Source organism: Mustela erminea, chromosome 5 (genome assembly GCF_009829155.1).
Source record: "Mustela erminea isolate mMusErm1 chromosome 5, mMusErm1.Pri, whole genome shotgun sequence".
Lineage (NCBI taxonomy): Eukaryota > Metazoa > Chordata > Mammalia > Carnivora > Mustelidae > Mustela > Mustela erminea.
In genome coordinates this window covers 28,657,934-28,787,148 of record NC_045618.1, presented here as the reverse complement: position 1 = coordinate 28,787,148, position 129,215 = coordinate 28,657,934, and the positions used below count along the sequence as shown (strand labels likewise).

At 47.6% G+C, this 129,215-nt stretch overlaps 1 protein-coding gene across 4 annotated transcripts; it reads right to left on the bottom strand.

The window, feature by feature from the left end:
• Window positions 1-7,710: 7,710 nt before the first annotated feature.
• Window positions 7,711-121,601, bottom strand: TMEM266 (transmembrane protein 266). 4 transcript variants are annotated; one of them, XM_032342343.1, is made up of 12 exons: window positions 121,396-121,600; window positions 79,493-79,633; window positions 76,631-76,761; window positions 72,804-72,992; window positions 55,784-55,938; window positions 52,693-52,766; window positions 41,487-41,543; window positions 40,262-40,400; window positions 36,181-36,296; window positions 22,445-22,634; window positions 10,362-10,424; window positions 7,711-8,946 (listed from the first exon to the last, which is right to left on the bottom strand). In XM_032342343.1, exons 3-12 carry the CDS (start codon window positions 76,666-76,668, stop codon window positions 8,351-8,353), a joined length of 1,617 nt encoding a protein of 538 aa, XP_032198234.1. In that variant the 5' UTR covers window positions 76,669-76,761; window positions 79,493-79,633; window positions 121,396-121,600; the 3' UTR covers window positions 7,711-8,350. The 4 variants fall into 4 exon arrangements, with proteins under 4 accessions (XP_032198234.1, XP_032198237.1, XP_032198235.1 ...); XM_032342346.1 differs by lacking the exon at window positions 10,362-10,424 and having other exon boundaries at window positions 121,396-121,601; XM_032342344.1 differs by lacking the exon at window positions 79,493-79,633.
• Window positions 121,602-129,215: the final 7,614 nt, after the last annotated feature.

The window sequence follows — 129,215 nt, the reverse complement described above, 5'->3', positions numbered from 1 at the left end:
AGGCAATTATTAAAACCATAATACATGCCAGAAGGTGCAATTTGATGGGTTCTTTTTATCCTGTTTTATTGGGCACCAAACTGTCAGCTCCTGAGGACTCTGCCCCTGCCTCAGGCTTGGGGACCCAGAGCCGCAGCTGGAAGCAACGTGGGGAGAGATGTTAGGGGTAGCTTTCGTTACCGTGTTTGTTTATCTTTCCTGCTTTTTTCCCCCAGTTTCTTGAAGTCTTCGGTTAACCTCATACAGGCCCTGGGAGTTTGGTGGCCTGGTTACTCTGGCCACGTTTGGAAAGGCAGCCCTGTGAGGGCAGAGCTGTATTCTGGTCCTTGAGGCCAGCCATCTGGATCAAGCAAATGCCCTCCTTACTCTATGGACTGAGACCCAGTGAGGGTCTGGTCGGAGCTTCTCAGTAGTTGAGAAAGCACAACATCCAGCATTTTCTGTGGTCCTGGTTCTCAGCAGTACTGTGGGGGAATATTCCCTGCTGGACTCACTGGCTAACGTATTTCTGTGTGGATCTCTGCCCTGCAGGAGTCTGGCCCAGCCATTGTCCTGAAGCAGCACCCTGCTGGGCTCTGAGAACACAGGCTTTTGAAGGCACAGCCCTGCCCCCAAGATTTTGCATTTAAGGTGTGATTAGAAAGGAGACTTGTATGAATAGTGTATACAGAGAGAGCTCCCTTAATGGGCCAGCCGCAGTCATTCCTTCTGGCATGGAGGCTTTGATATTTACATGTGGGGCAGATGTGGAAACAGCTCACGTGAATGCTTGAAGCGGTGAGGGGCAGAAACTGGGGGCTGAGGGTGGTAGGGTGGAGGCCACTGACCTTTAAGTGAGCAGTTTGGCCTTTACCCCATTGGTCAGTGGTTCTCAAACTTTGCCCTCAAGGAATACTGCCATTTCAGGAGCTAGACCAGGAATGATACTGTGAAAAGCGTTTTCTGATTTGCGGGGAAAATTAATAGAATTTTCCCAATCCTAAGTTTTGCACACTTTTTTCCCCTCAAACTTTGATGGCTTCTATCCCTTGTCTTAGGAATTTAAGCAGATTCCAAAGTGAAATAACAAGTAGCAAACGGATATTAACTAAGGAGGTAAGCAGCACGACTCCCTGCAGCTTTTGTTCAGTGGACATGTGTTGAATTCTTAAAAATACCTTCTGATAGTTGCTAATTGTTCCTTGCTTGCATGTTAGAATTAAATATGTCTGTATATCCGGAATGTCCCATAAGTGCTACCTGACTGCTCACAATGTTCCATAAGTGCTACCTGACTGCCACCTGAAGAAGTCATAAGCAGCCTCCTAGCAACAGGGAGCGATTGACTTTTTTTTTTTTTTTTTTGAGGAGGGTCCCATACCCTAACCTTGAGGAGTAGCTTGAGCTGGTGGTGCACACAGGATGGCTAGAGGGAGGAGAGGGCGGAAGGGATTGGGAGGCTGTTGCAGGAATCTTCTGGCCTTATGCCCCAGATGGGTTTGGCTGAAAGCTCTTTGGTTGCAGAATGAGTCCCTGGAGACTGGAAATGGGTCCAGCGCTGTGGGCGAGGCTGGCAGAGAGTAGGGGCCCTTCCTCCCGGGACGATGTGGGAGCCTCACTGCCGGCAGCGCCTGGGCGTGTCCAGGGCACTGGAGGCCTTGAAACCCCAACCGTAAGTGCTCTCGGCTGTCTTTTTGAAAGGGATCATCAGCTTGGTTGCATTTCACGCTGTCTCTCACGAGGGATTTTTGTTTTGGTTTACATAAAAGTGGGCTTAAAAGGCTGGGAAACCCTAAGAACACTATTGATTACAACAGATGGATTTGGTTAGCTGTTGCTGAGGGGGCTTAAAGGGGACTTGACTGATAACCTTGTAAAAAGCCCGTATCGGGTGATATACGGCCACAATTTCATATAGCCCTAGGTTTTAAAAAATGTTTTGTGAGGAGCTCAAATGAAGAAAAGTTGCTGATAACTATTGGTTTACAGAACACTTTCATGTAAATTACCATGTCAGAGGTGGAAAGGGTAGGAAAGGTGAAGAAATCAGACCCTCAGAAGTGCCCCAAGTCATAAAGCAAATGGTAAAACTAGAACACAAACCAATATTTTGGCAAATATTATTTATTAAGAATCTACTAGGGGCATTATATAGCCTTCTCTGATACAACGATCCCTAAATGGATATCATCATAGGGATGGATATCATCACCCGTACCTTCTGGATGAATAGGCGGGCTGAGAGGTAACTGACCCGAGAGGCACAGTCAGTGAGATGTGCAGCCTGGATGGGATACCAGGTCTGGAGAACTTGGCCTTTCCACCATACCAGGCTGCCTCCCAGCATCTCCTAGCTTCTCCAGGACTCTCAGGCTGGTGTTACTCAGAACAGCAGCCTGTCATTAGAAGCACGGTACAGAGGTGGAACTGGGAATTTATTGGGAAGGAAACAGCATATTACTTTCTATGGTGCCTGGATTGGTGAGTGGCCAGGTCCTCGTGAGGGTTCACTGACCTGGGTTTCACCTGTGTCTCCCACAGCTGGCTGTGGGAGGGAAGGCAGGTTTCCTACTGACTTTTAGTACACCCACCTCCAGCCAATGTGGGGGCTGCATGGGGACCACTGGGGTTTGGGACCTGGGGACACTGAGTTGGCTGGTGCCAGGGACACTTGTGCTCTTATCCTGGTTCTGTCACTGCCTCAGGGGCAGCCTGTTCATGCTCCTTCCTTCAGGCTTCATTTTCATTGACTGTGAAATGGCAAACTGAACTTAGTGATCTCTCAAACTGTCGTCAGATTTCCCCTGTGAATGTGTTGGCAGATCTCAAACAGCTTAGGTAGATACAAAAATTATTTTTGAGAGCTGCTTATGCCCACAATACTCGACTGAGCCCTTTATATATCCATTACCTCATTCAAGCCTCCCATCCCACGAGGCGTAGCAGTAGTCCCCACTCTCCAGATGAGAACACAGAAGCCTGCAGAACTTAGGACACATGCCCACGGATTCACAGCTAGTACATGGTGACCCTAGGCCAACATCTACTCTCAGCCACATGTCCTGTCCACTCTGGGATCACAGTGAACATACCTAATGAATGCAGTCTGGCTGAGGCAAGCTGAATGGAGAGGCGAGATGAGGCTGCTCAGCCAGGTTCAGAAGAAGCTGCCAAAACAACCGATCAAGAACTGTGTCTCAGGCAGAAGGCCCAGCAAGGACAAGGTACAGAAACACCAAGAACAAGAGAGACCCTGACCCCCAGTCCTGGGTCCCCATCTAGCCTGATACTCCTCCATTCTGAACCACTCTGTTCAGGGAGGCAGGGGTCTTTGTACTAGAATCTGGATCTGGTCTGCACACTGGCTCCCTTTTGCAACATGGAGGAAAACTGGCTCCCAGAACCCCACGCCCCTTCTTTATGCGGCAGAGGCAGAGGTGAACCTACCTAGTTATGAGGCCTAATTGATGCTGAGGAGGCTTCTAGAGCACTTGGTGAAAGGTGCCCGGTAAATCTCAGACACTGAAGAATTCTTCCACATTCATCACAGTGTTTAATGTCCTGATTGATCTCCAGGGTAGTCAATTTCATTTGCTTATTCAGGATGAATAGGCAGTCTGTTTGGCTACGCTGTAGCCTAGGGCTCTGCATAAAATTATGCTAGCATCGTCTCTTTGGTAGCTTGCAATAAATTTAGCAGCAAATGTTTCATCATTTTATTTGGATAACTGAATTAACTCTTCACCAGGACACGATACCAAACTTTTCAGTGCTGGCGTGAGAAAAAAAACAAACCTCGCTTAGTTTGTGTCAGAAAAACAAAGGTTTTTAGCTTGTACTGGAGAAGGGAGAGGAAGGCAGGTAAGGTGCCTCCAGTCTGGAGAACAGTATTCTCTTGCCTAACTCAGGCTGACTCCAAGGCATTATTTACAGAGGAACCAGTGGGGATTTGCCAGCAGGGAGAGCTCGGAGGAGCAGATAGTGCCTTGGCTGGCCACTGGGGCTGAGGGCAGGGCCCTCATCTCCCAGCACCCATACACCCCACTACCATCCTCCCCACACCACACACTGCAGCAGCCAGTGAAATAACTAAGCATCTCCTGCACAGCCTTCTCCAGAAGTGCTGAACACGGCAGGCAGTGCAACACCCCAGGCATCTATTATTAATAAGGATGGTTTCTGTGTCTCCCTTGAAACATTCTCAAAGGGATTTCCCTTCCATTATGTCATTAGCTATCCCAGCAACCCGCATGGGGGCAGGGGGCTCAGGAGTTATTATTCTTGCCGTATGGGGGGTGGGCCCAAGGATTCACTTGGAGCCACATAAATGGAAACGGGGCCGGGCTGACGATCCAGGTGCCTGGGCTTTGACACCCTAGGTGCCTAACAGCGCCTGAGGTAAAGGATGGCGGAGTGATCCTGACTTCTCTCCAGCCCTGAGAAGTCCATTCAAAAGCTGGGGTTAGCCGTGCCAGTCCCTGGAGTTGTTGAGTGTCCTTGCTAGGCAACTCCACACAAGTACCCTGTTGACTAGTTAGTAAGATACTCTCCTTTTAAGAAGGCTTCCTTGGACCTTATCTCATTTGAGGCCCCCATAGCTCAGAGAGGGGAGGTCCCACTCCTAATGTTTCTCTTTAGAAATGAGAAAGTTGTCCCTGGAAAGGAGCATGGAGGCAGCCCCAGGACAAGAGCTTCAGTCAAGAGTAGTCCTAGAGTGAGAAAGGAGGGCCTGAGCTGTGGTGGTGGATGGAATGAAGGCCCACCATGCTAAAGAGAATTCCAGGCCACTAGCCTCTGATCATGCAGGATCTGTGAAAAATCTCACAGTCGTGGACTTGATCGGAAAAGCCAAGGTTTGGGTTTTGGGCCTTGGCTGAGGGGCTGGTTGGAGGGGAGCCAGTACGTCATTCAGGGAGGGCCTTACAGGTCCCCAGTCCTGGGGAGACTTTGAACCAGGTCTGCAGCGCTCTAGCCCAGCTCTGCTGTGAGGTGACCAATAGCACTCTTAGCTCTGAACCTTGTCCTTGCTGTCAGATTTGGCAGTCAGGGTGGCACCCTGGCCATGGGGTTGGCTCCTCTTCAGCTCCAGGGGCAAGGCTGAGAGGGAAGTCTGGCTCTGTAAGAGAGGCCACCAGGCTCTGAAGACACAGTAGGCTGGTCCCTCTAGACCGAGGGGGCTGTGTGGGCTGATGGATAGATGGCCTGGGGGCCAGAGTCCTGATTTTTATCTCTGGCTCCCTTGATGACACCTGGTTTGATTCCAGGAAGCTCATTTCAGCATAGCCGTCATGGCATGTCACCCAGATAGACCTGGGTTTGAATCCTGCCACTCGCTTACCACTTAGCTCTGTGTCCTTGGCAAATCATTTCATTATCCTGTGCCTGTTTTCTCTGGCAAGCAGGGATAATAGCACCACTTTGCAGACTGTGATAAAGAGGGAAGACGGCAAAGAGCACCTGTGACACCAGGAAGTGGATACAGGAGAGTCATTATTATCACCCCCCCTTGTTGGCTTACAGGATACAGGGGCTGTTACCCAAGCTCTCCTGCCTCGTGGGAGAGCACCAGAGTGAGTGGGGTCCGTTAGCAGGCAGACGCACAAGAGGGAGCCATTTCCCAGAGCTGCAAACTTCCCAGGGAGTGCTCAGGCTCCATCTCTACAGACTCCCAGCTGCCCACCAGCCATAACTCTAGGCTATGGCCCCTTGGGGAGCAGTGAGAGCCAAAGCTCTCCACCTCCTGCATTCCAGGCCTTGAGGCTCCACTCCACGCCTGTCCCCAAGCAGGCGAGGGGCTTGCTCTAACTGGGTGCAGCCTCTCACACTCTAACTGTGGACTCTGCCCTCTGAGAGCTGGGGACCACCTCTTGGTCTCTGTCGTCCTGTTTTAATTGGCTCATGGGGCAAGTCTAAACTGGTTCGGCCTGTTTGGGCACAAAGCCAACATCGAGTGCTCAGGCAGAATTTCACATCACAGCGGTTTGTAAATTCCCTCAGAAATCAGCTTTCAAAAAGTAGAGCTCTTCTGTAAACCCCATTTCTAGGTGGGAAACTGAGGCAGAGAGCAGGTGCCACTCACCTAGCCTCTTACTCCATTGCCCTTCTTCCTGTCCTGTGGTTTTCTCTGGAGAAGTCCAGAGCAGAGGTGAGTGCTGGCGGGTGGCTGGGTCTCAGTGCTGGAGCAGGGCAGGCTCCTGAGCCCGTTGGAGTAGCCAGCATGAGCTTCAGAGCTAGACTCATGGGAGCTCAGCAAGTTAGGCCTGGCTGAAGGCAGCAGCCCTTTCTGGCCCAGCAGACACAGACCACTAATTACAGGCCCCTGTGGCTTCCGCCCTAGAGATTAGCAAACCTAGAGATTAGCAAGTAATACCCTCCACACCCATCAGGTGACCACCTTGCTTCCAAAAGCTTGGCACACTATCAGGTGAGTGTGGGCTCCAGTTCCGGTGCTTCTCTTGTTAGGGTCTGACCTCAGGGAAGTCTCTTAAACCTCTCTTAGCCCCAGGTTCTTCCATTTGTAAAATGGGGCTAGAAATACCTGCTCACAGGATTGCTGGCAGGATTCAAGGAGCCCGAGAAGAGGTCTTCGTACAGTGCTCAGTACTGGAAGCTGTAATGACGCCACTGGTGACTCGGAATGCCTCCAGTTTCTCCCCAAAGGCTCGGGTGCAAACTGCTCATCTCCCCGTGAATCAAGGTGTGGCTCTTTGCCCGCATGTGGAAATATCTTCCAATCTAGGTATCTTTCCCAAGTGGCTCTGGAGCCCTGCTTTTGAGGACCAAGGGAAGGCAGGCAGGAAAGCAGATGCTGCTGGCCAAGCCATGGGATCACTGCACTGTCTCAATGAGCAAGGGGCCACAGAAGCCCCGAGGACACCCTGACCTATAGTGAGAGACTAGCGAGACACAGAAGCACCCGAAGATAGAGGCGACAAAGAACAGGTTGGGAGGGTAGCCAGAGAGACAAATAAGCTAAGGGGCTGTGACCATTCTGAGTTCAGCTGGGACAGTGGGAGCCCTTGAAATTAAAACGAAGTCTGCCCTTTGGTGTAAATATAAAAGAAAACATAGGGATTATAAACACAGAACCCCTTGGAGGCTCTCTGGCAAGGGAGACACTGATTAGGTTCAGCTTGGGAGGAACTACTCATGGGACGTGGAGTCAGAGGCTGTACCTGGGCCTCAGCAAGGCTGTAATGGGGTCTAAGACAGGTGCCCTGAGGGTCAGAATGGCCAGGATTCATGACTGCTTATGAGGGATGAGGAGGGAGTCAAGGACACCAACGCCATGGCTGGGTGGATGATGGTGCCCCAGCTGGGAACCTGGAAGGCAGAGCGGGCTTTGGGCAAGATACTGCCCTCAGCCCTGGACCTGTGGAATTTGAAGACTCCAAAAAATGGAGTCTTGGCTCAGGGAGCTGAGTGTGGGAGTTTCAGCAAGGAAGGCAGAATTCTGAGCTATTTCCTCGGGAAGATGAAGGGGTGGGGGGGAGATGAAGGGGGGTGAAGAGTTGGGGGAAGAGATCAGTGCAGTCGCCTGGCCAGGCAGTGTGAGAGCTTCCCGCCTGGGGTCCACGGGTCCTTCTTTGGAGAAACCTGGAAGCAGTGGGAGGGGGCTGGGGCCTCCCTGGGTGGCTCTTCATCAGGCCAGGCCAACCCAAACCCAGAAGAGTCATGCTGGCTTCTTACCTGGGCCAGCAATTGCAAAGGAACACCTTAGTCAACCAGATGTCTCAGTGCAGTTGGTTTTTATTATTAAAGCCAAGATTGGAAAACGGCTGTCCCCACCCGCTGTCACCCCCCCCCCCCCTCCAGGTTCATTCCCTTATGTCCTCTGGAGGTGAAAACTAGATTTGTCTGGAAAAGACTCCGAAATGCTCATGCCAAATCAAAGAATGAGGGCGGACGAAATAGGCTCAGATGGTGGTCTTTGTGATTGTGTCGGCTCCACCCAGGATTCTGGGAAAAGACGGCTTGGGGGTGGGGCTAAATAGCCCCTGCTCACAGTGCTGTTCCCAGGGGTCCAGGGTGGGCGCCAGGAACGAAGGCAACGGAAGAGGCTGGGCTGGTCCCTGCGCTCTACCCTGCTGAAGCTGGGCCACAGGCTGGTTTTGTAAAAATGGTTTAAAAAGACCCCAGCCAGGAGCACCACCCTCCCCTGAGCAGGGCCGGAGGAGATGCCAGCTCTAGGCTCTGAGGTCTGAGGCATGTGGCCCCCTGGCCTGGTGACACCTCCCCGGAGGCAGGCAGCACCCTGAGGGAGGCCAGGTGGGCTCCTGGGCCCAGCATGTGGCCCCTGGCGGCCTCCGGGGCCCTAGGAGAGCATCCTGATCACTCTCTGCCCTCCTCCCACCCTGCCCACCTGGAGGCTCTAGGCTTCAGGGACCCTGTGCAACTTTGGCTCTTTGGATTCCAAAGATCTGAACTTCTCCTCCAGCGTGGGTGCAGCAGGCTGGAAGTGGATGACAGGCTTGATCTGAAAGACTGTGAAGCCCTCCTGATTCTTCTGGTTGAAAAGACTTACCCTGTGCTCCAGCTCAGGGCTGGTCTGGGCTGAGCCCGCAGGGCTGGGCCAGGTGAGAGGGGCTGGGTCCAAGGCCCTCTGGGATGGGCAGGGGTCCTCGGACAGGGAGGACAGCAGGTCCTGGACCGTGGCCTCTGCCGTCTGCTGCTGGGGTGGCGGCGGCAGTGGCCGAGGAGAGGGGCTGGGCTCTGAGGAGGGCTCCTCTCGGGCGGTGCTGCAGTCTGTGGAGGAGCCCAGTGTCTGGCTGCTGTTGCTCTGGGCCCGGGTGACGGAGCTGCGAGCGGAGCGGGAGGCGCTCTCGGACGTGGCACTGGCACAGGTGCCATTGCTGCTGAGCTTCAGGGGCACGTCGATGGAGAAGAGGTCGGAGGAGATATTGGGCTGGTGGATGTCTATGGCAGCTGTGGTGACGACACACACGGCGGGCTCTGGGACACCACTGTCTGCAACAGAGGAGGGGATGCTGGTCACATTTGGGCCTCTGCTACACCTCTGTAGGCCCTGCTGGGGGCGGCTCTGACCCAAATGGCAGGCAGGGAGTTTGCGCAAGCTCTACAGGGAGGGGGGGTGTGGGGGGCAGGGAGGTCTGGCTCTGCCGTCCCATCTGCCTGTGTCTGCTGCCCTGCCCCAGGGAGGGTTATGCCCTGCCCTCCTCTTGCCACGTTCTGCGGACATGTGACGCGTGCTGGCCAATGATCCGTGCGATTGATCAGCGGTGGCAATCGAGACAGCCGTGCTCTGCCTGCAGTGAGCAGTGTTTTAGAACAGAGGGTAGCTGTTCCACCCCCAGGCGATGGAGGAAAGATGACAACCCGGGAGCAGCGTCCCTGGCTCATCTGCCAAGGACCTGTTTTGATTTAAACCACGGAGATGTTGGGATTATCTGCCACTGCAGCATAGCCTAGTTTATCCTAATTCAGAAAGCCTGATGCACAGGATTAGAATCTGGGCTTCATGGTGGAGTCATAGTTTTAAAAGGGGCCAAAACGAGAGTGACATGATCAGAGCTGTGGCTTCAGCAGGTTGCATCACCCCTGTAGGATGCCTTGTAGGGTGAGGACAGACGACACTCCAGAAGGTTTTTAAGGAAGTACCAAGGGGCTGCATGACAGTGGGTGTAGTGGGGCAAGGTCTCTCCCCAAAGTGGTGGGGAGAGTGCACTGGGGGTCTGAGCTAGAGATGGTGGTCTCTGATATCAGCAGATTGGATGCAGCTTTGAAAGAGAAGGAGAGAAGAGCTCTTTCGGGATGACACTGTAGGCAAGAAAACAATCCACTGTATTATACATCACACAATGTAACACTCTAGCCTCATAAGGGAGTATATGAGGGTTCATGGACTGTCAAAGACAAATTATGAGACTCAAGACATTGGCTAAGGAGAATGGGGTATTCTTGTAAAACTCAACCTTGCCCACAAATGAAAACCACTGAGACTTCTTTCCAGAGCATGAATGAAACAAATCGAGCAAGGTCATACCCCATAACTGTTGCTTCTCAAGCCCAACTCTGCTGTTAACCTCACCCCATCGTCCTCAGGCCATGAGGGGCGTGGGTTGAGAGACACTGAGGTCTCTTAGATTTCTAGATTCCAGCCCCATTTCCACATGAGGGTCCCACATGCTGTCCTCATTCGTGATCACAGAGCACTCCTACCTTCACATCCATAGCCCCGGCACTGGACAGAGCTGGGAGCCAAAGCTACAGGTATTTGAACCTTGAACTCTGTCTGCAGTTATGGGCCCACAGGCACCAAGGGATGGGCACGCCAGGCCAAGCTATCCCCATCCTCAATGTTAGGGGCTGCGTGGGGCCACAGGGGTCTGGTGTGTGTAGAATGGTCCAGGACACAGACTCACCACTGCTGGGCCCGTTGTAGTATTGGCTGACGTAGCTGTTCATGTCATCTCTCACTGCGGCACCTTCACAGAGGAAGCAGAAAGGGCAGTGTGGCGGCATGCCGAGAGTCTGAGAGCAGGCTGTGGCCAGTTTGTGCCCCTCCCTCCAGACCCCCACCCCTATCCATCACCACGGAAGGAGGCCCTGGTCTTCCTGGAGCTCTCTGCAGCTTCCCAGTCCTCAGTGGGGGATCTGCCCCAGGGCTGGGCTGCACTGGGCATCAGCGACCCAGGTCCTCATGAAGTATCTAGCTTGACACAGGACAGAGGCAGGGCCTTTTCCTTCTCTGTCTTCATTTTCCCCATCTCTGAGATGAGGGATAAGGAAATAGTTGCTCAGGGCTTTTCCTGCCTGGATGGCCCAAGTCTCTGAGTCTACCTGGGGCTCTCAGGGTGTCTGGAAACACTGTCCTTGGTACAAAAGTCTCAAACCCTTGTTAGTGGCCCGACACAGCCAGCTGCAGGGGCCGATTCTTCACGATAGCCTGCTGGCTCGTCCGTCAGAGGACCCTGTCTCCCACACAGTACGGGGATGGCCTGGGGGCTGCGCTTCCCTCCCCCTCCCCCGACCTACACAGTTCCTAGCAAGCAGTGAGCGCGCAGTAATTCATTATTGCATGAATAATGCGTGACAAGGTGTAAAGCCGTCCAAGGAGAGAACACAGGAACAAGAGTCTCAAGGAAATGTTGGTTCATCTTCTTGATATTAGTAAAGAAGGAGTGGGAGAAAGAAGAAGTGAGAAATTCCAAGTGGCCTGAGGATGGGAGGAAAAGCAAATGACCAGAGACCCCGAAAACCATCCCAAGGAGCTTGGCCTTTTACCAAGGACAGTGAAGAATGACAGGAAAGTCTGAACAAAGTCTCCCAAGGTTGTGGGGAGAGTAGTTCAGAAGGTGCCAGACTTTATGCAGGAAGATCAGAAATGATGCCCAGGTGAGGATGACAGGTTCTGAGGTGGGGACGGGTGGTGATGCCTGATGAGACAGAGAGAAGGGATAAGGGTCAAGTGATAATTAGGAGGAACCTGGCAGGGTTTGGAGAGTGACAAAATGAGGACCCTTGACTCCACTGATTCAACTTGTCAGACTGAGCTCAGGGGTTGCTCTTTAGCAACTGGTCTACCCTGAGTCCTAGCGTTCTGAAAGGGTACTAGAGTCAGACCTAATTTCAAACCTCAGCCCCACCACATTTTAGCTAAATGGTCTTCTCTAAGCCTCTGTTCGCTTACCCATTAAGGAGGATAAAGAGGCTGACAAATGTCAGACTTCCCGAGTGGGCTCGGGCCCACAGCCTTCTGCGCCCTCAACACACAGGAGTCTAGTCCTTCCTTTCCTACAGAAGTCTGAGGGAGCCCACCCCCCTGGGCAATTCTCCCAGGAGTGGTGGTCTGCAAATGAATGGGCCAGATGCTTTCTGTGGCTGCCTTCCCTGGCACACCTGACATCCCTCCAAAAGCCAATCAGCACAGACCCTGGAAGGCTGCGTAGTGACAAATATAGACCTGGCTCTTAAAACCTTTTTTGCCCTCTTTTGATCTTAAAATGCCTTCAGTAAGAGATGTGTTTTGCATTAATGCCTGAGTTGAGGGAGGGACCTAGGCCTGGGTCCAGGATCAGGCAGCAATGCGCCCTCCAAATCACACAGCCATACAGTTCTCTGTGGCTCTTCATAATTCATGTGGTAAATGCTCTCTGTCCCTGCAGGTCACCCTGGGAAGTAGGTGGAGGCTGGTGTAGCTGCTCCTGGCAAGCAGTGAGAGGAGGTGGTAGCACCAGGTCTCTTGGGCCAGACAGGAGGTTCTAGTCACTTCCCTTGGGATTATCCTTCGGCCTTGGCTGAGGGGTCCTTGTATACATGGGCAGAACTATTAACTGTCCACAGACACATGAGAACTCATCCCAAGGAAGTTACTCATAGAAGGTGGCCTGGGGTGAAGAAGAAAAACCCAGACCCCAGAAAACTGGACAGCTACATGCAAAAGAATGAAACTGGACCGCCTTATTACACCATACTCAAAAATAAACTCAAAATGGATAAAAGACCTAAATATGAGACCTGAAACCATAAATTCCTAGAAGAGAACACAGGCAGAAATCTCTCTGATGTCAGCTATAGCAATGTTTTTCTCAAAATGTCTCCTAAGGCAAGAAAAACAAAGGAAAAAATAAAATTACTGGGACTAGACCAAACTAAAAAGTGTTGGCACAGCAAGGGAAACCATCAACAGAATGAAAACGCAAGCTACTGAATAGGAGGAGATATTTGCAAATTATTTTTGATAAGGGCTAATATCCAAAATATATAAAAATTCATAGCCCTCCAGAGCAAAAAAACCACCCAAACACCATTAAAACATGGGCAGTGGACTTGAACAGATATTATTCCAAAGACACCCCGATGGCCAACAGACATAAGAAAAGATGCTCAATGTCATTCATGATCAGGGAAACGTAAATCAAAATCACAATGAGATATCACCTTACACCTGTCAGAATGGCTAAAATGAACAACCCAAGAAACAACAGGTGTTGGCAAGAACGTGGGGGAAAAGGAACCTTCATGCACTGCTGGTGGGAATGCAAACCAGAGCAGCCACTGTGGAAAACAGTATGGAGGTTCTTCAAAAAGTGAAAAACAGAGCTACCTTACAATTTCACCACCTGATCCCAGAGAAAATGAAAACATTAACTGGAAAAGATACAGGCACGCCTATGTTTAATGCAGCATTATTTACAATAGCCAAAATATGGGAGCAACCCGAGTATCCATCTGTAGATGAATGGACTGTGTGTATGTGTGGTACTGTGTGGTATGGTGACAGATGGCAGCCACACTTGTGAGCACAGCGCAACGTACAAACTTGTAAAATCACTGTTGTACACCTGAAACTAATGCGACATTGTGAGTCAACTGCACTTCAATAAAAAAATTATAAAAAGGGAAACCACAAATCTTAATAAAAAAAACAAAAACAAAAAAACCCAGATCCTAGTTCTTGTCCGTGTGTGCTGCTGCCATGAGAGCTTGAGCAGGCCGTATTCCCTTGTTGGGCCCCAGTTTCTTCCTCTGTACCACCAGGGGCTGGGAGGCTCTCAAGGAGCAGATCCTAATGTGGCCTGGCTGGAGGGCTCACGACACTTCCGCCAGCTCCAAGAGGGGTGAGACCAGTGCGGGAGGGGACCAGAGGCCCCAGGCTGTGGCCCGCATACCTGGGCAGGCATCGCTCACTCCTCCTGCTGGGGGCTCTCTACCCCGGCCTGTGTACCTGGAAGGGAGCGCCCACCTCTCTGTTGAACAGCTGGGATAACCAGCTGTGGGCAGCTTCTTGTCTGTCTGTGCTCAGTAGGATCTCAGCGTGCCCCACCCCGCATGGGGTACCCAGGCCAGGACTCCCCCCTGCCTCTGAGGCACACAATCAGGGCCTCCCCAGGGTGTCATGCCTTGGTCAAACAGCTCATCTTCATTTAATCAAGCCTTGCGGACGGTGGTCCTGCCTTCACAGGTCCCAGGGCTAAGCCCCCTGCTCTTCACCATCTATGTGACAGACATTCTGATCCTTAAAAAGCCCTCCTGAGAGTCTCTTCTGGGAAACCACTGTCCGTTTCCCATCCGTCCCCAGTCTTAGCCTCTTCTCTGAAGTCCTTCCTGTGGGTGCAGCGGTGACCAGAATGGGTGGAGGAGGGGAAAGGAGGGAGCTAGCATTCACTGTGCCTTTCAAGCGCCACACCTTGGCTTTGGCACACACCACGCTTCTTTAATCCTCACCTCTGCCCTGCGAGGCCAGGATGACTCAGGAGACCTGTCCTTCCCCAGATCTTCTGGCGAGATCACCCCCTCATGCAGCCCAGTGCCTTCCCAGTGCATACAGCGACCGCCCAACTCTGCGGACTCATGAGCCACCAGGGCTTCGGTACGGTGGCAGGGCACACCAAGCCCTGACCACAGTTGGCTGGGTCACCCCCATGGAGGACTGGCATGTTCTGGAGCACTCTTAATCTTGGTTCAGTGCAGGGATCAGAGCTTCCTCCTAGCTCCGTGCTAACCAAGGATGACCCATCTTCATCCACGCCGTTGAAAAAAACCAGCTAGGCCAGGCCCGATGTCTCTCCTGAGCTCTTGGCTGATCTGGCCAACGAGACAACTTCTCCTGCAGGACCTGAAGCCACCTCTGACGCATCATGTCTGCAACAGAGCTCAGTTTCTCCCTCCACCTCCTTCTGGTGAATGGTTTCCTTGCCCACCCAGGCTGGGACCCTGGTCATCACGCGGTGCTCTTTTTCTTTACCAACAGCCCAACTCCTACCAAGTCTGTGACTAGTCCAGGGACCCCTGATGCCTCTGCTGTGGTCCGGTGGTCCAACTGTAGGTCAGACCTCATGCATTCCCCTTTGGACTCTTGTCACGGCTGCGGGTTTAATGAATGGGATCACTAGCTCTGTGGATATGTATGACACTGAGCCCGGATCTCACCCAGGTGGCCACTGCACGTTTGTCCAGGCTGCATGTGCTCTCTCTGCTCCAAACCTGGACCCACCCAGGGGCCTCAGAATGAGCTTAAAGACACATATCTGAGGGACACCTGGGTGGCTCAGATGTTTGAGTATCTGCCTTCGGGTCAGGTCATGATCCCGGGGTCCTGGGATCGAGTCCTGCATCAGGCTCGCTGCTCAGAGGGGAGCTTCCTTCTCCCTTCTGCTTCTGCCTACTTGTGCTTGCTCTCTCTCTCTCTCTCTCTCTCTCTCTCGACAAATAAATGAATAAAATCTTAAAAAGAAGAAATCTGAAAGCAAGGCCTGCCCAGACGCTTCTAGCAATGCTGGCCCTAGCCTTCCCCGCTCTCTGCCTCAAGCAGGCTCTCTTCTCCAGAACAGACCAACTGGGCTGGGGTCATGTCCCCACCCATGGCAGGGGCTGAGAGCTTCTGAGGGCAGGGGCCTCATCTTACTTGTCATCTCCCTCGCACTCAGCACAGGGCTTGGCACATGGCAGCCTCCACTCGATAGTGCTGGTAGGACGGATGACCGTGTCTGGGTCAGAGGCCTGCAGGGTCTCCCGGCACCGTCCACCTCACCCTCTGTGAGGCCGTGTCATCCTACAACACACAGCCTTGTTCCCGGTCACTGGTACCTGCCTGGACACTAGTGACTGGTGGGGAAGGAGGAGAAACAAGTCCAGAGGCTTGTGACAAGGAATAGGACACCACTGAGCCTCCACAGGGGTCTGCTCACCTTTCACCTAAGAATAATCCCCTGCTCCAGGGTTTGTCTTGACTCAGCCCCAAGGCACCCCAGGACCACAGAGGAGCCACCCCACACTGAGGATGGAGCTCAGGACACAGGCTCCCGGACAAACCCGCCGCCTTGTGGTCCCAGGCAGATCCCTAGGCACCCTGAGTCTCAGCTACCTCCCAAGTAAAATGCGGATGAAACACCTGGATGCTGGTGAGCTGTGAGGTTTACTGAGATAACGAATGTCAAGTCTAGCCTGGGGCTGTTCCTCACCCCTCTGAATCCTGGCCCACGGTGTTCCCAACCCACCCCAACATCTTTTTTTTTTTTTTCTTAAGATTTTATTTATTTATTTGACAGGGATCACAAGCAGGCAGAGAGGCAGGCAGAGAGACAGAAGGGGAAGCAGGCTCCCTGCCGAGCAGAGAGCCTGATGTGGTGCTCGATCCCAGGACCCTGAGATCATGACCTGAGCCGAAGGCAGAGGCTTTAACCCACTGAGCCACCCAGGCGCCCCCAGACCCCAAAGTCTTGAGCCTTCTGTGGCGGCTGTTGCAGCTGCTCTTGGCTGCCTGGCGCCTTTCTTCCTGGGGTGAAAGCATTCTTCAAATGCATCCTGACTAATCCGCCCAAAGCCCTTGGAGTGCTGGTCATGGCAACGCTCATTATCTGTGTTTGCCCCTTGGGCGGAGCCCCAACCTGCCTGGCAAGGCAGAGGCTGAGAGAAAGGGTGTGAGTCAGCTGGGGCCCCTGGAGGGGGTGGGAAGAGCTGTGCTGTGGGGTGGGGTGCCAGGACCCCACATCCTGTGCAGACACAGCCCCCAATGCTCAGACAGAAGCCCTGATTCTTAGTTTGGGGTTTCTGCGTCCTAACTCCACTTCACTGCCCATGCCTCAGCAGCCCTCACAGGAAGGCACCTGCTGTGTGCCATGCATGAGGGCTGTGTCTATTACCAAAAGCCCAATACTTCTTAGAGAATATATGCTTCTGCTACTGTTCTTATTCTGGAAAAACTGGGGCTCAGAGACAGGACCAGCAGCATAATTGTGGGGTCCCTTGTTCAAAAAACAAGAAGGTCCAGAAATAAACCCATGCATATGTGGCCAATTAATTTATGACTTTATGACAAAGGAGCCAAGGATATATAATTGGGAAAGGACACTCTCTTCAATAATGGTGTTGAGAAAACTGGACAGCCACATGCCCAAGAATGAAACTGGACCACTATGTTACATCACAACAAAAATTAACTCAAAAAGGATTAAAGACCTAAATGTGAGACCTGAAACCATAAAACTCCTGAAAGAAAACATAGGCAGTCAGCATCTTGACATCAGTCTTGGCAGTGGTTTTTTTGGATTTGACACCGAAAGCAAAGGCAATAAAAGTAAAAGTATACAAGAGGAAATACATCAAACTAAAAAGATTCTGCACAGCAAAGGAAACCGTCCACAAAACAAAAAGTCAACCTACTGAATGGCAGAAGATATTTGCAAGTCATATGATAAGGGGCTAATCTCCACAATGTACAAAGAACTCTTACAGCTCAACAGCAAAAAGAACCAAACCCATTAACAAGTGGATGGATCTGGATATTTTTCTCGAACAAGTCATCTAGATGGCCAACAGACACATGAAAAAATGCTCCACATCACTAATCACAGGGAAATGTAAATCAAAACCACAATGAGATACCACCTCACACTCGTCAGAATGGCTAAAATCAAAACCTTAAGAAACAACAAGTGCTGGCGAGGATCTGGAGAAAAGGAACACTCGTGCACTGTTGGAGGAACGCAAGCTGTTGCAACCACATGGAAAATGTATGGAGGTGCCTCAAAATATGAAAAAGAGAACTTCCATAGAATTCCACTTTGGCGGGGCACCTGGGTGGCTCAGTGGATTAAGCCGCTGCCTTCGGCTCAGGTCATGATCTCAGGGTCCTGGGATCGAGTCCCGCATCCGGGCTCTCTGCTCAGCAGGGAGCCTGCTTCCTCCTCTCTCTCTCTGCCTGCCTCTCTGCCTACTTGTGATCTCTCTCTGTCAAATAAATAAATAAAATCTTTAAAAAAAAAAAAAGAATTCCACTTTGGGGTCTTTATCCAAAGTAAACAAAAACACGGACTTGAGAAGAGGCACCCCCACATTCATTACAGCATTCATCACAACAGCCAACAACGTGAGTGTCTAGTGGCGGGCAGATGAAGATGTGGTATATATGGACACACACAACACGCATGCACACACACACAACAGAATATTATTCAGCCACAAAAAAAGAAAGCAATCACAGCACTTGCAACATGGATGGCCCTGGAGGGCATTATGCTAAGTGAAATAAGTCAAGCAGAGAAAGACAAATACTGTATGAGCTCACCTATGTGGAATCTAAAGACTAAACAAAAACAAGAAACTCGGAGCTCACAGACACAGAGAACACACTGGTAGTTTTAGAGGTGGGGGCTGGGTGAAATGGGTGAAGGGAGTCAAAAGGTACAAATTTTGTTATGAAATAAATAAGCTTGGAGATATGATGTTGCACGGTGACTACAGTTAGTAGTGATGTATTGCATTTTTGAAAATTGCTAAGTGAGTAAATCTTAAAAGTTCTCATCAAGAGAAAAACACTTTGTAACTATTTTGTAACATGTTGACTAGATTCATTATGATCATTTTGCCATATAAATAAGTATGGGATCGTTACACAGTATACCTGAAAGTACTATGCTATATGTCAATTACACATTTAAAACAAAAAAAGCATTAAGAATTTCAGGAGGGTGACAGCAGAGCAGTGAACCAAGTTCAAGGCTGGGACACCCAGGGTCACCCAACCATGAAGCCAGTCCTACTCAGAGAGGTTAAGTCACTTGTTCAAGGCTGAGCTGAGATTCAAACCCAGCCTGAGTTTTCCACTCTCGTCCCTTCCTCAGGATTGCTGTAGCCTACTCTGCCCTGACAGCTGCCTCACTACTTCATGCGAGGACCTCCTGGTCTAGCTCGACAGCTCTGGAGATCCTCTGGATCCTCAGGGCCCCCCAGTAATATTCCACTTGTATATACACCCCATCTACTTCATCCATCCACCATTGGACACTCACGTGGTTGCCCTATATTGGCTATTATGACGGATGTTGTAATGAATGTGGGTGAGGGAACTTCTTAAGTTAGTGCCTTTGTTTACTTTGGATAATAATACCCCAAAGTAGAATTCTATGGAAGTTCTATTTTTAATTTTTTGAGGAACATGAGGAGGCCAGTGGTGGCAGAAACCCCAATTGGTCTCCACAGCACATGGGCCTCCCCCTCCTAGGGTCCACATCAGAGCCAGCTCTGCTTGGCAGAGGGGAAGCCCAGACCGGCTGGCCTGGGGCAACTCTGAGGGTTTCTGTGAGCGCCAGGGCAGCACAGAGGGACTCTGGGGTTTGCCGTGATATACAGTGCACCCTGTAGCACTCTCACCGGCGGGTGTAATTCATAAATTATGGGCTAGGTTCAAGACTAATAAATTTGGGAGGGAAGTATTAATGACCACACAGGGCCACCGGGAACTTGGCAGGCCCCAAAGCCTGGAACTTTGTAGCCTGGGTTTTAAAAATGATTTGTGCTAGAGCAAGTCTAAACAGAAGCTGGTCGGCGTTAGTCTGGGTCTGACCTGCTGACAACTGTTGAACCTCAGGAACCCCTCTGCACTCTGCCCGCCCTTTGGGGCTGCTCTCCCGCAGCAAACACGGCCCCCTCCCCAAGCTCCTGTCACTTCTTGCTCAGTTCTGCAGGTTAATCCCCGGACTGCCTGTGCACGCTTGTGACGTGTGGGCTTCAGAGCCCTCACTGGCCTGATGGTCATCAGAAGAAACAAATGCTGCCCTTTCTCCATCCCCAGAGTGGCCTGGAGCACCCCTAGCTTGCTGGCCATAATTCTAATGTCATGGAAATCCCTCCCTGGACATAGCTCCTGGTCAAAGAGAAATCAGCCGGGAGATGCCCTCTCTCCTAGGCCCACAGGAGGCTGTGAATCACCCTCACCACTTGCTAGCCCTCCTCCCCCGCTTCTGCCCTCTGCCTCAGAGGTGTTGGCTTTGCTACTGATGGCTCTAGAGGTTGGCTGGGAGGTGACCCAAGAGGCACACGGGGGAATGTATGGGACAGGCGGCACAGACTGGGACTGGTGGAGGGCAGGTGTGCATCTAAAGAGGGGGCAGTGGGGGTCTCACAGGAGAGAGAAGGGGTCTCACAGGAGGCCAGGGTGGGGGTCCAGGACTAGGTGGGAGGGGCATCTGCAGCTGCTCCCAGAGGCACAGGTTTGGCATCTCTCTGGGAGGCCTGAGTGCCATGTTCAGACCCCCCCACCCGTTCTGACCCCCAAGAGGGTGAGCACAAACCAGTGACATCCTGGTTGGTGACATCAAACTGACCCTAAGTGGGCTTCAAGTGTGACCCAGCTTTCTCCAGTCTTACTCTGCCTCCTTCTTTTCCTACCTGGAAGCCACATCTAAGGGGTCTTGGTTCAGAACAGAAAAGCAAGAGTGGCCCCTTAGCACTCCACCCTGGTCTTGCAGCTCCCAAGAACTGCATTTTGTTCTGGATGTCACTCCAAGAGGAACCAAAACAGTGGAATGTTCAAGGAGGGACAAAACAGCAAAAACCTGGGAGATTCTCCCCTGAGGATAGGTGTAGAAATGTAGTGATAGTCCCTGGACGAGAAAACACTTAGCGGCCAGTCTCCAAAAGGATGCCCTAGTGTGACATTGTGTGTCAAATATACCTCAAGAAAAGAATAAAATGAAAGAATGCCTCAGCCCACACCAATGAGTAAAAACTGCAGCCAAGTGGGAGAGGTAGGTACCTAGGGGCAAGATCTCAGCTCAGTCTGAGAATTACTTTTTTTTTTTTTTTTTTAAAGATTTTATTTATGAGAGAGAGAGAGTGTGTGTGCGTGAATGGCAGGGAGGGACAGAGGGAGAGGGAGAAGAAGACTCCCCGCTGAGCAGGAAGCCTGCTGGCTGTGGGGCTCCATTCCAGGACCCTGAAGCCAAAGGCAGATGCTTAGTGGATTGAGCCACCTAGGTGTGCCTGAAGACTACTTTCTAATAAGCAGAGCCATTTGAAGCTGAGTTGGTGTGGGCTTCCCTGGGAGGCTGGAGCACCTACTGTTAAAGGAAGGTAAGCTGAGGCCAGTAAGAGTTTTAGATGGGATTAGTGTGTCGGCTGGACTCCAAGAAGTCTCTCCCAGTGCTCAAATTCTACAGTTTTGAGGTGTGAAGGTCTCTCAGAAGATCATAATAGCAATCACCCCACTCCACAAAAGTCATTCCCAGTGCCTTCTCCAGAGCTTCCTCACACCCATCAGCTTCCTCATGTTACCTTAGAGGCAGTCAGAGCTGGAGCTGTGAGTCCACTTTACAGAAGGGAACACTAAACCTCAAGTCATAGAGTTGTGGAGTAGCAGAGTCTGGGGTTCCAGCCTCCCGCCTCCCAACTGCCCAGCCCTGCCTGGCTGTTTTGGCAAGGGGAACATGGCATGGGAAGGTGAAGGGGCCCTTGACCAAGCTCTGGTTTAGGGTCCCACAGCCTGGGTTCCAAGCTCAGCACCATCATTTCCAGTGTGTGACCCTGTGAAATTCTTTTGACCTTTTTGGGTCTGAGTTTCCTGCTCCACAGGAGACAAAGGAGGTGTGAGGATTCAACCAGCTCCCACTGTGAAAACTTCCCTTGGACGGGTTTGATAAACTTTAGTACCTTTACCTTTACCTTTAAAGGTGAATTATTCTGAATTATTAGGGGAGGTCAATAATTAAAAGAATTTCTTAGTAAAGTGAAATAACCCCTTACCCATCATTTTAGTGGTAACATTTTCAGGTGCAAGTAAGGAAGGGAGGACTCAGACATGAACAGGAAATGTGCCTGATGGGGGGGTGGTCTGTGTTGGGAGCACTCAGAATCCCTTTGGGGCCCTAAGGAGGGCACAGATCCTGCCTCCTGCCTGGCTCCCGATGCCACTGAGCTGAGGTAGATCCCTGGCCCGAGCCTGTTAGAACATAGCCTCCTGAAAGCCTGAGAAGACCCAAACCTGACACATCTGCGTCCCCAAGTGCTGGTATTTTCACCCCATCACAAAACAATACCTGGCATTTGTGGGGCTTTTTGCAGCTCCGGAGGCCACGTGCACTGGCTTCCCTGAGCCTCCCAACAACCCTGTGAGGAAAGCTCTGCATTGTTCGCATTTGTTAGCTAGCAAAACCAAGGCTCAGAGGATTAAGTCCCCTGTCTGAGGTGACACCGCTGGCCTTCTATTCAGTGTCCTGGGTCATGCCCCGTGCTCCCATTTCCATTAACATTACCCGCCATCCATCCATTCACTACCAGTGCCAAGACAGGTTTCTGGGCCGTACGGGCTGTGGCCCTAGGCCTGGACTTCCTCTCTGGGCCCTTGAGGGCTGTGCAGGCCAGTAAGGGTCTCAGGTCTCGGGCTTGAAGCCTAGCTCTGCCATTTATTGGTGATGCGCCTTTACGACTTTTATTTCATCCGCAAATAGTCAAGTCATACTTCCTATTGGCTCGGAGGACCGGGGAAATAACGCATGCAAAGCACGCCAGCGACCCACAGGCATGAAATGGGTACAAGTCACTAGGATCGTTTGGAGATTGGGTCGCGGTATCTTGGCTAAATGCTTGCTCCCAGGCTCAGAAAGGTTGTCTTGCACCCTCCACCCCGCCATCGGAGCCCCGCCCCAGTCTCCCCGAGACGCAGGCACTTCGGCACAGAGCCCTTGCTGGGGCCCGGCCGGACCGCGGGGGCCGTGGGCGGGCTCACCTGGCGAAGGCTGCAGCTCCTCCACGACGCTCTCGGCCGTCCGCTCCTCCGCCCACGTGCCGGCCTCCACCACCTTGTAGCGACTGCGCGGCTGGCTGAGCACGTGAGGGGCCTGCAGCGCCGCCTCGCGCTCCGCAGCCAGGTCCAGGTCCTGCTGCGCCAGGTGTGCCCGCAGCTGCCGGATCTCAAACTGCAAGAGGAGAGGAGCGGTGGGAGCGGGGGGCGGGGGGGGGGGGGGGGGGGCGCGGGAGTGGGCGGGGGGCGGCGGGCGGAGCCGGAGCCAGAGCCTGAGCCTGAGCCTAGGGGGCGGTAGGTGTGCGCGGAGCGTCCGCAGGGTGGGTGGCGTGGGCACTACAGGGCTCCAGTGACACCGATCTGGATGGCAAGAGCCTTGGGCGTTTCTGGAGTCTTCTCCAAGTACTACAGCGTGTTACTGTGTCTCATTCCTGCAATACTGTACAGTGTCGCTGCATTGGGAAGACAAGGTGGCCATGAGAGGAAACACGGCCGTGGTCTGTGGGAAGGGCGCTGAAGGAGGGATCGGAAAACCTGGATTGGAATCTTTTTCTGGTTCCTTGCCTAAATGTGTGACCCAGATGGTGCTTGTCAAAGCGAAAGCCATAGTCAGGGGTCTTAGACGGATGCTGAATGGAAGACCGCATGCCCCGGAACAAACAGCGCCAGCCTAACCAACCTTGGGAGCCCACCCTGGCATCCTGTGCTCCCTGGGCTGTCTGTCCATTGGCCATTTGTCTTCCAGCAACACCCACTTCCCTCTCCTACAAGGTGTTCAGAAAGGACTGGGCTCCGTTCCCCGCTCAGCAACTTTCTGGCCCTGTGGCCTCTGTTCCCTTGTCTGTATAATAAGGGGTTCTCGCCCCCTAGATCTCTTTAAGGACATGAATGCTATGTAAGGGCTGTGTAAAACACTGCACACATTTTGATTTTGGTTAATTTTGTTGTTGGGGAACCAAAGAGGTTCCCAGATGCTTCTTGGGTTTGTGGCTGAAATGGCTGTTTACACTCTGGGACCTTTCTGGGCCATCTGGGCCAAGACAGCTTGGGTCTGACATTGAAGGACCTGGCTGTGGGTTCAGCGGCCTGGAGAGCTTTCACTGCCACCTAGTGCTCCAAGCACACATTGCATCGCTGTGCATAACCTGCTGGTAAACCCGGAAGGCCTCAAACAGGCGTGTAGGAGCTTGCGTGCACATGCAGGGTGGTCCCAGGAAAGCCCAGTGTCTGGGATCCCTACCTAGATTACCTACTTGCTCATGATAGTCAGCGTCCAGCCCTGACCCCTCCCTGTAAAGTTAGCTTCACACCTCCAACTCCTACCTGACAGCAACACGGAATTGGGAGATAGGAATCACAAACTCAACCTGGTAAGAATAGGAGTCTTCACTATATCCAAGAACTTGCTCCTCAGGTGGTTTTATCTCATCTTAGCTGGAGCCAAAATGTCATCCCCTCCCTTGCTTCCTTGCTTTCCCTCCTCCACCATCCAGTCTGTCCCCGTGTCCGGCTCCACCTCCAAGTGCTACCCCAAGCCTGTCCACGCCCCTCCACCTCCACCACGTGGGCAACTGCAACTTCTACAGCCTTTTACCATCCCCAGTAGGAATCAGTGGGATTCTCACAAACCTAGATCAGATCATGTCACCTTCACGTTGTCTACAGACCTCAGTTGGGAGAAAACCCAACTCCTTACCCTTGACTTACAAAGCAGGTGCACCGTCTGGCCCTGCCCATCTCAGCCTGACCCCCATCCCCCCAAGGTAGCCATCCATGTACTTTGTCACACCAGCCTCTTGAATGTTCTGCATTATACTTATCACCTTCTGATATTTTAAAATCTATTTTAATATTTTTCTTTTGGTGTCAGTGAAATGCACAATTAAACCACTCACTAACATTAGGGTCGCCAGGCAGCAGACTGACATCGGGGCAACCTCCCAATGTCACTGTCCACATATTTTGTCTCCAGGATCACTCGGTTTTTCAGAAAACCCATCAGCCTCTGGCTGCCTCTGTGTTGGGAGCCGGGCAGGGGAATGGGGTAAAGGAACCCTCTATTACATGGAAGGATTTTCACTGAATCCTTGGTTTCAGCCCTGCGCCTCTCCCCAGGCCCTTTTCTAACCCAGGGCCCACCTGCAGAGCCCTCTGGTTCAGTTTCTCCAGAGAACAAACCTCTGTGATTCCTGTACAGTGGGGAGATGTGGTTTCTTGGCTGTGTAGGATTGGGATGGCATCTAGGGGGCTCAAATGTTGTGTGTACAGGCATTTAGCCAACCCCTCTCCCTTTGGTCAGCTTCCGGTTTGTTCACCCCAACTCTCAGGGGTTTTGAGGGGAGAATTAGCCCATTTCCCTCACTATGCTCTTTTGTTATAATTTCTCCACTCTGGTAGATTGGTTACCCCTTTCTCATCCTCTGTCCGTTTTCCTCAAATCCACTGAAATCTCTATCCTCTTGGTTGTTATGAGTAGGCCTTCCAGGGACACTTTCTTAATTCTTATGTGTTATAGTTTTAAATTATCATTTTAGTGGAGTTTGGGAAAGAAGATCAGATAAATATGTGTGGTCATTCTACCATTTTCTTTAAGGACTGCCTATTGGTTTTCCCTCTCTTACTTCAGTGATAGTACACTGGTTAAAAAAAACAAACAAACCCTGATGAGTAGTTCATACTAACCTCTGTGGTATAGATACCCCTCCAAGACCAACTGCAAACTACCAACACAATGTCATGGAGAGCTGGGAAGAAGTGTACTTAACTGGCCCCCAGGAGTGAGAGCTCCAGCCCATGACCGCAGCCCTTCACCCCTTAATAAAATATAGTCTCTGCAAGAGCAGGGGTCTTGTCTGTTTTGTTGCCTGGTAGAGAGAAGGCACTCAATAAATATTGTTAGATAAATGAATGCATGAACTAATTAGCTTTTCTCAATTCTGTGGTTTCAGACTGAGCCCCAATCCTAGCCCAAAGATGAGACAAAGTCTGAGCCCTGACCCTGCTCGCACACTAAACTCTGACCATGATCACAAACTGAGCTCTAACCATAGTTATGCTGTGAACCCTACACCTGCTCACACACTGAGTCCCAGGCCTGATCCCGTACTGAGCCCTAACACTGCTCTTAGTCTAGGCTCTGACTCTAGACTTCAAGAACCCAGTACTCGAATGGGTCTATTATTTGCAGAGGCTGAGAAAGTGAGGCTGGCTTTCTATGGGGTGGCCTTCTGTACATGGGGAGAGAGGTCAAACCACCCCTCTGGCAGCAAGTTCTCAGAGGTCCCATAGGGCTGATGAGGCAACCCTCCTGAGCTCCACGGGGGCTAGAAGCCCCTCTTACCCAGGCTGATCTGAACTTCCCATGGGCATACGTAGCCCACTTTCTCCAAGGCTGCTCATCAGGGCCAGGAGGCTAATGGCCTCCTAGGCCACTCTGAGCAGATGCATTATTGATAACTTGTAATTGATCCAGAGCTGCCCGTTAGTGTCCCACTGGAATTTAGGCCAGACAGCCAGAGGCCAGGGCTTGCCCAGCCCCAAGCCCACATGTAGAGACATAGGCACATACATTAAAACAAGTTTTAGGCTAGAGATATGAACCCCAAGTGTATGGAATCTCCTAGGCAGGCATGCATGCATTCATTCACTCATTCAGGTAAAGCATGGTGAGGGCTATGTTAAAACTCTATTATGTGGTTTGGAATGGAAATGCCTTTCCCAGCTTGGAAGTGAGTCCTCAGTGGCCCCAAGTGAGGGGGGCCATGTGTGCTGCACTGCAGTAAATCTCCCATGCCAGTCCTAGGGGCTGACCCTGGGTGGCATTTGTTGCAGGGAAGGCCTGGTGTGTCTGCAAGACAGAGGACCGGGAGGTGAGAGAGGCTGGGGAGATCAGCAGGGTCCACTCCAGGCACAGCCCGTTAGCCACAGTAAGATGTGATAAGATGTTAGCCTTTTTAAAAAAAAGCGACAAGAAGCCTCTGAAATCTTTTGAAGAGAAGGCATAGTGCTGGAGGAGGTGGTGTGCTGATTGAAATGAGCACTTTGGAAGGCCCATGCTGGTAGCAGAGCAGAGAAGGACTGGACGGAGCTGGGCCAGGTTGGAAGTAGGACCAACAGTCGAGATGCTACTTCTGCAGCCCAGGCTTGATGACCAGAATTTGGACTGGGTTGGAGACAGTGGAGACAGGAGGTGAGGAAATTATTTAGGAGGTCAAAGTGTCAGCATGGGCGTGCACTGGAACGGGTGAAGGAGAGGGATGTAATTTTACAAGCTTCAGAGGGTGGGGTGGCTGGATGCTCTCAGCCCTTGGCCAAGGAGGAAGGACAGACGCTTTACAGGGAAACTGCAGATAGCTCTCTGGCTCTCAGCTCAGCCCAGCTCAGTTCCAGGGGACTGGCAGGGCCCTGAGACCCTTAGAGCCTGGCTGCTGCTTTCCCTATACTGAACAAGGCTATGTGTGCTTCCCTAGCTGACCCAAAGCCTGTCAGGGGTCCTAGGATATCAGGACCTAATTAGTCAGTGGGTAAACTGGGGCTCCAGGTGGGAAGGAGTCTCTGTCCTGGGAGACAGGGTAAGGGAAAAGCTAAGACTACAGGATGCATCAGAAGCAAAGCCAGGCCCAGACCCCAAGCCTCTGACCTCTAGCTTCACAGACTTTGTATCAAGGTGAAGCCTTAGGGACCAGATGAAAGAGACTGAGCTCAAGCAGTACACAGAGGGCTTGATGGCTACAGGGGCTAGGAAAGAGCAAGGAAAGGCTCCCAGGTGGGGAGAAAGTAAGGGCTGGAGGAGGCAGGAGCCCGAGTTCTCAGCCCATTGCGCTCCCTCACCCTGACTTGGGGTGAATCTCTTCCTTTTTGGGCCTCGGTTTTACTGTGTTTTCAATAAGGCAAATAGACTAGCTGAACTCTTGAGTCTATGACAAGGACCATGCTGGCTCTGGGACCCCAGCTGGGAGGGAATAAAGCACAAGGGACAGGTAGCTCCTGTCTTGAGGGCCACCCCAGCTCCCTGATGAAATGCCCCACTCCCAGAGGGCCGACTCTTTACAGAAAGATAACATGATCCAGAATCCCTAAAGCACATTATCAACAATGTGTAGCACACAGTAAAAATTACTATTCATGCAAACAAGCAAAAAAAAAGAATTGATTATAAAAACAGAGCAGTTCAGCACAAAAAGAATTGATTATAAAAACATAGAGCAGACACCTGGGTGGCTCAGTCGGTTAAGCCGCTGCCTTCTGCTCAGGTCATGATCCTAAGGTCCTGGGATTCAGTCCTGTATTGGGCTCCTTGCTCAGCAGGGAGCCTGCTTCTTACTCCTGCTTCTTACTCCTGCCTGCCACTCTGCCTGCTTGTGCGCATGCTCTTTCTCTCTCTGACAACAACAACAACAACAACAACAACAATAACAAAAACATAGAGCAGTTCAGAGGCTGCTTAGAATTTCCACTGAAGATGACTTAGGTCTATTTGAGTTAGCAGATAAGGACTTCAAAATTACTGTGATTAATATGTTCAAGTGGGGGAAAGATGAGCAGAATGGATGTAGCATTTCAGCAGAGAAACAGAACCTGTAAGACGAATCCAGTGGAGCTCCTAGGACCTCAACATGCAATGTCTGAGATTGGGTTTTCCACTGTGTAGGTTTAGCAGCAGACTGGACATGGTAGAAGGTAAGACTGTTGAACTTGAGGATAGGTCTATAGAAAAATATTGAAACTTATGGCCAGAAAAGAAGAAAAAAAAAGGGAGAGTGAGTGAACAGAAGAGGGTGTAAGATGGAAGGCATGCTCCAAGCGCCGAACATGCAACCAGAGCTCCAGGGGGAGGATGGAAGGATGAGACAGAAGCAATCGGTCAAGAAATCGTGGCCAGGAACTTTCCAAATCTAATGAAAAATATCAATCCACAAATTCAAGAAACACAGAATCCTAAGCAGGATAAACACAAAAATCCCACCCCTGGACACGCTGCAGTCAAACTGCTGAAAACAGGTAAGAAGGAACACCCAGGCTCTCAGGGCTTGCCTGGGCCTCCAGGGCTGAAGGCACATGGGGAATTAAAGACCAACCTGAGACCCAGGAAGAAGGAAAGTGCAATCACAGCCCTTCTTAATGTGCATCATTAGCTAAGTATTTCTATCAGATAACCGGACCAGATCCGCCAGGATCCACAGGGAAGCCCTCACTGTGCATTACAGAGCAGTCAGGCCCCTTCCATTGGGGCTGGGCTTTTAGTGGCTACCCAGGTGGGGCCAGACCCCTGGGGCGGCAGGGCCGGCATACCCAGTCCATCTCTGCCTTTAATGGTCTGGTTTGTGGAGTACACTTGACACGGCCTTGGCCTGATCAATGCACACTCCGGCCAGAAGCTGGACGGTATCTAATGCAACAGCAATAATTTTCTTCCATCCAAATAGTGCTGTCTGCACAGAATGCCCTGCCTTCAAACCTATCTGCCATTGGGATGGCATCCAATGTTTATTTCCATTAGTTTTGCCATTGTTGGTAACAATAAAAATCAGGAGACAGTTGCAAACTAATGATTTAGGAGCGGGGGAAGCTGAATTCGACCTTGGCCCCTTTCCATCCTTTGTGAAGATGACTGGTAGTTGGCCATAAATTTAAATTATGGCAAAAGGATAACATAAGTTATTCCTCTGATGGCTAATTTTATCAGCTAAATAGGCCTGTCATTAAAGCTATCTGCTGTTTTACAAATCACTTCCCATGCTTAAACACACACACACACACACACACACACACACACACACACACACACACACACTTCCCTTCCCACAGTGGAATCTTGAATAATCCAGGTAACAAAGACAATTGTGCTGAGCTGGGGACTTGTGGCCTCTCCAGGAAAAAAGAGGGGACTCTCTGGAATGAGCTATCAAGCACCACCCCCAGAACCAGGATGGGACCACTTTTTTACGATTTCCAATCTCTTGATGGCCACAGAGGCTCTGCTCTGAGTTGGCTGCCCAGCCTCAAAGGTGAGAATTTGTGCAGCCATCGGCCTTCCGTCAGGTGTGCTGAGTACCAGGGAGCTGTGGGTGCAGAGCAAGGCCCCCAGGTCACCTCTCACGACCTAACAAGTGGACTTTAACCCCCTGCCATGAGGGTATAGTGGATGGAGGGAAAGGTGTGTGGCGGGGAAGGAGGAGGGGGAGGAGCAGGACACCACCCTCCTACCATTGCCTACCACCACCAGAAATGCCTGTTGCTTGAGGTCAAGATTATTATCCTGTTTCTTCTAGAAAAAGGCCAGGGAGACTTGCACCACCCAGGGAGGATTACTAAATGTGACTATGTCCATGGGACTAGGGAGAGGGGCAGAGAATGTCATGAGCCCATGGGCGTCATTTCAGGTGACTGTTTTCTTCTTGGGCACATAGACCACTTCGGTCAGCCTCTGGTGCCTCAAGTGTGCCTGTGTGACTGAGTTCCACTGACAAAATGGGGGCAGAAGCCTGACTAACTGCATAACTCTCTAGTTCTCCCCCATTGAAGGGAGAAAGCCCCAAGGACTTAGCAGCAGCAGTTAGAAAATGACCGGCTCCTGGAGGCCAGAGTGACGGGGGACTGGGGAGCCATCACCAGCTGTCCATGGCAACTGCACTGGGCTGTGATGTGAATGACAGACTCCTCTTGTGTTAGGCCACTGTGATGTCTGGATTTGTCTGAAGTAGCAGCTTATGTTACTCCTCCCAGTGACTTGTCCAGACACCCCGTTTCTGGCGGAAACAGGCAGACGGACCTGATGCTGAGTTCCATCCCCCGCCCTCCACCACAAGGCGACCCTGGGCAAGCAACGGCCTCTCTTAGCTGTTGTCTTTCCATTTACAAAGGGGTTAATAAGACCTAGCCTATGCACTCTGACTATAAGGTCAAAGGAAGCTAAAATACACGGGGGTGCATTTGTAAGTGGTCACAATTATATGAGTGATTATTTTACTCTCTTTCCTTTTTTTTTATATTTACTGAAAGACTCCAGTAGACCAGACTTTATATATGATACTTGAATTAGTCTGATCCTTAGAGCATCCTCATGACATAAGCCTTGTTTCCTCCATTTTTTCCAACAGGGAAACTGAGGCCCAGGGATTAAAGGGGAGATTAGCCGCTGGCAGAGCAGAGGTCAGAATCTTGCTTGTTGGCCCCTTGTCTAAGCAGACTCCCTCCACCCCTCCGGGATGCCCCCACAGAGGACTCCTCATCCAGGGACTGATGCTGGCCCAAGGCCCAAGGCTGTCCTAAGGGGTTCACAGAGCTCCATGTGCCTCCTTGAGGGCTGGGCCTCAAGTCACCCTCGATACCTGGGTTTTTGCGAATGGTCTCAGGGTGGATGGTACTTAGGAAAGAGAAATGAACTTTCTTCCATCCTTCCCACAGGACCCAGCAGAGAAGAGAAATACATTTTGACAGTGAGCCAGGCTGGATCCTATTAACTCTAGGCCAAAGGCAAAGCTTACGGGGCAAAGAGCAGGTACAATGAGGACTTCAGAATATGTCTCAGAATTAGAGCTAGATCCTGCACACAGCTGTACATAAACCCTCAGAAGCGGTTTCTTAAGATGAGCTGGAAGAATATATCACTGCAGTGACTTAACCATTGCACCTCAAACAGTTTTAATTTCTGAAGCGGCCAGTACATGGAGACAAAGAACTCACACCATCTCTCCGAAGGACAGTAACTAGCATCCCACCTCTGGAGCTCATCTGTGTACCGGCAAGATTAACTCCGAAGAAAATCTGGCCAAGATCCAGACAGAGAGCAAAATACAAGGGAAAGGGGAGGAACTTTCCACAGCGGATCTGAGGCTATCTGCTCCCGTCACAGAAGAGAGCAATCTGGAAGCAGGCCGCCAAAGGCCAGCCAAGGCTTCGGAAAAGTAAGACTGCCTAACAGAGTCTCCTCCTTTTTGCTGACCCCAGATTTCCAGGAGGAATCTAAGGATGAGGTGAGCCTAGCAGGCAGAAGAGATCATGGAGATGAGGGAAACACCATGTCCTGTCTCCCTGTGAAGACCAGAGGCCAGTGTGATTCTAGACGCAGGGGGAGCACTGCACTGAGGGGGTAAGAGACCCTGTTTCCATCCTCACCTCCTAATCGCTGTGTGATGTTGGGCACACTTCTCCCCTTCTCTGGGCCTCAGAGCGCCCCCGTGTGCCGAATCTAGAATTGTGTCAGATGCCCTCTAAGGACACTTTCATTTATAACATAAGGTGGTCCTGGGGCACAACGGGTGTGCCTGTGGTAAGAAGGGAGCTGCCACGTGGCACAGAAGATCAAATGTACAAGATATTCATGCAAGAAACCAGCAAACTATGTCACCCAAGAGTCTTTACAGGGTCACAGCGACAAGCAATTTAAGCCTTCTAAAAAAAGCCAAGATGAATAAAACAGAGTAACTTTACAGAGCAGAGATCAGACAACGTCAGACGGTGAGAAGTCATGTTGACAGCAGGTTCCCTCGATGTGATGTGATGTGACGATCTTCCTCCCCTAAAACCCATTACTCCAGTCTAATCATGAGAAAAACATCAGACAAATCCCCATCATGGGGCGTCCTACGCAATACCTGAACAGTACTCCAAATGGTCAGTCATCAAAAACAAAGAAAGTCAGAGGAACTGTTATAGCCAGGAGGAGCCTGAAGAGATATGATAACCACATGTAATGCGGTGTTCTGAATGGGATCCTGGAACAGGTCAAGGACATTAGCTAGAAACAACAGAAATCGGAACAGTGTATGGACTTTAATAATAACACACCAATATCAAGTCCTTAGTTGTAACAAATGCATGATACTAATAGGAGATGTTATGTTAACAGGGAAATTGGGTATGGGTGACATGGGAACTCTGTACCATCCTCACAACTCTTCTATAAATCTAAAACCATTCTAAAAAATAAAGTTTATTTTAAAAAGAGCTAAGATGAATAATGTCTTGGGAAATATATACACAGATACACCCCAGGAAGAGAGTGGGATGAATACAAATTGACTGTTTCATTTAATCTGAGATCCTGAACATTTCATGGGAACTTTGGTAAATTTCAGCGTTTTAAGTAGCACCTATGAATCTGATGTGGAAACTGCTTTATTAAACTGAGAATTCCAGCAGGAAGAGAGAGCGCAAGAGTTTTTGACAAAGAGGGGGTTTGGGGGTGGCAGGGAGATGGATACAGTGGGAGAGTCTGGAAATACCACCAAGATGGCTGAGTGCCACTACATCTGTCCCTGTTCGAGAGCTGCGCTCAGGCTGTGGTTTAAAGACATCCTGGGGCATCATCTGGCCAATGTCTTCACCGAGCACCGAAAAGTGACATGGGTAGGAAAACGACATAGAACGCGACCCTAAGCAAGGTGGGCTGGGAAAGAACAGTGTTCCATTAGGACAGCTGGGTCTATTCCTGGCTCTCACAGCCCTCGACTAGCTGTGAGCTCTCGGGCGAGTCACCCACACCTCAGTCGTCTTATCCATAAAATAAATGGATGTACATGGGGGAGAAGGGGTGGGCTGGCACTATTCGTTGTGGGTCAGGTTTCAGGCTACACCATGTCACAACCATCCTTCATGGAATTTGTCACTATTCCTCTTTTTCAGATTAGGAAAACCAAGGGCCACACAGGTCCCATCAGTGACCAAAGCCACAAGGCCCATCAGTGAACCTTGCAAGCTGGCTTTGCACTCAGGTCTGCCCCTAAAGTCTATTCTCAACCATTCTGGGCGCTCTTCTCTCAAAGTGTCTGGCCGTCCTGGAGGTGTCGTGAGCCAGCACTCTCATTTCTTTAAGGCTGTTTGTAACCCAGTCAAATCTCAAACCTGGTCCTGAAGAGACCTGGGAATGAGGTGTCCATGTGCCCTACCCCATGGAGAGGGCAGTGCTCAGCTTTGGGACAGCAGCAGCCCTGGTTTCTCTGCTCTTATTGGGCTCCTCCCGCCTTCCCTGTGATCCACTGGGATTCCAGCCCAGCTGGCCCTTTTTGCTGCCTCAACTAAGATGACAGGCTTCAGGTGTTTTTTAAATTAAAATGGTTTGTTTCTGCTCATTTCTTTTCCAGATGTCATTACCTAGAGGAAATCTGTCTTTATTTATTAGCTCTTTCCTGTGCAGAATCCAAGGGAGTCTCCCCTTGGCCGGGACCCCAGGGAGGAGGCCACATGTGGGGTCTCTGTGGGCTGAGGACGGGGGTCCTAGTGGAAAGAACTGGGGGTGGGGCTCCCTTTTTCTCTTGGCCATGTGGCCCACGCGCTGTGACTACGAGGCTTGCAGTGGGTCAGCTTGTTCTCTGCCGGGCTGGAGGGCTGTGTGAGAGCTTATGAAGGGCAGATGAGGTATTCTGTCGCTGTGTGTCACGTGGCCAACTGCAGCCACGTGGTGTTCATTTTCCTATTAGTAGACTGGAAGCTGCCTGCCCAAGCTCCAGCCAGATCCTGGCTGACACCCAGATGTGTCCTCTCTCCTCCTCCTCTATATCTCCGTCTACTCTGAACCCAGGCCTCTCCCTGCTGGGTGGCTGAAAAAGCTTCTCAGCCCAGGCTCCTTATCTCCGTTCCTCACTCTTGCCCATCCCACCTCCAATAGCAGCCGGAGAGATCCATCAAAAACTCCAACCTGAGACTTCCCACCCCTGCTTCTAACACCCCAGGCCTCCCCTTTCCCTGCGGGATGGAGCCCAAATTCTTAGATCAGCCGTGTAGGCCCTTCCCAAGCCAGCCTCCTCCTTCCTGAATGGCCTTGAACTCCCCTGGTACAACACCCACTCTAATGCCTCACCTGTCCCCTCTGACAGGCACCCTTCTCCAAGTGGCCCTGCCCAATGCCAGCCCCTCTGGAAACCCATCCGCTCCCCTGCCCACTGGCATGCAGAACTCCAGACATGTCCCTGCCCCAGGCATGCACCAGACTGCCCCTGTTTGCTTTGGGGCCTGCCAGACTGGAGCCACACAGAGCCTCCTGGGGGTAGGGGCCAAATCCTCTCCACCACAGTGCCCCCAGTGCCCAGCACAGGCCGTGATGGTGCTGGCAAACTAGATGCATGGGTGAGGGTGAAGCTGATGCCAACCACTTAGGGACTAGAACACTGGTCTTCCCAGGTCCACAACCCTGTAAAGACTGCCCCATGCCCAGTATCCTGAGGAGGATGTTCTCCTGAGGGCTGTGTCCCCTGATGTCCCCTCTTGTCTCTCATAAACATTTCGTGCTAAAATGAAAGGCCATCGTGTTCCCAAAGTAGATAAAAAGATTTGGTTCCCTGACCGACATTCCAAAGAGATGATTTTGAAGACTCTGTGTGCCTGTTCTTGTGGACAGTTCTAGGGATCAATTTGTGGTGGCATTCCACAGACTTCCCACTCCCTCCAGCTCTTCTTCTAGCTAGGAGAGGTTGGGGTTGGGGGCCCTGGAGACCCACCATGAGAGGGTGCTGGGCTGTGGGCAAACGTAAGTCAGACGAGGTCTATCCTGCGGGAGCATCCCATTCCATGGGAGCAGCAGTCCCGGGTGCAGAGAACCAGAGCCCGTGGCAGCGAGTGCCCAGTGCTCAGTGGAGGCCCACAGCAGGGCCAGGGGTTAAGGGAGCAGTGACTGCTGCAGGAGGACAGTGGCTGTGGTTAGTGGAAAAGCCAGGACACGCAGGCTGCACACAAATCAGTTAGGCAGGGCTGACAAGGGGCAAGGGCTCAGGCAAGGGGTACATCACAACCAAAATGAAAGATGGGACGGCACAGTGCTTGTCGGAATGGGAGGTGAATCTGTCTGACTTCTTCAGAGTGTTTATGTACGAGATGAAGGATGTATGAGGGTGAAAAGCCAGGCAGATGCACGTGGCCCTCAGACCCCCACCGAGAGTGCCTGTGGGCTCCACAGAGGAGCAGGGGGAGGGAGCAAGGGGTGTCCATCCTCACTGCACTGCAAGCCAGAAGCACTCAGCCCCACACGGGATAAGTAGCTGGGGCACTCTATGCCTGGGCTGGCCCTGGGGACTAAGGGTGGGGGGCAATAGCTTATGCGGCTCATAGGGTAAGGGGCAGTGGCCTGTCCTCCTCCCAGAATCCAACGGAGAGGCCAGAATGACCATATATTTCATTTCGTCTATCCTCTTCCACACTTTCCACCACCTCGCTTGCTGGTCCCCTCTGCGGCAATCTCACCGGCATTCTCACCAGGTACGAGAACATCCCCTCCCTGGAGGCTGTGTTTTTACAGAGCTCTGTAGTCTTGCTGCAGGACCCAGCTGGCCCCCCGCCCCGCCCCACTGGCTCTGCTGAGCATGGCCTCACAGGGCCCCTCTCTGTCTTCCCCATAGCTCCTGGAAGGCACAGAGAACTGTGAACACCTCTTGTGTGGTGACTGGTCCACAGTGGTGCCCAGCAACCTCTGCGGACAGAAGCTGTCCCCTGCTCTAGAGACCACTGTGTCCAGAAGACTCTGCTGAACTAAGTTGGTGATGGCTGGCTCAGGCTGGAAGGCTCACTGGTCACCATGGTACAAAGAGAAAGCACCCTGGCCTGAAAGTTGGTGCTGAGCCCAGGCCTGGTGAGGCCGAGCAGGAGTGACCTTCAGAGACTGGTTTCCCACTCTGTGGGCCTTAGATTCCCCATGTGTCCTCGGGGGCCCTGCAGTTCTGGTCTCCTGCGGTTTTAGGCATCACCGGGGCCCTTGGCTCTGGACAGACCCGGGAGTGGCAGGGCATTACCCCTTGCTCCTGACAGATCTGCGTCAGTCTCTCCAGCTGCTCGTCTTGGATGACCTTGGCCTTCTCGTACTGCTGGATGACCATCTCCATCTCCACCTTCACCGGCAGGACGTAAGCTGGAAGACAGAGACAGCTCCATGAGGAACTTGGCAGTAGTGGGGCTCAGGAGGGAGAGGGGCCAGTCCCAGCAGCCAGCCAGCGGCAGGTTCAAGTCCGGGAGTGGTTCCTAGAGGAGCCGGGGGGTGCAGGGGCTCAGGGGATGTCTAGGCACCCAGACAGTCTAAAAGGGCTAGAACCCCAATCTGCGGTGACCAAGAGAACTGTTTTCTTCCTTTGTCCTAGTGACAGCACCCTTCCTTCTGGCTGTGTGCACAGCTGCCCGGAGCAAGGGCTGGACTTCTGAGTATCCTATGCAGCTATGGCCAGCTGTGAGACCACAGTCTGGACACTGTGAGGCAAGTGCAGGTGTCATGCAGCAGCTTCCGGGAGCTGGCGGTAACAAGGAAGCAGAAATCCTGGAATCCTCACTCACAGCTGGTGGGAAAGTGACATGGGGCAGCCGCTCTGGAAAACAGTGGAGCAGGTCCTGAGATGGCTAAAACAGAGTGACCACAGGGCAGGGCGAGTCCATGCCTAGGCACTTCAGAGAAATGAAAACATACCTCCACACCAAAGCTTGGACATGGATGTTCCCAGGAGTCAAATGGGGAAACAAGCTAAACGTCCAGCAATGGATGAGGGGATAGAGAAAATGTGGCCCGTCCATACAAATGAGCATGATGCAAAAATAAAAAGAAATGAAACACAGGCGACACATGGATGAAACGCTTTTGCTCAGTGAAGGAAAGCAGACACACCAGAACACACAGACTATGATCCTACTCATAGGAAATGTCCAGAAGAGGCAAATCTATAGAGACAGGAAGTAGGTTAGTGGCTGTCTAGGGCTGGGAGGGTCATGTGAAGTGACTGCTAATGGGTACGGGCTTTCTTTTTGAAGTGGTGAAAGGCTCTAAGCTTAGGTTTTGGTGATATTTGCATGACCCTAGCAATATACTAAAAGCCATGGAATTGTGCACTTTAAATGGGTGTTTCATGTGAGAACTATATCTCAATAAAGATGTCTAAAGAGGAAAGGCAGCTGGGGCTTTCCTTTTGCCTCTTTATCTTCTTCCTCTCTTCCTTCTTCTTAGTGGCTGAGATAAGGATGTGATGGCTAGCCCTGGAGCAGCCATCCTGGGCCATGGGGTGACTTTGGAAAGTAGACAATGTATGGCAGAGCAACAAACAGGAAGAGCCTGGAGTCTCAACTACAGAGAGTGCCACATCAGCCCGGGACTCCGACCTGCAGACCTTCTTGTGAGAGAAAGGCTTCCGCTTTAAGTCACTGTCATTCTGGGTCTCTTTACTCATGGACAGTCCTATTCACCCAGAGAGAGTCTAGCCTCGGGTTGGAGGGCCCCAGATCTTGCAGCCTGTTGGTAGCCACATGGGCCCCTCCCTTGGGCAGTTCTCCGGGCTCTGTGAAGTCTCAGTATCAACTCCTGACCCGACCTCTGGCCTTCACGCTCTTCTCGTATCACAGAATTCAGCTTTTCCTGACTAGTCAGAAATTTTGGTCACGTGCCTCTCTTGCCGCTGTATTCGACAACTCTCCACATCTCCACTCTTCGATTCCTTTTCCACCCATGATCTCCCACCCTCTGGGTGTTCTCTGGCTGCTGCAGGAATCATGTGGGGCAGAGAAAGCAGAATTCTCATGTTTGCTTCTCAACTGGAGGGCAGCCCCACTTGTCCTGCAGGCCCGTCTCCAGGCTCCCAAGGCTGGACCCAGTGGCTTCTGCCTCCTCAGAGCTCTGCTGAAGCCAATTCACACCCAGGGTGAGAGAAGCAAATTAACACCCACACTTTCACCCGGCACATCCCTATCCTGAGGCTTCCAGTGGTACAGCCATGCCTGCTATGTCAGGATAAAGGGGCAGCAGCTGGGAAGAGCGCTCGCAATGGGCTGTCAAGACCCATCACTGTGAGGGTGACCAGCTGTTCACAGCTGGCTGAGAAGAGCCAGAAGGCGCTGTTCCTGCTCTGAAGGGAGACGATGTTCTTGTGAGTGGACCCGCCCTGAGCAGATGAGGGTGAGTGTACAGATAAAGAGCACACTGGCACTTGCCGGTGGGCCTGAGCTCCAATTTGCTTTGCTGTGCGACCCTTATCCCTCTTGGCCTCAGTTTCCCCATCCGTCAAATGACAGGAATGGACGAGACGACCTCTCAGAGCCTTCCCGGTTTGGACCTTACAAAGTCACATTCCAGTTGGATGAAGATTCTGGATTAGGAGCTAGCTCCCTGAAAAGACATCACATCCCACAGTGCTAACCGGGTGGAATGTGGGGGCAGGGACTAGCAAGAGGAAACCCTGCCAGGGGATGAGAAACCCCAGAGGCTGTCCTTCCTGCCCCATACCTTCCCCCACTCCCCTGCAAATGCTGTTGAGGTATCCTCATAGCCACAATTTCTGACATTTGCAACCAAATTTCAGGGCCAGAGTGACCTTAAGAGTCTGTATACGATACAATCTGTAGTCTTAATAGTCTATCTAATGGTGGTCTGAACCTGCTCCAGAAGGTCCTTAGAGATGCCCTCAGGAGGGGCACCTGGGTGGCTCAGTGGTTTAGGCCTCTGCCTTCGGCTCGGGTCATGATCTCGGGTTCCTGGGATCGAGACCCGCATTGGGCTCTCTGCTCAGCGGGGAGTCTGCTTCCCCCTCTCTCTCTCTGCCTGCCTCTCTGCCTACTTGTGATCTCTCTCTGTCTATCAAATAAATAAATAAAAATCTTAAAAAAAAAAAAGAGATGCCCCCAGGAGAAGAGAGGGCAAGGAGGTGGGCTCTGCCCACCCCCACTTCAAGTCAACAAAAATACTTCCCTTTTAATCTATCTTTCACACTGGCGAGCTGCATAAGATTTTGCAGAAGAAAGGTTTTGCTACTTTAAAAAAGCTCAGGAATCATCATCTATATAACTTCTTTGTTGTGCCTTGCCCCTCCATGTGACCACCTGGCTCAGACTGCCCCACACTCCTGCAGCAGCCCACCTCCTTGAGGGGCAGGCCAGCCCATCTGTGGTGGTTCTGTGCCTGGTCTGTGTCGAGTCTGGCTGAGGTGAGGTGGGCCTCTCTGCCATGTCCTGGGAGGTCTAAGGACCACCTTCTGGAACCTGGAGCTGGCTTCTCCCTCTTCCCCATCCCCAGGCCACCCCATCCTAGTACCCTGCCCCGTTCTTCAGGAACAGGGTTTCCAGAATTCTCTCATTTGGGTGTCCTCTTCCGGGGGGACACTCTCAGGTCTGTCATTTCCTGGAAATAGAGAAATGACCTAAGTCAGGGCAGAGCTCTCCACAAGAGGTGGCTCCTTTGGGAGGGTGGCCTTTGGCTCTGATGGTAGCAAGGGCAGGTAACAGAGAGCGGAGGTAACAGACACTCTCTGGGAACGGAAGCTCAGATGGGAGCACGCGCCACTAACACTGACCAAAACAAGCCAAAATGCAGACCAAGGCAGCACCTCTCCCAGAAACCATCTTGAGCTGTTTGCAGGTCGACAGGTTAGGGGCGGGGCACCCCTTGCTGGACAGAGGGGAGATGGGCCCCACAGGGAGCAACCCCTCGACCAATAGGCTGGACGAAGCCAGTGGTGAGTAGGCGGTGGGCGGCAGGCGTGCGTCCAAACCCTCAGGCTGTGGAATGCTGGTGTTCCAGAATGGCAGGCCCTGCTGTAAGTTCTCATGGGAGGCGCTGGCCAGCAGGACATACAATAAATAGTTATGTTGGAACGAATGCTCAAGTGCTTGCATGGGACATCTTGGCAGTGTGTGCAGCTCCTGGACATGTGACATGGAGTGAGTGGTGACAGGCTTGTTGCTTCTGCACCAGCAGGCTCTGGCCTCCAGTCCCTGAGGCTGGCGGGGTCATGCCTCCCACCTACCCCGTACCACGTGGCCTCCCTCTGCTCTTAGTCAACAGTGCCAGACTCAGTAGTGGCCATCTGCCACCCTGCCAGCGCCGCTGACCCTTCTTGGACCACTCACCGTCAATGACCCTCTTCACCCGCCAGATCCGGAGCATGATAATGAGGCTGATGGCATCCCAGGGGCTCCTGGGCCCATTGGCTACAGTGGACGCCACCATCGGGGCCAAGGACAGGATGATCACAGCCCCATCAAACACCTGTGAGAGGAATTGGATTTCAGTGCCATGGGCCACTTCCTGGATGTCCCAGAAGCAGGTCAGACAAAGCAGCTGGTAGGGCCGAATTCTCCAGGAGGTCTGTCCCCACATCAGTTCTCCCCTATCCCCACCTCAGGTCTCCCCTGACCCTCCTCCATCTCTTCAGTGACCTCTCCACTCCTAGACATGCCCATGGTACTCTCTTCCCTCTTAAGTGACCTAAGCTCATCCACAGACTTTGTTCCAACGGCCTGGGGTTGCTCCCGGCAACTTCCCAGTGTCTCATCCCCTCCTGGGAGTGGGCTTGTATTCCATGCCCCAGGGTTCCTGTTCTAGCCTTTCTGAATCCCTCACTGGCAGTGGGGGCTGAAGGCTGGATCCCTTGGGTAGCAGGAGCCCAGAGCCTACATCTTATTTCTATCTGACGCTGAGTCTCTCACCACAAGGAGGAAGGGCTAGGAGAAGAGGGGGCCCGGCATGGGCAACTGAGCCTTGGGCCCCGACCTTCTACCTGTCTGCTCAAGCTTGGGTTCATCTGGACTTCCATGGGCCAGGCCCCTTTATGTCTGTTCCCAGCACGTGGCCCAAAGAGGCTACAGCGTGGATGTGGGGCAGGAGGTGGGTGAGGAAGGAGTGGACAATGGACATGGTCCTGGTCCTGCATGTACAAAACTCCCAGCGACAGCCAGGCTTCCTTGGCCTTTCATCCCCACCTACTAAACCAGACACTTTTACAGGAAGCAGAGCGGCGGGATACTCTACTGAAACAAGCTTGCCCAGCTCTCTGACCACTGGGCCATTTTAGAGTGGAATCATTTGTTTTAAGACACATTTCAAAGCTTTTCCAACTGACTCAAAAAAACTTCTCAAATCTTGCAGAATTTTGAGGAGAATTTTCAGGCTGTCCCTTTGCCAGGAACTTTCTCCACCTGCCTGTCCCCTGCCCTCCAACCCCAACAACACAGCCACAGGGACTTCTGCACCCAGTGTGGAAGGATCAGGCCTTTCTGAGGTCCCACCCGGAGGGATATTTTCCGGCTCCCAGAATGGCCAGTGTGGGGTGTGCGCACTGACGCTGGCCTTTACCTCTATTTTGTTTTCGATATAATCCCAGATCCCAAGCACCACAATCCGAAGTACAGTCTGGGGAGAGGAAATGAGAGAAAAGATTATGATTACTGCTCTCCAGCCCCTGCCCATACCCCCAGCGGAGAAGATTCCAGAGCTCAGAATCGGGGACTCTGCCTCCTTGTTCAGTAATGGAAAATGTCTTTACCACCCTCTGAGAGTTTCTCAGCTTACATGCCCTCCCCATCACACTTTGCCTCAGCTCCTGGTTTGCATCACGATCCATGCAAACACAAAAACCTCCCCCCCTCCACACCCTAACACACTGCGGTGCTCCCAGGACATACAGAATATACCCCGATCCCACTTCCCTCTCCAGAGTCATCGCCTGCACGCCTGTCTATGCCACAAATCTACAAACGTGCAAGCTCTTTCCTCTTTGCACATGGCAGACTGCCTGTTCGCTCCTCTCCCTTCTCCCCCAATCTCCTCTCTTTTTCTTAGAGAATAATTGGATAATTAGCATGGTCACCCAGACACAGCCAACATCTCGCAGCTGTTGAAGGCATCAGGCTCCTTCTCCTCTTTCCCTCTTCCCAAAGACTAGACGGTGCAGGTATGGTGGGGGAGCCGTCTTTGGTAGGGAGGGCTGGGCAACAAGATGGAGGCCTTCTGGGTCCCCAGCAGCCCCAAACGACCACATCTGCCTGAACTGTTCACCCCTCTTGTCCTTCCGTGGGAGAGAAATGGATCCCCTCTCGTTGAAGTCCTTGTCTTTTCTGTTTTCTTTTTAGAGCAGTGTGGCCAGTGTGCTAAGCAGCGGTACCCTTTCCCTTCTCTACCTGGAAAAGGCCTTCCTGTCCTTCTGGCCCCTGCTGGGATGTCACCTCCGTGAAGGACTCCCACACTCCCTGGGCTTAGTCTTTTCTTGGTGTTCCTGCAGAACTTGGGGACATCAATCACTCTCTGGGGTGCTTCATCGTACCTTGTGGTGATTACTTCCCTGATCCCCCAGGCAAGGCTCAAGAGACACTGATTTCTCTCACGCAGGGTAGACACAGAATGCAAGTGTGGTTTGAGTCCATGAACAAATGCACGCATGAAGGACGAATTCCTTAAGACCCCTAGTAATTTACTCCAGTGCTGCTGCCTTCAGGAGAGGGCTCCTTCCCAGGACTATGTCTCACTCCAAAGAGAGTATGTACATGCCAGTCTCAGAGGACCCCGGTACATGTGTCTGGAGGTCCTTCCTAAAGCAAGACGACTAGCTCCCAGTAATTCACACCAGATGGTGTCTCTGCTGGCATGGGCTGCAGTATAAGACCAGCCATCTGAACTCAACAAAGCTACTGACTGCCCATGGATCTCCACCCACACTTAAACCACGAAAAGATTTGGCTGATAAAATTCACCTCCTCCTTGTTAAAGCCTATCCTGTCTTCATGAAGGAATGAGTAGGTGGGATCCTGGCGGCATCTTTGACAACAGAGAGGGTCATGTGATAGCCCGATGTCCATTCTCACATGGCTTCTTGATAGGGGACCAATGCTTAACTGCTGGACAAACTCCAGAAACCTGGGTTGAGGTCCAAGACATCTTGAAGTCACACTCAGTAATGGACTTGTTGTGTGGCCTTGGGCAAATCAAATTGCCTCTCTGTGCCTCAGTTTCCCCTCTGCCAAGGAGATGGGTTAAATGACTCGAATCTCCCAATTCCTTATGAAATTAACCTTTGCCATTTACTACATACCAGTAAGTGCCAGGCCCTGGGCCAGTACCTCACATGTGGTTCTCATTTTGCCGAGAGGGAAGCTGAAGCTCACAGAGATGAAGTGGGCTTCCCAGGTCACTCAGGCATTGGATGGTGAGTTGGCCTTTGGACCTGGACGTTTTTGACTCTGCGTGGCATTCTCCAGCAGTGTAACCACAGATGGACCTCATTTCTTTGGTTGTTATTCCATCCATCTAACTGTGCTGACATTGAAATGTGGTGTTTATCTCCTCTGAAATCTCACTTTGGCTACATCCACTCCAAATTCCCAGTTGTGAGGCTCCCAGAAGCAGAAAGTCTGGGCCAAGAGAGAGGGGAAGAGGGCCTGGTCCAAAGAGGATTTCTCCTGGGGTTGCTACTTCTCCTTTTTCCTCTTTTAAAATTGTGGTAAAATACACATAACACAAATTTTACCATTTTAACCATTTCTAAAGTGTACTGTGACATTAAGTACATTCACACTGTCATACAACAGCTCATCTCCAGAAGTTTTCCATCACACTCATTAAAACCCAACTCCCCATCCCCACCCCCCCACCCCCCACTGTGCCTGTCACCACCACTCTACTTTTTGTTTCTGAGTTTGACTACTCTAGGACCCTCATATAAAAGGAATCCTCTCACTTCTTGATAAACAAGGCAGCAGTCCAGGGGATGCAGGGTTGGGGAATGAAGAAGGGAGCCGGCCAGGCTCGAGATGCAGCCAGCAACCCCAAGGGGAGGAGCAGGCAGCAGACAAGACACATGGAGCCTCTGTGCTCCGGGAAGGGATGGAAGTTGAATGGCTACCAGGCTAAAGCTGAGCCACAGAAACCAGTGGAGCAGCTGGAGCATGGGCTACTTGTCTCTCTCATTGCTGGCCCATCCCACTGGGATCCATCCTCTGAGGTCCGACTCAGGTCACCCTCCTCCTTCCTAACCCAGTCCATGGAAACACAACAGCCAAAGGCAGCTGTGGAGACACCTCCTGGCCCAGCCTCCCACTGCGGAGGGGGAACTGGTGGCGTGGAGACAGCTGCTCCAAGTCTGAGTCAAAGCTAGAATAAGAACCCAGCTTGGAGACAGCCCACCTGGCGGCCTTCGTCTGCGGCATCCTTTGCCAAACTTCCCTGCCCATGGAGACAGGCACCTGGCCACACTGCCTGCTAGGGGCTGACTGATCCAGTCACAGCTGTGTTTCTCAATAGGCAGGCAAGTCTCCCTGCGTCAGCATCTGGGCATCTGTCTCAAATGCAGATTCCTGAGCTTGCATGGAGATCCAGGTATCCGAATCTATGGGGGCAGGGCCCAGGAATATGCCTTTTTCACAAACTTCCCTAGGGTACCCACTGGAACCACAGGGATTTATCAAGCAACAATGTCCCATGTTGGAAACAGGGAGGCCACATGCCTAGATGCAACAGGGAGGAGAATTACAGTAACAGCCCAAAATCTGATCCTCGTTGGGGCTCTCTCCCTTACTAAGCATGTGCCATCGGCTAGAACGAGGGTGGACCAGCGACCCAGGCTGCCTGCCTCACCAGGCTGCTACGAAGCTCCACAGGGAAGGCAAGAGCAGGGCAGTAGGGAGGGGCTGTTTTATCACTCACTCCAACCTGAGGCCCCTTGTCCTGCAATCCTGTCCCCAAGAGTTGCAAAGGGCTTTGAGCAAGGGTCCCAGGAAACCCAAATCCTTGGAATTCCTGGAGCTTGGAAGCTCCAGCTGCCTCTTTCCTGCCTAGGACTGAAGGTTTTCAGCCCCTTCAGTCCAACCTTGCCTTCAAGAGCTAAGGATGCTCTGGCACATGGGATAGGCCAAACTCTTAGCGAAACTTCAATGAAAGCATCACATATTTACTATAAGCCCAGCTCCCCTGCCATCTTGCAGGTGCAGAAACAGCCTCAGGGAGAAACAGGTAAACCCTTTGGTCCTCAGCCCCTCCTCATTCCCACCTCAGATGCCCACATCTTTTCCCCTCAGGAAGCCCTGCTTGCTTTCTGGAAGGACTCCTCTCCCCTCTCCCTGGAGAAAGGATTTAGGCTTTAGGCAGCAGGAGGGAAGAGTGAGACTCTGGCACCTGCTCCAGACTCTGTCTTAGTCAGGTGGCAGTAAGGCCTCCTGTGCCTCCTGAGAAGGCCCCACCTTCTCTCCCTGGGATGGGGTCTGATGAGCTTCTACAGCTTGGGAACCTTGGGGGATACAGGCAGAAGCACCTGCTAGTCGGTAGAACGCCTCTATGAAAATTTTAAAAAGGTACCCCTTTTCCAGACCCTGGCTCACTGCCTGGTGAGCAGAGTAGGGGCTGGCATCCTTGCTCCCTGCAGAGCCATCCCCGAAACCAGGCCCCACCAGCGGGGGAGAAGGGAGCAGCACGCACCTGTCTGAGCCTGTGCCCCGGCAATATTATAGCTGGGCAGGGTCGGGGAGTGTGGTGCAGGCTGGCCTTGGGAACACCCGCGGTGGGCACAAGGTGGCTGGGGGCTGACCCCATGCACTTCTTCCAGAAGCACGTCAACCCTTGGGTGAGTTTTCTCTGCTAAGATAGTTGCTGGCTCCTTCCTCTTAATCCCTCCATCCCCAGGTTAAGGGAGAGCAGCAAGAGGAAGACATGGAATTCAGGATCCAGCCACAAGGAAGAAGTAAGAAATGTGAGGAACCTTTGTAGGGTCTGAAAGCAGTCTTGAATTGGTGTGCACAAGAAAGGCTTTCTGGGGGCACTTGGGTGACTCAGTGGGTTAAGCCGCTGCCTTCAGCTCAGGTCATGATCTCAGGGTCCTGGGATCGAGTCCCGCATCGGGCTCTCTGCTCTGCAGGGAGCCTGCTTCCTCCTCTCTCTCTGCCTGCATGTCTGCCTGCTTGTGATCTCTGTCTGTCAAATAAATAAATAAAATCTTAAAAAAAAATAAAGAAAGGCTTTCTGGGTAGCAGGTGCCGATTGGGGGTGATGGGGGAGCACAATGGTGTCTCCCAGGCTTAGGTGCTGATAAAACAGGAGCAAAGGGACCAGCCTCCCCTTCACTCCTCCATCCTCACACCCTCAAAATCCATGGGCATGGAGCACAGCAAGCCTCCTCCCCAGGAGGTTGGTGTCTTCCCTAGGGGTCTACACGTGAACTCCAGCCAGACACAGTAGCCAATACCTCCAGTTTGCTCATGGGCAAACTGCTGCGTTCTCCCTGGTGCTGGCTTCATTCTGGCAGGAGGTGCTCAACTCCCTTGAAAGAATGGGTATGAGACCCATAGGGCAGACAACACGACCAGTTGTCAGTCCCTTCTACACTGTGTGTGTGCACTCTGTGCCAGCCCTCGGGTAAGGAAGCAAGCGTGAAACACACAGGCTGTGCAAAGCTGAGTTCCAGAACTTCCTCTCAGCCCAAGAACCCTCTCAGTCTCCTCATTCTAAAACATCCCTCACTGATCCCATGTCTCCCTTCAGCTGCTGCCGTCCCTCTTCCCCCAGGTGGAGGTTTGGAGGTGGCGCCTCCACTTCACCCGCTGCAATCTGCCATGAGCCTCACCACAGTGGTGGAACCTCTCCTACCTTGTTAGCGATGCCGGCTCTCATGGATAAAGTCCTGCAATTTATCTCAGTGTGGCAGTGTCTAGTGTGTGGGCACTTTCCTCCTCTTCAAGAACCCCCCTTCTATCTCCAGGGTACCAGCAGCTCTGGGTTCTCCTCCCACTCCCCTTGGCTACACCTGCTTGTTCATCTGGGCTTTCTTTTCCTCCGTCCATACCGACAGTGCTTCCCAGCGCCCCAGTTTTTTCTCTACTCCCTAACCCCATCCAGGGACGATCGCTACCTTGGCTGCACTTCCCACCCATACCCAGAAGCCCCCTAAGTCTGTGTGTCTGGCAGGAGCTTCTCTTGGCACACCCCATCACTGTTGCCTCTTTGGCTGGCCTTCTCCACTGCCATGCTCCCCTCCAACCCCTGGCCGCCAGTGATGATCTGTGATCAGTGTAGCTCTTTAATCTCTTTCCCCTTGTCCCTTTCTCCATCTCCCTCCTACTTTCTGGTTCAAACCATTAACCTTGAAGAGCTGAGCCATGCCTCCTAAATGGTCTCCAAATTCCAGTCTTCCTACTTCCTCCAGACCTGGATGTCAGGGTGACTTCTCTAAAAAGCCAATGTCATCACACCCCTCTCCTGCTTAGAGGCCTCCAGCGGCTCCCCACTGGCTTTAGATCAAGACCCCAACCCCTGAGCAAGACATTAGGGGCCTCTGTGATCTGGTCTTGCTGGGGTTCCCAGATGTCTCACCACCTCCCCTGCCATAGTGGACAACCAGACACAGGGTGCTGGCTCCCGCCTCTGTCCCCTATGCATTCTGTGACCGCTGCCTGAGGTCCTTCCAGCTCACCCACCTGCAAGCTCACACCTCTGCAGACAGATTGCTTCCATGACTACCCTGAGCTTGAACTTCAGCCCCTTTTCCAGGGCTCTCATATTTGCTTGGCTGCTTCCCAGACAACTACAGACACCCCGAAGCTGGGCCTGCACGGTGGCACCAGATTTTTATCTCTGCACAGCACCTCAGGTGCCTGGCTGAGGTATGCGAAGACCAAGGGCTCTTGGCAGTGGTGGAAGAGCAGCAAGAAGTCACAGCAGGCTTGCTCCAGTGCTGGTCCCACGGGGGTGGTGGGGCACACGGGCCAGGCTGGGGATGGCAGCCTCGCACCTTCTGAATCAAGCCTGATCCCTCGAGAAGTCCAGTGCTCTGGGCTCTTACCCATTTCCTCCTCTTCAGTCTTTTTAGGACAATTTCATAATCCTATCAGGCTTTTCCTGTGAGGTGGTGGGGCAGTCGCTGCTCACATTATGGAAGGGAAAAGTGCAATCAGAAGTGACAGGATGTGTGGCTCTCTCAGCTGGGGGAAAGGCAGGTTTGGGGCCCTGATTTCCCTCCACCTCTCTGAAACGTGGAAAGGCAGACAGGGAAGCCAGATTCTCTTCCCGAAGTGCGCCCCCTTTAGTGGGGTCTTGGGATAGGCCCAAGACCCTCAGGTCAAAGATGAGGAAGCCAAGGCCCAGAGAGCGCCCGTGACTTGCCCCACGTGCTGCATCCCCATGGCCAAACTGGCTCCCTCTTGTTGCATCCTCGTCAGACACAGAGGGGACGCAAATGCGTCATTTCTCAGAGCGTGAAGCCCAGCACTGCTTCTTGCCTTCTGTGGGATGACCAAGGCTCACCCCTGGGAGGAAGTGGCAGGTGGGAAAGGGACCCCCTCATGAGTCCAGAGTCTTGGGCTGGCTCTTGATTTGGAAAGCGGAAGCTCTGGGTCAGTTTGGCTTAGCTGGCAATGGCCTTCCCTTGGTAAAGGCACAGGTAAGCCAGCAGGCCAGGCTCCCTTGAGATGGAGAGGCTGCACTGGAGAGGAGAGGGCACCCACAACTGATGGTGAAAGAAGCCTTGACCAACTGACAGGTGGAAAAACAAAATGTGGCCTCTCCATCCAATGGAATCTTATTCAGACATAATAAGGAATGACTCCCTAAGCCATGCAACAACAACATGGGTAAACTTGACAATGCTACATTGATGGAAAAGATCGTGGGTCATATGACTGTGTTTATGTGAAATACCCAGACTAGTTAAGTTCCCGGACAGAGAAAGCGGATCAGTGGTTGGAGGGGCTGGGTCAAGGGGGAATGGGGAGTGACTGCATCGTGGCTTCAGGCCTCCTCTGAGAGGGAGGAAAATATTTTGACACTCAAAAGAGGTGACCTAGCACAGGGTATGCTCTAAATGCCACTGGATGGTACAGTTTAAAAGTGTTATGCTATGCGAATTTCACCTCAATAAAATAATAAGAGGAAGAGGAGGACAAAGCAGCAGCTGCTTCCACCACTGTCTTGAGGCTCCCATCTAGAGGGCCAGCCACAGGTCAGCTTTCTCCTCTTCCAGGAAAAGAGCTGGGCCTCTCTACCCTCCCCCTCCCACCACGCCCAGCATTAGGGGATGGGGCCAACACCTCCTGGCCCGTGCGAGAACCCTGCTACTGGGTGGCCCAGTCTGGCTAGGCCCCAACCCCGTACAGTTTCAGGAAGAGAAGCAGCTGGGCTCCCCGGTTGTACGTGGCTGGCTGGTCCCGATGTCAGCCAAGGGTGGGGTTGACTATGATTTGCAAACAGCATTTGTACAATTCTCCATCTGGACTCCAAAAGTTTTGCTCGTTCTTGGGTGCTACAGAGCCGTCTAGAAGCACAGTCACTATCAGGGCCCAGGAAACTCTTGGGGCACCTGCTTTCACCTTGGGCCCTTTTAGGGACCCCACCCAGCCTGCCTGCCTGATACCCACTATCACAACATTGAGAAGCATCTCAGGCAAGTAGCACAGCCTGTTTGAACAGATGTCCTCAAACTGAGCCCAGAGCAGCCTCAACTTTCTCTTCTTTGGGTCTAGACATGTCTCCTGGGGCTGCACAGCACAGGGTGACCCAGTTGCCTTGAAGCAGCCCTCAGAGCACTGAGATGGGCAAAGAATGGGGTGGATAGAGCCTGCTCTGGTCCCACCTGTCATTCTTGCAGACCCTGGGCAGCTTGCCACTCTTCGCAGGCCTCACTGTCCCAACTTGTCAAATGCCACACCCACATTCTGGGTTTCCCTAAAGCTTAATTGAGACAAGAGCTAGCATACTGCTCAGGACTGGTCAAAAGGCACCTACCACAGCATCAGGAGCCTTGTAGGTCAAACCTTTGCAGAATCTGTGAGTTAACACCCATTCTTTAAGTCCTGCCAGGCTTGGAGTCTTGGAATGACCCCACCCTCGGCCCATAGCCATGTCTCTAGGTATTTCCTGAGGAAAATGGGGCCAGACTTCAAAGGAGAGATGTTCATTTCACACAAGACGAGGCGGGTGTGCTGGTTGCGTTGGGTCAGGGGTCCAAGGCTTTGAAGGGTTGGATCTCTTCTTTCTTGGTTCCTGGCCCTGGCCCTTCCCCCAGAGTCTCGGTCCCCTCACAACCTTTTGTCACTAGGACCACAGAGGGATGCAGTGGTGACAGCCTAGATTAGGAGCCCAGAGGCCTGGGCCCAGTTTTGGCCAGAATTGGCCAAGTAACCCCAGGCCACTCTCTTCGTCTGTACCGTTTGAAAAAGTCCACTGAAAATGCACAGCTGAGGGACACTGGCTTCCCTGGCCCTTCTCACCAGAGGTGCCCTAGTCACCAAGGAGCACAAACACTATCCCACAACTCCAAACCCGCTGGGGAACAGGGGTGGAGGGGGCTTTCTTGCGCTTGCTGATGCTTGGTTCTTCGGGGCACTCTGTGACATGTGCAAACCCAGGTGCATGACTTGGGCTGCCCGATCTGGAGAGCAGCGTGTAGCAGCCCTGAGTTCCCACTGGGCAGGGTGCCCTGTTACTCCCCTGCTAGCCCTCTGTTACTCCGCGTTACTCCTCTGATGCCACCCGGTTATGGCTCCACCCGACCTGGTCTTCGGTCTTTGACAAGGCCAAGGGCAGGGACTGGTGGGAAGCTGGTGGGGAGCCCTGGCTCCTCCCACTCTGGGTGTGTGTCTGGGAGTGGGTGGTGGCGGTTTGAGGCTGAGATTCCTCTGCACAGGGGCTTGTCTGTCTCAGGCATCTCGTCTCTGGCAGTGACAGGAAGGGAATGCCAAATTCATGCTAGGAAATAAATTTTGCAAAGTCAATAAGACCAAAGCAGAGGGATAGAGGGGAAAACTGCAGCAACTGATGAAACATTTTTGTTGGCAGTCACAGGCACAGGACACATTTTCCAAGGTTTGCATCAAGGAGACATCTGGCCATGGCCTGTGTGTTTGCGGGAGGGAATCATGGGGAGTGGAGGCAAGGGAGCTGGGGAGGGCAAGACCCTCCAAAGGGAGGGAGGCTGGGAAGCAGGCACTGTGGAGGGGCTGCTGAGTCACCTCCAGGGCAATGGTTTCAGCGAGCTGGTGGGGACGCTACCCGGGAAGGTCAATGTTGGGATCTGCCCCCATAGCCAGAGCTTCAGGCCCGGGCTTGCCTGCCAACTCTGTGGGCTGCAGGAACCGAGGCATGCAGAGGAAATGTTCTATGCTTGGATTGCCTGCCACCCAGCCCCACCACACCACATACCCAGACTCAGGATTCAGGACTGATCTTTGAAGGCTACTGAGGGCTACTATAAGGGGCCAGAGTCAGCCCACAAGAGGACCTCGGGACTCTTAACTCTTTAGGTTTCCTGACCATGTCTCCAAATAGTCTGTATTTCCATACCTTCACTCATGAGGTTCCTCTCGCACAGCATCCTTCTTCCCTTCGAGGCACTGCTGTGCTCTGGAACCCAGAGCCCCCTGAGCCTGTGGGGTAGCAGCATCCATGTTGACGTGAGCCGTGTGTGTGTGTGTGTGTGTGTGTGCATGTGCACGCATCTCTCCAACAGGCTCTCTGCCTTTTCTTTCTGCCATTCTCCCCATGCTTTGACCCTGCTGAAAGGCCCCATTGGGCCCTCTGCATGAGCTGATGTGGGCTTGTGGCCGTGGAGGTGGGGCAAATGGGCGGATAGGGACAGTGAGCAGCTTGACTTGGGCTAGTCTTTTGTTCCATTGGGAAGAACTGGATTTCCACAGGAAATTCTCCCATCTTTCAATGACTTGCCACTGCTCACAAGATAAAGTCTAACCTTCCCAGCCCCCTGGGAGACCTGGCCCATAGCAGTCCGAAGTCAACGGCACTGAAATGCAGGCCAGGGTATCACTGTGATGGTCTGGGGACTGCTCGAAAGAAGGGTCACTCACCCCTGTGGACAGGCAGAGCAAGGTGCTATTATCCTGGCTGCCCATACGGTTCAGTCTCATACTGGGCAACTAACTCACACTAAAACCCAGTGACCCAGGAGTCCCCAGGAGCTCGTTCCCTCTTACCTCACACAGGGAGATCCCAACTTGGGCTTCAGTTGGCTGGCTATAGCAATGGTAAAGGGTGTCCATGATCCCCGATCCCACCACTCCATTCCTGTGGCCCTGTGCTCATACGCAGCCTAGCAGACCCCACAGTCCTGCATCCCCTGCTCAAGTCCACTGCCCAGGCTTGTGACTCCATTCTCTCTGCCCACTGTGTGCCCAAGGCGCGGGTAGTTCTCACCACCTGCAGGCCCCCCGGGCATCAGCCCAGCCCCCTGCCTGCTGCTCACCACACATGGCCTTTTGCCCTTCCTCAGCCACTTCCTCCTCAGTCTCACTTTCACACACGTTGTTGCCTACCCCTTATTCGGAGGACACCTGCTTGTCCTTTGGGATTCCACGCGGGGGTCATGAGCTGGGGTTCAGGCCTCCCTGGAGGCGTCAGCAGTGGCATGGACACCTCCTAGCCCAGAGCCCAGCTCCCTGCCCTGTTTTCCCCTCTGTGCAGCCTTGAGGGCCAGCAGAGGGCGGGACACTGGTAAATATTTAGGGAACAGAGTTTGGTCTCCCCACGGCAGGAGTTGTCCTAAAGAGGTCACAGGACCCAGGTGTTTACCTACCTCTGAGAAGAATACAGAAAGAATGACCAGGCTGATCCAGTGAATAATGCCGGCAAACTGGAATGCGCTGGAAACTGCAACAAACACAATAATGGGCCAATTTTAGGTGGAAGGAGTTAGGTGCATTGGTAGAGGGCCTTCACAGCATGGAGGCAGACCACTGGGAGCCCAGGGCCTGCTCCTGGGAACACTGAGATCTGGACAGAATCAGGCCAGAGAACATCAAGGGCAGCTTAAAATGGTGTCTGCGGTGGAGGTGAGGGGAGGACGGCTGGCCATTGGTGCTGTTCTTTCCTTCTGAGAGGCCTCCTCTATCTCCCCCATAGGCCGCCTCCCAGAATTCCAGCTCAGTCCCATCAGCCTTGTGGGCTTCGAGCTACAGCCGTCCTCCTAGAAAGGGCCCTCCAGAGCCAGGCTTAGGAAGACCTCCGTGGCTTTCAGAGCTGGGAAGGCAGCCTCAGTCAAGTCCAGATGCGCTTTCAGAAACTCCCACCACCATTCCCCTTCAAAACTGCGGGCTCAGTTTTGTCCTAATACTGTCAGTGGGACTCAAGGCAAGCTTCCTTTGGCTTTTCACTGTGAAAACTCTGAGTGTAGAGAGGCCACTTAGCCAGAGTGTCTGGGGGATGAGGGTGGAGGCAAACCCTGTACAGGGGCCTTCACCTCCTGAGCGTGGAAGGACAAGCATTCGGGCTCTGCTATCCTTCCAGGTGGCTCCATTTGCCCTCCAGACTCCAGAGTGCAAGTGGAGAGAGCTGTCAGCCCCCGAAAGCTCCCACCGCACCTTTCACTAGAGAATCCTTGGAGGGAAGGCGCTTGCTCTGAAAGACCCTCTTAAAATACAGGAGCCAAGACCAGCTTCCAAGCCTAAGAAGGGCATAGTTCATCAAGTAGTGAGGTCAAAAGCAGGGTGCTGGGGCCCAGGATGAGGGTCAGGTGGGCTCTGATGGAGAATAGATGGGTGGGGATGCTTCTCAGAAGGCAGGCCTGAAAGAGACAATGCAGGGCAGTGGGCAGGGCCCAAACAGGGTGCAGGAATGTTGCGGAAAATGCGCCTTGCCGTTTCTCTTCTGGGGTTGGGCCAGGCCTGCTTAGCGTGTAGCCTGAAGGGCTAAAGGAAAATATCCAGGGCCTCAGTGGGGAAGCTGGCTTGAAAGAGAAGAACCCACATCTCCCCCAAAGTGCTGAGATCAGTGAACCCTGGGGGCGGGCAGAACCCCAGCCCTGGAGCATGTCCCCAGAGCATATACAGCAAGGCTGCAATACCAGGTTCCAGGTGGGAGACCTCGGGGTACCCTGGTATTGGGCCAATGTGACCCTCAGAGTATGAGGCCTGGATGCACTGTGGATTCTTTCCATCCCAGGCCACATGAGGACTAGTGGGAAGTGAGAGTCTGAGGCCTGTGTGACTCTGAAAAGACCTCCAGATGATTCTGAAAACATAAAATCTCTCCCCATTATTTCTCAAATGAATTCCTGTGCCTTTTTTTACGGTTTGCTTTAGAAGAGCAATAAATCTCTGATTGTGCATTTTATGGAATTTAAGATGCCTTTTATGAGCTGCTATTGGATCTCCCACCAAAATCAATCTCCTGGATACTTAATTTTAAGCAAAATTCCAGTGTCGGCCAGGTTCTCAGTTCTACTCAATGCCATGTCACAACCTGAGCAGCCGAGGGCCCCAAGTATAACCTACGACAGGGAAAGAAAGACTCTGTTATGGCCAAGACCTCATAAAAAGCAGACATATGGATGAGTGGGAGGGAAAGTATACAACATGGTTTAATTGAAGACAGGTTGAGTTTAAAACCAGTGCTGATCACTTTATGCTGGAAGATACTTTGATTGGAACCAAGGGGCCACCAGCTGCACAAAACCCAAGGAGGCTTATCAGACAAAAGCAATTCTGTACTCCCTGTCATCCTCTCTTAGGGAGTAGGGAAGGCTGATGGGGCACGGAAGGAGCTCTGATGGATCCTGAAAACAGAGGCTCCAGTAAAAGAATTGGGGACATTTGAGAAAACAAGTCGAAGACAACTTAATGGGTTTGGGGGTGGCTAGGTCTATTGTCTTAGATTTTGCCAATGGCAGAATCTTGGGGGCCAATAATTTCATCTCTTTTTTATTTGCACTTGAATAATCTGCTTCCTGAATCAGAGAAATGTGGGGGTGGGGGGCGATCTGAGAGTTCTACCAGAAACTACTCACTCATCCAAAGCCAAGAGTGAAGATGCCTGGCTCTCCCCACTGGAGTACTAAATAGGGGTCTGCAAGGGTCGGGGACAGGAGGTGTCCCCGCCCCAGCAGTCACGTTACCACGGCACATCCAGAAGGACAGAAGAGGGAGCAGACAAGCCATCGATGACCATGTGCATCAGGCTCCCTTAAACACAAGAGTAGGATGAATACCAAGAGAACTACGGTGGGAAGGAAACTGGCTGGGCCATTGAATGGCCTGGTGGCCTGAAGTCCTTTACCTAGGGGAAGTCTCTAACTTCTCCAAATGTTAATTCCCTTGCCTATAAGATGAGATAAAATCAGTCACAGCCACCTCCCAGGGTTCCTGCTAGGGTCACATGTATGGAGAAGTGCTTTCAGGATGCTCACAGCCGTAAGTAACTCTGCCAACTGATGGCTGGATAACAATACAAGCAATCCTATCATCACTGTGGTTGCTGTTCCTTTCAGTTACTACAAGGCGATCGCCTCCACATGTGAGAACTCTCTGTAAGCTACAGAAAAATCCAACCTGGAAAATTCCAAATGGGAAAAATTAAAAAACAAAACAAAACAAAACAGTGCACACAGGGGTCCCCAACGTTTTAGATCTCATCAGTTTCTGATTGTGAAGGGCAGGGGGAGCTGGAGAGGCCACACTGGGGAGAAAGGGTAAACAGATACTGGAGGTGATGGGGAGAGGAACTGCCAGATTTCCTCCCTGGGTGGCAATCCCCATGAGCCATGGGGCCAGGGGCACGACAGCGGCATTGGGCTGGGGGGTAGATTGCACTGCTGGTTGGGGACCCCTGATGGATGCACATTGAATATTGACATCATATGTATTTGCATATGTATCTCTCTTGCTACTCACACTGGAGAAGCTTTATATCTATTAGAAGTTCCAGAGTCAGGAGAATCACCACCAATATTACACAGGCTACCAGGAAACTGTTGAGACTCGCACTGAGCAAAAATACCTGCCACACGGCTGCTCTCTTCCCACAGCACGGCTTCAGCCAGGTAGACCTGTGGGGAAAAAAGCAGGACAGGAGGCGGGGACAGAGGGTGAGATCCCGGCCATAGCTCTGCTCTCAGACCCATCCTCATCATTCCTCCCCAGCTCTGCATCTCTCAGCAAAATGCAACCTTATTTGAGAGGCCATTGAGTAGAATCACGAAGAGGAAAACCATCTCAGGAGGAGATGGAGCTAGGTACGGAGGCTGACCTGGGCAGCTCAGCAGCAGCAGTTCATGCTTCGGACTCTGCAATGGGTGTGAAACCCACATGGCATAGGTTCCTTGTAATCACTGGAGGAGATCATGAAGGTCAGCAAAGAGCCTGGCTGGGTGTAAGAACTGCATGAAAATGAGCTGTTATTATCGTACAACTTGTTTGGTCTCGGAATCTAGCATAGGCTCTAAAGTTAGGAAGCCCTCAGCTCACCTCTAATAAATGCTCAATAAACTCATGAATGAATTTCCAGAGCTTTTTAGCTATGCAAAGATTTGAAATAAATCTCTGTTTCTCAAAGTGGGTTGTATGGAATCCCAGTTCCACAGAATGTGAATGGTTGTCACTCGATAATTTCTATGGTTGGACATGTTTTGGAAAATTTGGGTCAAATTCAAGTGGACATTTTTCTAGGTTGGACATTTCAGTGGCTTGAATATGTTATTATGCATCACCATGCTCAAAAGGGATCACAGTAGCCATGCTTTCCAAACTCGCTGGATCATAGCAATGTCTGGTCACTGAGCATCTGGTGGGACTAGTGCTTCATGGACAATCTTTTGGGAAACCCCAACAGGTGGAGATGAAGCCACCAAGGGCGAAATTTTTCCTGAGTAGGACTGAAGGTGGGAAGAAGGGGCGGAACCTCAGAGCTGGGTAGGTCTCTCAGGGCATTTGATGTACTCCCTTCCAGAAAACAAGATCCTGGGAAAGAGGGGTGCCTCTTAGGGGGGTGGGAGTGCTGAAGCCAAGCCTCAATGCCTTGGTGAGGAAGAATTAGGCATCCTGAAGGAGCAGAGACAGCACTTGGCAGGGAAAACCCTCACTTTTGGCTCCACCTTTGGACATCCAGGACTATGTGTGAAGGTATCTCTGCATTCTGGGCCTCAGTCTCCCATTCATAAAACTCCTTAACTCCTAGGGTTATTGAAAGTTAAATGAGGGAATGTATCTGACCTATGAAGTACCATGTTGCTGAAATGGGTTGATGAGAATGTTGTTATTTGATGACCCAAACACTTGGCTATCTCCCTCCTCTTCAACCAGAGGGAGCAACTGCTGAGGGGGGGGGGGGGGTCAGCACCCGCATTCCCCCCCACCCCTTCCCTGGGATCCCAAGGATGTCACTGGAAGAGGGCATTCTGAGATGCTCCCTTCTCTGCAAAGGAATACTGTGAGTGCTTTGAGGTGGAATTTCTTTCTCATGAACCATCTGGGGAAAGCTGGGAGGAGCCCCCAGCTGTTGGAAGGTGGTACAAAGACCCCAAACTGACATCACACAGAGCTCAGGAGGGTTGCCAGAGAAAACACAGAACATCCAGTTAAATCTCAGATAAACAAGGAACAATTTTCTAGTATAAGTACATCCCAAACGCCACAAAGGATAGAGTTATACTAAATCATTGTTTGTCTGAAATTCAACTGAAACCGGGTGTCCTGTGTTCAGAGCAGAGGGGTGTGGAGGGGGTCTGGTGAGGGTGGCTATGGTGTGGTCAGAGGCACGCAGGGGAACCTGGAGTTGCAGGTGAGAAGCCAGAGCCAGGGAAGGAAAGGCCCCCAAAGGGGGACGAGGCTGCTGAAGCCTCCACCTCCCAACTCAAGAGGCTCAGAGAGGCCTAGAGGCTGCCGCCCACTGTTGCTACCAGCAGCTGCTGCTTTTGGATATGAATTGAATTGTAAGATCTCCTTGGCCTTAATTACTCAGCTGATTGCTCCTCACCTGTCTGCACGGCTCACCTACCCTGCCTTCTCCTTTTCCCACAGTGTGATATTCCTGCCCCAACAGCCCAGGGGCCCTATTTTAATCCTTTCCCCTTTCACACCTCTCTCATGCCAGCCTGCAGCTGCCTCAGCACTTTCCCTCCTGCCCCACTGTCAGCTCCTCCCAGCTCACTCATCTCCACAAGCACCTTGCTTGCCAGCTCCCAAAGAGACTCTGCTCTAATTCCACATCCTCTCGGAAACCCAGTCCAATTATGGGTGGCCCCCAAAACTGATGTCGTTTTATTGTCATCTGAAATGGGAGGCAGGCATGTCCTATAGTTATAACTCAAAGGGGTAGCTGCGAAGGCCATCTGGCTGGGCCGTGTCACCCCGAGCAACTGGCAGAAGACTGTCCGCGTGGTCAGTGCAAGGACCCAGGGCATTTGTTGGTTTCTGTGCCTTGTACACCCCAGGTGAATGGATGTGCCTCTCAGAGTCTGCTCCCTCTACCACAACAACAAGGTCCCAAAGAAAGGTGAGGATGAGTGGGCGCCAGTGGGGGGCTCAGTCAGTTAAGTGTCTGCTTCCGGCTCAGGTCATGATCCCAGGGTCCTGGGATTGAGCCCTTCATCGGGCTCTCTGCTCAGAGGGAAGCCTGCTTCTCTCTCTCTATCTCCTTCTGTGTGCATTCTCTCTCTAGCTCTCACTCTTTCTCAAATAAATTTAAAAAAAAAATAAAGAAAGAAAGAAAGAAGAGGATGAAACAAAACATTTGTTTCTCTACAAAGAGCAGACTCCAGTCTCAACTGACCTGCTTCCATGGGAGGGAAAAGTCATTTTACGTTGGTGCTTGAAATGCTGAAATGCTGATTTTCATTTTCTTGTTTGGGTTAGAAAAACTTCCTAACAGGCCAGGGGCTGGTTATTGGGAAGCTGTAGGAGCAAACCGGGGTGGCTGAGACTGGGGACTCGTGGCCCAGTAAACAGCAGGTGTCTGGAGTCCGCCCACAGTGGGCAATAGCCTTGCCCTGATGCCACAGCGCTCCTCGGCCTTGGGGAGCAGCCAGGCAGGGAACCAGGCACCCAGCAGGATTCGGAAACCAGGCAGGGAAGTCAAAGGAATGCCAGGTACCCGCCGGGTGCTAGGGAGGTACTGTGATCGGGCAGCAACCCTGGGGCAGTTTACATCTCGGTGGAGGAGGGAGTCCAACAGTAAACACAACACATTTGCAGATTATGTGGTGGGTACTACAGTTGGGAGGTACTGGGGGCGGGGATGGGCACCGAGCGTGATCTTTTAAATAAGGCAGTCAGGGAAGACCGCTCTGAGAAACTGACATTTGAGAAAGAGCTGGAGGGAGTGCGGCCTGGCCCATCTGGGGTGTGGTAGGATGTACACTACAAAGCAACTATTGATGGCAAAACTCTGCTCAGGCCTGAAGAACTTCCAACAGAATAAACAGGAGAAGAACAGTAGCCAGGAGCTGGGCTGGGAGAAGACAGGGCTTTCCCCTTCATTGCTGAGTGCAGTTTGCCAAAGCCCACCAAGGGCAGACGCTGCAGGCATTCCTATGGCCCAGGGCATAACAGGCACAGTTCCCAGAGAACCCCAAGGCAGCATCAGAATGGAGCCTGTGACCACTGCACTGGTCCTGCTCTTCCATCTGCGTCAACCCGACTGTCCCTCATGCCTGCCCCAACTTTGCTTTCAACTACCAGCACTCAACCAGGCCCACCACGGAGGAACCTCAGGCAGCCCCCATTCTGCACAAGGTCAAGCAGTTCTATTTGCATCACGGTAGATGTGGACCCCAAGACCCCACGGCAACACACACGGGGGTGGACTGAACTGAAGCAGGTGGAGGGACAGAGCAACTGACGAGGAGCTGGGCCTGGAAATCTGCAGTCTGCACTGCGGTTAGTGGTTCTCCAAGCAGGCTGCATCCTAGGACCACCCAGAGAGCTTTCAAAAGTTCCAGGACCCAGGTCACACACCAGACCATTTCTACCACAACCTCTAGGGTAGGACCCAGGCCTCAGTATTTTTTGATCTTCTTGGGTGATTCCAGTGCATGGCCGAGATTAAGAACCAATGTTGGAGGTCCTTGAAGCCGAGTGGTCTCCACGGACCAGCAGCATCAGCACATCTGGGACCTGTTTGGAAATGCAGAATCATGGGCCTGCTCCGTGCCCACTGAGTAAGAGTTCGCATTTCAGTGTGATGGCGATGGGGGGAACTGCTTTGGGAGAGGTGAGGTATTTCGGAGGACAGATGGAGCATGACAAAGGGAGTCTGGGAGCAAGAGCTACAAGCCAGTGAATGCAAGTGGGTGCCAGCTCAGCCTGTGACACCCCCCCCCCCAACCCCGGCTCAGGGACACTCACCGAGACTGAGTGTGTACCTTTGTGGAGGTGTCGAGGGCCTCCTTAGCCAGAGATACGAGGCTGAAGTCAGAATCCAAATAGGCTCTTGGCTTCTAGCTCCTTGAAGAGCAGGACCCTGGACCCCAAGGCTCGAGGAAAGAGGTTGGGCTGAAGCTGTACTTTCTGGCTGAGGGGCTGTTTGGAAATCCCAAACTGCTAATAAAATTCCTGTGAAATTCAAATGACTCAGACATTCCTAAGAGACTGTGTTTTAACAGAAAAAATAGAATCTGTCCAGTTTCAAAATATCCCCGAGTGGTTAAATAATGAGTCAAGGAGCTTAATGGGCCAGAAGGGAAATCAGCATTGACTTGTTAATTAGAGAAGGTACTTCTTTCAGCATCCAGCCCAATCAGGGCCCTGGAGCTGGGCCTCAGGGTGGTGTTATCCCTGGAATTGCCACCAGAGGGCAGGCGTCTCTCAATTTCAGGGCTTACTGCAGCGACAGCAAGGGGCCAGCTCCAGGAGGCAGGCTTGGGCTGCCAAAGTCTGTAAATATCGGCAGCCAGATGGCATCTCCTGGCAGGTAGGCAGGTGTTCTACTGTGAGGTTCTACTAGTTCCTGAGGCCTCCGAGAAATCCTGGGGTGGGAGCGGGGATGCTGGGTACCTTTACTTCTGCTTTATATTCTGAGGTGTTTTGATAAATATTTGAAAGAATAACTTCTAGAAAGTTAGGACGAACTTTGGCAAATTTCCGTCCTATCTTCCATGTGAGGTAAGGCCACGGGAGTGGCTCGGAAGCAGGCAGTTCCAGGTCACTGCACCATCAGGCCGCATTCCCAACGCTGGAACTCACACAGCCCCTTTATGACAGGCAAGGCAGAAGCTGCAGTGCCAGAAGAGGAGGCTGTTTGCTCTTGTGGCCTCTCCTGCCCCCACAATCTACTGACCAGTCGGGCCACCGTGCCTGCCTGCCATGCTGGCGTGGCTGGGAATGTGCATGATAGGGGAAGGGGGTGGGGCGAGAGTGTGGGTAATGGGGGGCCCTTCAAGTGGTGGAAAAAAATGCTCCCAGGCAGTGGAGAGTCACGGTGTCCTGGGAGGAGGCAGCAGACGACAGAAAAGCTCATTTCCCTTCAGGCAGCCAGACCAGATGGACCTGCCAGTCCTACTTGGTGATTTTTCATCCATCAAGTGCCCTAGAAAAGTAACTGGGAGAGGGGTGGAGGGAGTCAGAAGCCTGTTTGGTAGCAAGACTGGAGTGAAGTCCCAAGGACTAGGATTTCCTCCCTGCCGCTAAGGCGGACCTCAGAAGGCACTGCTAGACCAGAGCCTCAAAACCCTGCTGGGTCGCAGAGCTCTCTAATGGGATGAAAACTGTGGCCCTGTGCCTGAAAAATGCAGAAAACCACAACACTGGCCATCACATTCTAAGGGGGTAATGGACCTTTTGAGTCTCACTGAGGGACTGTCGAAGGACATGTGAGCTCCAGGTTCAAACTCCAGGACTGGGCAGTCTGAGACCCCTTCTAGCCCCAGAGGGCTCCAATTCTGTGATGCCTAACACCTGTGGCTTGGATCCTGCAGCCCCTGTGGTGTCAAGGGTCAACACAACAGCCCAGGGCCCCACTTGACTTTACTGCACTTGTTCCTGGTGATTAAAACACTGTCAGAGAGAGCCATGAGGCGAACTTTAATCCAACTTCTGGCGTTGACCTAGGCTTTATTTTTTATTGACTTAACAATACAATACAGCATTTACTATGAAACAGGATTTTTCTGGGCACTTTACAAATGTTAACTCATCTAGTTGTTTTAGAAGACAATTCCTTCCATTTTTTTCCCTGTTAATGGATGGTGGGGAAAGCCAGACTTTTCCATCAGTTAGGTTTGGGTGGTGACTGGAGTCTCCAAGTCACACTCCTGCAACAGACTGAACTCTGAGTGTAATCTTTGTGTCTTAATTTCCTCATCTCCAAAAGAGGGGTATTATTTACCTTTGCAGGGTTGTTGTGCTAAAATATTGAAAATAGCATATGTAAAGCACATAACATAGTGCTTACTTCATGCCTACTATGCACATCTACTGTGATGATGATTTAGGTATGTGGGTGTTAGAAAAGGGATTAATTATCTAAACAAGGGAAGTCTCAATGTTCATTCCATTCCAGGCAGAATTATTATGTGCCACCTAAGTGCCAGGCACTGCATTATGTGGTGAGCACAAGACAGTGGGCAGGGTCTTCATCCTCACGGAGACTGAAGGTTTGTAAAGGAATTCTGACTGGGCCCTGGCCTTAGGCCACTCCGAAAAGCAAAATAAAGGGAGGAAAAAAAAAAAAGCAGGAGAGGGAAATGAGCTCACATGCACAGACTTCTCCAAAGAGGCTAATATCCACTCGGGAGAACCATCAACCCAATGCCCACAGGGACACCCTTTTGCTAAATATCTGAAAGGGTCACTGGGGCTTCTTTCTCTCCCAGGGAGAACCAGAACAACAGGAAAAGCGTTGTCAGGCATCTTCTTTGTTCCTGCATCCAATTCCAGGAGGCAAGCCACTGCAGTGCTCTCAGACCCAGAAAGATGAGCACATAAATCCACATCATGTAACAGGAACTCCAGGTTGGAGGTGAGAGATGACTCCCCCAGCCATTTGGGGAACTAAAGAAATTGGTTTCCATACTGGCAGCTTCAGAGCTAAAGGTTAGCCTCACTGCCTTGGGGAAGAGAGCAGGAGGAAGGCTGTGTGCAGTGGGGGTCAGGAAGTCTGACACTTGCTTGTCCCAGAATTTCAGGTTTCTTGCATCCTGGGAAATGCCTACTCTGGGAAAGACAGCAGGGTGTGGCGGTACCAGCTAGGGTCTGGGAGCTAGGAGCTGTCACCCACCTTGGTGAGGCACAAAACCCCTCTCTGGGGACACAAAGGCAGACACACACCACAGACTGGCTGCTCCTACTTGGGGTGGGGGGTACCCAGGGCATTGTCTATGCAGGTCTGAAGGGCCACACCTGATTTGTTAGGGAGGGGTGCTGCTGGACAGTGGCTCTAAGGCTCCCTCCCACCTCAGGAGTCCTCAGTTTGCAGAACTGGCCACAAGTCTGAAAATCTCCTTTGCCAAGTTTTGCAGCAGGGACACATGACTTAGGCCAGCTTCTTAACCTACTGTTTTCCACTTCTTTGTCCATCTCTCTGGTTCTGAGTTGTGTTCTGGCAAATCCTGAGGCAGCCACACTCTTTCTATTGGGAAAAGTGTGGGTTCCAGGTGCCTCCAAAGGTGACCGAGGACCCCCAAACACCAAAAATTCAGCCCACTTAGAGCGGGGCACTTGTCCGTGGGGTTACATTTTCCTCCGCCATTCCAGGCAACACTCACGCACCCGGCGAAGGCGGTCAGAGGTTCTCTGCCGCCACCTAGTGCTAGTCTGTGGCCGTACACCCTGCACCTGCGCGTCAGAGTGGACAGGTGATTTATATTGCAGAGAAAGAATCAATCCGTGAATTTATCGTCCTCTTAATCGAAGAAAAATCTTTGAGATTTTTGGACTACAGAGAAGAAGATAACCTGTGTTCACCAGGAAATTTCTTTAATCTTAATTAAACCTATATTGCCCGTTTGGGGCATCAAGAAGCCCCCCGCAAATCTTAGCCTCTGAAAATACAGAGTCACTGGGACTGCTTGGGGCCGAGTTGGTACAGCAGAGGAAAGAGGGGCATTTTATTATAGACAAATCTTGCTGACATCAAGAAGATGGATTAATGAAGCTCCTTCTGAACTTTTTCTCCTTGGGGGGAAAATGCAAAAGATGTTGCCTGCCAAGTGAAGATATAGAGCTTTTAGGCTGCACTTGCAAGGGCATGGCTGGGATGCACTCGTCTTTTAACCCTGAACCCCAAAAGGCTTTCCCTCCCTCTTCTTTTTAAAAAAATATTTTATTTATTTATTTGAGAGAGAGAGAGAGAGAGAGAGCGCACAATTTGGGGGAAAGGACAAAGGGAGAAGGAGTTGCGGGATTCAATCCCAGGACTCTGTGATCATGACCTGAGCCGAAGGCAAAACCAACTGAGCTACGCTGGTGTACCAGGCTTTTCCTTCTTCTAGGTGAAGTTTTTTTTTTTTTTTTTTTTTTTTTGCTTTATATTTAGTTTTTTTAATTAATTTTTTTCAGCCTAACAGTGTAACTGTTTTTGCACCACACCCAGTGCTCTATGCAATCCGTGCCCTCTCTAATACCCACCACCTGGTACCCCAACCTCCCACCCCCCTGCCCCTTTAAAACCCTCAAATTGTTTTTCAGAGTCCATAGTCTCTCATGGTTCACCTCCCCTTCCAATTTCCCTCAACTCCCTTCTCCTCTCCATCTCCCCATGTCCTCCATGCTATTTGTTATGCTCCACACATAAGTGAAACCATATGATAATTGACTCTCTCTGCTTGACTTATTTCACTCAGCATAATCTCTTCCAGTCCCGCCCATGTTGCTACAAAAGTTGGGTATTCATCCTTTCTGATGGAGGCATAATACTCCATAGTGTATATGGACCACATCTTCCTTATCCATTCGTCCATTGAAGGGCATCTTGGTTCTTTCCACAGTTTGGCGACTGTGGCCATTGCTGCTATAAACATTGGGGTACAGATGGCCCTTCTTTTCACTATATCTGTATCTTTGGGGTAAATACCAAGTAGTGCAATTGCAGGGTCATAGGGAAGCTCTATTTTTCATTTCTTGGGGAATCTCCACACTGTTCTCCAAAGTGGCTGCACCAACTTGCATTCCCACCAACAGTGTAGGAGGGTTCCCCTTTTTCCACATCCTCTCCAACACATGTTGTTGCCTGTCTTGTTAATTTTGCCTGTCTTGTTAATTTTGGCCATTCTAACTGGTGTAAGGTGGTATCTCAATGTGGTTTTAATTTGAATCTCCCTGATGGCTAGTGATGATGAACATTTTTTCATGTGTTGAAGTTGGTACGTTTTGAGGTAAATCTGATTTACTTTTTCTGGGATGACTTTGTGGAGGGATGTGAAATTAGCAGGGATGCTCAGAGGTGGGCCAGCCACGGACCACAGCCTTGCATTCTGGGGCATGAGAAACCTGTTCCCTCCCTGTGGCTCATCCTTGACCCCACCAAAGTCTGGGAACCAGCCCCAATTTTCCCCAAACAGAGCTGGCTTCCCCTTCTGTTCATCCTTAACACAGTCCTATCCATCCACTCACTCACTCATTCATCCAAATCATTCCTTCTTTCCATCAACACCTTCTCTGTTTCAGGTTCAAAGGATCTGATCCTTGCCCTGAGGGGAGCACATGGTCCAGTACTGGAAGTAGACTGGTGAGCAGGCCAGTGGAGCCCAGTGTCATGCCTGCTGAGACAAAGGGAGACAAAGGGCTAGGGGTATACAGAAGTGAGGCCCTGCCATGGGTGGGGTGGGGGCACAGAAGTCTTCTTGGAGGAGATAGTCCTTGAGCTAGACAGTGTAGGGAGAAAGGACAGTATTTTGGGCTTTGGTTTAGTACGTTCCTCCCCTTCCACCTTCTTTGCCTCCAGCCTTTGTTTGCTGGTATATCTAAAATTAGTTTAGTCCTTATTTAAAGATGTTGCTATATTGGACCTATCTTCTTTTTTTTTTTTCTCCCAGCCTGACATCTAAAAAGCCATTCCTGTGCTCCTGTTATGTCTTCTTCCTCTGACTGTGAAGTTCTAACAGAAATGTGACATTGGCATCATCTTTAATAACATCCTTTCTGTCTACCCATCCTCCTCCAAGCTTCTGTTTTCTGGGGGTCTAGCCTTGAACTCTCAGGTTCAACCTTTTAGAACACTAAAATAGAAATAATTACAAGGTGCTGAATATCTTTCATTTCTTCCTTTATTTTTATATTTTTGACAAAGACTATCCCACCACATCTCATGACCCTCTCTGTATCCTCTTTCCATCAAAAATATGGGGAGCACTGTTTCTTTCTGTGGCCACAGAGTCTCCTCTGTAAAAGGGGAGGTGAATGACTCTTGTCTTATTCTGCCTTCCTCGACACATTCTATCACCATCATCTCTCTGGGGTGGAGACCCTGGGCTTCTCTGAATTTCCTTTTGTGGCCTCTTGTCTAGCCCAGACTCTGCAATCCAACCAGGCCTCCAATGCAATGTAGCTGGTTAGGAGAAGGTAGAACTTCCACTCTGTGCCATGAGTTAGCCTCCTGCAAACCTAGTTTCCCTCATCTAAAAGCGGACAGTTGGTTCACTGAGAAGAGCTCTGTGCCTCACTTCCCCACCCTGAATGGGGGGATGTCCAATGGCAAAGAACAAGAACTAGGCAGAAGGGATTTGGTTACAAGGAAACAAAGCATTGTCAACCGGATGACAAGCACAAGTGAAACTGCAGAGAATCAAGTTGACAAAGTTACAGAAGAAACAGTTTTAAGAAGGCAGACAATGGTCCTAGACCTTTCCCAAATGATGACAAGAAAAGCTGAAGAAAAGATTTAATTCTAGATCAAAGGCTATGAATGGAGACTTGGTGCTCTTGAAGACTGTAGTACATTGTAGGCGATTCTCCAATATTCATTCCACTCCTGCCCCATCGGTAACAGCAATATGTTTTGGCAAATGATAGCGTTCAAGTGATGGGTCCCATATCCCTTGTGACCCAATTCTAGCCAATGAGACATGAAGAGAGAGCAGGTAAATATTTCTGGGAAAGTTCTCTGTTCCTCTTAAAACAGCATAGTGCGCAGTCATTCTCTCTTACCAGACATGAATGAGGAATGTAGGCAGCTCTCTCACAAACTGAAGGAAACCTTAGTGTGAGGATGAAGCCAGTACTGTTGGCAGCAGAACAGAGAGATGGAAGGACTCTGGTCCTTACTGATGCTGTTTAGCCTCTGGACCAACCCAGATGCTGCCTGACTCTGTGCTCCATATTACATGGGCTAATCAAAGTCTGACTGAGTCTGAGATGGGCTTTCTGTTGTACGCAGTTCAAAGTAGCTGGCCTATGGTCACCAATCCTTTGTGAGAAGGGTGGTATAATGAAGAGGTATTAAGACAATAGGAATTTACAGGACGTGGAGATGGCAGAACATGAGAGGTGAGAGCAAAGGAACTGGCCTGGTCTCTCAGGTTACTACTGGTGTAGTACGGCATTGTGACCAGGTTGGGTGGGGCTCAGACACCTTCTCTGTTCCCCCCTTCCCATCTCTTGACCGTTCGTCTGTGGACATACTTGCGGGTTTGTGCTGTGTCACTATTGAAGGAAGAGGCACCCCGCCGGCAGCGTGGGGGGGGGGGAAGAGGCAGGGAGAGAAAGGATGATCACCACAGGGGCAAGGTGTGCCAGCCTCCCTGTGGATGAGATTGGACAGCTGCTGCTAGAGGGGTGAAGGTCAGCAGCAAACAGGACCAGAGCTGTGGCTGTAAGCAGAGCCAATTCTGGGTTCACAGATAGTGTAGGGTGGGCTGGGGCTGGTGGGGGGAGGCTGTTCTTCCCCACCTGGCATGGAGCCCACACTGCATGGGTACCTGTGGTTCTGGGGTTTCTGAAGCTCCTGAACTGACAAACATTGCCACAATAGGCATTGCTGGTGGCAGTGGGTTCAAGGGCTGTGGACATGGATGAGAAGGAGCCAGAGCAGGCGAGGAGGAAAGACACAAACTCCAGTGTGACCACAGCTGACTGACTAGCTTTACAGAGTTTTGGTCGCTCCTGTCAAGGTGGCAAGGTAGCTCAGAGTCATTCGAAATGAGCCAAAATACATGTGATTCATTCTGGCAGGAACGGGTCAGGAGGCCAGGCAGCTAGGTATAGATCCACTGATGGGAGCTACAGAAAATGCATTTTGGGAAAAGACAGCTCAGGTTCAGATTTGGGTTTAAGGTGGCCAGAAGTTCTGGAGTGGCAGGTTGTGGCTCCCCAGGCTGCACTTGGGTGCTGTTACTGAGACGGCTCTTTTTAGCAATGAAGTGTATGGAGACAAGAACTCTCCTGTCAAATACGCAGACGACTCAGGAAAAGAATAGACTATTCCACGGATACTTGTTAGGATTCTGAGGTGTGTTTGGAATCCCTGTGAAGATGTCCAGGAAGTGGTTGGATATGAGCCGGTAGACTGAGAGAGAAATCTGCACTAGAGACATGGCTTTCAAAGTGCAAGCTGAAAAATATTAAGTTATGGGACTGGATGAAAGTAGAGAGAAAATGACCAAAGACAGAAAATGAAGAGCCCCAACACTGAGGGACCAAGCAGAGAAAGAATAAGTTTTAAAAGGCTTAGAAGGGCCAGAGGGGCGAGAAGAAATCAGGAGAGTGTGGTAGAGCAGCAGACCCAGGGAGGCTGGGTTTGAAGAGGGAGGAAGTGGCTGCTAGTTTCCAGTCCTGGCCAGAGGATAACCTAAGGGCCCCAGCAACACGGGACAGTCCACTACGCAGATGGGGCTCAAGCTGGACTGCGCAGGCTGAGGAATGACTGGGAGGAAAAGGGACGTGGCAAGTGTAGATGAGGCTTTCAGGAAGTTTGGCCACGAAGAGGAGAGAGAGGGTGGCAGCTAAAGGGGACATGAAGTCAAGGGAGAATGTGAGACCAGAGTGCGTGGTGAATCAGGGTGAGAATGTAACTGATGGAAACACATACAGAAGGTGGGAGGGGAAGGGGATCAGAGGTCCGAGATGAGGGGGGCCCTTGAAGGAGCGGGGGACCTGAGGGATGGGGTGCAGGCCCACTGGCCCAATTTCTGTTTTCTGAAGAAGGAACAGAGGAGGTCATCTGCTGAAGGCAAGCGGGGGCTTGAGGAAAATAGAAGCAATCTGAGATGAGCACCTGGGACCAGGAGTGCCTGCCAGCCAGGACCACAGGGGGACATGGTCAGGCAGAACCTAGAAGCAAGTTGAGAGTAGAGACGTTGAGTCTTGGGGATGTGCTATTATGGGTCGAATATCTGTACCCCCCTCCCCCCATGTTATATTGAAGCCTTAACCTCTTGTGTGATAGTATTTGAAGGTGGGCCTCTGGGAGGTGATCAGGTTTACATGAGGCCAGGGAGGGGCCTGCAGGGTGGAAACACTGGGGTGGGTATGTGTTGTAGGGAGCGCTGTGTGTTGTGTAAGACTGATGAATCACAGACCTGTACCCGCGAAACAAATAATACATTACATGTTAGTAATAAAGAAATAAAATACAATAAAAAAAGAAGAGGTGGAGTCCAGAGCTCACATTTTCCCTCTACCCACATGTAATGTGGAAAGGCCATGTGAGGACAGAGCAAGAAGGCAGCCATCTATAAGCTGAAGCGTCCCTGCCAACCACAACTCTGCTGGCACCTTTATCATGGACTTCTGTCTCCTAGAACTGTGAGAAGATAACATTTCTGATGTTTAAGGCACCAGTCTTTTGTTGTGGCAGCCTGAGCTGACAAAGGTGCCAATCTGCACAGATGGCTGGTTCTCCTCCCCGAGCCCTCCGCAGCCTGGGTGTGGAAGCGCAGAGAGCAGTGGAGAGCTGCGGTCTGGGCTGTGCTAAGCAGGCACATGAGAAGGACTACAGGCTCTTAGGAAAGGCAGGGAGCTTGGTGGGGACGGGCTCTTCCCCATGGCTGGGGGCTTACCCACATCACAGCGACTGCTTCTTCACACGGCTTTCATGGGCAAAAGGTATCTGACGCCTCAGTGGTGTCATGTGGGCAAGCCATGTTAACCACAGTCACAGCTGTGATGTTGTAAAGGGTCAGGTGACAAACAGAAGCTCAGTGGTACTACTCTGGCTCAGGAGCCAGGAGATCAGGCTCTGTTTCAGAGTCTGCTGCTGTGTGACCGTGGGCAAGTTCCTTGTACTCTCTGGACTCTAGAATATTAGAATACTTAGCATAGATGTTTTCTATAGGTCTTTTCCAGCTCTAACGTTTTCGGATTCTGGGTATTGTAAAAGCATTGAGACATCATTGAGTTCAAAACCCAATGGCAGGGCAGTGGGGTCCCTAAACATTTTCTTGCTGGGATCCCTGAGGTCTCCTCTTCCTACAGACAACATTGATGTCTCTATATCACACTTCCTCTGGCAGTTTTTAAAAAGACATAACAAGCCCAGAATGGGAGTCACCCATGCTAAGCCCCACATCAGTAATCTGAGATTTAACACTTAACGTAATTGTAGCTTCAGCCTCTCCCAGGAATATAATCTTTAAGCAGTCCCCCTGGAATTCCCTGGTCAGCACCAGTGAGGTCATCTTGCTTACAGACCCTGCCATCCCGCAAGGAAGGAGGCCTTGCCCGAACAAACCACTCTTTCCTGGAATAACTCTCCTGCGCTGCCTCCTGTCTGGCAAAGTCTTTCGTGTCATTCAGCTCCTCAGACCTCCTTTCTATCTGCTAGATGGCATGGCACCTGATTCATGAATAACTGAATAAAAGCCAGTTAGATCTTCAAATTTACTCAACCAAATTTTGTTTGTTAACAGCAAGAAGAGGTATTTTTGAAGACTTATGTCACACCTTTTGGAAGGTTGACCCAAACAGTAGGTAGTGTTGTTTTGCAGTGTTTCAGAAAAGGCCAGCTTGGATTTTCTGGGAAACCCCAGGAAATGCAGCAAGAGCCAAGAAGCCTTGTGAAGACAGGCCTGGCCCCTCCACAGAGTGCTTTTGTTTCACTTCCTCTTCTCCTGGCTTCTGCCCCATGCCTGCTCTTCCTTCCTCCAGGAAGCCCTCTGAAAGCCAGGGCAATTCCTCATCCAAGAGCTGGAGCAACCTGCAAATCCCTTCCCCGGCTGCTTCCTATTGACCCAACAGGAGCAGCTTTCTGGGCACACCTGGAGGCTTAAATCAAATCAAGAGCCTCTCCGCAGGCGGGCACTTCATTTGTACTCTCCCTAATCAAAAGAAACCTTGCAGGGGTCTAATTCAGGAGCACAGGGAATGACAAAGCAGGCCTCCCATCGCCCTTCCTGGGGCAGGGAGGGAGCGGGCCAGCGAGTACTTCGAGCCCGGAGGCTGCCCATGGGCACACTACCTCAAGCCAGAACCCTTAGAGGTCTTCCTGCCCCCCGTTTCTCTCCACACCTTCTGACCACAGACCTGAAAAGGGCCTTGCTAACACTGGCTCAGGCTGAGCGCAAAACGGGTCCTTGGGAAAGATGGGGATTTGTTACCGGCCGCACTACCACTTCTGACCACCAGAATGCAGTAACACAGAGACAGCGTGCTCAGGGAAGTACCCAACCTAAGTTGTGAAAATGCAAGGCTTTTTCAAAACCGATTAATTTCAAGGCCGCAGCAGCAAAGCATTAAACCAGATACAGGGCCTGTGCAACAGCACAGGCTGCAGGACTTGACACTGGCCCTGACTTGGGGCCTCAAGGATCTGGAGATCCAGGAGCCAGCCCTGCCCTCAGACAGGTGCCGACAGTGCTCAGGGTGCCAGGCATCCCCTCACTATCTCCACCTGCTTGCCTGCCCCTTTCCCCCAATATCCTCCTGACTCAACTACGCACAATACCTAGAGAAAATTATATTTTCAGAGAAAGCCCTAAGGGTGCAGTTTTTGCAAAATGTGTATGGTTTCACAATTATTAGGAAATTTCTCTGGGGAAATGGGAGAGCCCCTATGGGAAACAAACACAGAAAATCCAAGCTCTGCAAATTTTAACTTTAACTAAGCCCTCTCATTTGCTTCTAAAACAACCCAGCAACCCTTCATTTTTATATTCAAAGCAGCCTGCATGTTCCACACTATGTACAAGTACCTGAGCAAGAAGAGTGGCCCAGAAGTAGCTCCAAAGGTCCTAGCCAATGTTTATAATTCTCTAAGAGCAACAGGATGGGGCTGAGAAAAGTCTGACCTGCTGGGAGACCCTAGTACCTGTTCCCATCTTTCAGGTTCCACTACATAAAAGGGGAGCATTGAACTGGTGTGTCTCCCTGCCTCATTCAGCTCTAACACCCATTCACCTTCAGAAGGTTTGTAAGACAGACCAGGCTAATGAGAAACTCACTGGGGAACAAAGGCATCCAACCTGCTTGACAAGCTAAGTAGGAGTCGGTAGCGGCCACTCGTCTGAATCAAGGACTAGCATATCCTACATGTCCTTGCTGAAAAGAGAGCAGCTAATGTCTGCATAGTTCCCAGCTAAATGCTGCTAAATTCCCTTACACACTCAGCATGTTACTGTGTGCAGAATGCTTTCTTCCCAGCCTCTTCCCTGGGCATAATAATAATAATAATAATTATGGGCATTGTGGTCCAAGTCCATCCCGTATGGGATCTGTGAACTTGGGCCAGTCCCTAATCCCTGTGGGTCTCCTGATTCCCAAATGTACAGCAAGGAGGTTGGATGGGCCATTAATGAGCAATTCAGTCCTAAAACAATTTTATGAATCTCTGAGTTTCAAGCAAATGTCACATAAGAGGTTGTCTAGCAGAACAGATATTTCTGTGCCCAAAGCATTTTTCTGAGGAAGCAATGTCTGAGGAGAAAACGAGCTTGGGTGGTTGATGTGAACTTCTGGTCTCTAATCTCTGTGCTGCCTCATTGAGGTACCCATGGAAACTCGGGGGATTATGCAAGAGCCTTCTTAGCTACTCAAAACTCCCCGCACCTACCCTTCTCTTTGGTAATCTTCGTCCAGATTTGACAGGAGCTGTGAGCCTGCCGTGGAGAGGTCAACCGCAGCCAGGGGCAGGTCACGATAGGCAAAGTTCACCAGCTGCACGGGAGCAATGCTCTTGGTTTCTTCGTCTACTTGTTGGGAGATGATCTCAACTTCAGAAATTCCTCCTTCTATGGCAGGCCTGAGGTGGGGAGAAGAGCGACAGGGCAGTCAGCCTTCAGGAGCAAAGTAATTCTTCTACTCTCCAAGGGAAGCAAGAAGAATGCATCAGAACCCATGTGCTGGGGGTGAGTGGAGGAAGCTTGAGGTCGCCAATCCTCCACACTGGCCACCCAAGGGACTAGATTGAAGCCCCTGTCTCTTCCACCAGTTGGAGAATGGTGGAGGAAGGCTAGGAGGAATTACTCACATCTGCAAATAGGAGCTATGGAGGTAGGATCCTTATCAAGGGGGCTATAGACCCAGATCGAAATTCTGCCCACCAGCAAAATCAGGGGTTAGACTTTTCAGACATTTTTGGTTCCTATACTTTATATGGGAGTAATATATATATATTTTTTTCTTTTAAGATTTATTTATTTGAGAGAGAGAGAGAGAGAGAGAGAACACAAGCAAGGGGAGGGGCAAAGAGAGACAGAGGGGAAGCCAATTCCCTGCTGAGTGGGGAGCCCAATCTGGGGCTCTCTCAGGGCCCCTGAGATTGTGACCTGAGCCAAAACACAAGAGTCAAATGCTTAACTGACTGAACCACCAAGGCGACCCGAAGTAATAAACTCTTTTTAAACTGTCTCCTGGGTTTCTCTGTAAAGGTTCTCTGAAATGTTCCCACTCTCTGTACCACAATAGAGGGAAGAGGCTTCTGTATGTGACTGGATGTCCTTCTGGTGGTTGGGGAACTGACCGAGAGAGACCGTGTGGGCCTTGGACAGTGAGGACAGCAGAGGACAGCTGTCCCTGGCTGCCGCTTTCTTCCTACACGAAATGGTCCTATTACATCTCCCCTTTTAAGGCTGAGAATAGAAAATGGAGGCCACTTGATCAAACTTCCATGGAGCTCCCTGTCGCCTACATCACGGCATGCTCCCATCACTGTGGGCCCCTGTCACTGCGTGCCCTCATCACTGTGTGCCCATGTCACTGAGGGCCCACGTCACTGCTCCCAGCGGATGTGTGGCAGTCTGCCTGGCATGGTGACCACAGGGAGCCACTACTGACATCAGGAGGACTGGAGGATTACATATCCGGCAGCGTGGCAGTGTCCTGTCCAAACACCAGCAGAGACCCTGAGGAGAGATGCTGGGTAAGAGCACTTTGGTTTAACTTCCTGGGGTGCCATCTTTGGTCCCCCAACCCATCCATGGCCCTCTCTTAACCTGTAGAATCTGAGGGGCTCGGTCTTATGCTTCTGGCTAAACAATGAAGGTCAGAAAGAAAAATGGCACGAGTGGAGAGGAGTAGAGATGAAATATCTGGGGGAACAGTTTTAAAACTGGGGTGGCAGTCAGTCTTGGTGCTGCTCTTGGGCTCTGGTGCTGACTCCGATGCTGACGTCCCTGGGGCTTTTCTGGAGCCTCAGTTTTTCCAACTGAAACACAAGGAGGTGAAACAGAGGCTTCCTAAGGGCCATTCATTTTCACGCTAGTGTCTGATGTGGAGAAGAGACATGGACCTTAGCGGAGGAACTCTGCAGTGACTAGTCCCTACACGTGGGCGGGGATCTCTAAGTTCCAGACTTTTCCTTCCCAACCATCACTGAATTCTAACCAGTCATACACAGCGGCAGTTATCGAGGAAGTTTAGAGCTGAATCTGCCTGCTGTTCTCTTGCTTGAATCATCCAGATAACTGAGGAAAAAGTGGGATTTTTATCTGAATGCCACGGATTGGCAGCCTAAACCACCTGGATTCACCAAGTAATTTCCAGCGCCCCAATGCTCTTTGGTAGGGCTTATTTAAACCTTGGCTTTTTGCTACCTGTCAAGCACAGAGAGTAGTACTCATCATTGTGTGACATTTACAAAATGCCTCAAGATCTTCAGGAAGAACAGTCATAGGATGTGAGGCTTCTGTGTTTCTCAACAATTGAAATAAAAATGTGGGTGTTTGGTAGGAAATCCTTGCTCCTCCACGTGTTTCCAAAAAATTGATGCTGAGTTGAGTTTGTTCTCTTTTCTTCTGGGCTACTCACGGAAGCTACAGGTGGCTTACTGGACACAGAGAACTTTCTGATCCATGGGCTGTTCAGAGGGCTGGAGTGAATTTCTGAGACTAACAGGATGTGGCTTTGAGCAGCAGGGGACAGACTACTTCAGCCTTCCTGACTTTTTGCAGTTTCCCCCTTGCCAGTGGTTACAGCAGCTCAGCACCATTTCTGCTTGTGTGGTCATCTCCGTAGGAGAAAACAAGGCCTCCCTAGGTGAGAGCGAAGGTCCCACAGTTCATAGTCTGGGTGTTGAGACTAGACTCTGGTCTCAGATATGAAGAACACTATGATGGACAGTGTGCATTAATGTGCATTAATCCATTCTTCAGCCTCTCCTTTCAACCATGGGACCCCGCAGAGCTCCTCCCATCAGAAGGAAGACTGTGATTCTCCACCCTTGATGCTGGGCTCAGTTTTATGATTTGTTTTGGTCAAGGGGATGTTAGCAGACATGACATAGGCAGAAACATGAAAAGGAGCTTCAATTTCTCCTGTAACTCCAATATTGCCATTGGAAGGTGACCAGCCTAGCCTAAGGGAGGATGAGCAGAGCCCCGTTTTATGCAGATCAGCTGACAGCAAGCCAAGCCCCATGTCGAAGAGTGATTCCAGATCGGCAGCTATCTAGCTGGCTACCCCACACATGGAGGAATAAATACTGACTGCTGTATTCTACACAGGTTCCAGAGCTCATTGTTACACAGCATTACTGTGGGCAAGAGATAATGGGTTCCTGCTCCATGACGACAGCAGCCAGCCCCATAGCTAGGCAGGCTGGGGCCACGCAGTGTGACAGAAAGAATGCTGTTCCCATCTTGGTATTTTTGCCAGTGAGTTGCAAAACACTTATTTTGTGTTTTTGCTAGTGTTTGGTAAGAAGTGGTGGTCCACATGGCATCTCAGATTTGGGAAACGAAAGCACTTCTGCCTTCAGAGTTCTGCCCTCAAAGCCTGCTTTTAGAAACCCTCTCATGATTTCTAAACTTCCTTGCAATTTCCATTTTGTTAATTCACCTTAAGCATGTCCTAATCTTCCTGAGGTTTGCTTTTGAAGTTTTCCCCAGTTTCTATGGCATCCTGCTAAAGGAAGTGTGTATAGTGAATCAGAAGATCCTTGTCTTTTTTTTTTTTTTAAAGATTTTATTTATTTATTTGACAGACAGAAATCACACGTAGGCAGAGAGAAAGGAGGAAGCAGGCTCCCTGCTGAGCAAAGAGCCCAATGCAGGGCTCGACCCCAGGACCCTGGGATCATGACCTGAGCCGAAGGCAGAGGTTTTAACCCACTGAGCCACCCAGGCGCCCCAGAAGATCCTTGTCTTAAGGAAGATTTATAGCAACAGTTTTGGGCTACAGAATTCCTCTGCTTTTTTAAACAAAAAAAAAGTGATGATATCAGTCAGGAAACTCAGAGAAAGAGCTGATTTTTTTTTTTTTTTTTTTTTTTTTTTGGGAAAGAGCTGATTTTTAACATGTCATTTTAACTTTGGGCTCAAGGGCAAAATTGCCTGGAGCTCCTCCATCTTCCCAGGGCTGAGGAAGGAGCTCCTGGATGCGCCCATGATTCTGAGGTACTAACTCATCATCCCCAGAGCAGAGATCCTGCCTGTTACTTACTGTGGATTGGTCATGTTGAAAGATGCTCCCAGAGCCATGGGTTTTCTTGGTGTCTACTGGGGGTCAGCCGTCTTGAAGCCTGCTGTCAGCATTGCTAAACGTGAGTTCTTATAAGACTTACAGAATGGTACCTTGAAAACAAATAATTGAATGGTAGGAATTTATTACACTCAGATGTCGAACCTAAGTCCTCCTAAACTCGTCTAAAAATGGAAGTCCTTAGAACTTTCTTCAATATAGCACTTTTCTTCAAAGTTATGTTTGAACAAAGTATATGTTGAACAGATTCGTATAATTATGTTCTTGTGGGTAAGAACAGGCAGAATTACTCTCCATTTTAGAGATGAATAAATATGTCCAAAGTGACAAAATCACTTTTCTGTGTCACACATAGATGACAGAAGAAACCAGACTGGACCTCAGGTTTTCTAAATTTTTATCTATCGTTCTTTCCACTTTTCCAGCATGTGTAAGCAAACCAGGGTAATTTTATACTCCAGCTTTAGGAATCTCAAAAATCTCAAATGCTTTCCCACGAGAGAGGCAGCACATCCCGGAGTCAGACTGCCTGGGGTCAGAGCTTGGCTCCCACTTATTAGCCTTGTCACCTTGGGTAAATTACTTAACCCCTTTGTCCTTAGTTTCTCCACCTAAAAGGTAAGAGTGATAATAGAACTAACTAACTGATTAATGCATATGAAACACTTAGAATAGCGCCTGGTGTGTAGTGCTGGCTTTTATTATCGCAAGTATTATTTAATCAATTTAAATTGTATGGTCTGTTGAATCTGAGCACATTCCGAAGCATGTGGACAGCTGGGTGTAAGATTTCCTCTTAAAATCTGGACTAAATAAACAGGATACATTTTTCTATAAACCAGCACCATGGCACTACCTGGACGTCTTCTAAGATACAGTAACAATCTGGCAGAGGGTACACAAAGAGACAGGGTTCTGGGTGATTCTGTACACGTTACAAGGGAGGTTGCTTCAAGGGGCAATTCTTGTGGATACTGCATTCTGCTGCAAACTGCCTTTGCTGCAAGACATCACCATGAGAGAGAGCCCCTCTCCCAGTCCCAAAGCTCAGCAAGCAGAGACACTTGAACCCGAGAGACAAAAGAAGTATGACATCACGTAAAAGGCATAGGCACTCCCAGGACCAGAAGATGGATAGTAAATCTGCAAACTGGGGAAGCTCCCTGAAGTTCTGTATAATTAAGAAATGACAGCTGAAGTTTAAGGTAATTGAGGAAATCTTGGGAATGTCTTAGAGCAACTGGAGGAGAGATAGAGAACTTTCTAAAATTAGAAGGACCTTAATATATGAGGCCACTGTTTCCACAACAGCTGTACGAGGGGCCCAAAAAGCAAGAGATGAGAGCAGGGAGAATTTGGATAGGGGTTTTGTAAACACCCCCTGCTGAGGGTTTCCCCTTACCTTAGTATACCTTAGTAAGAAGGTTCTAAACATTAGAATCAAAACTCTCCTTTACAGTATTTGGAATTGGGTATTAATTGTACAGTAAGCTTTTTATGGGTGTCCATCCTATAATAGAGACATATTCGGTCTTAATCTTTTCTGTTCTTAATCTTCTCTGTTCTCTGCCTCAGTGATATCAGGCTCAGGGTATGCACAAATGGGAGACCATGTGAGCAATAACCTCGTTAAGAATGGTGTTTTAACAAGCTGTATTCCCTAGTGAGCACTCTACAGGCTGCAAAAAGTTATCAGCCCTGTGAAAGATATAAAAGGAAGATCTTTGCATTTATGGACCTCCCAGTCTGGTTGGGCTGTCAAGTTTGAAACACATAAAACTCAAAAATTTGGGTGCCCCTATTCATGAAGAATGAGCAAAAACTGGGAGTTCTGTAAGTAATAAAGATGAACTACTGTGCTAATATAATATGGCCGGTATAAAATAGAAACAGAAATGAAAATGACTTTTAAAAATTCTTGGGCTATTTGGGAAGGAAACTTCAAATATATAGAATTATAAAGAATTACAGAATGAATTTCTAGCTATCCATCACCCAACTTCAACAGTTATCAATTCATGGATAGTCTTGTGTTCTCCATATCCCTGTCCATCCCTACCCCTCATGATTATGTCATTTCAATCATCTGTAAAAGTTTCAATATGTAGCTTAAAGAATAAGGATTCCCTTTAAAAGACATAACCACAAAACTATCACTGCTCCTAAGTCAGCAATATTTTCTTAACGTTATTAAATATCCAGGCATTGTTTACATTTCTCCATTTATCCTATAGTTTTTAGGGTTTGTTGAATCAGAAGCCAACATTATGATTGGTTAATATGACCCTTAATTCTCAATGAATATGTAGGTTATCCCCTCTATACAATGTTTCTCCCTGCAATTTATTGGAAAAGCTGGGTCATTGGTCCTGGAAAGTTTCCCAGTCTGGATTATGGTAACTGTATCCCTTTCATGCCATGATTCTGTCCTCTACCTTTCCTGCAAATTTTAGCTAATCTACAGGGACTTTAATCAGATTCAGTTTTCTTTTCTTTTCTTTTTTTTTTTTGGCAAGACTATGTAGGCAGTGTTATGACTTTCCTTAGGAGATACATGTCTTCTTGTTCTTCTTTTCGTGATAGTAACAGTCATTGGTGATCACTTCCTAGATCCATAAATTCATTAGGATTTGCAAAAGGGGTATATTGATTTTATCATGCCTTTTCCATTTACCAGCTTATATGTAGACAAACTCTTCCTCATCAACTATTTGATTACCTACTTTAAGATACCTAAGATAACCTAAGATAGAAAAGGATAAATGCTTAACTTTTCCTTTTATTGACTGATTTTCAAAATTTGATTAATTGGTATCTTGTTACCTTCCAAACTCAGTCAACGAGGGTTTTGTTGTTGTTGTTTGTTTGCTTGTTTTTTTAATTTTCCACAGCATCATGGAATTAACTAACTTGGCAGGAGTTGAATGAAGGAACAGAATCCCTGGTAAGCGGGATGGTAGTTTCCTAAAAAACAGATATGGGGGTGGGTAAGAAATGATTGGCATCTCCAGTAGAAGGCAAAGATGAGGCAGGACAGAGAGTAAAACATATTTGGATGGGCAGTGAGTAGGCTGCTTCAGTCAGTGGTTTTGATCCTTAATAAGCAGCACATTTTAGAAAGCAAGCTCCCTGAAGGTGATATTATTTAAAAACAGTATTCTCCAAATAAAATAACCCCAAAGCACAAGCCTAGCATGAAGCAGGTGTAGTCTAGCACTCTATAAATGAACATTTGAAGTGCAAACCTGCTGTCTCATAAACCTGGTAGAAGCAGAAGAGAAAACCTGTTTTGGATTTACAGGGTCTGGCTATGGTGGGTAGTGAGGCTGCTTTTTTGACTTTAGTAAAATCCATGTGTTGCTCAACAGCCTTTGTAATTACCAATATCATTTGCTTGTTCCAGCCAGATTTGCAAAATTCAGGCTGGCATCCTAGGAATTTTAAAGCTGAAAAAGACTTCTAAGATCAAGTGGTCAGTTCCCTCACTTGTCAGGTGAAAAAGTCCGTAATACAGTTCACCTGCCAGCAGAGGCACCCTGGTTATCCCTTACTTGTGTATCAGCCCCTTGGCTTACGTGACCTGCTTTCATATGCATCCCACTGGTTTCCAAGTCTGGTTTACTCAGAATCACCTGGGGGCCTTTTGGGACGCATAAATTCATAGGCTATATTGCAGAACTGCTGAATCATAACTCTGCAGGTGGAGTTTGACAATCTTGAAGTTCCCCAGGTGTCTGACATGCAACCACTCCATTTGACTCTCTATTATATATATCAATGGTTCTCAAACTTTCCATCATACCAGAATCACCCGGAAAACTACTGGCCCCATCCACAAACTTTCTAACTTAGTATGTTTAGGGTGGGAGCCCTAAAATTTGTTCATGTTTTGAACAAATTCTGAGGGGATACTGTTTGCTGATCCATAGACCACATTTTGATCTTCTGAATCAGAAACTACTTGAGGTAAAGATGGACTTTTTAAAAAAATTTTTTTATTTCTTTTCAGCATAACAGTATTCATTGTTTTTGCATTACACCCAGTGCTCCATGCAATCCATGCCCTCTCTAATACCCACCACCTGGTTCCCCCAACCTCCCATCCCCCGCCCCTTCAAAACCCTCAGATTGTTCAGAGTCCATAGTCTCTCATGGTTCACCTCCCCTTCCAATTTCCCTCAATTCCCTTTTCCTCTCCATCTCCCTTGTCCTCCATGTTATTTGTTATGCTCCACAAATAAGTGAAACCATATGATAATGGTTGACTCTCTCTGCTTGACTTATTTCACTCAGCATATTCTCTTGCAGTCCTGTCCATGTTGCTACAAAAGTTGGGTATTCATCCTTTCTGATGGAGGCATAATACTCCATAGTGTATATGGACCCCATCTTCCTTATCCATTCGTCCGTTGAAGGGCATCTTGGTTCTTTCCACAGTTTGGCAACCTCAATGGATAAAGATGGCCTTTTAATCCCTATTTTGCAGTCGGAGTTGACTGGTTGCAAAGCTTACATGATGGAGCTGTCAGCAGAATCTACCCTGGCCAGGTTCAAGGAGGCCAGGTTTATCAGTTGGAAATACTTTCATTTGCAATAACAGAGTATCTGACTACCAGCGACTCAGGCAGTAAAGACTTTTAATGATCTTACCTCGCAAGAAGCCTGAAGGCAGTGGCTCTGAGATATCACCAAGGACTCAAACCCTTTCCATCCTTTCCCAATCCTCTGTGCATTACTCACACTTATTGCCCTACGGTTGCCAGAATGGCTGCTGCAGCTCCACCTTGCATGCCAGCTCCCCAACAGGAAGAGAGAACCAAAGGCTTTCTCCTCACAAAGTTCTGATCTTTTATTATGCAGGAATTATCTTTCCAAGCCCTCTAGCCAACATCTCCTGATATCTCCTTGGGCAGAGCTGGGTCGCATGGTCACATGGCTGTGAAGAAGCCTGGGACAATGGGTAGCTGGCCAAAGGAATAAGGCCAGATAGGAGAGCCCAGTTCAGTCATAGTTCATCCCTTGGGGCTGGGCATATTGTTTCCATAAACAAATCTCCATTCTCTTCAGCAAGAAGTGGGAAGGAGCTGTTGCAGGTGTAACTAACTGTCTGCCAGGCCAGGTTGGGATACTTCTGATACAGTTCTGAGGCTCAGCTGCATAAGTTTCCTAGCTCTCCAAATAAGACTGACCAAATATTGGTAAGTGGGTGGCAGGAAATATAAAGGATGCACTCTCACAAAATTTCAGGGCTCTTTTATTTAGAAAGCATTGGATGTCTGAGGTTCAATTTTGACATCATCAAGCTTGCTGTAGAATCTGTTCCCAGAGAGAAGCCACTGAGCACTGGGGCACCTTTCACAGACTTTATGTTCCACACCCTCAGGAGGAGAAAGTTGTGTTTTTTGTGCTGAATGAGAAAAGTTTCTGTATAACAGCACAAAGTCATCCTTGTTGTTACCTTGACCCATTAATACCTTGCTCCATTAACAAGGAACTAAAATGAAGACAATCAATCATGTACCCAAGCCTTCTCCCACCGTAATCTCCAGTCTATTGCATAATTCTCAGCTATCAAATGAGTGGACCGGTAGCCCACAGTGGCTCTCTTTTCTAGGTGTAGTAAGTGTCCTGTGGATGCCTCTAACTTTCCATTGTATTTGCTCCTCTTCACTTAGATAGTCATGCAGCCTATCAATTATTCTCAGTCTCACCAAGTATGGAGAACACAAAGCAAGATCACACAAAACTAGATCCCATCATCCAGATTATTTGGATATTCCAGGAAGAAAATCAAGAGGACCAATATCATAACCTTTTCATTCTCCTCAATAATTTTTTCCTAACAAACATTCCCTAAATTGAACATTTCATGTCCCTGATGGACAAAGGATCCCCTCATGGCCTCCTTACCCCTAAATGGCCTGGATTGGAAAGAATGCCACTTAGCAGGCACTCCTCAGGCTGTCATTTTCCCTCTGGAACTCTGCAGAGCTTCTGGGAAACTCTATTATCTATGGTTTTGGGAAGTGCCAACAATGAGCAGGGGGTATAATGGTTGTTTCATTACCCCTTACTGGATCAGGCAAATCTTAAGTATTTATGCCACACATTGCAAATCCCCAAAGCAATATTTGCTTTATGTGATATTAACTAGATATAGTTAATTTTGCTGCTAAATCCTCATGACACCAGGTAAGTGACCATTCTTAGTTCAATGGAGGGAAAAAGTCCTCTTTCTTCAATACTTTCATACTACAAAGGGTATGATGTAAAAGTGGCCCCCATTCTTTACCCTCCTATATCAATGCTTTGTTACAGCCTGTTTTTCTCCATCTCATGAGTCCTATGTTGAAATCCTAACCCCAGCATGGTGGTATTAAGATGTGGGTCTTTGGATAGATCGTAGGGGTGGAGCCCTCATGAATTAGATTAGTACACTCATAGGAAGAGATACTTGGCTATGTGAAGATTCAGCAAGAATACAGTTATCTGCAAACTAGGAAGAGAGCTCTCACCAGATACCATCTACCATCACCTATCCTGGACTACCCAGCCTCCAGAACAGAGAGAAAGAAATGTTTGTTGTTGAAGTCACCCAGTCTCTGGTATTCTGTTACAGCAGCCTGAATGGACCAAGGTAGTCTCATAACTTTTCATTGCCCTGTCTCTGGGTTTGGCTATGTGACTGGATTTGTCCAAGTAGATTGGAGGTTATGATGGTTAATTTTATGTGTCAACTTGACACATAAAATGATATTTAAACATTACTTCTGGGTATGTCTGTGAGGGTGTGTCTGTATGTTTAAGGTTTTATTTATTTTAGAGAGAAAGAGAGAGAGAGAGAGAGAGAGAGAGAGAGATAGATCATGAGCAGAGGGAGAGGCAGAGAGAGAGGGAGAGGGAAAGAAACTCCAGCTGACTCCATGCCCAGCATGGAACTCAATGCAGGACTCAATTCTATAACCCCAAGACCACTACCTGAGCAGAAACCAAGAGTTAGATGCTTAATTAACTGAGCCACCCAGGCACTCCTGTGAAGGTGTTTTTGGATGAGATTAACATTTGAATTGGTATACTGAGTAGAGTAGTTTGCCCTCCCCAATACGGGTGGGCCTCGTCCAATCTGTTGAAGGCCTGAATAGAAGACTACAAGGTTGAGTAAGAAAGAATTCTTTCTCTCTGCCTCACTGTCTTTGAGCTGGGACATCATCAGTCTTCTGCTCTCAGACTTAGACTCCATCTTATACCACTGGCTCTCCTGGCTAGACTTTTCAGGTTCCATAATCAGCCAGCCCAATCACATGACCATGCTTCATGTTTGCTGATATATTGGGGAACTACAGAGAAACAGAATAAAAAATGGGCTGGCCCTCTTTCATGACAGCATACACACTCGAGCTTGCCTGCTGCAGGATGTCCAGTGGCCTCAGTCAAGGCCTGCCAATGGCCAACTGCTCCCCTGAGTGAGCTCAGTCAAGACCAGAAGAAACACCCAGCTGTGCCGAGCCTAAACTGCCAACCCAGACTCATGAGCTAAATAAAGTTTTTTTTTTTTAAGTTCATTATTCAGTTCTTTATTAGCATCTTCCATGTTCCAGGAATAATACCAAACATTGACATTATCATGATAAATGAGACATGGTCACTGTACTCCAGAAACTTGTGGGCTAGTGATAGAGACAGAAAGGCATAGATAGACAGATGCATAGATGGAAATTAAAATTCAAAAAGGTGAGAATTATGAAACATTACAAGAGTGTTTTCAAAGCTCTGAACCTCTTTATAAATATTAAGCAACTAATGATTCCTCACACTGGCAGGCACAATCCCCTCTACTTTCAGCCATCTTTCAAGGAAAGGTTTTTTTTTTTAAGCCCACCAAGTTTTGGGGGTATTAAATTATGTGGTATTATTGTGGCAATAGATCACTGATACATTATAGACAAATGTCCACTGCAACACATAAAATACAAAGATATATATATATATATATATATATATATATATATATATATATTTTATTCATTTATTTGACAGAGAGAGTGAGCACAGGCAGATAGAGTGGCAGGCAGAGGCAGAGGGAGAAGCAGGCTCCCTGCCGAGCAAGAAGCCCGATGCGGGACTCGATCCCAGGACGCTGGGATCATGACCTGAGCCGAAGGCAGCTGCCCAACCAACTGAGCCACCCAGGCGTCCCCAAAGATGTATATTTTTAAAGCATGACATTTCCCTGCCTCCTCCATCTTCACCTTTCACATCTCAGCTGAGGTCCCTGTGTTAACACCCAGGTGTAGAAATCCTTGCTCAGAATCATGCAAACACATACTCATAACTACAGGTTAATTTTTGTGGGTTTGTGTTTAACAAAAAACCAACTGCAGTTTGCTTTTATCACTTACCAATATATAATGGACATCCTTTCTGGTCAACAGGCAAAGATCTATACTTTTTTCTGATTTCTTAATTCTTACATATACACACATGCACATATACAACTCTATGTAAATGGCTTGTCATAAAATTCAAGTTTTTAGTGGTGCCTGCTTCCCCCATATTACCTGCTTTACTGTTCTCCTCCCCCAACAACATAGCCATGTTAAACCTTTATGTGTCTTTCCTAACTGTTCTTTGTGCTTACATAATTGTACAAAGTTGTTTGCTTTATTCAAAAATATGCATTATTCATACTTATTACTTTTTGCTTTTCCTAATCAATATCTTCCAAGTCCACTCTCAAAAACGTCTCCCAAATAAAGCAGAAAACTCAAATTCATTCTTTAATTGATGGCTGTATAGGATTCATGGTGTGAATGGGCCATAATTTAGTTAACAATTTGCCCACTAATGGGCAGTTTCTTATTTTTTTTTAGGCCACTGTGAAAAATGCTATGATAAACATCCTTGAAATAAACATTTCAATTTGTATTTATTTTTCTGTGTATGGGATAGATTCTCAGGAGTGACTTAGCGGACTGAAGAGTATGTATTTACAATTTTAACAGTTAAAATAAGATTGCTTTCCCAAGGACTGTAATAATTCATACTCCAGCATAACTCTTTGAGGGAAGAGTCTTAATCATTCGCAAGCTGCTAAGGGTGGCTGTGAACACTTGCTTAATTACACCCCCTTCCCATGGAGCTCTGGAGTGAGAACAGGAGACAAGGATGAAAGCAAAACTAATAATACATACTTTTATGCCACAACATACTCACTTGACGTAGGGACCATCCTGTCAAAGTATTCCTATGTGTTGTTTCGGCAACAGTCAACCCTCAAAATCCTACTTTTTTCCTTGAGCCATAAACCCTAACCATCCAAAGCAAACCAATCAAATAATCAGTTTCTGGGTTCTCTTGGGAACCCACCCCAGGCCTACTGCCAGGACTGACAAGCTGGCAAAGAGAATGGGTAAAAATATGGCAAGCTTAAACTAGATATAGTTCCTGACCAACTAGATATCTTATCAAAGGAGAAGAATTTTAGGAAGAGCCACCTCTTTTTCACAACTTCAGTGTACCAATATATAAGACAGTGCCCATAACATCACCAGACACTGTCAGAAGGTGACACCAGAATTTCCTGAAGTTGTCCCCTCCACTGTTGTGCTCACCTGTCCTCACTCCCAGGAGAGTCAGGTGTCCTTTCATGGATCACAGGTCTTTGAGATGACAATGGTCAAAATGTTGGCCAATGTCCCATTTGAACACCAATGGCATAGTGCTCATTGGCACAAAGCTGGTTCTCTGGTTCAGGTCATGATTTGGGGAGAAGTGCCACTCACTAATACCTCTCTTTGGATAATGTAGGTCTTTTTGGAAGCTTCCCAGCTGGAGCTATCACTCTATATGACGTTGCTATGCAACTGTGCTCTACAGACATCTCCTGGGATGCTGGAAAGACTTCACTTCCTTCTAGACAACATTGTTTATTTATTTATTTATTTTTTGAAGATTTTATTTATTTATTTGACAGACGGAGATCACAAGTAGGCAGAGAGGCAGGTAGAGAGAGAGAGGAGGAAGCAGGCTCCCTGCTGAGCAGAGAGCCCAATGCGGGACTCGATCCCAGGACCCTGAGATCATGACCTGAGCCAAAGGCAGCGGCTTAACCCACTGAGCCACCCAGGTGCCCAACATTGTTTATTTTAAAAAGGGTAGAGACTGGAGCAAATGCAAGGCAGGGTATCCACATGCCTTTCTATCAGTCAGGGCCCCTCAGATAACAGGCATTTAGAGAGATCCCAGAAAGTTCAAAGCTTGGTGTTTAGCACTGGGATACAACATGGTCTAAGGACAACCCTGCTCTCAAGTTTCCAATCTCATCAGATTGAAGGTTCCAAAGCAGCAATATGTGAAGTAACGATTGAAGGGGACATGTGCTGAGCAGTACAGAGTGAAGGTCTGGCAAGAGGAAGGCAGGAGGGAGGCAGTGTGGCCTGCACAATGAAAAGGCAGTGCTTCTTCACACGGATGTTGTGACCTGGACTTGCCCCACACCACTTACCTGGTCAATGGCAAGAGTAAGAAGACAACATCAGCTTTTCAGCCTCAAGACCAATGATGTCCACCAGAGGATCTAGCTGCATCGGGCCTGAGAACCACATGTAGAGATTGTCCAAAATGCAGATTACTGGGCCACTCTAGTGATCCTGATCCAGGAAGCTGGGAACTAGAGTTTCCTTGCAGCCCAGGTGACTGACCACCTGAGAAAACCCAGCCTGCCTAACTTACCCACCCGCTACTGGCTGTACTTTTATGCCCCTCCTTCAAGAACCACAATTAGGGTCTCTTTAATTACACAAATATCTCCGGGCCTCAGTTCATTCCATTCCCCTCTCCTGCCAACCCTCTGTGAACCAACTGCCATTCCCAGCTTGTCTACACTTGGAAAATCCTCCATCATCTCTAGAAACTCTGGGCCCTGAGTCCATTTCTCCAGCCTCAACAGTCCTTTCTTATCTGCCCTCCACTCAGAACAAACTACAGATACTCTGAACAAGGTTTACATCCAGGCTCAGAAAACACAATAAAACAACTCTAAGACCCAAACTGGGCTTTTAACGCAGTACAGGCTTCATGGGACAGATGTATGGAAACTGGGAAAATCCCTTAGTCAGAGCCCAGTATTGCCACTGGGATGAGGTGACAGACCCGCCTCAGGCACCATCACAGTATTTCCTTTGATCCTGGTAGGCGGCAAAGTAGTATGGCATGTGAGAAATTTTTACTGTTATGACCATGTACCATTGTCTCTAAGAAGCCTCGATATAATGTACACAATTTAGTAACAGCTTGTCCACGAGAAAACTTACATACTGTCACATTAAATCTGTGCATCAACTGGAAGACCCTAATGGTTTTAATACCAGGAAACCATTAATTCAGTGTTAGCACTGAAGATGGTGAATCTGGGGTTATTATTAATATTGAACATTTAAAACATAAGAAGATAAGAATAAATATAAACTAAATATAAGGATGGCTGAGGAAGAAAGCAGTCTAGAGCCGCCTTACAAACTCTTCCTTCTGCTACTAAATGACCAAAAAGCCAAGGGAAGGGAGAGAGGGAGTGCAGATGTGAAAGTACAAAAGGGGAATTCAGACCATAACGTCCTGTCCATCAAGAGAGAAGCAACCCGAGGAGTCCTAAAGAGCCATATCCCTGAGACTCCTAAATCTGGAAGGGTGACGGAAGTCTCTTGGGAGAGCCAGGAGAGATGTGGCTGCCACACTGGAGGCAACTTTAATCTCCTGCATTATCAGCAAGTGCCCCCAGGCAGCAGAGGTGGGCTGACAGAGTGCGGCCTTACCTGCTCTACCATCTGCTCCTATGGACCAGTTTCTAAGTGGTGTAGACCTGCTCAGGTGCACCTGCAGGGGCAGGTCTAATCCCGGAAGAGACCAGGGCCAATGCTAGCCTTGAGGGGCCTTCTCCAAAGTGGCTGTTCAAGGGGGAGTCCCATAGGGAGTTCTCAGAAACCAAAGGGTGACCTGCATCAAGTTTCCAACAGGATAGCACGTCCTTCCAGCTCAGTGGATAGAGAGCCCAGCCACAGCCTCACTCTGAGGGGTGAAGACTAGGGAGGCTGGCTCCTGGGGCTATTTCCATAAAACAAATAAAAGTCACAGACCCTAAGATGGCCCACCTTATCAGTAAATAAACAAAAACACATAAATTCAAACCATTTTTCTCCTAATGGAGTGGGAAAGGTTTATAAAACCTAGTATTGATGATGGTGTGGGAATAATGGCCATTCAAACGCACTAGTGATAGGACTGTAAATTGTTGCAAATTTGCTGAAGAGTAATTTGATAATATTTATCTAAATTATTTTAACATGCACTTTTTGACCCAGCAATTATACTTTTAGGAGACAGATTTTAAGGAAGTAAGCTATTAAATATACACACACACAAAGTAAGTTTGTTGGATCACTATTTTACTAGCACCATGCCTAGCACGTAGCAGATGCTCCAAAAATATTTGATACAGAATCAATAAAATTATGAATTGAAAGCAACAAAAATGTCTATCAATAGGAGACTGGTTAAATAAATAAGGAACTCATATATTCTGGGATTGTTATATAGCTACTGAAAAGGATGTATGTCACCTAGAGCTGAGGGTTGGAAAGGACTGACTGCAAAGGGATATGAGGGAATTCTCTGGAAAAATGGGAACTAACTTTCTTTCTTTCTTTCTTTCTTTCTTTCTTTCTTTCTTTCTTTCTTTCTTTCTTTCTTTCTTTCTTAATATCTTATTTATTTACTTGAGACAGAGATCACAAGTAGGCAGAGAGGCAGGCAGATAGAGAAGAAGGGAAGCAGGCTCCCTGCTGAGCAGAGAGCCCAACTCAACTCGGTGCTGGATCCCAGGATCCTGAGATCAAGACCTGAGCGGAAGGCAGAGGCTTTAACCCACTGAGCCAGCCAGGTGCCCCTAATGGAAGCATTCTAAGTCTTAGTTTTGGTGATGGTTGCAGTGTCCATTTAAGTGAGTGCTTTTTATTGTTTGTTTATTATATATTCAGCAACATGGTTTTTTTTTTTTTTAAATGGATGAACTACTGAAACTAATGAAAACTATTGTCATTAACACAGAAAGTTGTCTGCAAGGTAACATTAACTTAAAAAAAGATGATAAAAGAACATATATGATGATCCCCATTTATGAAAAATATGTAGAAAATATGTGTATGACAGAGTGTGGCAGCAGACTTTCCTATTGTTCTAGAGCTCTGTAGATGCCCTAAAGTTAAGGACAAACATGGTAAGCACTCACATTTTCTAAAGAAAAATGCCAGACCATCTATTTGGAACAGATGGTCAAGCTGGTCCAGTAACAACTACTCCCCACAGTCCGCTGGAGAGAAAGCTAGAAAAATGCATGCCAGACTCCCAGGCTAGCTGGGGCAGTGGGAGATGGCCAGGTGAGGACACAGGACAGTGATGGGAGCAGCCTGTCCTTAACTACCAACTAAGCAAGGATATGGCACCAAAGTTCTCAGTGAAAATTAATAGTTTAAGCAGAGTATGGATTTTTATTTATTTATTTATTTATTTGACATAGAGAGAGAGAGAGACAGTGAGAGAGGAAACACAAGCAGGGGGAGGGGGAGGGGGAGAGGGAGGAGCAGGTGTCCCGCAGAGCAGGGAGCCCGATGCAGGGCTTAATCCCAGGACACTGGGATCATGACCTGAGCTGAAGGCAGATGCTTAACCAACTGAGCCACCCAGGCGCCCCAGCAGAGCATGGATTTTTAAAGGATACTGAATCGTGGGGTGGGCCAGAGAGCCAAGCATAGAAACTGCATGGTCAGGATCACCAAGCAGACCTGGGCACTGCTCCAGCCAAAGTATCACTGATGCTGTGGCACCACACAAGCATTTTCTCCTTCTCCCTTCCAAGTTCTGGAAACCACAGCTCCATCTCATTGGCAGAGATAGATCAAACAGCTGCATCCTGGAGGCAAGGGCGGCTATTCCTTGGATGGTGGACTCAATCTGGCAATTTCCCTGAAACTGCAAAGGCCATTTAAAGGGGATGGGATGGTCACAGATATGGAAAGTACCTTCTGTCGTTATAGATTTCCTATGGGCATGTTGACCAGCTACCTAAGAAGGCTGCCTCTTAGGCTAGAGGGTCCCAGCAGCACAGTGCCAAAGCAGGAACTAGAAGTAGCCCTAAGAATTCAGGCAGCATGTCCAGTGGAATGGTGCATGCAATGCCCTCCTCTCTGGCCCTGCTGGGGAGGGCTGTGAGTAGGCTAGACACAGGAACTGGGTTCTGAAGGAACTTACAGAAGCATCAGAGGAGGCAGAGTGTGCAGTGGGAGTGGGATGTGTCAGGGCAGAAGAATAGCTGGTCCACAGGTCAGGCTGTGCTGACTGGATGAGAGACTGAAGTATTGATTTAGATGGAATATTTCAATTTCTGAAAAATGAGCCTTTCCTAAATCTTGAGAGTGATTAGAAAATCTAAGGTGCCTCCAAACATTCATATCTAGTGATGGAAAAGGGAAGACAACAGAATATGGTGGATAAAGGCACATTGTTTCCTATCAACTTCCATTCATCTAAGAGGTCTGGGTAGCTCTATTCCCAATCACTAAGGGCAGTTACACATAGGGAGGCAGGGAAGTGGTATTCTTGAGGAGAATGCTTTTTGTTCATGAGCATTTTTTTAAAAGGATATCTCCATTGAAAAAAATCTAGATATGATAGACTTGAAAACATTGAACTAAGTGAAAGCCAGCCATAAAAGGCCACATATTGTACAATTCCATTTATATAAAATATCCAGAACAGATAAATCTCCAGAGGCAGAAAACAGATTAGTGGTTGCCAGGGTGTGAAGGGACAGAAGAATGGGGAGTGACTGCTTGATGGGTACAAGGTTTCTTTTCGGCTTATGAAACGTTCTAGAACCAAACAGAAATTGTTGTACAAGAGTGTGAATATGCTGAATGCCAATAATGGTAAATTTCATGTTTTGTATATTTCACAATTTTAAAAACTGGGAAAATGAAAACAAAAACCAGTGAATGACAACAAACACTTAGATATAATAATTGACAGGGAAATATGTTCACCATAAATTAGAAAAAGTAGGTTTTAAAATTATGCCCAATATAAGAAACCCAATGTGTGAGTTATAAAGAAAGCAATTTGAAAGGACCTATCCCATGACGGTAGCAGTCATTATTTCTGGGTGGTGAGGCTACTGTTAACTGTTTATGTTTCTAAATTGTCTAATTTTCCTTCATAATGAATTAAGTCTACTGTTTAAAATATGTACATAGGCTAAAAATTGGTATGTGCATAAGAGGTACAGAGAAGGGACTGTGGAAATTCGGAGGCAGAAGACTTGGCTGGGTTCTTGTTACCTTCCTTAAAGTAGCTTCCTCACACATGTCCTTACCTCCATACTTCTTTTCTCAGACACACATTACAGTTGCCACCAGATGCCTTTTCTGAAGCATAGCTGTGATTTGTTTATTCCTTGACCAAATACCCTCAGTGGTTCTCCACTTCCTACTGAACATAGTCTCAATTCCTTGCCCTGTGATTCAGAGCCTTCCACCATCTGGCCTCAACCATTTAAACCATTCCTCATCCTTCTCTATGCACTACACTCCAGCCACCTTATCCAGATGCCATGTTCCTAGTGCATGGACACACACACATACACACACACTGACCACTCTGCCACTGCTTCTAGAATTTTCTCTGCTTGGAATATGGATTTCCTTACTCCAAAAGCCCCCAGTCATGTCTGGTTCTCCAATGCAACCTTCTCTAAAGACAATGCTTCCACTTGAGGACATCTCTTTCTTCTCTCCCACCCATTTCAACTGTATCTCTCTCAGGGCACGAATTACTTTTCTACTCCCTGTTACAGTGGTTTATGGTCATGTTCTGTCTACTCTAGACTGATGTTCCTTAAAGGTCAGGGTTCCTAATCAGCAAATTAAAAAAAAACAAACAAACAAACCTCTCAGGCACATTTCTATGTGCCAGATTTAGTCGGTGGCCTTTCTAAAGACAAACAAACAAACAAACAAATAAATAAAATAATGCAAGGCTCTTGGATGGCCCCATGAGTGTGCTTCCCACATTCAAAAAGTATTCCTCAATAATCCGTCAAACTCGAGAATAGCTCTCAGCATGTCAATGCCGTGCTGAGGCAGCTTGTAGAGGTGTCGTTAGCAGTGAACGTGCAAGGTCATTTTTGTGTCTAAGGAGAAACTTAGCTGAGCTGTTATCCAGCAACTCATCTTTCTTCAGAATTCAGGAGCACATTAAAAAAAAATTAATAGACTTTATTTTTTTTAGAGCAGTGTCAGGTTTACAGGAAAATTGAGCAGAAAATACAGAGTGTTCCCATGTAGCCCCCTCTTAATAGTTTCCACCATTATTAACTTGTTATTTTGGCATGGTACCTTTATTACAATTGATGAACCAATATGCTACTTCATAAACTCTTCAGTTTACATTAGGGTTCACTGTGTTTTACATTCTATGGGTTTTGACAGATTCATAATGTCATGTGTCCACCCTAGCAATATCCTACACAACAGTTTCATGGCCCCCCAACACCCTCTGTTACAGCCATTCATTCCTCCCTCCATCCCCCTGAATACCTGACAGCCACTGATATTTTTACTGTTCTATAGTTTTGCCTTTTCTTTCTTTTTTCAAAGATTTTATTTTTTACTTGATAGAGAGAGAGAGAGCACAAGCAGGGAGTGGCAGGCAGAGGGAGAGGGAGAAGAAGGCTCACCAGTGAGCAGGAAGCCCATGTGGGACTCGATCCCAGGACCCCAGGATCATTACCTGAGCCAAGGCAGACACTTAACCAACTGAGCCACCTCAGGGATCCTAGTTTTGCCTTTTCTGAACATCATATAGGTGGAATCATATAGCATGTTGCCTTTTCAAATAGGCTTCTTATACTTAGCTATATGCATTTAAAGTTGTTTCATGTCTTCTTGTGGCTAGATAGCTTGTGTTTTTTCATTGCTGTTTAAACCCCATTGTTTGGATGTACCACAGTTTGTTAATCCATTCACCTATTGGACATCTTGGTTTCTTCCAGTTTGGGGTGGTTTTCAGTAAAACTGCTATAAGCATTTGTGTGCAGGTTTTTGTGTGGACAACTCCTTTGGGTTAATACCTAGGACTGCAACTGCTGGATCATATGGTGAGAACACATTCAGTTTTGTGTGAAACCACCTGACTGTTTTCCAAAGTAGCTGGACCATACTATGTTGTATTCCCATGGGCATTCCTCATTCTCCTGAGTGAGAATTCCTGTTGCTCTACACCCTCACCAGGGTTTGGTGTGTCAGTGTTCTGGGATTCTTCCATTCTAATAGATGTGTAGTGGAATCATGTTGTTTTAATTTGCAATTCCTTAATGACATATGATGTGTAGCATCTTTTCGTATGCTCATCTGACATCTGTATACCCTCTTTGGTGACGTAACTGTGCAGAGATTTTGCCTACTTTTTGACTGGGTTATTTTCTTATTACTGAGTTTCAAGTGTTCTTTGTATCATTTGCACACAAGTCCTTTACCAGATATGTGATTTTCAAATATTTTCTTCCAGTTTGTGGCTTGTCTTTTCATTACATTTGTTTTTTATCTTTGGGAAAATAAGCACCAGAGCAGACAGACAGACTGAGCCATCTTTGACCTCCAGCATTTACTGGGCAACTCTGTTTGGCAGGGTCTATTGGCTTTGATTGGCTCTGTGTGGGTGCTCAATTCACTGGCTTCAAAAGAGTAACTGACTTTTAAGTCAAAAAGGAAACCTTGCCATTGCCACTTCTGAAGTGTGCCAGAAGTGTGTAATCATTGCTAAGCATGTGGAGTTTGACGTTTCATTATTACTGCTGCATGTTTTTTGACCTTCACTGGTGAATTTATTCCTCAAATGTTAGGGCCCTTGCAGGATTCAATGCTGGGCCTGGCTCCTTGCTTGCAAAGCAGCCTCACTGTCTCTGCCACATGCCCTGGGCACCACTGAATGAGATTCTCTCTCAATCCATGGACTGAACTCAGAACAACTCAACACGACCTCTCGACTCTCTGCCAACTCCCACACTACACCTTTCCCACTTCCACCCTCACCTTGTTCTTCAGGTTTGGTATCTGCTGAGGTCTTCTGGCACCAGCTTCTGGTCCACTCCACTGTGCCTCTGATCCCAGGAGCACCTGGTGCAAAGACCCTTCCCATTGGCCTAGCTCCAGGTCACTGTGCTTTCCACAGCTCATGTGGCCACTCAGGTGGGACTCATAGGGTGACACACAGAAGAATAAGATACAGACTTGCTTCCAGCAGTCTAGTTGGAACAGGATATTAACATAAAGTAATCTGTGATAAATGCCAAAGAATTCTGCAGATAGCAAATATAGTTGGTTAGTGTGGCTAATATTAGGAGACTTGTACTGTGGTTTTAATTGTAATTCCTCCCCCTTGTTTCCTCACCTATAACAAGGGCTGATAGGGATGGATGAGATCCATTCTTTTATTCAGAGTGTGGTCCCTGGACCAGTGGCAGCATTGGCATTACTTGAGAACTTGTTAGAAATGCAGATTCTCATCTTTTCCTAGACCTAATGAATCAGAGATCTGTACCTTAAGATTCCCAGAAGATTTATAGGACATCACAGTCTGAGAAGTATTGGGAGGCATGATCTTTAAATTCCCTTTCAGTTCTAAGCTTCTACAATCTGTGTCATTTCTTTTGACCCTGTCAGGAGGGAGGCTGCTGGGAGTTCCCTGGTGGGATCCTGACTTGGCTGGGCCTGAAGAGAGCCTGAGGGTGCCTCAGCAAGCAGGCTCTAGTGCCAGGCATCCAGGCTGCTGGTCAGCATGACCCTCCAGGAGATTCATGCTGCCCTTCTGCCAGGGGAATGGCTCAAGTTGTTACAACAGAACATGACCCAAGATGGGAGCTAGGGGTGGTGCTCATGTGACATGAGCTCTGCCCGTTTATGCAGCTTCCCTTAGAGACCTGGCTCCTCATCGCTGAGCAGGCTTGGCTGTTCTGCTCGCCTTTTGGGCTGCTGAGTAGAGAGAGTGAAGGGAGAGAAGGGAGAGAAGGGAATTTGCAAGGAACATTTATGGCAAGTTCTGAGGCTGTAGACTTAGTAGTGGGGGAAGGATAGTGTGTGCTAAAATCTCTCCCTGTAAATACAAAGAACATTCAGATACCAAATTCCTTTGCTTTCTTTGGGCTGATCACTTGTACAACAGAAGGACATGGAACACAAATTATGCAGTGGGAACTGGCAATGTAGGTTCTAGCTCTGACTTCCCTCTTTTAAAAATTTTTTTTTTTTTTTTACAGATTTTACTTATTTATTTTGAAAGAGAGAGACAGACAGACAGACAGACACACAGCATGAGCAGGAGGGGCAGAGGGAGAGGAAGAGAGTGAGTCTCAAGCAGACTCCATGCTGTGTGGAACTTGACAACCTGATGCAGGGCTTGATCCCAGGACCCTGAGATCGTGACCTGAGGTGTAATCAAGAGTTGGACACTTAACAGACTGTGCCACTCAGACACCCTCCACACACCCAAACTTATCTATTTTGAGGCATTTGAGCAAGTCTCCTTCCCTTTCTGGACCTCAATGTTCACATCTGGAAAATGAGACCGGATTTGCTCATTCAAATATCTCAGCTCCTAGGATGAGCCTTACACTGGGCTAGGTGCTGGGAACACAAGTGATATTTATGGAGTCGACAGTTTGCAAACACTTTTAGAGAAACTTCAGTTCAAATATTCTATTTTAAAGAAAGGCTTTGGACTCAGACCTAGGATCAAATTTGAGCTTTGCAACATACTAGCTGGGCACAAGCAACCTCTTAATTCTTGGTTTTCTGATCTAGAACATGGGGGTAACAGTTGCTCTCTCATAAAGTTGTGATGAGGATTAGACCCGCTTCAGGAGGAGGAGGACTCAGTGGGATGGATGCCTTACACACAGACCACATGCCTTGCATGAGCTACATCTTCTACTGTGCAAGCCACCAGCCACATGTGGCTAGTAAAAGGTACACTGGACACTGGAGATCTACTATAAATAAAATGATTTTTTATATTTATTCCCAATTGAAATAATATTCTGGATATATTGGTTAAATAAAATACATTAAATTTAATCTTACCAGCTTCTTTTTACTTTTTTTAATGTGCTACTAGAAATTTAAAATTACACATGTGGCTTATACATTGCACAGCACTGGTCTCAAGAAACAAAACTGGGGCACCTGGGTGGTTCAGTGGTTTAAAGCCTCTGCCTTTGGCTTGGGTCATGGTCCCAGGGTCCTAGGATGAAGCCCCATATCGGGCTCTCTGCTTGGCGGAGAGCCTGCTTCCTCCTCTCTCTCTTTCTCTCTCTGCCTGTCTCTCTGCCTACTTGTGATCTCTGTCTGTCAAATAAGCAAATAAAATCTTAAAAAAAAAAAAAAAGAAACAAAACCATACTCTGCTGTCCTTGTTAGTTTACATTGTGGTAGGAAAAATAATATCCACACATGAATCCATACTCAAGAGAATCCCACCAGGGTGGAGAACCACAAGCCTACAAAGACATGGAAAAGAAGGGGGAATCAGATGGGTTGGGATGGTTATAGAAAGCTTTGAGGAGGAGGTCAAGTGTAAGTATGGCATGGGTAGGCAGAAGGCATTCTCAGTGGGATGCACCAGGCTATGAGCTTCTGCATGGAAGGGTATATAATTCTCCCATCATGCCTTGTATATGGTAGGTACCTGATGACTATTCACTATTTGTAGGGGTTGGGGGGCAGAAGAGGAACACAGGAAAAACACCAATATAGCTGAAATTTATAGGGCTTGTTTGTGAAGAGGCTGGTCCCACTGAACTGGGGGATGTGCACCTGGGAACAACTGGGCAAGAGGTTGTCTACTCAGGGTGGGGTCTTAGCATGGATGCAGTAGACAGTAAGCCCATCTTTCCTGAGTATCCAGGGCTCATGCTCCCAAGTACTCTCCTTCCATAGCCTCAGCGTGAGTGTAGTAAGACCAGTCACTGACAAATAACACCAGAACTTGTCTGTACAAGGGAGCATTGCCTTTAATATATGTACCTTGGCAGGCCTAAACACTTTTTCTATTCATCCCTAATCCTTTCAAATATTTCCCTAGCTCCTTGCTGGTACTCAGAAACCACACTAGGTATGGGGGCCATAGAAATAACTGAGACATCATCCCTGCCATCTTCTTGAATGGGGCTTGGCAAACTAAGGTCTGCAGGCCAAATCCAGCCCATGGACTGTTTTTGTAAACAGAATTTCGCTGGAACATAGGCCAGCCTATTCTTTTATGTATTGTCTAGCTGCTTTTGTGCTACAATGGCAGAACAAATAGAGTAACAGAGAGTATACGGCCCACAAAGCCTAAAATATTTACTACCTGGTCCTTTACAGAAAACATTTGCTGACCCCAGCCTTCGAGCAACAAACATGTAAGCAAATAAAGACCGTGTGACGTGATCAGAATTTGAAGAGAGGGATGGGAAGAAAGGGAGGGAGGTGCCAGAGGAAATTCCCAAGCTATGCCTTGCAGCACCATGGGTTTGTTGGGAAGACAACCTGGTAGGGAAGTAGAGGGGACCCTCTAAGAAGAAAAAACTGCATATGTGACCACAGAGAGGCAAACAGGGTCAATTCTAAAAGCTGGATCTGGCAAGAACACCAGCTTCAAGCAGACACTTGGGGTAGCCCAGCAATCCCACTTCTATTGTTAATCCCATCACTCACCCTCTTTCCGAGATGACTACTTGATGTCTTCTCCTCTCTCCTCACACCTTCAATGTCTCTGCTCATACTCAGCTGATGACTTCCTTCTTATGGCCCAGAGGAAACTAAGACAATCACCAGAGAAGCTCTAGACATTGCCATTCTGTCCCCACCACCCTAAGTTTCCCTCTTATCTGCAGCCTTGCCATTGCTTCTGCCTTCCCTCCTCTCTTCCAATGAACAGTTAAAATCCTAGCCAATGATCACCCTACCACTAAGGACTAGATCCCATCTGCTTAATAATTCTCTCACCTGTCCCTCTTCACTCCAGTAGAACTAATTACTCCCTCTCTGCTGGATGGATCCCAAGTGCTTTGAACATGCTACATTACCCCTCCTGTCCTGAAAGCATCCCTTACCATCACCACCCTCTCCAGCAGTACCCTTTTTTTTCTGTTCCTTCCTAGCACATTCATTTGAAAATGTGTGCACATGTGCTGCTTCCAATTCCTTTCTTTCTTTCTTTTTTTTTTTTTTTTTTAAAGATTTTATTTATTTACTTGACAGAGATCACAAGTAGGCAGAGAGGCAGGCAGAGAGAGGCAGGCAAGCAGGCTCCCAGCGGAGCAGAGAGCCCGATGTGGGGCTTGATCTCAGGACCCTGAGATTATGACCTGAACTGAAGGCAGAGGACTAACCCACTGAGCCACCCAGGCGCCCCCCCGCCCCAGTTCCTTTCCTTTCATTCTCTTTTAAATCTACAATTTCACTCAAGGTTTTGCTTCTACTTCCTTAAAACTGCTCTCATTGAGTTTACCAACAGCCTCCTTAGTACATCTATTGGCCAGTTCTCAGCTTGCAATCTCGGTGGCCTAACTGCAGCATTTGACCTGATGAATCTCTCCCTCCTCTTCAACACATGTTCATCACTGGCATGTAGGAATCCACTCCCTTCTGGATTTGTATCCTCATCTCCCCATCTAATAAATGCTCACTTTTTTTGGATTCACACCTCTGGGAATCTAACCCAATCTCAAGATATATAAGCACTGTCCAACAGAACTTCCTGCAACAATGGAAGTATACTATGTGCTGTCCCACATGGTAGCCCTTGGCCATACCTGGCTGGTGAGCACTTGAAATGCGACTAGTGTGACTCCTGGCTGGTGGCTTCTGTGTTGGACAGGACAGATGTACTTGCCAATGACTGACAAATACATCTTTATCCTCAAGTATTTCCCTTAATTCCAGCCTCATGGGCCCAACTGCATACCAGACCTCTCTGCCAAGATGTCTCACTGGCCCTACCACAGCCTTTCCCATCTCTGTTACTGACAACTCCATCCTTTCAGTTGCTCAGCCCAAAAAGCCTTGGAGTCATCCTAGACCCCCCCTTCCATGCCCCACACCTGAGGTGTCAGCAAATCTGTCAGTTCTACCTTTCAAATACATGCTCAGTCTTCTCATCACCTCTCCCATCCTGGTCTCAGTCCCTGTCATCTCTCAGCTGGGTTACTGCAATAGGCAACTAACCACTCTCCCTGTCCCCACCCTCACCTGCCCTCCACACAGCAAACATATCACTTCCCTGCTCACTAGCTCCTGGTGCTTTCCCATCCTGGCCAGTGTGTGATGGCTTTTGCAGTTCTACACTTCCTCCTGCAGCCTCTCTGACTTCCAGCCCTCTAGCCACACCGATTTTCTTTTCTACAACACACCAAGCCCACTCCCACTTCTATGCCAGAAGTGCTCTTTCTTCAAGATGTCTCATAGCTCATCCCCTCCCATCAGGTCTTTGCTCAACTGTCACCTCACTGGTAAGGTCTTCCCTGACCACCCTCACTCAAATAGGATGCTCTGCCCACATTTACTATCTCTTCTCTCTGCTTTATGTTTCTTCAAAGTATGTCCCACCATCTACATAGTAAATACAGTCATTATTTATTTATAAAGTGTCTCCTCCATTAGAATGTAAGCTCCTTGAGTGGAGGGTTTTTATCCCCAGCACTCAGAACTAGAGGTGCTCAGGAAACATTTGCTGAAAAAATGAATTATAGGTATAAGAGTATGGAAGATAGAGAGCTAGAGGGGCAGATGGCTCATGAAGAGACTGGGGACACAAAATGCTGGGGGTCTGGACACAGGTGGAGAGTCTCTGCATGTTACCCAATCTCTCTATGCCTCTGTCCAGATGGTTTCTTTATCCTCCCAGTACTGCTGACCTCCCACAAGCCTCTGTCTTTAGGGAGTAGGAGGAAAGCATACCCTTGCTTCCAGCTGGAAGCCAGATCTTTTTTTTTTTTTTTTTTTTAAGTCTTCCTTCCTTCCTGTAGTCTCTACACCCTACAAAGGACTTGAACTCACAACCCCATAATCAAGAGTCACACACTCCTCCAAATGAGCCACGTGGGCACCCTGGAAGCTGGATTTTTACTGTGTGAGTAGCTGGAGTGGTTCCCAACTTTGTAATCCAACCAAAAGAATTCTGTGAAGTGTAATGATCTGCTCCTGACCTCTACTCCTTCACCCAAATGGAGTGGGCAGCTGGCTAGGGTTGGGGAGGTTACTTGCTTTCAGGGTGCCTCCCTCTGCTCTGGCTGTCTCTAGGTGAGTGGAGACTGAGGGTAATAAATGGGTAAGGAGAGGGGTATTTCCTTTTTGTGAGCCTGAGGCTGGAGTCCCCAAAGGAGCAGGATCTGCCTTTTCAGGGTACTAACGAGACAGTTTGTAGTGGTGGTGTTAGGGCATTTTCATGCAGGAAGAGCAGCTGGACATCACCATGGTACTAGTCGAACCGTTTCACTTCTTAAGTAAGAAAATGACACTCAGAGACAAGTGTTGGGCTGCCCACAGTCACTTAAGGAGTTAGTGCCTGAGCCACTACTGGAATCTGGGTTGGTCTCCTGCATCTCTTCACAACATGGTGTTGCTTGGATTAACAGTGTCCTTTGGGTCCATCTCTCTCAGCCCCTCTTTCAGACCAGGCCCGGTGCTTTCAACAAAATGCAGATTCCTGAGTGTAGGAGAGGCTGCACTGTCACAGCCTGGGTAAGGAGCTTCCTCTTTGGGGCCTTAACCTCTGGGGCTGTATTTAAGGGTCCGACCCTGATCCTTACACAGATGATGGAAATTAGAGAACAAATGGTAGTTGTCATGGCAACTCTGAAGGGCTTTTACACCAGGTACTTCAGCTGCTTGGCATCCCTAGTGATATGGTTTGCTAAATCTCAGCAATGACCAGCCATGTTATCCTGAGAGAAAGCCACTAATTCATGCACCTCTCCACCCACTCATTATTCACTGACATCCAAAAAGAATTTGTGCCAGCTTGCAGTATGACAACCAAAGTGTGGCCACTAAAGGAAAAACAGAATCTAAAAAACCATGCTCAGATAAAAATATAGAAATATTATAGGGGAAAAACCCCCAAGCTACGCACTGAACATGTATTGCCTTGGTAAGAACGAAAACAAAACAAAATAAAACAAAAACAACCCTGAAGAATCTAAGCTGATATAGTTATTACAATTTGGTTGTGGGCTTTCAAGTCCTTTCTACTCACTGGGCTCAGCTTCCTCATCTGTAAAATGATGGGGTTGAACTTAATGATCTAAAATCTATGTTGATGTTGTTATTCTGTGATTCTGTCTTTCTGGATGGCTGGGACAGTGTCCACTCCACATTCTTCTCTCTTCCCACCCCATGACCCCGTGGAAAACGATGCCTGACACATGGACATACCTAAGCTACATTTTCTAAGTCCCCTGACATGAAGAGAACAGACATAGTCTGGCATCAGCAGAAGCCACTCATCCAGTTTATTCAACATTTACTGAACACATACCATAGGGAGGGCATGGTCCCAAGGCTATGGAAATAAGCAAGAGAAATCTGACAAAGATGCTGTCTTCAAAAGACAATTTCTTTTTTTAAAAAATTAATTTATTTATTTTCAGCATAACAGTATTCATTATTTTTCACCACACCCAGTGCTCCATGCAATCTGTGCCCTCTATAATACTCACCACCTGGTACCCCAACCTCCCACCCCACCCCCGCCACTTCAAACCCCTCAGATTGTTTTTCAGAGTCCATAGTCTCTTATGATTCACCTCCCCTTCCAATTTCCCCCAACTCCCTTCTCCTCTCTAACTCCCCATGTCCTCCAAGCTATTTGTTATGCTCCACAAATAAGTGAAACCATATGATAATTGACTCTCTCAAGACATTTTCAAAGGCAACTGTAGTAAAGTCAGCAGTAATAGGTTCTAAGAGGCAGAGACAAAGCCCTTTGGGAGCTCATAGGGTGAAGAGGCCATTTCTTACTGAAGGAATTTGGGATACTTTTGGAAGAAACTCTTTCATATGGCCTTAAAGTAGGGGCAGGATTTGTAAATGATGAAAGCAACCCATGCACATAGTAAAAAAATTTACATGGTTCTAAAGTATATAAAATGACAAAGTAAATGTTTTCCCCTCAGTCTCCCAATCCTAACCTTAACCTACAGAGACAACTCCCCTAGGTTACTTTAAAAAAATATATGCTTCAGCATCTTGCCTGTTGCATCAACCTGGGTTAGTATATCCCATCCCTTCCATGTGTATGGTGGGGTCACTGGTTCCAGGACTGTCTCTCCTGAGGAGACAGAACAGTGCAATGCAGAGGCAGGCCCTGGAGCCAGACAGTGGGGGTACCAATCTCAATGCTTCTATTTTCTAGCTGCATGACTGTGGGCAGCTTACTTGACCTCTCCATACTTCAGTTTCCTTATTTGGAAAATGGATAGTAAAATCACACCTAACTGGTAGCATTGTATGAATTCAATAACCCACAAAAGGCTTAGGATAGGGACTGGGACATGACAGAGATTCAAGAAACATTAGCTCATATACTTCTCAACAAGCCAAGTTTGAAAGCTAGGCCAATACTTTTTTTTTTTTTTTAACATGTGACAGTTTAAATAATTTAGATTCTGTTCTGAAGCTATATAAAGTTCTTCATGCTTTGCAAATTGCTCATAAATTGAATTTAAAACTTCAAGACCAATAAGTAACATTTATGTTTATGCTTATATTCACTGCAGAATCAGGTAGTGTGAATAAATCATCACAGAAAGGGATATAATACTATTTCATTAAACCCATATTGCTGGATGGAAATGTTCAAGTATGTGGGGTTTTTTTTCTTTTCTTCTTTTTTTTTTTTAATACTCCATCAAATTGCTCAAAATCATGCCACATTTCAATGTGCTTCATATTTGGTCCAGACTTCTTCCACAGGTTCTTCCCTTTCTTCCTGAAGTTTCTCATTGCCTTTTTCCTAACAGAAAGTAGAAATACATGTTTTCTTTATGATGGGATTGTCCAGATCCCTAATTATCCTGTGAAACAGTAAATTTGGGACACATCACTCTATGGATCTGCTGCATGACTGTCATCCTGGCTTGGCTACATTTTTTTCTCTCACATCTTATATCTTCTTCTTTGCTGGATTCCTTTTATCTTTGCAGGAGTACATCCTTAAGTAATTTTCTTCAGTAAAATTGTGTGGAAAGGAAACTCTCCGAGTCTTTACTTGTCTGAATGTGACATTATTTTACATTATACTTCCTCTAAATTTTCTCCTCCAACTTCAACAGTGACTTCCATCTCTGGCCTCCAATGGAGCAGTTTTGCTGTTAGCCAGTGATCAACTAATTACCAAAAGCAGTGGACACTTTTTAACCCTACACCCTTCTGTAGAATTTGACATGGTTGATGACCCTCTGATTCTTAAAATTCTCTCTTCTCTTGCTTTTGAGGACAGTATGTATTTTTTTCCTCTTCCTCTTTTTATTTCCTTTGATGTTTTTCCTCCTCTTCATAACCCTTCAAAACTGATATTTTTTTGATGTCACATCTCTCGCCCACTGATGCCCAACCTCTGCACGGGTTTTCTGAAATAGCTCATCTAACACTAGGGCTTCAGCCACCATCTGTGTGTTAAAACAGAGCTCTAACTAAATGTTGCATAAGAACTTCAAAATTAATAGGTCCAATTCTAAATTCATTATCTTACCTCAGTCCAAAGGCTGTTTCTGCTCTTGTGGTTTTAATCCCAGTTCACGGAGTCACCATCCACCCAAATCTCCTTATTTAAGAACTATGGAGTCATCCTCAACCTTTCCCTCTCTCATTTACCAGCCAAGTGACAAGTTTTCCCAAGTTTATATCAGAAATATCTCTGGGATTTCATCATCATCTCTGTTCTCATTACTACTTTAATTCAAATCCTCACTATTTCTCACTTGGATTCCTGAAACTCCCTCCTAACTGGACTCTTTGCCCATGCTCTCTCCCTGGTCTCTTCAGCCTTCATTCAGCTAGTTATCTTCCCCCCCAAATTGTTTTTTGTTGTGCCTTTCCCTATTTAAGACCCCATATGTCTCTCTACTGCATATAGAACAAAGCTTAAAATCCTGCACAACACTTTGCAATTTACTGCTTTACATTTATTTATATTTTCTAGCTCCTCTCACCCTTCAACCCCATATTTTCTACACTTCAGCCACAGAAATTCCTGAGGATCCCAGCCTTCTCATGCACTGTTCCCTGCACAGCTTTCTTACTGGTTTGTTCCTAAGTTCTTCAAGCCCATTTGTTCCCTCTACATTCCCAGAGTACCCTGCTAATAACTTCTGAACGTACGATATTGTTGATATCTATTTCTACCTTCCTTTTGTAGCTTTGCTGTCCAGTTCTGACACCAGGCCTATGCTTTACTCACTGGTATCATCAGCACCCAGCACAAGTCGAACCACTAGAAGATGCTGCAATTCAATGTTGAGGGAAGAAAAGAAGAGAGAACCTTGGGGAATGATCATGTTCAGGAGCAGGTAGAGGAGCCTAGGTAAGGGTCAGGTGAGGGTAACCACCCTGCTGTGCAGTAAAGGACTAAGGGAGAGAATTCCAAGATTGAGGAAATGGTCAGCAATGTTGAATGCTGCAGGGAGGTTGAAGATGAGGCTGGGCAACAGGTCTCTGGATCTGGCCACCTTTAGGAAAAACATTCCGGAGGCATGAGAAAAGAGTGGAGATTTGAAGGGCTTAAGAGAGACGGAATGGTGAGGACGCAGTTCTTTCCTGACCTGACTACTACAGCATTTGACATCCACCCCTCCTTTATTTAATCACTTTCCCCTTTTTTGGCTTCTATGATAGAACATTTTAACATCACCTCAGATTCCTTCAAGGGCTCCTTGTTCTCTATCACCCTCTAAATGTCAAGGATTCAAGGGTTCTGTTTTTAGCTCTTGTCTCTGCTTACTGGATAAACTCTCCTATTCATGACAAGTTCAATGATGCCTACCCCTAGGCAAACCCACATACTTATCTCCAGTCAGGGAGTCTCCCCAGGCTTTAGATCCAGATTCTTTAATTAATTAATTAATTTTTATTTTTAAAAGATTTTATTTATTTGAGAGAGACACAGAGAGAGAGAGAAAGAGAGAAAGAGAGATAAACGGTGTGCATGAGCAGGGGGAGGGGGGGAGGGAGAGGAAGAGAACCCCAAGCAGACCTTGGACTGAGTACAGAGCCTGATGTGGAGCTCTATCCCATGACCCTGGGATCATGACCTAAGCCATATTTAGTTCTGCCCATTGCTTGTATAAATGCCCCAGAGGTACAACAACCTCACATTTCTAAAACTCAACTCATCTCCTGCAACCAAAACTCTCCCCCCAACACCTCCTTCTCAATTTCCACTGATTATACCTCTATTACCAAAGAATCTACTACCCACTACCACTGCTTAAATCCTGGCCCTAAAATTTCTCAGCTGCATTATTAAAATCGCCCTAAGTCAAGTCTCAATCCTGTCTTCCAGCATTCTCCACCCTGCTTCCAAAGATGTCTTTTTTCTCTTTCATGTAAAAAAAATTGATGCATAATTTACACACAATAAAACACACACATTAAAAGTGTACAGCTTGGCTGGTTTGAACAGAATTCTCATCCCAACTGAAATACAGAATATTTCCATTGTCCCAGAAAGTTCCCTGATGACTCCCTGCAGTCGAACCCTTGATACCCAGAGGCAAATAGTATCCTAATTTCTAGTACCAGAGATTGGTTCTGCCTGTTCTTAAAATCACATGGCATAGATTATTTTGTGTGGGGATTCTTTAGTTTAACATAATTTCTGTGAGGTTCATCTAGCTTATTGTGTTTATCAGTAGTTTGCCCATTTATATTGCTGAGGAGTGTCCAACTGCATGGATATACCAGAATTTATTTTTCCATTCACCTGTTGATGAAAAATTGAGTTGTTTCCAGTTTGGGCTCTTATGAAAAAGTTGTCATGAGCAGTTCTGTAAAAGTCTTTTTTGAGTATATAGTTTTAATGTTAGGTAAATATCTAGGAGTAGAATTGCCAGTTTGTAGGATAGGTGTATGCTGAACTTCATAAGAAGCTGCCAAACAGCTTTCCAGAGTGGTTATACAATTTTATTATTCCACCAGTCACATATGAGAGTCCCAGTTGTCAAAAGACATTTAAAAAAATGCAAATTTGTCATACTATTTGCCGACTTTAAACTTGTCTCTGGCTTTTTCCACACAGGTTCAAATTCCACACGACATAGCCGAGGCCCTCCATTTTCCATCCCAATTGTCCAGTCCCATCTCTAGCTATTTCTCGACATGCTCCCTTCTCTCCATTCATACCAGTTCCCTCAACTCATGAAGTTCTTTCACAGTTCTGCACAAGCCCTTTCCTCTGCCACAATGCCATTTTCTCCCTCATTTGCATAGCTAATGCCTGCTCATCTTTTCAGAGGTGTTTGCTGATTACTTCACACCTGCACCCACACCCCTGTGAGCTAATTGCTGCTATTCCCTGCTCCCCTGACATACAGAGTTTAACTCCATTATAATACTCTGCTTGAAGTATTAGAATACATTATTTGCTTCTCTCTACTTGACCAGTTCCTGAAAGACACTCTCCTAATTTTTCTATGACTGAATGACAGCCTACCTCTAGACAGACTCTATGCTAGGAACTGCACATTGAACGAGGAGTAAAAACAGTCATGGTCTAGGAACCCACACAGCTTAGGGTAGAGTAGAAAAGACAGTCAATGTAATTATACTAATAAATGCAAAATTAGAAACTCAGTTGAGTGTTCTAAACAAAAGGAATGATGAGTCTATAAGAATGTAAAAGACAAATCTGTCCTAAATGGGTTGGAGGAGGGGGCATGAAAGGAAGGTTTCCTTGAGGAAATAATGTTTGAACTGGGATCAAAAGGAGGCACAAGGAATTAAGTAGGTGAAGTGTGTTCCCTCCTTGAGGTGAGAGAGAACTTGGGACTGTTAAAAAAAAACAAAAAACCAAAAACCCGAAAGCAAGTGGGTAAGGACAGAAGACAGAGTGATGGTCCCACAGGAGGACAGAGAGCTGGGCAAGGCCAGAGCATAAGTTGCTGAGGACTTGGTCCTTGTCTTGCCCGAGACACGGGAGCAGGAGAACCAGGAGTATATCCTCTGCTGACAGTCCTGATGGCTGCCCATTTTCTGTCACTGTACCCAGCACAAGGTCGTATGTAATAGACATTTATGAATAAATTTTAGAAGGGTTCAAGAAGTTGACAGCTGAAGGAAACAGACTATATGTATCCTGAGTGGGCTGCAGCATCAAAGGAAGAGTGTTTTTAAGAAAAGCTGCAACTTAAAATTTGTTGAGGGACCACAGCCAACAGAGATCAAAAGATGAAGTACGTAAATACAGTTCTGACAGAGTTGGGAAGGGACGCAATCAAGAATACACAGATTTGTAGTTTTAAAAAAGAAGAACAACTCTTCCATTGAAGTGAAAGGGCAGCAAAATGGGGAAAACGATAGAGAAAACAAAACAAAACAAAACAACACTGTTGGGAGAGACATAAGTCCACAAACCAGGTCACCCTAAGTAATGTACTGGGTGTTTCCAAATTCACATTTTCAATTTCCTTGTTCCCTTAATAACTAATTCCACCTGTATGAATTTCCTCTGGCTGCTCCAACAAATTACCACAAACCTGGTGGTTTAAAAGGACAGAAATACATTCACAGTTCTGGAGGGCAAAGGTCCAAAATCAATGTGTCAGTAGAGATGTGCTTCTTTCTGAGGGAGAATCCATTCCTTGCTTCTTCCAGTTTCTGGTCACTTCAGGTGCTCCTTGGCTTGAATCCACATCACTTCCTCTGTTTTTGTGGACACACTGTCATGTCCTCTTCTGCTCTGTTTCTAATCTCTGTCTTCCTCTCTCTTACGAGGACACTTGGGATAGTATTTTTCCAACCACCGATAGGTAATCCCCCAGAATGATCATCTCCTCATTTAAAAAATCTGTCACTTAACCACATCTGCAAAGGCCCTTTTTCCAAATAAGGCAACGTTGACAGGTTCCAAGGATGTGAGGTGGATACATTTTTGGCATTTTGGCATTTTAAGGCCTACCATAATGCCAGTTGTGGATTTTAAGACTGGGAACTATCTTGATTTATCTTCAGTATGTCACACACAAATGGACTGAATAGGTAAAGTAAAGCAATCTTATCTCCAAATTCTAAGGCACCTCACTACCACTAAATACTACCAACATCATTCTAAAAGGTAATCCAGAACTTTTATACAGCAGGCTTTTCAAGCACAGTCAGCATGATAGGGTTTCATGTGTACATGATTCAATGTGAATTATTTCTGACAGTGAATCCATCCCTTCAGGCCAATCTGTCAGTATAAATGTAACCACAATCAGTGTCATCTCTGACTATGATATCAAGTATCTTACATGATTATCCTATGTCCTTCCTACTCAAATCATTTCTATCCTTTCGGGCACAGCTAATGACCCACCTTCCTGGGAACCCCCCATGACACTATCTGACCTTCACACCTCATGATCCTGTCTTCCTTTGAGTTCTTCCTTCCCTAGCCAGAGGAATCATTTCTGCCTGGGACTTAGTAAACTCTTCCTGAGTGGGATTTTCTTTCCAAATAACACTCAATAAATATAACATAGTATATTGTTGGCATTTTGTTAAATAATTGTTGGTTGATGAATATAAGGGGAACTCTTGATTGTTAGAGTGCAGGTTAGAGTCCACAACAAACTAAGACTGTTCTCTATACAGAGCCAGAAAAACAAAACAATACAAACAAATGAAATCCCCCAAAACACTGATTTTCTTAGAGGGCCCAAGAAAAGATGTTTGTTTTGGGTCAATGGAGTTAGAAAATCAGGTGACTGTCTCCTGGAGGATGAGATATTTAACATTCAGCTAGAAGGGAACGTTCTCTCACATAACTGGTAACTGGTAAGAGTCAGGAAATGAGAGAAGTGATTTTCTAGCAAGAAGATTAGTGGGAACCAACATCTTCCAGTAATGCACCAAAATGACCAACATAAAGAGAGGAGAGGTACCTGCTACACATTCTCTAGGCCTTTTAGAAAACAAGGAGTTGTTCCTTTGGCCACATACATGCAAATCTTCAAGAAAGGTGATATTGTGGACATCAAGGAGATGGGCAGTGTTCAAGAAGGAACACACCACAAACATTACCACGGCAAAACTGGAAGAGCCTACAATGTTACTCAGCATGTGGTTGGCATTGTTATCAAAGAACAAGTTAAGGGCAAGATTCTGGCCAAGAAAACTGATATATGTATAGTGCTCTAAGAGCCGAGATAGTTTCCTGAAGTGTGTGAAGGAAAATGATCAGAAAAAGAAGGAAGCCAAACAGGAAGATGTTGGGTGCCAAACAGGAAGGTGTTGGGTCAGCCTGCTCCAACCAGAGAAATATACTTTGTGAGAGCCAACGTATACCTCGTATAGTATTTAATTACATAAAAATCTGATAATAAACCATATGTGTCACCGGCTATGAACCCCAAACTCCCCACTGAGTGTCATCAATTTTAATAGATTCATTTCCAAAGGAACTGGACAGGAGGTCTTTTAATCTCAGTATAAGAGGGTCAGATTTTCAAATGCAAACTGTGGATGCTACCCGATGCAGGCCAATCATGCCACAGATGAACAAGCTGTTGCAATGACTCCAAATGTCTCTGCACTGTGTCACTGGATAATGTGGTGTCTTTGACACAGACCAAGCTTCAGAGCTGCCTACAGTGTATAATTAAGGGTTTCAGATGTACTCTTGCCAAATGCCATTCATCTATGTTTGACTCTTCCAACAACTATAACTGAAGTATAATTTGTAAAGCAAGATCACTGGGTGAATTATTTTGTCCTGCTGTCTTAAGGCATTGCATGGTTCAGAGGAATTATCCTGGGATCCCTAAACCACAAAGCCTAATCTCATTATTTGACAAGAAAGGACACCAGGACTCAGAAGAGTGAAGTGACTTGTCCAAGGTTACACTTCTATTGTATAGAATAGTGTATGGGCTAGACTCCAGAAATTCTTATGCCTTAATCTGATGCTTCTTTTCAAAATTTAGAATATTACCTCTGGAAAGAAGAGTAACAAGTAATAGCCTCAATGTGGTTAAAACTATAAATGACTTTATTTATAACATTTGTCTCTAGACTGCAGAGCTTTCTGGTTACACTTTCAAGAACTACCTCATTTCAGCAATTAAGACTAGGTTTCAGGTGTTTAAAAAAAAAAAAACAATTTTCAAAGGTAGAAAGATTCCTGATAATCAGGCAAAATCTGAGTTGAGTGATACCTACATCTGTAAAATATTCTGTTTAGAAACTTACATTGTCTTTTTTGTACCATTTAATCCATCCTTATCACAATCCTGAGATAAACAGGGCAGGTATAAGGACCCTGATATTCACAGAAGAAATGAACCACAGGTTCTAGAGATAATGAACAGAAGCCTATATGACCTGAGGTGGTACAAAAAGGGGAATGTACAACAGACTAGTCAGGAAAACTAGGTCTGTGTTTTAGATCTGCCACTAACTAGTAACTTGACCTTGGGCAAGTCATTTGCCTCTCTGGGCCCAGTTTCCTTGTCTATACAACAAGGATGCAGAATGTGTTAGCTGGGGCTGTGAAAACAAAGGCATACTGAATGACTTAAACAACAAGAATTACTTAAACAACAATGATTTTTTTTTTCTCTCACAGTTCTGGAGGCTAGAAATCCAAGGTGAGGGCACCAGCATGGTCAGATTCTGGTCAGAACCCTCTTCCCAGCTTGCAGATGGCTACCTTCTTACTGTGTCCTCAAAGGGTGAAGAGAATGAAAGAGAAATCTTTCATTCTCTTCTTCTACCCCTTTAAAAAAAAATCATTATTATTACTTTTTGTAATTTCTACATCCAATATGGAGCTTGAACTCATGATCCTGAGATCAAGAGTCACAAGCTCTTCTGAGAGAGCCAGCTAGGTGCCCCTCTCTTCCTCTTCTTAGAAGGCTTCCTTATGACCTCATTTAACCTTAAGTATCTTCTGAAGACCTTATCTCCAGTCATGTTGGAGGTTAAGGATTCAACATATGCATTTGAAGGGGCACACAATTCAGGCCATCATGGTTACTGGAGTTTCTTGGCACGAGCCTGGAACACAGATGTTCACCATTGTCTGTAGAAGGAGTAATTGTACTTTGCCTCCCGGATTCAAGACACTGCACAGGGCCTATTTCTAGACTATTGGTCAGGGATCATCTTGAAGGTCTGTATGCTCTCCCTTTTCAAAGGCAGATACAGGCGAAGGGTGGTCTCTGGCCACAGCAGGTCTCTCCCAAGGTTGGAGCCTTAATGTTTTCTCTGCTCCCTGCCCCGGCCCCCTAAGAAAGTACTATGTTTAACTGTTGCTTTCAGCCTTTGGGGAAGCCATGTATTCTGCACTACTATATTTAGACGGAGCATAATGGTGAATGTCAATTGGAGGTGGGCTTTAAATCAGACGTCTACAGCTCGATTATCTAACAAGCACAAAGGATCCTGAGCAAGTGGGGCCATTCACCAAAGCACAGAGTCCCTAGTCATTCCTACTTCATCCCTGAAGCCCCTGATGCGCTGTCTCAGGGCAGCTTTGGGGTCAGAAGCAGCCTCTGCTAGGGAGAGTCAGCTTCCCTCAGTTCAAATGTAATTCCCTCCAATAGTGATCAACTAAGAGTTCTCCAATCATTATTTTTTGATTTAATATACTTATTGTCAAAAGTAGAAAAGTAGTTTGGGGACTTAAATACAATTCCAACAAAAATATTCTAAGAATGATTGGAGCACTGCTTTGGAGTTGTTGTCTTTAGACCCAAGTCCTGTAGGGGGAAGATGGTCTGAATTTCTGTAACTACTTTATTGGTTTACTTCTCCCTATTCATGACAGAATCCATAACTGCTTATACAAAGGGTCCCCCAATTGTAATGGCTTAGCCCATGATCTTTTGATTTCATGATGGTGCAAAAGCAGTATGCATTCAGTAGAAATCGTACTTCGGATTTTGAATTTGGCTCTTTTCCCAGGCTAGTGATATGCAGGATGATATGTCCTGCTGCTGGGCAGCAGCTGTGAGTGGCAGCTCCCAGTCAGCCACAAGACCACCAGGGGAAACAACCAACACGTTTACAACCATTCGGTACCCATTCAACCAGTACTTTGTTCACCTACTGTATTCAATAAATTACATGAGATAGTCCACACTGCCTTATTAAATGGGCTTTGCATTAGACAATCTTACCCAACTGTAGGCTAAGGTCAGTATTTTAAGCATGTTTAAGGTGGGCTGCAGTAAACAATGATGTCCAGGGGTAGGCTAGATGTATTCAATGCATTTTCCACTTAACCACATTTCCAATGTACAATGGGGTTATGTACTAAAGATCAGTAGATGCTAAATTTTCTCTATGTTAGTAATTTCGAACCCAAATTGATTTTTCACATCTACTGTAATTGTCATCTTCATTTGATCCACACTGTCCAAATTCTGATATTGTGTGAAATGGGAACATACTGAGTTTTCTGGATTGGTCCTATAGAGCAGTGGGTTTCAAATGGGGATGATTTCGTGTACCCTAAGTGACATTTGGCAATGTTTGGAGGCATTTTTTATGATCACAGCTGGGGTGGAGGTAGTAATGCAATGGGCACTCATTTTGCTTGGAAGGGATGGCATCAAGACAGGAAGAAGTCCCAAACACTGTAGAAAATCCTGACAGCTTCACAGGTTGGGAGAATGTCAAACTCCTTTTAAAAGGAGTTAAGTTACTCCCTGTGCTCCCTTTATTTTAGTGATTTCTATATATCCCTCCTCATTCCAAAAGGTTCTGATGTGGTTAACTCTCCCTGTAGTTTGACTCAATTTTCCCACATAAAGCTTATATAGGCTTTAGGACTGATCAATACAAGTTTCAGTTTAGGAGGAAAAATAATTCTAGAAGGACCCAGAAAAACTATCATGTTTTGGCAGCTAGAAGATGGGAGTTAAATTCCTAGTATGTATATAACGCTAAGTGCTGAGAAGGATATTTTGAAAAAGTATAAATCACAGCTAGTGTCCTTAAGTAATTTATAATTTGCCTGAGAGAGAGAGGCTCAGTGCCTAAGAGAGGATAGCTTCCATTACACATGGCCTGTGTGCTCAGGGCCTTGAAGCAGGTGGGCGCAGCCCTCAGTACTCTCCCTCCTCTGGCCAGGGAAGGAGGGGCAGAGCTGGAAGGGGTGAAGGTGGTCCTCAAGTGCAGACTGCATGGATAAGGGCTTGGAGGTGGGCACACACTAGGAAAGGCTGTGGGCAGTAAGTAAGCTAGTTAAGAGTTAAAGTTAAGGTTTTATCCTGCAGAGAACAAGGGAGCCTCTGAAGGTATCTAAACAGGAAGTTATAGTGACGAAAGACCGCGTTTACTAAGTGCTTACTCTTTACAAGGCACATTCATTTAATTTCTTCCTGACAGCTCTATGACTTAGCTACTCTTCCTCCCATTTTACAGATGAAGAGACTGAGGCTCAGGGGGGTTAAATAACTCAAGTCACACAGTTAGCAAGTATAAGAGCCAGGATTCAAACCCATAAAGGCCAGAGTCCACACTCTTAACCACTTCTCCAGACTGCCTCTCGATAGGATAGGAATGATGAAAGCAGAGGAATCGACCAGACACCTTTGGGAGGGTGCTGCCAATAGAGCATTTCAAGGAGTAGAAGTCGATAGGCTCAGATGTTGCTGAGCCATCAGGAACGAAATCTGAGAAACAGCCATTGGATCTGTGATTAGGCAATCATGGGTCACCTTTAAGAGTTCCGTTTCAGTAGAGGGGTAGGGACAGTGGTTCCTTGTAGGACATTATGGGAGGACTGACAGCAGAGAGAGCACCAGGAAAGAAAATGGACAATGAAAGGACAGGCAAGAGATGGGAGAGAAACTCCCAACATTTTCTTTTGAGACTATGCCCCCAAACAGTGGAACACTTTCTTTACTTAAGGGACTATATATATTTCACCCTGTTCTCTGTTTGGAAGGGCAAGACTAACACATTTCAGCAGGCATAGTTAAAGGAGAATTAGCAAGTGTCACCGAAATTATTCATTAAAAATACTGCATCAAGTTGAGGTACAATGCAAAGATTTAACTGCCTGAGGGGCATTGTTATGGAGAAAGTTACTTGACCTCTTGACCTTATATACTGTATTGGCAGGGCCTGATGGCAGTTTGGAAACTAAGGTAGGAGACCATGAGGGAATCACAGATGAAATAATTCATTTCAGACCTGTTCTGAGCCAAGAGAGAGCAGCCAAAAGCAATGTGTGTGTTATGGTTTTAGACAGAAATCCCGAGAACAGCTGCCTGATTGCAGCCCGGACTTCCCAAAACCTGGGCTGCAAAGGGCAGAATACTTATTAAAATTCTTTGCTTTAATCAGCTGTGGGAACCTGAGTTATCAGCCCCTGCTCTAGCTACTGAGTACTTTTCATGACAAATCAAAAGCAGTTTTAGGGAGGCTACATTTTTTTGGAAGGGGAATTCTCCACAAGCGGGTAATTCAGACTGCCTAGGGTAGCAATTAAGGCCACTGAGGAGAAGGTGAGGAGGAGGAGACGGAGGGCTTCCTGTGGCTGAGGAGCAGTTTCACTGACATTATCCTATAACCATAAACTCCGTCCAGCACCCCAGTGTACTCAACTCTAAAATGTTCTCAATCTGAATTCTTCCCCCCATACCCAACATTTTGCTTGGGCCCAAGAACTCCTGCAAACAAAAGATGTATGCGAGGTAACCAGGAGTCTGGGACTGCTTGGGCCAAAAGAATCTCAGACTGTGATGCTGTTGGAACATGCTTCCTGCCAAAACTCAGACTCGCGAGCTAAGTGCTTTGGCAATGAACTCTCACACTCTGGCTTAAACGGGAAAGATACCAACAGGTATTTAATCTTTAAAAAGTGCAACAGTTTGATGCTGGTAGTGCAGTGATTAATCTACCTGTGTGAATGTCCATAGATTGTTTTTCCTTTCTAGTAACGTAGGTCACTAGGAAAGTTGGTGGAATCTGGTGTCTTCTCCTTTGGATGTCTTCAACAAAAGTATGTATGCCAAACAGAGGGGAACCTGAATAGGCCTCCTCTTCGTTCCTGGCCATTCCCACCCCCTCTCCCCACCATGTACTTTTAGCTGCCTTATGCCACACCTCAGCCCTCAGGTGACTTTCTTTCCATCCTCCTTTGTCTACCAGGGAGGAGGTTTCTCTCTCCCTGACACTAATCTAAGACAAGATCGCTTCTGATTCCTCTCTACTTCACCTGTTATTCCCCCAAACACGCACATAGAGTCTTTGCATGTTAGAGCTTCACTGCTCACTATGGGGAAGTGTAAGGGCTAACAAAAACAAGGAGGGTAGGAGGCTAAAAAGATTCAAGATTGCCACAGTGACTTGTCAGTTCTTTTCCACAACATCAAGGTTCTGGACTGAAGTGAACAAAAGAGACAAAATGGAGCATTCATTATCTGGGGACATGGACAGTAAATAAAACAACCAACTTATAGGGTAAACTAGAAGAGGGACTATGAATGAAAACAAAATGGAGAGGAAGGCAAAGAATGCTTTTGGGAGAGTGCTTAGTTTTATAAAGGAGTAGTCAGACTTTGAGCAAAGCCAAAAGGAGGTTCAAGAGAGCAAACAAAGCAGTTGTCTGTGGGATGAGCATTCCAGGAGAGAAAACCACTAGTGTGAAGGCTCTGAGGCAGGGGAACAGCTAGGAGGTCAGTGTGGAAGGGCAGAGGCAGTGTGCTCTTCATTCTGAAAGAAAAAGCCCTGAATCTGAGCCACAGTGATCTGGGCTTGAATCTTAGCTTGGCGCCTTAAATCTCATGGACCTTGGACTCTCTCCTCATCTATACATAGTTAAACATGAAGGGTAATTGCAAAGGGTTAAATGAGATACAGAATGTAAAAACACCTATCACAGGACATGGATCACGCCCAGTTCTTACCCACCACACATTAGTCCCTTGCCTCTTCCCCTGGTTACAAGGCTCCTCTCATCTAGTTCCTACTGTGGCTGAATAAAGTGTATGCCATTCATGGGCCTCTAAGGGAGCAAGATAAATAACCCTATGGAAGAAAAAGAAAAAAACCCTGCAAATCATATCATCCATACATAGTATTATTGGCAAACAGTAACAACTCAGTATCCACATTAAAAAATATAGACTTCAGGGACACCTGGGTGGCTCAGTTGGTTGAGTGGTTGCCTTCGGCTCGGGTCATGGTCCCAATGTCCTGCGATCAAGTCCCACATCAGGCTCCTTGCTCAGCAGGGAGCCTGCTTCTCCCTCTGCCTCTGCCTGCCACTCTGCCTGTGTGCATTCTCTCTCTCTCTCTCTCTCTCTCTGACAAATAAATAAATAAAATCTTAAAAAAAAAGATATTAAAGCTTAAAAAAATATAAACTTCACAGCAAATTATTTACTGACTATTGCTATTAAGATGACTAATGATTCTAGCCATGGACTTCCTACCTTCTATATTTATGTAATGCTTAAGCATTTTACAACGGGTACACACTATCTTTACAAGTAGAAATCACAATATAGGCTAGTGTTGCTGCAGGAGAAGTGATTCCCTGATCCTCCTAGATCAGTATCAAGTAGCCACTATTCTACCTCACTTATCCAAGCAAGGCCTGTCTCATGGGACCTGACTTTAGGAATCCTTACACCTTCTTTGTGGGGAAACTGGGTGCAAATAAGGCCAAAGGGAGTTACAGGGTTCACAGATGAAGGTCCTATGGGAGTATGCCTGGCCAGCAACTGTGAACTCTGGTCCCAGTTGGAAAGGGGATGGATTAACTCATGGATTGTGAACCATTTTCTTTTTTTTTTTTTAATTTTTTATTTTTTATAAACATATATTTTTATCCCCAGGGGTACAGGTCTGTGAATCACCAAGTTTACACACTTCACAGCACTCACCAAAGCACATACCCTCCCCAATGTCCATAATCCCACCCCCTTCTCCCAAACCCCCTCCCCCCAGCAACCCTCAGTTTGTTTTGTGAACCATTTTCTTTTTTTTCTTTCTTTTTTTTTTTTTTAAAGATTTTATTTATTTATTTGACAGACAGAGATCACAAGTAGGCAGAGAGGCAGGCAGAGAGAGAAAGGAAGAAGCAGGCTCCGTGCCAAGCAGAAAGCCCTATGCGGGGCTCGATCCCAGAACCCTGAGATCATGGCCTGAGCCTAAGGCAGAGGCTTTAACCCACTGAGCCACCCAGGTGCCCCGTGAACCATTTTCTTAATAAAATTAAAACTCTTGCAACGGCTGCCACTAAGGAAAGAAAAAGAGACCCATGAAAATAAAGTATCTTGAATTAAGCTGACTGAACTCCTTTTATGATTCAAGATTGTTGACACTGGAAAAAAAACACATCTCTTTTTAAAGAATACTAAGTTAAGCATACTATAACAAAAACACATTTCACAACTAAGTAGCTTACGAGGTTGGTCAAAGAGAGATACATAAGCCAGTTCCCAGTGTCTTACTCAAGGATGCATTAAAATGTGCATTACAATCATTCGTTGCAATGCATGCTACCCATTTCCTGGAAAAATTTCAGTTATTTTCCTCACTTCCAAAAAACCCCAAAAGACAGTTGGTGAGGGGAAAAAATAATGCTTCACATCCATAGTTGACCATACGGCTTTCCCCAGTTTAGATATATGATTCAAGGAAAAAAAAAATGTAGTCCAGAAACATTTTTACATGCCTCATATTGACCATTGCACCCAAAAGGATACTCAGCTTTGCATTAAATACAATTTTGCTTGAATGGAATAGAGTAGACTTCTACTTCTTGGATGCTTTTTAACTAAGAGATTTCTGACTGAAGAAAATAGTGATGGTCTATGTTGGACAACCGAGATCCTGTCCAGAAATCAAGCAATACCTCTCTTTGCTTTCTGCTGCTTCACCAGTAACATCAGGACTCCTCTTGAGTTTATCTGATCATAGACTGGAAATCCTCAGGGTGGAAAGACTCCATCTCAGCATTTCTATAAGCACTGGGGAATATGCTCTTCTAAAACCCAGTGTTTTCCATGAGGCAAAATGGCTATGTAAATTGCTTTACTGTCAACACAACAAAGTATAATGAAAAAAGTAAGATCATGGTGTTCTAAAACCAGTCATACTGCCCAAGGGGGGGGAAAAAAAAAACAGAGCTTACAGAATTTATAAGAGAGTCTTATATTTCCTACTTAATATTAGCCATCAATTTATAATTCAAAGCTATTAATTTCCATGGGATATTTCAAGTAATCCCTTACATCTACCTTTACCTTTCTCACTACCGTTATAAATACATGTCCTGGATACAAAAGTCTGTAGCCCCATTGAGTGGATTTTCCATTGAAGATGCAACTGTAGCAATTTCTAAGTTTATGAGAACTACTGGAATGTGGAGCAAAATCCAATATTTGTATTATGATAGTGCACTTGTAGAACAAGATGAAGTAGACATCCATAGTTGAATGCATGGATTACAAGATTTTCAAGTGAATAATTGCTACTATCATAGAGACTGGATTATGGGCCATGACTGGTCTGCATTCCTTCACCCCATCAAGGCACTCACACAGGAGTGTGTTAGACAATGTTGTTTTTAATGACTGGCACTGACACCAGAAGCCAGTCTGCAAGGTGGCAAGAAGACTGGAGTGGGATGCAAGAATGAAAAACATGAGTGACTCATTCTATCTGATGCACATACATTTTATGAATTTAAATCTGAAGGGAAACAACTTTTTTTGAGCTTAATTGCTTGTTTGAGAAAGTTAAATGGAAACGTGTCTAGGACACCATTTTTTATAGGCTCAGTGCCACCTCAAAAAATTCCATACAGACCCATTCTAAAACAGCCGATTCCGTTTCTAAAAATCCACAAAGAGGGATGTGGAATCTATGAAATGGAAAAAATCAGATCCAAGCATGTATGTTTATGCAGAAACTTGATCTTAATTACTATATAGATGCAGGGGCAGCACCAGGGGTAAAGTTCCCTCCCAATGCCCCTCCACCCCCAGCAATCAGATACACTTGAGTTTGCATCCTTATTCTGATTTTGGGCTGTGTGACCTTGGGCAAGTTAGCTGACCTTTCTTAGTCTCACCTTCCTCACCTTCAACATGGAGATAATAGGTTTGTTGTGAAGATTAAACGAGATCATGCACAAGTACCCTTTAGCTCCGTACCTGGCACATATGAGCATTCAACAATGTGTCCTCATGATTAGATGTGGCACACTGACTATAGTTTACAAGCACTTAGTTCTGCCGCCATACCCCAATGTTTTGTGATACGCATTTCCATTTTATGCTTCCAGCTTGTACTAGTCTTCTTACCATGGCATGGTGGGGGGGGGCAGAGAAAGGTAATCAGTTACATATATTCCACTTTTTTGGACTGCTGCTTGAAGCAAGGTGAAAAGCTAGGAAATCGGTTAACCGGGACACTCGGTTAACCGGGACACTGAAAAGAAATTCAGTCTTTTCGATACAATGTTATACAAATTTTGTTGATGTTATACAAATAATGTAATTTATAACATATGGAACATAAAATCATGGATTAAATTTTAAAAGAAATGACAAGCAATATTAAAGAAGATAGGAAGAACCAGGATGGGCCTATTGCTATGTATTAGTGACTGAAACAGGGATTGGTGGGCTAGATTATGGAGGATTTCATGGGGTCTGACTTCCAACAGGTGGCAAGCTTTAGTCCTCTTCAGATGCAAAACCTTAACGAGTTTGAGTATGCAAGTCTGGAGGATTCTGTTCAAGGCCTCTTCTCAGTAATCACGGAAACGATGTTCTGGGTTTAAGCGTCCTTGGCAAGTTAGCAAGCAGGGTACTGTGTGCACCTGTCCCCTGAAGGGGATTCTGGCCTGATACTGAATGCCCACCATGCTTTCTTGACAGCCCAACCTGCCGCTGTAGCGCCTCCAGACAAATGAGGGAAGCCCACTAGTAAGTGCTCACGACCAAGCAAGCCACAAATGCCCAGGGTGTGGAATTTCCACCTCAGTACCATGCCTGAACACTGAAAATAGGCGCCACTCAACCCATACTGCAATGGGATTCCCCCCAGCAGCAATCCACCTCCCCCCTCCACACCCCAGCTTGCATGTTTTATTAATAAATGCAAGATGGCACACGGAGGCAAAGAACGGGAGCTAAAGCATCTGCAGCTGGACCCCAACCAGAGCAGTTTGCAAAAATAAATAAGAAGCATGTGACAAGAAGCAGATTCCCCAGGCTGGAGCTGAAGCCCTGGATTTCCCCACACACCCTCCTCCTGCTTCCCTCAGCGAGCCAGGATGAAGGTCAGTGGTAAGATACTAGCCCTCCCGGACGCGCACCCTGCAAACCTTGACCGGCCCCCACCCCCGCCCTGGCCACAGGACCCCGACATAGAGGAGGGGAAGCCCTGGCCACGGCCGGCTTCGAAGACACATACCTGCTGCCTGGGCTCGGGATTCGCTAGGCTCTGCATTGGCGCCGGTTGCAGCTCGCGCTCCCGGGGCTCCCCTGTCCGGTCCCCCCTCCCCCCGCCCCCTCGCGGCTCTGCCGCTCCCTGGGCTCCTCCGCCCACCGCGCTCGGGGGCGCGCGTGCGCGGCCTCGCTCCAGCAGCTCGCCGGTCGGCGCCTGCGCCCTTGCCTCACGCGGTTCACCGGCGAGTGCTTACTGTGGCGGCTCCCGAGCCGCGGCGCGGCTGTCTAGGAAACCGCGGCTTGGGCTGGTCCGACTGGCGGCGGGAGCCGGGCAGGGGTCGGAGGCTGCGCCGCCAGCAGGGCTCCAACACAGCGCGCCCGCGTCATGGCGTGGGTGAGGGGGTCGCGCGGCCCAGTCAGGGGGCCCGCGTGTGCTCATGTGAAGAGAAGGGTTTCACAAAGAGAAGGTGTGAGGTGAAGGCGGACGGGCGCCCCGGGGAAGCAACAAGTGCGGAGGCCCAAAGGGTCCCGCTAGGGTTTCCTACAGTTGCCGGCAAAGAAGCCTCCTCTGGCTTTGGTGCCGGGCTTTGCAGTTTGCAGAGCTCTTCGCCAGTTTTTCCTTAGGTCGGCACAGGGCATCCTTTGAGGCAGCGAATGGCAGGGAAACACCGCTGTCTGGCCCAGATCTTGACAGAATCAGAGACCACTGACCCTCCGTGTGCTGTCTTGGGAGGAAAATGCCTCTCAGGACCTTCATTTGATGAATAGTCTCTGCCCAGGACCCCTGCAGGACAGTGTTTCCCCACCTTCCCCCCACCTTCCGTGATCGGCCTCTTAGGAGAGCTTTTCCGACATTTTGGTCACGAATCACCGCCGCCCCTTCACCTCCTTCCCCTCCCACCGCTGTGAGGTTCAGATATCAGGGATAAACTGTATAGCTGTTTATGGACGTTATGTGTAGTTGTGCTTTATACGAGTAGTAAGATTTCTCCCCTTGGCGATGGTATCAACCTCTCTGAGAGTGTCTGTTATAGCGCTATGTGTCTGGGTTAGCAGGTGGGGTCAGTGGAGTGGGTGAGGATTCTGGACGTACCCACAAATATTCTCTGCAGGTTTGAAGAGTCTTCACACATATATATGTACAACTCTAATGTCTGCAAGTACTGCCGTGAGTAGTGGAACACGTCACTAAGGCAGGCAGTTTCTGAACTCCTAGCTTTTATTTTCAGTCTCCACCAGTTCATGCTGAAAATACAGCCGTGGGGTCCTGACATTTTTGTTAAGGTATTTGAAAAGTTTGGAAACGCTCCTTTCTAGAACACAGTCCAGTGTAGCTTCTGGCTCTGCAGAGAAACTGGATTTCCAGTTCTCCTACCTCTTCTGAAGGTATTTGGTTTTTGCTTAGGCCCATTTGGCCTCCCAGGAATGTTTTAGTCATTCTTTTCTAAGATTTTATTTATTTATTTGTATTTACTTAATTTTTAAAAGATTTTACTTATTTAACACAGAAAGAGCAAAGGGGAGAGAGAGAGAGAGAGAGAGAGAGAGAGAGAAGAAGAGACCAGGCACAAGCAGGGGGAATGGCAGGCTGGGGAGAAGCAGGCTCCCCACTGAGCAAGGAGCCTGATGTGAGGCTCTATCCCAGGACCCTGGGATCATGACCTGAGCTGAAGGCAGCTGTGTAATGGACTGAGCCCCCCAGGTGCCCCAGGATTTTATTTGACAGAGAGTGAGAGCATAGCAGGGAAAGCAAGCAGGGAGAGGGAGAAGCAGACTCCCTGCGGAGCCAGGGATGGGGGACTGGATCCCAGGGCCCTGGGGTCATGATTGAGCTGGAAGGCAGATGCTTAAGGACTGAGCCACGCTGGAGCCCCTGTTTGTCATTCTTGCCTCCTCCTCCCCTTCTGCTTTTCTAGCTAAAAGGTGGAAATTGTGGAATTGAAAAACTTCCAAACCTAAGTCATGGAATTGCCCCAGAGCCTGGATCATGCTTTTCTGAGACCAAGAAATATCTTAGGTAGGGCGTGCATATCTAATTTGAGAAGCTGGGAATAGGTTAACTTTCTTCAGGTCATCCCTCAGATTTCAGTGCTTCCTTATGCTAATGGTGGAATTTCAGAGGGAGAAAAGCCCTTGGAAGTGATCTTTGTAGAAGCTACCTGGGTTGCTAGAGGATCTTTCTTTAACATTTCCAGAAGGAAGAAATGTGGACTGGAAGGGAAAAAGTGATTGGATGGGTCAAGAAAATTTGGGATTATGGATGACATGGATGTGTGGGGGGAGTATAGTTTTCTGACAAGTGTTGACAACATTTCAGTTATACTTGAAAAAAGCGGAGTGCCTGGGTGGCTCAGTCAGTTAAGCATCTCCCTTTGGGATTGAATCCCACATTGGACTCCCTGCTCTACGGAGGGCCTGCTTTCCTTCTCCTTCTGCCTACTTGAGCTCTCTCTCTCTCTCTGCCAAATAAATAAATAAAATACTACTTTTTAAAAAAGTGTAAAAACAAAAACAAAACCAAAAAGCCTTGGCAAAGTTGGATCACACTGTTATCCACTGCCTTTTACCCCACTTAGAGAACTCTAAAGTGTTGATAACACCATTGAAAAGCACCCAGTTCCAATGCTAGTGGAAACTACATACGAACTGGAAGATCACTATGGTTTACCTGGAGTCTTTGTAGTCCAATACCATTTTTGGTTCGATGAGCAATGCTACTTCAGGGGAACTTTTTTGTCTACAATGGTTGCAGTAAAGACAGCCAGTGAGAGAAAAAAATACATTGAAATTATGTGGAACATCTTTTACCTGTATCTTCTTCTTCTTCTTCTTCTTTTTTTTTTTTTAAAGATTTTATTTATTTATTTGAAAGAGATCACAAGTAGGCAGAGAGGCAGGCAGAGAGAGAGAGAGGAGGAAGCAGGCTCCCTGCTGAGCAGAGAGCCCGATGCAGGTCTCCATCCCAGGACCCTGAGACCATAATCTGAGCCAAAAGCAGAGGCTTTAACCCACTGAGCCACCCAGGAGCCCCTACCAGTATCTTCTAAGTGTAAAGCCCCACTCCCCCCTTTTTTTTGGGTGGTCTGAGTTCCCCTAAAATGTACATGTGACCATTTTATATGGTGAAGTTAAAAAAAAACAAACCAACCCCAAACGTGTATAATTTGTCATCTCTATGCTGCCCCCTGGTGGTATTCTACTTCACAGCACGTACTCAAAATTAAATTTAAATTAGGTAAATTTAGGGTATTGAAAACAGAGGTAGATAGGGTGGCATTCAGCTTTCTCCAAACGGGTCCTGCTCTTGCTTTCAAACACCCCTGACACCCAGCGGAGGACCAGCCCTTGAGGCTGATCAGTTTAGAGGACTGTGAAGAGCTCTGGCAGGCCTCTAGCTTGTTCTTAAACTTGCCTGTAGGAATCACTTGGGGACTCTTTTTTATTTTTTAATTTATTTTAATTTATTTTTTATTTATTTTCAGCATAACAGTATTCATTATTTTTCACCACACCCAGTGCTCCATGCAATCCGTGCCCTCTATAATACCCACCACCTGGTACCCCAACCTCCCACCCTCACCTCCCCCGCCACTTCAAACCCCTCAGATTGTTTTTCAGAGTCCATAGTCCCTCAGCGTGAGACAGGAATCCATCAGAATCCTAGAGGAGAACATAGGCAGTATTCTCTTCGATATCAGCCACAGCAACTTCTTTCAAGATATGTCTCCAAAGGCGAAGGAAACAAAAGTGTAAATAAACTTTTGGGACTTCATCAAAATCAAAAGCTTCTGCACAGCAAAGGAAACAGTCAAAAAAACAAAGAGGCAACCCACGGAATGGGAGAAGATATTTGCAAATGACAGTACAGACAAAAGGTTGATATCCAGGATCTATAATGAACTCCTCAAACTCAACACACACAAAACAGACAATCATATCAAAAAATGGGCAGAAGATATGAACAGACACTTCACCAATGAAGACATACAAATGGCTATCAGAGACATGAAAAAATGTTCATCATCACTAGCCATCAGGGAGATTCAAATTAAAACCACATTGAGGGACTCTTTTTTTAAAATAAGATTCTAGAGCCTCACCTCAAGCAAATTAAAATCGAATCTATAGGAAAGTGGCATTTTTGTTTTTAACTGCCCCAGGATTCTTATCAATAGGAGAGGTTGGGGGAATACTGGAGTTATAAACAGAGCAGGTACTGTTTCTGAAGACCAGGTGACTAACCAGAGGGAATTTTGTGGGTGAGGAAGTTCCATGCAATAGGAAAATTGCTATTCCACAGCAATAGAAAAAATATAAAACAGGAGTGGAAGAAATTAACTGGGTTTAAGCCTTCTATGTCACTTTCTTGCCAGATATACCTACTTCTAACGTGGCTGTCGTTGGCATCATATCCCACTCCAAAACATCTTTTGAGGTAAGTCAGATTTTTTTTTAAGTGAACTCTACACCCATTGTGGGATTTGAACTCATAACCCCAAGATCAAGAGTCGTAAGCTCTAACAACTGAGCCAGCCAGGCATCCCAGATTTTCTTAAGTTAAAAAGTCTTTTCAAGAGTACCAGCATCACATAATCAGAAAATTTGTGCATGTGTGTAGCTACAAGATTATGAGAGGGCAGATTTGAGATTATGTGGATCTTGTGAATGTCTGAAAAAGATTGATATCAGAGTTAAAATTTGTTCTCTTGAGGTTGTTGCTTGTAAAAATAGAACATATGAATCTGACACCCACATGATTTGTGAAATTTAATAGCAAGAGATCTTAAATTGTTAATGTTTATGTATCTGTTAATATTTTAAAAACTTTTCTAAGTGTTGATTTAGAATACAATCTTATTTACCTAGAACACACAGGGAGAAGGCCAATCTGAGTTAGTGAGAATCCTGAAAAATGGAATATGCATGACTTTGTGTCATTCTTATTTAAACATTTACATATATACACACAATAAGTGCTAACAAAACAGCTTTTAAAAAATCCTGCTGAGGGTTATCTGTATGGCTCAGTTGGTTGAGTGGCTGACTCTTGATTTCAGCTCAGGTCATGATCTCAGGGTTGTGGGATTAAGTCCTGTGTCAGGCGTAGCAGTTTGGTCCCTCTCCCTCTATTTCTCCCCACTCTGGAGCTCATGCTCTCTCTCTCTCTCTCTCTCTAAAATGAATAAATAAAATCTTTTTAAAATCCTGCTGAAATGGCTTTAATGAGTAAATATGATTGACTTTAAGTTAGCCAAGTTCATGTGCATACAATCTGTGTGGGTAAAACATAAAGCATACTACCATGTACTCAGTAGGTCCTCAGTTAATATTCATGTTAAAAATTTTTTCTTGAAGTAGGTTAAATATACTTAAGGCAACAAACTCATCTTTACAGATGGTACTTCAATGACAGATTTCACTCTGAGCAGCGAAATACCAAGAATGGGACAATAAGAACATCATTGAGTGTAGATAATAATAATTCTCATTGTCCTTAGAAAATTTTTTTTTTTTGGTCAGAGAGAGTGAGCACAGGCAGACAGAGGCAGAGGGAGAAGCAGGCTTCCTGCTGAGCAAGGAGCCCAATGTGGGACTCGATCCCAGGATGCTGGGATCATGACCTGAGCCGAAGGCAGCCGCTTAACCAACTGAGCCACCCAGGCGCCCCTGTCCTTAGAAAATTTAAATGGTAATAAACCCACCCAAAGTCTCTGTGCTTTTTATTACTGGTAGTTTTTTTTTTTTTAAGATTTTATTTATTTATTTGATAGAGACACAGCAAGAAAGGGAACATCAACAGGGGAGTGGGAGATGGAGAAGCAGGCTTCCCACTGAGCAGAGAGCCCGATGTGGGGCTGGATCCCAGGACCCTGGGATCATGACCTAAGCTGAAGGCAGATGCCCAACAATGGAGCCACCCAGGGGCCCCATATTACTGGTAGTTTTTATGTATCAGAAATCCCAAGCAGCATTGGTGATTAAAAAAAAACTAAGTTCTAAACAATTTCTGTAGTTATTGTTAAGTTTTAATATGTATATGTAACCTTAAATTAGCATATTTTAATTATCATTTAATAAATGTATTCTGCATGGAAGTTAATTCAGAGAACTCCCCATTATATAGTTGGCCTTAATAAACATAGACTCTTCAATATGGATATTTTCCTAAGTAAATTCATAAAAATTCAGGATAATTCAGAGCTTTGGTCATAGTTCATGTCCTCCTTTGGTCCATTTCCCTCACTTAAATAATTCTTTATTATTAATAAATAGTGGTAACATTGTGCTTGTAAGGATGAAGAAACAGAACCTGATTACTTCAGTGTTGTTATTGTATGTGACCTTAAAACTTTCAAGAGTTTTCATTTCTGTGAAAAATGTAAGAGTGAGACAAAGTGCAAACTTTGAGATGTGTTTTTTCTGGTTGGTAAGTACAAATTTTAGTTCATTAGTGAAACTATTCTTTTAAAGAACTGAATCAAATATTTTTAACATTGAAATTTATTCTTTTTGTAAATATTTGCTTCAAAATTGAAGAACAAATCAAGAGAATAGGAAGTGTATTGTTTTTATTTACCACTTCAACAGACCAATATGTAGGTTTAAGTTTTTCCTTTCTTCAAAAACATTAATTCCACTACTCTTTTTTTTTTTTTTTGGTACTGTAATATTTATTTTATATTGGCATATAGATGGAGTTGAATAAAAGAATTTTCACAATCTGGGGGCTCCTGGGTGGCTTAATTGGCTAAGCGTCTAACTCTTGATTTTGGCTTAGGTCATGACCTCAGAGTTGTGAGATCAAGCCTGGAATTGGTCTCCACATTCAGCGTGGAATCCCCCTGACGTTCCCTCCCTCCGCCCCTCCTCCCACTCGAGAGCTTGCTCATTCACTCTTGCTCTCAAAAAATAAATCTAAAGATAAAAAAGAATTTTCACAGCCTTCTATCCTGGCTATTATTATTTGTTTCATTTCATGATCATTACTTGAAATTTTGTCACACGGGGGAAGGGGCATTAAAAATGCTACCCCTCTCTGTGTCATATTCTGAATATACCACTGGGCTAAAATGTTCACAAAGTGAATGGTATTTAAATTAAGTGAGCTTTACTGTAAGCTTAATATTTAGAATTTTACTTGTCCTTCATGAGGAAATTGTACTTTTGGCTACATAATTCATGGGCTGAAATGCAATAGCATTGAATATATCTATATCTATATACACATACATTCATTTTTTAAACATGAAAATGATCCAATATTCAAATTCGAGTAAAATTGGGCTATTTTATAAATTAGCAAGCACATGTCTATGGAATCCTAGTCGTTGCTGACATTTATTAAATATTATGTCTCAGATACCATTCTGTGTGCTTTATATGTATTAATTTTGTATGAACAACCTTAATGGGAAGGTAGAGTTACCTCATTTTATAGAGAAATAACTGAAACACAAAGGAATTAAGTAACTTGTTTAAGATCCTACAGCTAATAAGTGGAGGAATGAGGATTTACTCTGATTCGGAGAGCACAGGTTCAACCCCAGTGTCTCAATGACTCACATATATACACCTACTGTGCCTCCGTGAGTTTGAGAAATCATTTTGCAGTGAGAAAAGCATGTTGGATTTTAGAGTTCCATCATTAATTTATTCTGTAGCTTTGAATAAGGCAATTAGGTGAATGTCCTTATTTAGAGAGAATTGAACTTACTCCACCTAGAAGTTCTCTGAATTTCTTCCTAGTTACAAATTTTGATGATTCTAGGATTATTTTTATGTAAAAAAAGAAAATTTGATTTTTCATTTATCCAATAGACTAAATTGAATTTAAATTTCTGATGT

What these genes read in the sequence shown, in the direction of transcription:
- TMEM266 (XM_032342343.1), bottom strand. Translation starts at nt 76,668, where the DNA reads ATGGCTCTGGGAGCATCTTTCAACATGACCAATCCACA. An exon ending in TTCAACATGACCAATCCACA is followed by an intron (nt 72,993 to 76,630) that starts GTAAGTAACAGG and finishes TCCCCACCTCAG; the next exon opens with GCCTGCCATAGAAGGAGGAA. An exon ending in GGAGCTGCAGCCTTCGCCAG is followed by an intron (nt 10,425 to 22,444) that starts GTGAGCCCGCCC and finishes TCCTCTGTGAAG; the next exon opens with GTGCCGCAGTGAGAGATGAC.